This window comes from Lutra lutra, chromosome 1 (genome assembly GCF_902655055.1).
Source record: "Lutra lutra chromosome 1, mLutLut1.2, whole genome shotgun sequence".
Classification (NCBI taxonomy): domain Eukaryota; kingdom Metazoa; phylum Chordata; class Mammalia; order Carnivora; family Mustelidae; genus Lutra; species Lutra lutra.
The window spans coordinates 29,546,709-29,690,887 of record NC_062278.1 but is presented as its reverse complement, the minus strand read 5'-3'; the positions used below and the strand labels follow the sequence as shown (position 1 = coordinate 29,690,887).

Genomic DNA, 144,179 nt, shown 5'->3' with positions numbered 1-144,179 from the left:
TCCAACATTGGTTTTCCTGGATCTCCAGTTTGCAGACAACAGATGGTGGGATTTCTCAGTCAGCTGATTCCTCAATAAATCTCTTAATAGATCTTATTTTAAATATCCTATTGGTCCTGTTTCTCTGGAGGACTCTAATACACCTGTTTTAATGGTGATACATGTCTCACATAGGCTTGTTCGTCTTCCTTTTTCACCTTGGAAAGAGGTTTCTAGTAACATCTTAGGGTGCCACTCTTCTTTAGACCTTGCCTATTCATTATTTTTATCAATGGCATGGATAAAGATATGGACTGTAAACATATATTGGATTGTTTAACTCAAGATTCAAAAATAAGATGCCTAAGAACTAAGCATCTTAATCAAATTTAATAGAGACAGGTATCAAGTTCTATATTTAGGTTTATGAAGTGTATTTTTTTGAGAAACCCAAACTTGAAACACGTAACACAGCATCCTGTAAGTTTCGGTTCATTTGTCTTGGTCTCCTATTTATAGTAAGTGTAAGATTTGTATTTTTTTAAAGATTTTATTTATTTATTTGATAAAGAGAGAGGGAGAGATCACAAGTAGGCAGAGAGGTGGGCGGGGGGGCGGGGAGCAGACTCCCGACTGAGCAGAGAGCCTGTTTCTGAGCAGAGAGCCTGATTCGGGGATTGATCCCAGGACCCTGAGATCATGACCTGAGCCAAAGGCAGAGGCTTAACCCACTGAGCCACCCAGGTGCCCCTAAGATTTGCATTTGCTTTTCAGTATCTTTTGCAACTGTAATGGTACTTATTACCTGGGATTTGCTCAATAATAAATGTTAGATGGATTACAAATAAATGAATACAGGAAGGAAAACATCAAAGTATTTTATTTTGCAAAGATCAGAATGAATTAGTTCACTATAAGCTAAATTTCTGCTAAACTTAGGTTAAAACTGAAGAAAAAATAAAAAACTGTAGTAAGAGTTATTACAAAGTTATTACATCGTAAAAGAGTAACTAGTAAATTGTTACACTACAAGCCAAATGCTATTTTCTGAAACTCTCATTTCAAAAGATACATTAATATAATGCAGAGCATCAAGAAGATAATTCAAAATATGAGGAGTGCTTTAAAATTCATGAAAATTTTAGATAACTTTAGGTTGTCCCATGTTTAATTCAAAGCAAAAATTAAGAAATTTTTCCTTATATATTTGCAAGCTATCCAAAGTTAAAAATTCTGTGTTTTTTCCAGCAGTCTACAAATTTCATGAAAGCCAATTACCTGAAAAAAAAACAAAAGAAAGCATTTTTAACATTATTAGTAGTAATTACATTGTCTACTTCATGAAGTGTGTACTTTTTGTTTAGTAGGATTCAAGCAGGCCACCAAACCCGAGTGTCAGAAGAGGTCTGTTTTCTACTGAATGACCTCTAAAGGGCTTCACAATTCCATACTCAAAGTTATGTGATTTCATGGTCTGAAAAATTATATAGAATCCTAACAAATTTCTTCTATACCTTACAGTTAATTTTGGTACTCCTACTGTGATATGAATACACAAGGGGTGGCTGACATGGGTATAGTAAATAGGAGAACATGGCTTAAAAGCTTGGAACTTTTTTAATGTAAAGGAAAGTCATGGGTAAAAATAGTGTCATGAGCTTCCAAATAATGATGTGAGGTCAGAGATACAGGACCTTACACAGACAAATTAATAAACTTGGAAATGTTATTTTTTTTAAAGATTTTATTTATTTGACAGAGAGAAAGATCACAAGTAGGCAGAGAGGCAGGCAGAGAGAGAGAGAGGAAGAAGCAGGCTCCCTGCTGAGCAGAGAGCCCGATGCGGAACTCGATCCCAGGACCCTGAGAGCATGACCTGAGCTGAAGGCAGAGACTTAATCCACTGAGCCACCCAGGCACCCCAGGAATGTTACATTTTTTAAAAGATTTTATTTATTTATTTGAAAAAGGGAGAGAGTGCACATGCCTAGGTGGGTGGAGGAGCTGAGAGGGGCAGAGGGGGCAGAGAGAGAGAATCTCAAGCAAACTCCATACTGAGCACAGAGCCCAAAGGGTCAATCCCAGGACCCTCAGATCATGACCTGAGCCAAAACCAAGAGCCAAAACGAAGAGTTGACTACTCAACTGAATGAACCACCCAGGCACCCCAGGAATGCTATATGTATATATATATATATATATATATATATATATATATATATATATATATATATTTTTTTTTTTTTTTAATGGTATATTGGTGAGTTGTAAATAGTAAAACAGTAAAATTATTAACTATTAACTATTAACTATGAATGGGCAGGACTAACAGGAAGGAAGACTGAAAGTAGAGAAGTAAGCAGTGGCAACCATTTCTTGCCTGAATGTCTTGAACATAGCGCTGGGCTAACAATGTTGAAAAGTATCGTACTATATGTATAAGCAGACTGCATGCATAGTAGCTGAGATAGAAGATTCCATCTCAAAATAATTATGATTTCAACTATCAGTTTTGATTTTTTAATAGCTTCATATTACAGTTGACTAATTTTAGTTAGTATCTTCTAAAGGGCAAATAAAGGTTGATAAATTTCATTCGGTTAAGATGGTGAGAAAACTATAAAGCTTTTTTTTTCCCCCACCCCTACCAACAGTAAATGGGAATGCTCATTCTTCTACCCCTCACCAACATGAACAATTGGGTTATTCAGAAAAGTATAAAGCTTTTATAGGGTCTAAAATGACATGCAAAATGCTTAGGATACTGCATGGCACAAAATAAGCACTCAAAGTATTAGCTGTCCTTATTACATTATTGTAGTGCTTCAGGAAATAGGTGACCAAGATGTGAATATTGATAGTAGAAAAAGCAAAGACAGACCAGAATAGACACTCTTTGTAAAAAAAAAAAAAACAGAAAAATGATTGAAAATGAAGGTTTAAGGATTTTTTTTGAAGATTTTATTTATTTATCTGACACACAGAGAGAGAGATCACAAGTAGGCAGAGAGGCAGGCAGAGAGAGAGGGGGAATCGGGCTCCCCACTGAGCAGAGAGCCTGATGTGGGGCTCGATCCCAGGACCCTGAGATCATGACCTGAGCCAAAGGCAGATGCTTAACCCACTGAGCCACCTAGGCGCCCCAAAAATGAAGGCTTAAAAGAGAAAAAAGTTAGAAACAATAGACTAAAAGCACACAAAAGCCAACCAACCAAGATGAAAAAAAAAAAAAAAAATCAAAACACAGGTAGTGCCCCTAATGTGTTAAAATGGATATAAGTTCCCTGCTCAGTATTCACCATTTTAAGACTCATGTGTTCAAGGGCATTAAGGTAAATACAGAGAATGCCTGGAGACGTCTAAAGATGAAGTTGGAGAAGTCAGTCACTAATGAGGTATTGTTGATAGTGCCTGGGAAGTGAGTGACATAGAATTTATCAGGAAGCCAAGACCAGAATTTATAAAATGATGACAGTAAATGCAAGTTAATAGCATCTGTAGTGGTAACAAAACAAGATGGCTCAGAGTTCAGTCAAAAAAAAAAAAAAAAAAAAAAAAAGCATGGTACCAAGTAATAGAATAAGGAAAATTCAATGCTGAGAAAGCAGAGGTTAAGGATTTCTCAAAGAAGGGAATAGTTAGGCATACTAAGCAGATGACATAAATCATTTTATTTCTACCTGCCTAATTTTTTTTCTAATCTACAGAAGAAGTTAATGCTGACCTCTCAAGGACATAGTCTAGAAGTTTAAAGGCATTTAAATCCCTGTGAAGTGTAATGAGATACACAGAAAGATTTTGAAAAATTACAGCTATAGACAATTGGTATTTACATGAATATTTACTTCAAATCAAAATATTAACATACAAATATTTCCAATGAGTAAAATACCATATGACGAATATAGGACAAGTAAAAATGAACAAGAACTTCCATGATTATAAGAGAACTGAGCTTCTGAAATTTCAGTAATAAAAGTCACTTTTATTCATTTTTAAAAAAAGAATATTGAAAAATTTCCTGAGCAGGGCACCTTCTTAAGCATCTGCCTTCAGCTCAAGTCATGGTTTTGGGGTCCTGGGATGGAGCCCTACAAGCCCCAGCCCTTTATTGGACTCCTTACGCAACAGGAAGCCTGCTTCTCCCTCTCCCTCTGCCCTTCCCCCCTCCTTGTTCTCTCTCTCTCTCTCTCTCTCTTTTGTGCTCCCTGTCTCTCTCAAATAGATAAATAAAAATCTTTAAAGAAAAAGAAAAGAAAAGAAAAATCTCTTGAGCAACCAATTTTAGGGTTAGCATTGTTTTCAAGTCTACATTCTGGAGTAGAAGTGAATGAATGAATAAGCAAACAATATAAATAAGGTAATTTAATATAGCAAGAAATTTCATAGAGGAAATACAGCAGGGATAAAGAAAGTGGAAGGAGCTGGGCTGAGGGGCTATTTCCATAAGGTTAACTAGAGAAGGCCTCTTTGAGATTACATTTGAACAGAGATGTAAATAATGTGAATGAATGAGCCATTCAAATATATTGAAATTGTACCGATCAGCTCTCAGAAAGAGCCAGTACAAAGGCCTTATGATGCAAGGGTGAACAGACCAGTTAGAGTCTATGATAGCCTCAACTGCAGGCTGGGAAGGTGGTGAGAAGTGGGCTGGACTTGTGAATTATTTTGATATCATCCAACCCTTGATAATATTAGACACAGAATCCAATCATGTAGAATACCTTAAAGTCAATTTTAAAATCTTTTAATGTGTACTTACTGTGTCCCAGCCCATGGGATAGATTGAGAACTTCAGAACAATACATTCCCTTCTTAAAGGACCTCACAGCTCAGCAGAGGTGAACAAATGTAACAATTACGATAAGTGTACATCCTTCAAAAATAAAATTTGAGGGTAATCTGTCACTTCATTTGAGGGTGCGTTCGTGGAATCGACTTTCCAGCTGTTCTGAATACAGTTTAAGCAGATTACTTAGAAAGAGGCACTAAAGATGGGAAGGAAAACAGATAAAAGTTTATGCTGGCCAAGGGTCTGATGTGCAAAGGTATAGGGTCCTAAGCAAGTGGAGGAAGAGCATTCAGGTCCCTAAGGAGGGCAAATGGGAAAGGGTAAAAGGACAGAATCAGAGACGTTCTGATCTTTCTATTTAGATCCATACTTTGGCATAGATCATATCCCAGAGGCATTAAATCAATTTCAGGGAGAATGCTTTGGGGACAAAATGTCCTCGGTGTCTTGAATGAAAAGCCGAGGCTGATAGCTGTGATCTCTTAAATCCTAAAAAGCCTGCATTTCAGAGAAGAACCCAAGTTTTATTCTGAAGATATGAAAGACATAGCCATGCAAATGAGATAGATCATAGAGGAGTAAACCTGGAGAAGGGTAGAAGTCTAGTATATAATATGGTCCAGGTGAGAGATAATGAGAGATGTACCAATGGCAAGAGAAATGATGATAGACAGGGACAAACAATTCCAGAGGTATGGTGACTTACTGGCTATAAGTGGGGCAGAAGGTAAGACAGATGGATAGGAGGCGAGCATGAAGCTGGAATATCTGCCTCTGGTGACCAGGCGTGTGGAAATATGGAAATAAGCAGCATATGGAAAGCAGGAAGAGGTGCAGACTGGAGCAGAGGGTGTGAGAATGGGACGAGAAAAGAAGAGGAAATGTTCATTAATGGTGACTGAGAGTATTAGAAGGGAGTCCCACATGGGTCTCTAGCTAAAAGAGATGTTGAAAATACGGGTACAGATCCAAGAGCCATGAAATTACAGGTGTTTCTGATGTGGTTGTAAATAAAATCGCTCAAAGAGAGTATATGAGACTAGAGAATGGAGGACCAGCTTGTGGGGGCTGGGGAGGTTAGGAGAGGATGATCAGAACTTAAAAGTAGATGACATTAGAAAAGGCTAGAAAGAAAACTTACGTGTGACTTTAGAGGCATAAAAAGCCAAGCAAAATGGCATCATGGCAGCTTTAAAATGAGAGAATTTAAATGAGTGGCCAACACTCATTTATCTACTTAATAAAACTAAACAAAACACAGAAATTCAAGGTTGTAAATACATAGAGCTCTATATACTTATGTATCTATGTATTATGTATCTATGTATTTATGAAGCAAGTTAGGCAAACATTTTGAGATAAGAGCAAGGCATCTTGGGAGGAACAATGTTCATGTCATCTTGGGAGGGACAATGTCCAATCACTTGGGACTGTCCGGGGCATTACCAGGAATTTAAATATAGTGTACGTCTGATCCACTTAAAGCAAACTGAGGTCACTGGCTGTGGGTTATTCGTATTTCTATCCCTACTCACTCAACATATACCACAATATCCAACTTATGGTGAGGGACTAACACAGCTCTATAACTTTTTATTGGCAGAATAAGACGGCCAATAAGAAGAGCTCCAAAGTGCCAACACAATGAGCTATGGATGTTACATTCATTCTTTTGGCTTGGGAAACTTCATGAAGAATTTCCGCTAGTCAATAATGCAGTTCTCCCCTTGAGTATCTGAAGTAATAGTAAGTCAGATCTACTTGGCTGGATTGCAGAGTCCCTGTGCATTTGTCACGTGGAAGAGAGTGTAGAGAGAATTTCCTAATCAGAGATTAGATTTTATTTATTTGACAGAGAGAGAGAACACAAGCAGGGGGAGTAAGAAAGGGAAAAGCAGGCTTCCCGCCTAGCAGGGAGCCCTAGGCGGGGCTTGATCCCAGGACTCTGGGATCATAACCTGAGCTGAAGGCAGCCGCTTAATGACTGAGCCACCCAGGTGCCCCTGTCATCAGAATTTTGAATAAGGAACGTGGCTCAACAGGCTTCTCTGAGGGTTCTTGGTAAGAATTTAAGGGAGGGCGCCTGGGTGGCTCAGTGGGTTAAAGCCTCTGCCTTCGGCTCTGGTTATGATCCCAGGGTCCTTGGATCAAGTCCTGCATCGGGCTCTCTACTCAGCGGGGAGCCTGCTTCCCCCCGCATCTCTCTGCCTGCCTCTCTGCCTACTTGTGATCCCTCTCTCTGTGTCAGATAAATAAATAAAATCTTAAAAAAAAAAAAAAAGAATTTAAGGGATTTCTTGGTGGAGAGAACGTATCTCGACCGAGCGCTTGGATGCAGCTTCTTCATTTCCTACATGGGAGAAACTTACATCAATTCCCTGGACCCTGAGAAGCTAATACAATGCCCCTATGATAAAAATCAATAGATTAGGGCCTGCAGGTTTCCTTATCATCTTATCAAGTGCAGAAAGAATCATCCTGATGTTGCAAACAAATTGGCTACTTGTCCCTTCCATGCTTGCCACCAGGTTCCTCGGGCAAAATCAGTCATTCTATCTCCAGCTGTGACGATAAAAGTTGTATTGAGCAGGATGTTGTCAACCAAACCAGGAACCTTGGACAAAAGACTCTGGCTGAGAGCACGTGGCAGTGCCCTCCTGGAGATGAAGACTGGGATAAAGATCTGTGGGAACAGACCAGCACCTCATTTGTCTGGGGCACAGCCAACTACTGTGGCAACAACAGCCCTGCAGACAACATGGTTATGGAACTTAAGAGTAACCTGGCTTCAGGCATGCGTGTTCCCAAGCCTCTGCCATATGTTCTGCCGTGGAAAAACAATGGAAATGCGCAGTAACTGAACATCTCATCAAATGCCAGACCCTAGAAGACTCTTGCTTCTTCCTGCTACCAATCCGTTCTTCGTGGTCTTTCCTCCTAATCTAATTATAGAAAGATAAACTGTCTGTGACTTCCCAAAAAAAAAAAGAATTTAAGAGATTTCTTAATTTGAGTCTGCTAATAAGTTAACAGGACAATCCTCTTTACCTGTCGCAAGAATGGCATTTGTAGAGGGAAAGCTTTTGAAATTCTACCGCCAGTCAATTCAATTTCTACATTTTCAGAAAAAAATTTAGCACTTATTGAAATGCCAGGCTAGTCACATACTGGATAGCATAGAGGAATTTCCTTGCCATATATTTTAGCTTTTTAGTCTTTTTTCCCGAGAAATGTTTGTTTTCAATCCATTTTGGTTCTCAGGATAGTAAGAATTTTAAGGCATATTTATGGGTTTCTCTTTTGGCCAGTTAATTGTATTTAAGTTTGGTTTTTTGGTTTGGTTGGTTTTTTTTTTAAACCTATTTATGTATGTGTATTTATGATCTGCTAGCACTTTTTAACTGGAAAAAAAAAGGATTGTGAATTTTCCTTGTAAAGACTTCACTGATCCTTATAATGTGAGAAACTTAGAATATCAAAGTTAAAAGTGTAAGAAATAAAGTGATCATTTATCTGCTGAATCTCTTTCCAAATAAAAATACAATAAATCCTATACTGCTGTGAAATACAGGAGCTAGAAAATGCTCTCAATAAAATTGTGCTTTCAATTCAAGGTATAATCTACAACAAAATACTTTTTCCAGATTCGGTTTCATGATAGGGAGGCATTGTCTCTCATTCTCTGCATTTTCTGATTCAAGATATTTCACAATTCTGAAGGAGAACCAAAATAGAATAATAATTACAAAACAAAACAAAAAGAAACTGAGGAAGATAATTGGACAACTTCTTCTCAGCAACTAGATTTTCAAGAAACAGAAAAATGCACTGGAAATACTGTCTGGTTATTTAAACTAGGCTAAGATCTGAGTGTATACCCTATAGGTGTCATGGAGAAAAAAAAATTACCTTTTGGGGAGCAGAGTGGTTAAATTTCTAAGATTTATTGTTTAACCTCAGGAAGACTTTCAGTAATTTTGTATAAAATGTGTACATTTAATGGAAGGCATGCTATGCTTCTTATAAGAATTTGTTCCAAGTCTTTGTGTATAATTAATGGCTTGTCTACATATTTTTTCAATAAAACTATTCATACGGAATGTTAAGTAGGCATTTTCAATACCAGAATGAATGTATCTTTGTGAAGATACCATTTATCTACCATAACATCCAAAGCATAATGAGGAGATTTTGATACACTGCAGATTTAGAACTGACTTGGAAAACAAAGCCCCAAGATACTGTCTTGTCAGCACAAAGTAAATAAATTCATCACAGGAAGTTGAGATTTAAATTCGGAAACTTGTCAGCAATGAAATTAAAGTGATTTTTTTTGTTTTGTTTCACAAGTTTCTTGACTCCAGATTATATGGGTTAGAGAATTTACTTTCCAATAAGATAGTTGATGCATATAAAACTTGAAATTGAGAGTTCTGCCTTTTAAATAGATAAACTATAAAAAAAGCCACAAATCATTGAAGTGGCAATTGAGAATCAAAGAATAAATTCTTTTCACTTTTTTTTAACAAAGCAACATCTAGATTTTTTGTAACAATAGATCAGAAATTCGGATATTCACTAAATTTAACTTGTGATTTTGTATTTTGACAAAAATCACCAAAATATGAAAAGAAAATTTTATTATTTTAATATGCCAACAAGTAAAAGTTGTTATTTATTCACATTTTCTGATAGAAATATAGAAACAAAGAATCCCAAAGTAGATAACTAGTAACTGGAAGTATACAAATCATATATAATCTCTGAAACAAAAGTATCTTTCTAGATGGTATGATTCAGGAAGAATCCTGAATTTGGAGACCGAGGCAACTTTTCCAGCAGTTCTTAAGTTCCACTGAGAAACGCAGGTTTTTTTTTTTTAAGATTTATTTATTATTTGACACAGAGAGAGAGATCACAGAGAGGCAGGCAGAGAGAGAGGGGGAAGCAGGCTCCCACCAAGCAGAGAGCCCGATGCGGGGCTCGACCACAGGACCCTAAGATCATGACCTGAGCCGAAGGCAGAGGCTCAAGCCACTGAGCCACCCAGGTGCCCCAGAAACGCAGTTTTTAATGCTGCAATTAAACACCTGACTCTCAAATTATGAAAGCCAAAGTGTTGAGATTAAAAGATAAATTGTCACCCAGAGAATAAAGAAATAGTAATTCAAAGGGATACATGCACCCAAAGTTCATAGGAGCATTATCTATAATAGCCAAATTATGGAATCAGTGTCCATCAACTGATGAATGGATAAAAAAAATATGATATATTACACACACACACACACACACACAATGGAATATCACTCAGCCATAAAAAATAATGAAATATTGCCATTTGCAACAATGTGGATAGAGCTAGAGCGCATTATGCTAAGGGGAAACAGAGAAAGACAAATATGTCTTTCATATTTGTCACTCATAGGTGGAGTTTAAGAAACAAAACCAATGAATATAGGGAGGGAAAAAGAGAGAGGAGGCAAACCAAAAATCGGAATCTTAATCATAGAGAACAGACTGATGGTTAATGGGGGGGGAGGAATCGGTGAACTAGGTAATGGGGATTAAGGAGGACACTTGTGATGAGTACTGGGTGTTGTATGGAAGTGCTGAATCACTATATTGTAGCCCTGAAACTAATATTATACTCTATGTTAACCAACTGGAATTTAAATAAAAACTTTTAAAAATTTTTTTAAAAATTAAAAATGGGGCACCTGGGTGGCTCAGTGGATTAAGCCTCTGCCTTCGGCTCAGGTCATGATCTCAGGGTCCTGAGATCGAGCCCCACATTGGGCTTTCTGCTCAGCGGGGAGCCTGCTTCCCCCTCTCTCTCTGCCTGCCTCTCTGCCTGCTTGTGATCTCTCTCTCTGTCAAATAAATAAATAAAATCTTCAAAAAAATTTTTTTAATAAAAGGTAAATTATCATTTGTGAATCATAAATTCTGAACCCCTTAAATCACAAGTGCATGTAGAAAGGGGATTCTTACACAGGGATCCATGGGTAGAAAGGCAAAGTTTTGTCAAAAATCTATATACAAGCTTTGTGTTTGTTTAAGGAGGGTCACTAAGATTAACATATGTGCAAAGATATCTGTGACCTACTGAAAATTAATAAATATTTTAAATCTTGTGCTAGAACTGTGTTTAGCCTATACCAGCTTATAAGCTTTCAGCAATTCTGTGGACTAGTTGTTAAACTGCTGGTAGCTTGAAATTGGTCATGGTGATAGTACTCACACCATAAAAATGGGAAAATGTTGGGGCGCCTGGGTGGCTCAGTGGGTTAAGCCGCTGCCTTCGGCTCAGGTCATGATCTCAGGGTCCTGGATCGAGCCCCGCATCGGGCTCTCTGCTCAGCAGGGAGCCTGCTTCCTCCTCTCTCTCTGCCTGCCTCTCTGCCTGCTTATGATCTCTGTCTGTCAAATAAATAAATAAATAAAATCTTAAAAAAAAAATGGGAAAATGCTAGAAATCAGGGCTTTTCTCCTTTCCCCACTCTTCTCCCCCAAGTCAGTATGCTTATACAACACCGGGTTGTTCTCTGTTTTCAGGAGATTAAAAAAAGAGGTCTGTTATGAATAAAGGTAAATTATATACATCTTTGTTTTTATACTTTTCTGTGTCCACTTGCTTAATAGCATTTCAGCAATATCTAATTGAATACATTAACATTCAGATGTCATTAATAACAAATCTTTGTTAATTATTTCCTCCCAGTGGAGGAATATAAATATCGTACCAGATATAGAATGATATCATAGAATGATTGCATTTAATGATAAAAGAAGGTTAGTCAACTCCCTGGAAAGTTAAGATTTTTTTTCCAGGAATTTATACCCAAGATTTTAACCTACAAGCAAATATCTCCAAAAAAGTAAATTTTTTTTTTGAATTATAAATATTCCACTCACCAAGCTGCTGAGACATTTTACTTTCTGGTATTTTAAAATGAAAACAAAACACAAGAATGTGTCAATGAAGCAAGTGAAAATCAAAAGGGTACAGACTTTTGCAAGTATCATGAGCTAAAAATAAAATGAAAAAGTTTGAAGTCTTAAAAACAAATCTGTAAGAGAACTAAAAGCCTAGGAAGATATAACCCCAGTAAATTACGAAAAGCTTTGGGGGAAAAAAAAGGAAGTAACAAAGTAAAAATCCCTGATAAAGCCAAAAAAGTTTGGATGGCAGTCAAAGGAAAAAAAAAAAAAAAAAAACCTGGAAGGAAAAAAAATAAACCTTATAAGAAGGCTTAACTATGGAAATACATCCCCTGGAGAAATATAACCGCTGCGAATTAGTGGAGGTGGATAGGCTAGGCTGGGTGACTAAGGGCTGTTAACATAATTAAAAAGATGGGGGATTTCTGTAGCTGAAGATAAAAAGCCTGAAATATATTATGATGTAGTAAAGTAAATGTATTATCAGCTCTTGAAAAATAGGGGCATATAGAAGAGACAAAGTAAAATTTTGTGCATGAAGTTCAAATTTTCCATTTGTCAACTAATCTATTAAATATTTTATAGCAATTAGACTAAGAGCTACCAAAAACAGAATAGACATTCAGAGCTCCCATGTTGCAATGGCTACACATAAATCTAGATACTTTTCCAGAGTCTATCCAAAGTCAGAGTTTGTGGAGTATCTTAAGAAACAACCAGGGAATATTTTTTTTTTAAAGATTGGACTGCATATATAATTGATCTTTTTGAGATATTTATTCTGAAATTCAGTTTGGAATCCGAGTTTTAACTAGATTTGTGTTTATAAAATGAAATGCAACCAAAATCACCAGCCAATAACTGAGTTGTTTTCACAGGGCATGTACATTGGTATAAAGTTATTTTATGTAGAGTCATATGATATTTAAATTGAAAATATTAACATTTTCAGAATTCTTTTAGAGATTTTGATGAATAAATTCCTCAGAAATAGAGGTCTTTATTAACAAACTACTGTTAAAGAATTTATACATTATAAAATATTGCTGAACACAACGACAGATGTGAATGACAAAGTCATGTCACATGCTCATTAGTTTTCGTTCACAGAATTGACATTTTATCAAATAATAAAAATTTTGAAGTTCATTTTCTATGTCCTCAAGCTTCCCTTTCCGAGACCTTTCCCTTCTGGGATATAAGAATTTCCCTAATTTCAGGCATCTGGGAAAAGTCTGGGTTCTCTCCACCCTTCCTACTCATGTAGATTTGTAATTGTCTGTTATATGATCATTTCCAAAGTTGCATTTGACCAATGATATATTATAAATTAAATGCTTTCAAAATAATGTGCCAGTTAAGCTTTTCATATCTAATTGCTGGGTGAGAATATTTGTCCAATGACCCTCAAAATCTCAAACACTAGTCATCTCTCCAGACTGACTGATTTTGGTCCAGATGAGAATGCTGAAGGTCTATATTTCAAGGTGCTCATAGTAGTAAGTGTCTATTTCCTCAATCAGTAGTTTCATCCAGGATCTCTCCAACTTTGATTTTCTACTGGGCTCCCCCATTCCAAACGCACACATTTTGAGCCCAGCTTGGGAAACAGACCCTGGGTTTGAATCTAAGCTATGTTATAATAAGAAACTAAGTTTAACTCCATTCTCAGTTTCTTCATTATGAAGTAAGCATCATCAGAGAATGAATGTAGATAGGTGACAGTTCATAGAGAGGGGTTAGACTATGAATGTAGATGTAGTAAAGGAGGTATAAATGGTTTTAGGAGTTAGAAAATTGTCTTCTGGTTGATTCAATGACCTCAGGGAAGCAGCAACCAAAGAGACTGATTTCTGGGGAAATATTTGGGGGCTTAAGAGACGGGAGAAGATGCAAAACTGCTATCAAGGCAAATTAGATGAAGAATGGGTTGGGGTATATGCAGTATGATTGATTAATTGGCAGTCAGGAGATTCTCAGTTACAAATTTACAGTGGAGAAGACTGTGTGTCTGGTGATTTGTTCCATATATCCAGTTGCTTAAGAATAAATGGAAATTTGGATCTTGCCAGGGTTATTTTCCAAGCTGATTCAACAAATTGAAAGGGAATGAGGAAGTTAAGGATGTATGTAAGCAATTGATGGACCATGGAATTTAGGCAGGAAAACATGTTGAGAGAGGACCTCAAAAGAGTGAGGTTTGGGACACCTGGGTGGCTCAGTCGGTTAAGCGGCTGCCTTTGGCTCAGGTCATGATCCCAGAGTCCTGGGATCAAGTCTCACATCGGACTCCCTGCACAGTGGGGAGCTTGCTTCTCCCTCTGCCTCTCCCTGCCACTCTGCCTGCCTGGGTGCTCTCTCTGACAAATAAATAAAAATAAAATCTTAAAAAAAAAAAAAGAGTGAGATTCAACATTATGTGGTAAGATAATACAGGGACCCCAGAGAGACTGGAAGATTCTAAAGTCAGAGTATTGAAGGAAATGATGAAAGGAGATGGGAGAATGGGACACATGAAGTTATGAGCACAGAAGAGTTGCTGCTAAATAATGGCAAGATCTTGGCCCTTCAGAAGAGGTGGTCTCCAGACCAGCAGCATCAGCATTACCTACGAAATTATTAGAATTTCATATTCTCAAGCTCTTTGAGACAACTGTACTGCCTTCAGTAATTAGAACCACAGGTCTAGGATGTGTCCTGTAAGAAAGAGTTAACAGGTAGGTTAATGTGATACTGTGATAGAAAAAATATATATTTGGTCTTTACCCTAAACCCTGGCACAGAGCTTCTGAAACCTAGTAAGTTCATGAAAGATAAGCATCTTTTGTTATTCATAATAGCTCCCTTTCTGAGTTTATGTTAATGAGGTGACTGATGTGGCTGGGGGCCCTTAGAGAGCCTCAGGGTGGTCGATGGTCACCAGAAAGAACAAGGCATGAATTAGAAGGTTGGAATCTTCATTCCGCCCCTCCCTCCGTCGGCGATGGCACAGGGGCTAGAGATTAAATCATCAGCTACTGGCAATTAACTCAACAATTATGCCTATGCAATATAAACTATAAAGACTCTGAAAAAAAATAATTTTTTTTTCAGCTCGGGAGAGCTTCTTGGTTGGTGAACACATCAAGGAGCTGGTAGGGTGGATACACCCAGATTGGGTATTACCAAACCTGCATAGGGAGTGGTAGGAACTCTGATTATACCGAGTGGGTCAGAAGAACAGAATGGGAGGCCTGAACTTGCAACTGGTATCTGAAATGGAGGGCAGTCTTGAGGGACTGTCCTTAACTTGTGGGATAGGACACTAACTACAGGGAAATCATTTCAAAATTGAATTGAATTGTACGACACCCAGTTGATGTCTGGAGAGTGGAGATTTGGTTAGTGTTATAGGGGCCTCCATTGTAACACATGACATGTTGATTATTTCGAATTGAAGCTCTTTGAGAAACAACCCATATGAGGACACTCAGACCCTCATCTGTCCCCAGGAAAGGAGGAAAACAAATCTCCCCTATGAAAAATACCCTGCTACATGGACTAAGTAAAAAGACACCCTTTGCACCAAAGATAGTAACTTCAAAGTCACAAAGGCTAGAGAGATAAACCTTACTTTTTAGTAACCTACTACCTCAGCCCAAATTCCACATAGAATTTCTTACCAATTAAAGCTCCCAAACATCTGTTATCCTTATTCTGTAAATTCCTCACAAATTCATCATTTCTTTATAAAATGTGTAAAACTGCCTCTCAGGACAGCTTTTGCTGCATCCCAAAGGTCTCGGAGCATTGTGTTTTCTTTTTCATTTGTTCCCATGTTTTTTTTTTTTAATTTTCTTTGATTTCCTGGTAGATCCATTCATTGTTTAGTAGTATGTTGCTTAACCTGCATGTATCTGTGGTCTTTCCAGATTTTTTCTTGTGGTTGATTTCTGGTTTCATAGCATTGTGGTCAGAAAAGGTACATGGTAGGACTTCAATTTTTTATTTATTTATTTATTTATTTATTTGCATTTGTTGAGGCTTGTTTTGTGACCTAATATGGGATCCACTCTGGAAAATGTTCCAGGTGCACATTGGCCATAGCAAGTTTTTTCTAGACATGTCTTCAGAGGCAAGGGAAACAAAAGCAAAAATAAATTACTGAGATTACATCAAAATAAAAGCTTCTGCACAGCAAAGGAAATAATCAACAAAACAAAAAGGCAACCTGTGGAATGGGAGAAGATATTTGCAAATAACATACCTGATAAAGGGTGAGTATCCACAATATAAAAAGAACTTACAAAACTCAACACCCAAAAAAACTAATATTCCAACTCAAAAACGGGCAGAACACATGAATAGATTTTTTTTTTCCAAAGAAGACATACAGATGGCCAACAGACACAGGAAAAGATGTTCAACATCACTCATCATCAAGAATATGCAATTCAAAACTACAATGAGATATCGCCTCACACCTGTCAGAATGGCTAAAATCAACAACACAAGAAACAACAGGTATGAGTGAGGATTGGAGAAAAAGGAATCCTCTTGCACTGTTGGTGGGATGCAAACTGGTGCAGCAAACTGGTGCAACTGCTGGTTGCATCTTTTTGAGATTCCTCAAAAAGCTAAAAACAGAACTACCCTACTATCTAGCAATTGCACTACTAAGTATTTACCCAAAGAATACAAAAATACTAGTTCAAAGGGATACATGTACCCTGATATTTAGAGCAGTATTATCTACAATAGTCAAATTATGGAAACAACCCAATGGTCCATCAACTGATGAATGGATAAAGAGGTAATTACACACACACACACACACACACACACACACACACACACAGAGGAATATTACTCAGCTATAAAAAAAGAATGAAATTTACAATGATGTGGATGGAGCTAGGGACTATTATGCTAAGCAAAGTAAGTCAGTCAGCGAAAGGCCAATACCATATGATTTCATTCATCTGTGAAATTCAAAAAACAAAACGAAGGAGCAAAGGGGGGAAAAGAGAGAATGAGGGGCAAACCAAGAAACAGACTCTTAACTATAGATAAGAAACTGATGGTTACCTGATGAGGTGGGGGGGGTGTGGGTTAAATAGGTGATAGGGATTAAGGAGGGCCCTTGTGATGAGCACCAGGTGTTGTATGGAAATGTTGAGTCATTATATTGTACACCTGGAACTAGTAGTGCACTGTATATTTACTAACTGGAATTTAAATAAAAACACGTATAAATACATACATACATATATACATAAACAAACAAACAAACTGAAAAATTACTACTTTAAGTCATGCCCATTTCGGATCTCTCTAGAAACGGAAATTGGAAAACAAGAGCAAGAAGATTTAGCAGGAAAATCTGCCCTTTTTATTCCCAGGAGGAACTATAGGCAACAATATTATATACAAAGTTAGAAGAATTTTATAATTGTTTGTTGTCATATTTTATAAACATTGAGCGAGCTGAATTGTGAATCAGAACTGCCTGGTGAGTACAATACTCTGTTTAATATAATTTTCTTATATTTGTTGTTGAAAAATCTTAGTTTTCCTTTGCTAATTCAGCTTTCAGAACCTGGTACTGATACATATAACTCTTATTAAATGTAGCTGTGGCATATGATTGGGAATCATGAGGAAATTGTTAGGTTTCATAGCAGCTTTATGTCACTAGACATATGTCTAGCTACTCATATCACTACTTTTAAATGTAGTCTTGAACTGAGATTTTGCTACCTACTTACCTGCAAAGTATAAAGATAATTCATTTCTCTGATTGAAAAATTTTGTTCCCTGGGGACAGAAGACTCAGATTTCTCTCTCCTCTGTTTAGTATGAAAATACAAAAGGATGTGACTTTTAGAGTCTGACAAGCCTGAGATCCACTGTGGTTTCTTCTCATAAGCTGTGTATTGTCAACAAGTTATGAACCTTTTCAAAGCATGGAAACAATTACATTAGCTGGAAACATGAGTGTGATAATTTGAAGATATGGTATCAATATAATTTCTGGGACATAGTCAATTTTTATAAATGTTGACTTTCGAAGATATGGTATCAATATAATTTCTGGGACATAGTCAATTTTTATAAATGTTGACTTTCTTCTTTTATGATTCAACATCTAATGATTCTGCAATCAATCCCCATGTGTGAGGTTTTCCCCCAAAATCAAGCAATTCTCTACACCCGCTGAGTGTCCTACAGTTTCACTCACTTCTCAAACTATCTACCTGGATGCCTACCTACCATCCCACGAGACTGTCCCTCACTTCAGAGGCCAATCTCAAGTTACCTGTGCTTCTGACCAGGCTATGAATCAATGGTTCCCATGACCCACTACTAAGGTTCAATTAATTTGCTAGAATATCTCACGGAATTCAGGATACTGTTTATTCCCTAAATTATAGGTTTATTATAAAGGATAATAAAGGATACAATCAATAGCCAAAAGAAGAAATAGATACAGAGGGCAAGGTATGGGAAAATGTGTGGAGTTTCAATGCTCTTAATGCACTATTCTCCCCAAATCATCACATGTTTAGCAACCCAGAAGCTCTATGAATCCCATCCATTTTGGGGTTGACAGAGGCTTCGTTATATAGGCATGACTGATTAAATCACTGACCATTGGTGACTGATTCTACTTCCCTGAAAATGAGGGAAAGGGACTATTCATGGTGGTTTCCCCTAGCTGCCAGCATCTCCCCTGCCCCCACCCTTAGGGGATTTCTAAAAGTCACTTCATTGGCAAACTCAGGTGTGGTTGAAAGGCACTAGTTATGAATAAGACACTCATTTGACCATTATAGTGCTGAAGCAATTTCAGGAACAGAGGACAAGACACCAAATATGACAAATGATGGTTTGATTTCTCCTATTGTTCAGGAATGTCCAAGGATTTGAGGAGCTCTAGGCCAGGAACCATGAACAAAGACCAAAATATATATTCTAAGTCAGAATGTCACAACATCTAAATAGAAGCCAGTTGGCAATTGTTAAGACATTAGTGTAAAAATAAAGTTTGTTGTTGGACCTTCAATTATTGAAAGCTTATTTTATAGGAAGCAAAATTAACATTTTCTCCTCACACTCACACAGACTAAGGAGGCAGAGACAGTGTTCCTACAAGGATGGAGACAGGATTCTGTGTACGCACAAGAAGAATGTGAGAGAATGGTTTTATTATCAGGTGCTTTCCTTTTACTGGCAGTAACATCTGAAGAACTTTATGGCATATGAAATAGACCTTAAATGGACTTAAGTGCTGGGAAATTTTCATAAGTGTGTTTTATTTCGTCTCTGGAAATCTGGGATCCAATAAAATTGTTTTGCTAATTCATTCAGTATGTTCTTTCCAAGTGAAGCTATTTATATTCTAAACTTTATAGATATACATAATTATTAATGCAAAAGCATAGCATATCATTTGTGACTACATGAAAACTAACCGTATAACAAGGGAAATGTGATTTTGAAACATCTTAAGGGAGGGTCGCATAACTTAACAAATATTTATGAATTCCTGTCCCAACTGTAAAAGCATGTATATCTTGAACAGATGACTGAAGGTAAGTGATCTCCTTAAAGAACTTGACTGTGAAATAGGTTTTAATTTCCATGCAAACTGTAGTACTGTTGTTCTAAAAAAGAAAGATTAAAAAGAAAGTACTTAAAAGTGAAAATAAAGATGTAGCTTATTAGCACCTTATTTTGTGAATTGGACCTGCAGAATGAAACCTTTCTTAGGAACAAACTGAAGTTAGTTGTGTATATGGAGTGTAAATTGATAGTGTCCATATTTTCCTCTTCTCAAAGAGAAATATGTAATTTGCACTTCAAAACCCCACTACAAATTATTAGCTATGTCCTAAGCAGTTATTCATGTTAAAATTATTCTCACTAATTATCAAATAGGCCCTGGTTCATTATAATGAGATGTTCCTATGATCCAAAGTTGAATGATATAGAGAGACTTGGGAATTTTAATCTTTTGTTAATCTTTTGGAAAATCAGTTCTAAAAAGGGAAATACCTGTAGAATACTATTTCTACTCAAGCATGTTTCCATTTTCAACACACTTTTTCCTATGTTAACCCCAAAAATGCTTCTGACTAGCAGGAAGAGCCATTATAATTATGTACAATTACCCAGGGGTGAATTAAACATGGATTTAAAGAATTCAATGTTCATAAGAATAAATATCTCAAGCATTTCTTTTTTTTTTTTTTTTTTTTAATTTGACAGAGAGATCACAAGCAGGCAGAGAGGCAGGCAGAGAGAGAGGAGGAAGCAGGCTCCCCAAGAGAGCAGAGAGCCCGATGCGGGGCTCAATCCCAGGACTCCGAGATCATGACCTGAGCCGAATGCAGCGGCTTAACCCACTGAACCACCCAGGTGCCCCTTCTTTTTTTTTTTTTAGGCATTTCTTGATATAGTGCTATTTTTGGTTATTTTTGTGACAAAAAACATGAATACCTTGAATATCTAAGTTATCAAAGGAAAATACATTCAAAGGCATGATTTTATAAATAAGCCATATGTGTACAACAAAATCATAAAACCCTACATTTAAAATTGTCTTTATAAAAAAAAGAAATAAGGGGCGCCTGGGTGGCTCAGTGGGTTAAAGCCTCTGCCTTCGGCTTAGGTCGTGATCCAGGGTCCTGGGATCGAGCCCCGCATCAGGCTCTCTGCTCCCCAGGAAGCCTGCTTCCTCCTCTCTCTCTGCCTGCCTCTCTGCCTACTTGCGATCTCTGTCTGTCAAATAAATAAACAAAATCTTTAAAAAAAAAAAAAGAGAAATAAAAACAGACAATTGGACAGCCAGTTATTGGCACTATGGTAAGATTACCCTGGTAACCTGGTACCAAGAGAACCTTTGGTACTTAAAAGCCTAATTAGCCATTTGTCCGAAGAAGGCCATCATTGCTGCCACCAAATTTTACTCAAAGAGGCAAGTGGCAAAGACGGAAGTGGAATCTCATGGGTATTTAAACCAGAGATTTACCAATTATTACTTAAAGCTGACTTAGAATACACTATCCAGAGGTTGAAAGATTTTGCCTTCTATAGAAACTTCCAGTAAGATAGGCAGGCCCTCCTGGAGACTCTTACTAAGTAGTTCGGTATTTAAGACAGTGTACTCTTAAGTATTTTGAAAATGATACACATTCTTCAGAGAGCAGAAGTTACCCAATTCTCTTGGACTATTCTAGATTTTATACTTTACAGTTGAAATGCCAAATTGTTTTATCATTACGATGAAAACATTCCCAATTAGCCTTTGTTTCATTCTCAAAATTTGGAATAACGCCTGGCAGCTGGAGAAATGTTAGGGATATACATTCAAGGTTAATGATTGGCACTTTCTAATAAACTATAGATGATGGCATATACCCGTTTACTGTCTAAACTCACTTTATAAAACCCTGTTAAATAAAAATCAGTGTTGAGAAACTAAGAAATAAAGATAGAAATAGAGAAACTAAGAAATAAAAATAAAAACAGACAATTGCACAGCCAGTTATGGGTGCTATAGCACCCCATAAATGATGCCCGTGGATGGCGTCCAAAGATGATGCCCGTGGATGGTGCCCAGAGATGATGGCATACACCTGTTTACTGCCTAAACTCACTTTATAAAACACTGTTAAATAAAAAGCAGTGTTGAGAAACTATTTTTAATGACAAACTGTTACACAGAAAAAGAAATACATACATTCTGGACAGGTGAAAAGAATACACAGCCTCTTACTCTATATGATTCTGGTGTTAAAAACAATTCTTAAATCATTATTTCTCTTTTATTTTCAAAAAACCATAGGAGAGCTTTGAGAAAACACCTAGATGATTTAATAAATAGAAAAACAAATGTCAGGATGCTGTAAGTTAGTAATTTAACTAGTAGGTGGTAACTTACAAGATTTAAAGTGCTGTAAACTAAAACAAAAAGAACACTTTCCTGAAAACTTTTAAATGCCTGAAAATTATATTGACTGTCCTAAAACCCACACAGTTGGATATATTCTACAGCAGTAATTCAAAAAGATAGCTTTACATACCATATGGAATTTATATTTATAGTGAGTTTAAGTAAGGAATTGATTACTCGTTATCAGTGGAGGAGAAGAAACTCACACCAGAACTGATGTGTGTAAATCATGTTAAAATAAATTGATGTAGAAATTAAACAATACCTTCACCCCAGATGTGCGAAGAACAAAGAAAATTTTTTAAATTGGCTACTAAATCCCTTCCCTGAAAGATCTTTGAGTCCAGACAATTGCATCCATTACTGATCCTCAGAGTCTCATGTTTCAAAACACATTCTAGGGCACCTGGGTGGTTCAGTTAGTACACATCAGCCTTCGGCCCAGGTCATGATCCCAGACTCTCCAGACAGAGTCCCACCTTGGGCTCCCTGCTCAGCAGGGAGTCTGCTTCTCCCTCTGACCCACATTCCACTTGTGTTCTCTCTCTCTTATCTCAAATTAAATAAATAAAGTATTTAAAAAACAAAAAAACAAACCACATTCTTTTGCAGCTATAAGGTAAGCAGACATTAAAAAAGAAACAATCAGGGGCGCCTGGGTGGCTCAGTGGGTTGGGCCGCTGCCTTCGGCTCAGGTCATGATCTCAGGGTCCTGGGATCGAGTCCCACATCGGGCTCTCTGCTCGGCGGGGAGCCTGCTTCCTCCTCTCTCTCTCTGCTTGCCTCTCTGTCTACTTGTGATCTCTCTCTGTCAAATAAATAAATAAAATCTTAAAAAAAAAGAAACAATCAAATATCTAGGTAGGTAGTTATGGTGAGGGAGATTCATCCACAGGTGCGTTGGCCCTCCCTGGAGTAGGGAGCATGCCACATGATAGGCAGGTCACCAGAACAAGGACAAGGGAACCGGTCAGTAGCAGAGTCCAGATTAGAACTGAGAGCAGGTATAGGTCATGGAATCTATTGTCATTTTTCTCACTTAGCAGCTAGCGTTTTTAGTGTCCTGTGAGGCAGAGAGAGTGCCCTTTGTTTCTGTTTGTTTGATCTAAGTCCTGCATGGTTTAGGACTATTCCTTGAACTTAGCTGTTTGTTGAATAATTAATGATGACTAAAATCTGTCCACAGGTCATGTGTAGTACTGAAGAGGGACTACAGCTATTAAGGTATCTATTAGAAGTCTTACTTTTTATAAAGCCTCTAATTAATTATTGATATGTATTGCTAACAATTTCACTCTCACAAGGTAGAGAAAGTGGGGAGGTTATTTGGCCTCTTGGCTCCTCTTCCTTTGCCTTCCTTAGCCCTCTCCCTTGGTCCACACACAGGCAATTTTGTGGTTTTCAATTCATTTTGTACCTCTGCTAGAACTTCTTTCCATCCTCCAGTGTAAGCAACTTGTCTTCTGCCCAATATTCACTCACAGAGGGACAAGCTGTAAGAAGTCACACTCTAGATGATAAGGGGAAAGAAGCATCACTAGGACTAGAATGACTGTCTCCTATGGTAAAAATACATATTTCTGCTGGATCTCAGTGCTGTTTTTCATTGAGCCCATGTCCCAAACTGGCCCTGAGTTAGGTAGAAGAATAAAGATTGGGACATTGTTTATCCTCAAATTCCCTAACCTAACTACCAAGCTGAACAAGTTAGAAGCTCACCTCACCACCCTTTGTTTCTTCATGTCAGGATGCTTGATGGTGTGGGAAACTCAACTCATAATAACCCAGAGTAAAAAACTTAGCAACCGACCTTCTCTCTCCTTGTTGAGTTACATCTCAAGGCAACCTCCCAGCAAGTCAGCCTTAAGCCCAAGTGCCCAATCATACACTTTAGTGGAGAATTCATCACAGCCAACTGCCGCTAGAACCAATCAAGACCATACCAGAGACCAAAGTTCTGACTACCTGACTTGCTGCTGTCATGGTACCTAAAAAAAAAAAAAAAAAAAGAGTGTGTCATCTATAAAAGCTGATATGTAGGCAATGCCCAGTAGCATTTTTTTTTTTTAACTTTCAAATTTATATCTTCAGGGCCACAAATTGGGGATAGAGTTAGGCTTACATTTAAAGGAGCTAAAAATATTTGAAGACAAAAGCAGTAACCAATTTTATACAGGAATTTTTTTTTAAATACCTAGCTTTCTTTGTGTTTTTTAAATTGTATGATTTGTTGATATAATGCTCTTTTTAAATGAAGTGTGCTTTTTTTTGATAAAAAGAGAACGGAAAAATATACTATTGACATCATCAAAGCTATAGGAAAACCATCTGTATGTCCCACAAGCCTCCATCACCCACCTGGTAGCCATTTACCAAAATTGAAATCCAAATACAAGAGAAAGTAAATAGTATTTGTGTTGTACTTGCCTTCCAAGCCTTCCAAGCCCAAATCTATAAAATGAGGAGAAACTTCCTAATTATTCATAATTTGCTCTGTGGAGTTGAAACAGATGGATTATAAAGATGATTCCATGATAAACAACTAAATGTGGTTACTACCTTCTGTGCTTTCTTGGTTCATATTTTTATTGTTTTTTTTTCTTTATAAGCAGATAATTCTTTCTTTTCTGTAGCAATGCAAAATTTGTAGCTGCATTGGAAATGTCATAGTTATTTTTATTTTCTTAACTGTAGGTGTCTATTTTAAAAAGGTAGAGAAAACAAACAGGGAAGTCTGGTGTTGGAAAGGGTAAAGAAAAATAAAGCTTGAAGAGGAAAGACTGTGCGAGTTATTTGAAAACAAAAATTCTTAAGAGATAGGGGAGATAGTTAATTAGATTAAGATTCTTTTCTAAGTTTTCCTGTTTCTTCATCTCTTGGAAGACATTTATTGATAGCAGAAAAGAAAGAAAAGTTTAAAAATATAATACTTAGGGGCGCCTGGGTGGTTCATTTGGTTAAGCGACTGCCTTCAGCTCAGGTCATGATCCTGGAGTTCCAGGATTGAGTCCCTCATCGGGCTCCCCAGTCAGCAGGGAGTCTGCTTCTCCTTCCGATTCTCCCCACTTCATGATCTCTCTCTCCCTCTCTCTCTCTCTCTCTCACTCTCTCTCGAATTCTCTCTTTCAAATAAATAAATAAAATCTTCAAAAAACAAACAAACCCAAAATACTTAGGTGTAATGAGACTGACCATTTTATGAAGATGTTACTGAAGCTGCACCTTTCCAACACTAGTCAGCCTGGCATTATGTATGCATGCGATATGAGGGAAAGTTAACACACATTGTTGGACGGGTGATCGAATCGTGATTCCCAGAATAGAATCAGACACTGATTCATTTTCCTCTTGAGATTCCATAATCTTAGTATCTAAAATTGAAAACTCAAAGGAAGTTTAAGATACACAGTTTTGTTCAAAATTAAAAATCAACAGGAATCTATTATTACAGATAAATATGTTTTGTTTCACTGTCAATACTGGAAAACATCATAGACTTAAACAATATTTACATAGTTAATATAATCTAAAATTGGATATTATAGTGTGATGTACAAAATGCTTTTCTAACATTCAAATTGGTCTTTAAAACAATTATCATGGGATAAATTTGCACATAAAAGAAAAGAAACGATATTGTGGGTTAAGGAAAAATGTTTCCATTCAGATTATATGATCCTGAATGATGTCATTATCTCCAAGAGATATCTGTACTCCCATGAGTCCCAAAGACAGAAAGAAAGAAAAGAAAGAAAAAAGAAGAGAAAAAATGAAAAGAATCTCATATTAAGATAATTTAACAAAGGTTTATTCACAAAAGACTACTTACAAAGGTAAGGGGGTTGGGAGTGGAGTCCAATGTAGGAGCACTATAACTCTGTGCCACCTCCTGAGGGCACGCGGGAGAAGAACAAGGCACAAACAAGTCAGCTGCAAGAGAATGGGGGGCTGGGGGACGTGACAGTAGAAAAGCCTGTCGCCCCAACAACTCCTCAGTCTTATATTTATTAAAAACTGGGTAACAACCAACAAAGAAGCCGGAGTAGATTACACATTGACCATGAGTCTTGTAGATATGTAAGAAGAAAGGCAAAATATGTCTGGTCACATAATACATGACCCACAGTGAGCAAGTTCAAATGAAAGGATTGTCTGACTCACTGCTGATGCTCTCTGAGGAAGGGGAGACATTGGAAAAATGAAGCAGGCAGGGTTCTGGAGTGAGCCAGGCATCCCCAGCTGCTCAGCTTCTAGGACGTCTATCATCCTCTCCCCCAGAGGTCTATTGCCAGTACATGTTTTTCTTAAGGCTTGGTAACTAGTATAAGTTCTCATAGGTTATATTTTAAGCAGTATGTTGTTCTGAGGGATGGTTACAACTCTGGGTTAGTAGCAGAGAAAATCATTGGGAAGAAACCATCTTTTTTTTTTTAATTTAAATTAAATTAGCATCATTAGTTTTAGGTGTAGTGTTCAATGACTCATTAGTTGGTATAACACCCAGCACTCATCACATCATGTGTCCTCCTTAATGCACATCACCCATTTACTGCATCTCCCCACCCACCTCCCTTTCCACAACCCTCAGTTTGTCCATCTTAAGAGGGGAAGGGAAACGTGAACTTCTTACAAGAGACACAGAGCAGCCAAAGAGACCTAGTAAGGAGGGAATTTGGGGAATAATCCTTGACCCCTCCCCTACTCCTTCCTTCTAATCTCTTTAACATAAACAGAACCCAAAGGGCAAAGGAGCCTACTGAGGTATTCAATATAAGTTATTCTACTTGGATAAAAGCAGGGTAAACTGTGTAGTACAGCTGGGGATGGGGACAAACAGAAGAGATCTCTGGAATTTGTCAGTCGGATCAATCCTGTCAGCAATGGGAGTGGCAGCTTCAGTATCGGAATTGTCCAGTAAAACTCACATGCATTACCACATTGTAGCTCTGCATTTACAATGATTCAAGATACAAGTGCACACATAAAAATTGTATTATCTTCCACGGTATTTTAATATGCAAATACTTTGGCACAACTATGTGCATTCTTTATTATAAATGTATTTCAAATTATTTCTCCTTTACATAACTTGAGGCACTATATTCATTTCTGAAGGACTCAGATATGTACATTATGTTTTTTACTAACACTTTAGTGTAGTGAAGGGGCCATTCAAAAATGTGTTATGATGTAGAGGTATTAGGTCACATAGAGCTGAAAACCATTGGCTTAGACTTATCACTATTCATTCTAGGGCAAGGAGCACCTATTGAAACATACTTCCTGTCCAATTCCTGTATGAAATGGGAGTTCTATTAACCAGAGAAATTGAGAATGTCTCATGTAAGTAACAAGCGTGTCTTCTATGATGTATAACATTATGCACTCTCTTATTAACTAACAATTGAATAATTAAAAAGCTACAGCCCCCATAATGTGAAAAACATTTGATAAGTTCTTAGAGACAAAAAAAAAATATAGTCCCTGTTTTTAAGTAGTTGGCAGTCTAGTTACTGAGACCGTAACAGGTCTTTTGAAGGACATTAAAGAGAAGAGAAAGAAAGTCGTCTCTTTAATAATGTCTGCAGTATGGACTTGCCATGCTTTCTTTTAAAAGCACATCCATATGATCTAATAATTAACTGAGCATAAACTAGCCTAAAGGATAGTTTAAGGTTTGGTTTTATTTTATTGTTTACTTATGTATTTGCCAGCCAACAAAAATTTCCAGATCACAGGGCAACCATCCTTTCCTTGGGAATTCTCCCTGTGAAAAGCTGTGGGCAGAGGCAAAGGTCAATGGTAGCCCCACAGTAGCTGTACACTGGAAAATATCCACATTGTCTAAGTCTAAAACCTAATTTTTTCTATCAGTCAGGTCTTAACCGAATCACTTAGTGACTCATTCTTATGAATTTCTGCTGCCAGCCTTTTATCCTAAGTGTTCTCAAAACACTCATTTAATGGACCTTCCTGAAATTGTGCTCAGGATCGATAAGAAGCTCGCTGACATTTGGAATTTACCATTTGCTTCTTTTTTAAACCTGGGTAGTTACCTATCTTCTGGGTTCTAGTATCTCAACCCCTCTCCATGGCTCTCTCAAATTCACCAACATTGCTTTCAATGTCATTCCTAGAAGACTTTTTGGTCCAGTGTATTTATCTGACACTTGAACTTTTATAGCAATAAGAATCTAATGCTATCCCACCCCCCAACCTAAACTCACAACTACACATTTTAGATCACCTTTGAGGTCCCTATCTTTAATACTAGAGATCTGTTCTTTTATAAATTTCAGACTTAAAAATAATTTCTACTTGCATCTCTATGAAGTTAGCTGAAATTTTTTACTTGTATTCTATTATTACCAGAATTACATAATATATTTATTGAAGGCTGAATCTCTCCAATTTTCTGATTAGATTAAGCTGGAAATGGGAATATCTGTTTTTTTTTTCTTTTCCTAACTAGGCAAAGGTTCTGATTCTCATGCAAACTGGAGGCACATTAAAACACCCAGGTTCTGGGGCACCTGGGTGGCTCAGTGGGTTAAGCCGCTGCCTTCGGCTCGGGTCATGATCTCGGAGTCCTGGGATCGAGCCCCCCATCGGGCTCTCTGCTCAGCGGGGAGCCTGCTTCCTCCTCTCTCTCTGCCTGCCTCTCTGCCTGCTTGTGATCTCTCTGTCAAATAAATAAATAAAATCTTTAAAAAAAAAAAAAACAAAACACCCAGGTTCTGAGTTTTTGAGAGACTTCACACCAGTGGACTTCATCTGAGTAGTTCCAGCTTCTATATTAGGATGTAGACATGTGAACAGAATGGGGGAAATCAACTGATTACTTGGTAAATATTGCCTCTAGATCTCCAGAGGAAACCATGTGTTTTTGTGCTGGGGCTCACAGAGCAAGAACATTTACCTTGCTTGGATATCACTAAAGAAGAGTTTTGTAATTATTTATAGAATTCTAACACATTTAAGCCATCTTGAGAGTAGCACTCATGAGGAAAAGAACATATGGAAAGCTTATTGTTTTTTGGTTTGGCATTCCTTTGGATTAAATTTAGCACTTTCTTTTAAACTATCTCCCTTTGCAGGTCATGTGTGATTAACATCCACTTAATTTTCTAGGTGTATATCCAGACCTATTTTCACAGGAGGAAGAGGATAGCTCTACACACAACGAGGATTCTTTGCTCAATACTGTTCAACTACAGCACTTTCTAAAGGTAGGTGTCTAAACAATGTTCTTCTGAATTCAGATTATTCACCTAGGTATGTTCTGAAAATCCTATCAGTTTATACCACTGCTAAGCTAAACATAGAGCCTAGCATTCACAGACTTTAGATTCTGACAAAATGCAATAATAATTCTGTGTTGACTTGAAAGGAGTTTTTTTGGTTCATTTTTACTTATTATTTTTATTCTTGTACACACAATCACATTGCTGCCTTGCTAACTACCTTCTAGGAGCAAAGTCATACCCATCACAAATACCCCAAAGAGAGATGTTTATTACTCTTCTATGAATTCTGTCTCCTATTATGCTTTAAACATGCTACAAACTTGAGCCATTACTACATAAATGACATTTCCAGCAGGCCCCCAAATAACATCTTATGAGATTTCAAATGCCATGATTATGAAACAGTAAAAGACTTAGGGAAATAAAGAATAGCACAGGATATGTATAGAATATATTAAAACACATATTCTCAATTATGAAAACATATAATAAGTAGAGAGCTTTATTCTAAACACCAATTAAATCAGAACCACCACACAGGGAGTACAAGGACATATTAAACCATATTCCAACAAAACAAAAAATCTCTTTCTCCCGCATGATGAAATTCAGCATTTATTAAGGAAAGCATAACATCCAATGCCTATAAAAATCCTTCCATCAACTTAAGAAATGTATACACTATTGAGAAGATTTTAAAAAGTCTTTGGACAAAGACCAAAAATGCCAAAAATGAGTACCAGTCAATAGCAAAATAACTACATTTATTAATGTTATATTAATAATACATTGACTACTACTAAGCACTAACATTTATTCATTTATTGAGTCAAAACTCACTTAACATCAACCATATACATCAACATGGTATATTACTGAGAAAATAAGAGTTTACCATCTTCTAATTCCTTTGAGACCTTCACATGCATTCTTTCATGCAATCCTTATAATAAATTTATCAGATATGTACTGATCTTTATAATTTTACAGAGAAGAAAATTGAGTCTTATAGATAGTAAGTTGTAATGACAGTCAGATAATCAGTGACATAGTGGCTATTTGAAGTCACAGGAGAGTAGAGTCTAATTTAGAGACCAGTAAAATGATGGTTGGGAGCATAGGCTCTGGATTAAAATCTCAGCTCATCCCTTTAGTAGCTGTTTGACGCTGGGAAAGTTCCTTGCTTCTCTGTGCCTTAGTTTTACATAAGCATCAGTTTGTGCCTCTCTTAGGAGCTGCTATTACATAAGTTTAAGCTTGTAGGACACTTACAACAGTACCTGGCTTTGGACAAGTATTAGCCACCTTGTACCATTTTCTTCACCCTGAGCAGCCCATGGGCTGACAGAAATCAATGCCAGCATGAATAAATGGTTATAAACGCACCAGGAAGAAATGTAAAACCATAGATACAACTCTATTTGACTGGAAAGCATATTTGAAAGCTCTGTTAAATTGAGAAGGGGAAGGGTGAGATCACAATGGTGAATCAGTGACTGGAAACTGATGTGGCTTGTCAGAAATATTCTGTTGGAGATCGCAAGTCATAAGACAAAAAGTTTTGACAAAGGGGAGGAGATGATTGACTAGTGTTGGGAAAAGACATCTTCTGAAGTCAGCAAGTATGATAGTTCAATATCAAGGAAGACAAACACAGTAAAGGAAGACAATATAAAGTAATGATGTATTTGAAGTGCTTTCTAAAGGGTAACATGTGTAAAATCTGCTGTATGTAAATTATTACAATTATAAGATCATTATTGCTCGGCTAACACACTCCAGCCTCATCACTTGGCCATGTAAGATCAATTTCCCATGCCTCAGAGAATACCAATAACATCCAATCAGAGATATCAGCAACCTCTGTCTGCAGCTGAGTAGACCCTCACAACTATTGGGTGAAATTGTCTTCAAAGGCAGTTTTGAGGATATTAAAAATCTATTGCCAGTAAGCAAAGTGTAGGTTGCCATCAACACTTCTGCTTGCAGTGTGTCTCAGATCACTGTACAATTTATCTTTTATCACATTCCAAACTTATTCCTTCTTCCGGGTGCAAAAATATCTTCTTTGAAGATTGAGGCATCCAGTTGTTTCTCTATACCTTTGGAGTCTGGTATCCACTGGCTATCAGCCTCTTACTTAGTCTTCCATTTAATCCCAAATTCTGTTTATCCGATGCCAACCCTGCCCCACTGCAGTTCCCTAATCGTATTGCTAGTACTGGGTAGAATGTGGTTACTGGGCTCTATTACCCATTTCGTTCCCTGAGCTACATCTTCAAGTACTTCTCTCCAAACTTCTTCACCTCTAAGCACCTAGGATCAATTTCTTATTTTCTGACTATACTTCCTTGGTTTTTTGGATCTTTCTCCCCATCACCTCTTCTACTCTTGCTTTTCATCTACACAGACATTTCAAGTTTACTGACTCCCCCAGTTTCTCACATTCTCACTTATTCCAAGACTTTATGGGTCCTTACAATGCATGCCTATCCTTAGGAATTATGGTCCTACAATGCATATATGACCATGGGTCCCATGTTAGGCATGATGGAAATAGGGATAAATACATCCCAACCCCTGCCTACAAGGAGCTGGTTTTCAGCCTAATCCACTGACAAACAAGTAAAATCCAGAATGGTAAATGTCTAGAAGTTCATCTGTGTGTGCCTTATACAGACTGAGAATGTCAGAGAAAACTTTTCGAAAGTGGTTATATGCACTGTGCCCAGAAGAATGAAAAAAATTAGAAATAACTAAAAGTAAATAAGAGGATGATATGGGTATGATGGTAGGGAAAGGACATATCTTCAGGCCAAGAGAGCTTGGAGATGAGAGAAGACATGAGAATATATAGGGAATTTCATTAGCTCAATAAGGTTGGAGAAAATGGTTTGAAAGGAAAAGCATGAAGGGAGGAAATTAAACTGTATCACAATGGTATAGCAAGGATCTATATAACTTGCTAAGCTTCCTGGACTTCTTGCTTAGGGCTTATAGGAAGACATCAAGAGAGTTCATATAAAAGCATCACATGCTTACACTGTGTCATACGGCACCATCACAAGATGTGTCATATGGCACATCTTGCACTGTGTGCAAGGTGTTTAGAAGGGAGGCAAAACTTCCAGTAACAAGAGATTCTAAAAATCAAGTACCAATAGTTAAGCTGTAAAGAAAGGGTTAGAGAGAGGCTAAGGAGTTGGAAGAGGTAGGCTATGTAGTTGACAAAGTGCATTGAGGTAGAGGGAAACGTCAATGTTGAGTCTGACCCATAGATCTTGGATGACACAGTGGCTGCTAGTAGCTTTTATAAAATATTAACAAGTAGCGAATAGAGAGGTAAAGAGAAAATTATTGCAGTATTGTATTTCCTTCTTGGTAGAAACCACAGCAAAACTTGTCATCAATACTTGATATTTTAACACACCAATGCTCATCTTACTTCCTCGATTAACATTATTTTTCTGCCTGAACAACTGCTCGTCCATTCTGCCTGGCAGGTTTCTTGTGGCTATAACCAGGCATTTCTGCTAATACCACTGAGTTGTGTGTTCACAAAGGGTGCCTTGATTGTTCCTCATTGTATACACACTATTTTCTGTTATCACTATAAACACGAAACTTAAATATTGTGAACACCAATAATATGAGTGCAAGTGTAGTTACAAATGCTATGAAGATTAAATTGGTGCCTTTTCAAATTGTCACTTCTTAGATGCTGAGTTTGGAGTGTGTGTTTCTAGTAAATGGATAGTTCGCTTTAATCATTTGGTTCATGACTAGAATATAGGGGAATGGCTTTAATCTTATCTTAAAACTTAGAAAACAGGAGACCATAGGGGGAGTGGACAGTGATTCAGAGTCTGCATAAAACACAACTCACCAGTGTCAAACTTTGCTCTTTCATGGAAGCAAATTTATCAATCAATATTCAAAATTTACGATTTCAAGAGCAGAACATTGGACTGAGAAAGCTACCATTGCGTGTGGAAGAAGGGAAGAATCTGTCTGAAGATAGCAGTTCTAGTGATTTCCTTCATCAATGGTTCCCAAATGCAAGCCCATGAAAATCTACACAAGGATAATTTGGAAGGACCTGTGAAAGAAATATCTACGCCCAGCTCCCCAAGCCAGAGATCTAGGAGAAAGGTCAAACCCCTCCTAATCATATATATATATGTATAGTTATCAGTAACTATACCATGGTTTCAGTGAAGGCCTCTAACTATGCTTCTTGACTACACAGAATTGACAATTAAAATGGCTAGAAGGTAGACTCATAAATGGCACTTACCATTCACATCACATCTTAACACAACAAATATGATACGATTTCACTCATAAGTGCAATCTTTTAAAAAAAATGAACAAAAAGCAGAATCAGACCTATACATGCAGTGAAGAAATTGATGGTTTCCATAAAGGAAGGGGAGTGTGTGATTGGGCAAAATGGAGAGGAGGAGAGGGAGATACAGGCATCAAGTTATGGAATGAGTAAATCACAGGAATAAAAGGCAGAGTAGAATGGTAGAGTAGAATGCATACTGTAGCATACATACTACAGTATTGTATAATGAGACTATAATAGTGCTGGAACAGGACAGATGGTAGCTATACTTGTGGTGAACATAACATAATGCATAAACTTGTCAAATCACTAAGCTGCACACCTGAAACTAATGTAATGTTACGTGTCAACTATACTCAAATGAAAAAGAAGAGCATTTCCCAAACTAAATACTGTCTTCTATGATAAAGACTCAGAAATTCATGACCCAAGTTTAGTCCATAATAACTGCAGAAACATTCAAGACAGATCAATGCCTGCTCTGTTTAGAGGTTAACAAGAAAGTACATGTATTTTTTAATCTTCTTTTTTTCAAATAGGCTCCACACCCAATGTTGACTCACAACCCTGAGATCAGGAGTTGCATGCTCTAGCAACTGAGCCAGCAAGGTGCCCCAAAACTACCTGTTTTTATAACGTACAAATGTGCCTCATTTGACACCAGGTGGTCTTCTAGAATTTATCAGTCTACATTCTTGGGTGGCTGCATGGTTTCAAGAGAACAGCCACGTAAGCAGGAAGGAATTCCCATCTCAGGTGATCAGAAGTTAGCAAACACATTTTTCATTTGTTGAAATCACAGTGGGCATTTGAATACTCATTTATTAATTTTTTCATTATTAGATTTTACTATGGGAACTTGATGGGAATTGGGAAACTATAGCTCCATCACAAACAGAAACAATCAGTTATGAATTACAGTTATACTGGTAGCTATGGGTCTCACAAGAAATCTTATAAGGACATGAATAAAAGGACATGAATAAAAAGATTTCTAAAAGGCAACTATTAATGTTCTGAATAGCTTTCTTGACTCTCTGCTTGTTCACGTTTGATCTTATCATTTACTCTGTTTTTCCAGAAGCATCTTACGTTAATTTCCCAACTACCACTTTTTATTATGTTACCACTGCCATCCTGAATGATAAAAAAAAATAGATCTCACTCAGTTACGTCTTGCATATGTATGACATCATCTTCCACCCATGCCAAGAGCAGCCAAACGTACAGCCATCTAGAGAACATTGAAAAGAGAGAACCCATAGATAAAAAGGCGCTGACGAAATGTCGGTGCAGGATAAATGGGCCATCCAGCATCCTGCTTAGCCTGAGTCTGAATATGTCCAGAGTGCTAGTGCTATTCATGTCTCTTCAACAGTCCTAAATCTATTGATCTTCTGGGCTTCCCCTACTTAGACTGCTAAATATCTAGGAAATACTACTGAACACAGTTGACTCTTAAACAATGCAGGGGTTAGGAGCATCGATCTCAGCCTCACGTAGCTGAAAAAATCACTTATTAACTTCTGACTTCCCAGGAACTTAATGACTAACAGCCTACTGGTGACTGGAAAGTTTACTGGTAACATCAACAGTTAATTAATATATATTTTTAAGTTATATGTATCATATACTGTATTCTTATTGTAAAGGACACCAGTGAAAAGAAAATGTTATTGAGCAAATCATAAGGAAAAGACATTTACAGTCTATATTGTAAAAAAAAATCTGTGTATCAAAAGACCTGTGCAGTTCAAACCCATGCTGTTCAAGGGTCAACTGTATTTATGAACTGGTCTTGGGCCTTTAAGTGCTCTTATCTTTAGTCATGTTTTCCAGTGATCTAACTTGGGGTTTACCCTAAATTTTACTTCCCTCAATAAGGTGGAGTTGTTAAGACTTTTGTATTTCTTGCTTATTGTTACACCAATAATTGATTTACTGAATTGCACCGTGAGAAAAATTAACTTCCAGCTAATAATAAACATATCCTGTAAGCTAGACACATCTTAGCCAAGTACGTTCCCTGGTCTTGCCACGTGCAAGAGTGGGTGGAGACAGAATGAGCTGCAGTGTTGCAGCTGTTGCCCAAGAGGCTTATGGGAGATGCATGCCACTGAGGGGAGCTTATGCATGGCACATTTCCCACCAGCAATTTGGGGAAGCTCTGCCCACACCCCATGTATCTTTTGATAGGGGGGTTATGTCTGAAAGAAAGAAATTCTGAACACAAGCATCGAATACTTTACAGTGTTACCTAGAGCTGGACCGGTCCCAAAGCTTTTGCATCAACTTGCTTAATAAGCAACTGTTGCCCAGTGGCACACTGACTGCACAATACTCACTATCAAACTTCAAACAGGAGACCAGGGGCACCTGGGGGGCTCAGTGGGTTAAGTCTCTGCCTTCCGCTGAGGTCATGATTTCAGGGTCTTGGGATTGAGCCCCGCATGGGCTGTCTGCTTGGCGAGGAGCCTGCTTCCCTCCCTCTCTCTCTCTGCCTGCCTCTCTGCCTACCTGTGCTCTCTCTCTCTCTGTCAAATAAATAAATAAAATCTTAAAAAAAAAAAAAAAAACAGGAGACCAAAATTTATATCTTATGTTTCACAAAATTTAATAAAAATATTTTTAAGCTTATACTCTCTTATAAATGCTATTAGATTTTTTTTAATTCCAGGATATGCCAATTAGGAAATTTCTCTCAGTTAAATTTAACCAGCCCCCTGCAGGTGGGCTAATTAGTTCTAAATTGCAGTTACATTGGTGGCTATGGGTCTCACAAGAAAGTCTCAAGAGTGTTGCTCCAGCTGTAAAGACATGAACAAAAAGATTTCTAAAAATCAATTATTAAGAAGGAAGAACTGTAGTGGCCTAACTTTTCACTTGTAGGATCCAATTAATAGTACCATTTAATATTTTATTCTGATAGGTATTCAATTTATAAACTTATAAGGACATCCACTTGTTGAACTTGCTGAAAACGAAACTAAATGTCCTATACTTTTGAGGAAGGTAACCATTTGGGGCTGAGATTTTGCCAGTGAGACACCCCTTGAAAAACCACTGGGGGATAGTTTCAGGAGGTCATTACACCCCTTAAAAATCAAGATTATTGTTTTTAACATAAGTATAAATAATCATCCACTATCAATGAATTTTGAGATTATAATACATAGCCCTTATGGCTTGTTTCATGGCATAATATACACACAGAGGTGATCGATCATCTCACATGGTACATTTAGAAAATACTACCTGGTAAAGTCAGGTTTTGAAATTACTCCCATCTGATCATTTTCTTATAAAAGCAATTCCACTTTCTCTTTGTTTCTAACTCTCACCTTCACTCTATCCTTTGCCTCTTGCCTGTTCCTCAGGATCAGTGACCTGCAGCATTACATATTTCCAGAAATCCTTCAACATGAAGGTACTACAGACAGAAAATAAGCATCGCTGTCAAACATTTGTTCTATTCACAGGTGACTTTGCCTACTCATCTACAGACAACTCTTTATAGGTTTTATATGCTGTTAATTTAGATGCACTTTTAGAGGGAGTTTCCTCAAAACAAAAGGCTCATATAATTTCAATTATATGCTATTGTTACTAGGTAGTGCTTTCATAAATTGAAGCAATTAACAACCAGTTACACAGGATTTATGATATAAGCCCAAAGGTTGTTACAGAAAACATCTGCTTTATTTTGTCTAATTACTCTTTATATAATTTCATATATACCAGCAAAGCTGGAGGCCTGGACTGGTCAGTAACTATATTAAATAGAAGAAAGAAGGGTTGCTCAAATTTCAACAACAGCTAAATGAAGGGTGCTGACCCCTTTGAATAAAACAGACACAAGACAGCCTTTAAAAATTAATCATTTCCACTGTTTTGGAAAAAGTTAGAAATAATCCATTTAACTTTTGCAACTTTATTAACCAGAGAGAACTCATATCCTAGCTGAATGAGTATCCTCTCAGGTTAAAAAAGAAAAAAGTTTTAAAAATTCAGATAAATAAGTTAATGTTGACATTTATTTGAAGAACTCTTTAACCTCTCAAAAAACATTTTTGACAACTAATTAGCCACATACCACCATAACGCGGGATAGTAATAAATGGAAATAATGAGTTTCATTGTAAAGTTTAAGCCAGTGGTAGCATGACCGGGAGTTTTTGTTAACCTAGAATGCATAATTAGCTCTAGAGGGGAAATGAAAGGCAAAATCACTTTATATATTGGTGTAAAAAATGGTATAAAAAATTAGAACATAACTTGCTAAACCACTGTTGTCCCATTGCTATTAAGAATCAATGAAATCTATAATTAGGAAACATTATGGAAAGGTTAAAGATGAGAATACATGTGGTCTATCTACAGGAAACCTAAACTGTTTAGGTTAATGAAATATCTATGACAGTCATATTAATTAGCAGGTTCACAGGAACCTAACTTTTATTTTATAAATGTCATGATAAAAAGTAGTAAGGCTCCATGCACATACCGAGCTCCATCTAGATTACTGCCAGTGCTCACCTCTTTCAATCTTCTAATTATTTCCCCCCTAATGATCTGCATGCTATTAAGTATTGCATATTGCTGGAAATCCTTCGTGTGGTAGAAATTGTATTTAATGATATTGTTTTGAAGATAATTAGAAATTCTAGAAACTTGCTATTTTTTGGAAGAGGATTGTTGCATTGTCAGTGTTTCATCAATATAATGTTATTAAGATGACAGATTTCTTAATTTTCCTCTTTGTTGTTATTTCTGTCTATGTCAACTAAAACCCCTTCTTTCATTCAAAAGTCAGAATGTTGTCCATCAAAAGCCAGTTTACAACAGGAAACAAAAAGCCAGAATCAAATTGTATAAGAGACATTATATACTGTAGAGATAGCAGGGCCAGAAAAAAAAGTGAATCAACATTAAAAAAAGGACAAAACCAAAATATCATCACAATCAAGCATTACCACCACAGCAATTCTATTTCTATACCATGAAGTTAACCACTTATCCACAGGAAAACAATCACTGAAGACAGAATTGTCCGGTAAAAGTTAGTTATTGTTGTTCTTGCCTGCATCAATTAAAATGATATCTATAAACAGTGCCTCTTACCACTTTTCCTACTTTCAAATGCGTGAGTATGTCTGATGAGCTCAGCCTAAATTTCAAGTGCACATCTGCCCATGAGGACATAGAGGGATTTGAGCCTTGATTCACTTTAGAGAGGAATTCACAGCTTGGAAAAATCCCTTAAATATAGGGTGGTTTTTCAAAAGATGATAGACAAAAAAATTCACTTTACAAAAAATTTACTTTATAATTTACTTTACTTACAATTTCCTTTATAATGTGAGGTAGTAGCTCATATCTGACTAACCCAAATGTTGAGGAAAAATTATAAACACTATGAAAAAAATTTTTTAAAGATTTTATTTACTTATTTGAAAGAGAGAGAATGAGAGAGAGAGAGAGAGAGAGAGAGAGGGAGAGCATGAGAGTGGTGAGAGTCTGAGGGAGAAGCAGGCTCCCTGCCGAGCAGGGAGCCCCAACACATGACTGGATCCCGGGACTCTAGGTCATGACCTGAGCCGAAGGCAGTCACCCAACTGAGCCACCCAGGTGTCCAAATCTACCAAAACATTTTAAAAACACACACACATTTAATGTTATGAGAGGGGGGGACAGAAAGTAGGTGGAAATATCAGAGTACTCATCCAATGACTGAGTGTTTGACCATCGAAGGCAGATAACTGCTCTGGTTAAGTGTGAATTACTATGGTTTTACAGCTGGTGACACTGCAGTCTGGAAGAACTGGACGATTACACCCTGAGCAACAATTTGAGTCTAGCGTGAGGAGGAAGAGTGCAGAGTTCCAAGCTAAGAAAACAGAAGAGCTGGGAAACTGAGTGGAATGGGAGAGAATCCCATTCAAGTGAAAGTCACCAAAGGGAATGTCACAGATAGTGAAGATCTGAAATATTCACAAAAGCTCACACAGATTATGGGTGACCCCTGAACTGCCCATGTGTAGAGGAGACCCCATGGACCCCCTGCAGAAAGCAACAGCTAAAGGACTAGAAGAGAGAAGATTTCAACTGCTGTTGAAATCACTAAAAAGGTTTGAAAGTTTGGTGTTTGAGCTACAGATAGATGACTAATACTAGAAAAGAGTCACTCCTCAAAGAAAAATAACAGAACACAGAGTCTCTACAATGTATCAGCCCCCAATCCAGTATATAATTAAAAACAGCTAGATGTAAAAAGACAAGGAAAATATAATATATTGGAAAAAAGTAGACCATGGGCAGACACATTGAGATGGCCTACATTTGGGGATTAGAAGGCAAGGACTTTAAATTAGCTAGTATAAAGTATGATCAAGAATTAAAGAAATAGATGATCATATGCATGAATACATTTTCCAAGGGGAAATAAAAGCTATAGAAAAAAGGAAATAGAAATGCCAGACTGATGAACACAATATTGAATATGAAAAATTTACTAGGTAGGCTTACTGGACGTGGTAGAAGAAAATATCAGAAAACTTAAAGATAGGTGAGTAATTTTTTTTTCAAAAGGAAAAATAGGAAAAAATAAATCGTATTAAATGTATACGTATACGTTAAATCGTATACTTTCTAAACACAAAATTTAATTAAATTCTCTAAATTAACTGGAATGTTTATTGTCACACCATTTGCTTTTTCCATTACTTAAAACCACAGATTTTCTTGAAAATTTTAAAATATCCATAAGAACTGAATCAGTATCTTAATGGGTAATACTCAGACTTCTTTATTCTTATAAAGTCCCCAATGTTTCCACGATGAAGATTTAGACTTACAAACCTCTGTCTTGTTCAACAACATCAACCTCACTCAATTTCTCTACTCTTCCTCTCTATATAAAAACAAGTTTTGACTATAAACTTGACCACTTAATTACTTAGAGAATATAACATGTCCATATATTTAACCAATACTTATTGATTAAATATTATATTTTTAGTTAAATCCCAGATCCAGGAAAATAGCTGAAAATTACCTAAGTAGTTTTGCTCTCCATTTAAAGAGAAAAAGAGAAGTACACTCAGTCAAGAATCAAAAAGAAATTTCAAGTCCAATGGTAGAGCTACATCATTGCACGGAATTCCCAACATTTTTATCATTTAGCCCCAATCCAGCTAATACACTGGAAACGACTATAGCACATCACAAAGAAATGGTTTAACTTTTATAATCTTCTGGTGTTAAAACATTATCAATGCCTTTCAAAAATATTTAATTTACAAGTATTCCTTTTGGAGTTTGCTCATCTAAAATCCCTAAGCCACAAATTGATAAATATATCTAATTACATTCAATGCATAAAATACCGATTAATGGGGCATAACGCTTTGAATTATAGAGATAATGTGAAAAGTTAACCAAGTTCATATCATACATTTTTGTATATATATGTACACATATATATTTTTTTAAATACTGTCTTTAGTACTTCTCATCAGGTTTAATCAGATTTTTTCTAGCTTGAGACCAAAATGGCCTACAGTGATTAGATTCCGTGCCTTATTATGCAGAGATGAAATGTTTTCAATACAACTTTACATATTTTGCTGATATACTATCCAACTTCCCTAGTAATTTATATTTTAAACTATCGCTTTAGCTCTTCCAAAAAATTTAATGAGCTTCTCCCCTGAGATAAAATAAGTTTAATGAAATTCAAAATGCATTAAAAATTTGTATTTTAGATTGAAAACTGATGTGTTATTATGATTTCTGTGATCAGGATATAAAATAAATATTCTTCAAATCTCACTAATTTAAACAAATTCCACTCCGTCTCACATGAAGATCAGCTGTGCATAAATTATTAATCTTTAGGGGTAAAGATCATAGTGTGCTCCATGTTTGCATATGGATGGGCAGGTGTGTATTGTGCCCATCATTTTATAAATGTATAAAGGAAAGTATTACTTTTTACTAAGAAAGTTAGTCCCTCCTGGTACAAGGCTGAGAACTGCTGTAAGTCGCCACCAAATGGAGGACAATGGCTGAATGTACATGTTATGTATATAGCCACTAGGTGGCAAAATTTAATTATCGATTCAGATTCTCCCCCATCTTCTTCCCAGAACCGCATCTAGATTTTAGGGACCAGACAGGAGTTTCCTAGTTGTTAAGATTTCACGTGGGCTGGAAGCAGCACCAAATGTTAACCGCCAGGATAGACTCACTCTTCCGGTTTGAGTCATTAGTCTCTGAAGATGACTCTTGTGCCCACTTTGTCCCCAGCACAACCAAAAATCCTCTCCAAATCTGCCAGGTCTGTAGAACACACAGTTCTGATCTCGGGTCCACAGGATCATCATGGAGCTCTCTTGTCATTCCACCTGCTGAGTGACATGCCCTAGTTTGACTAAGCGCCTCACCACTTTTTGACAGCACCGTGTGGGATGGGGTCACTGAGAGACTCCTCTGTCTCATGACTATAACTGGAATACTCCACAGCTGTCAGAAGTGATGCACAAACACGACTTCAAAAAATGAGGTCTTTCCTACTTGTGATCTCTGTCAAATAAATAAAAATAAATAAAATCTTTAAAAAAAAAATGAGGTCTTTCAATCCCTTCTGCCATAGGTCAGTATTGGTCCTCAAGGCAGGGCGGCAGTATAGCCTACAGATGTTGGTGTGTCAGGAGCAGGAAAAGGGGAGGGGAGAGCAGCTAAAGGGCCAGGCTGTGGATAAGGGAGAGGTGTTCAGGCTGAAAAACTAGATGCAGTCTTTAAACCTTACCGGGAGATTTGGTCCTGTGTTACTCTCTGCCAGTAGTTGCTAATAGTCCTCAATTAGAATCACCTGGAGGGCTTGTGAAGCCACTATTGGCTGGGAGAGTTTCCCATTCAGTAAGAAGAGAAACCCAAATCGCAGTAAGGTGGGGCAAGGTGGGGTCAGGTAGTTACAACACCATGAGCTACTCCTGGAAATGTCTCCTGACTTTGGGAGAAGGAATTCTATTCAGCTGTGTTGCACACCGAGTCCCACCACACACCAAGACCTCTTGCAATTTACTTTAACAGCAACATTGTGTCTTTAGACACTTAAAAATTTACAAATCAGAAACAAGCAATCCAATGATATTAATTTGCCCGTGGCTAATATATCAGTCTGGACCTCCAGCTTGCCTTGCTCATGTAGACACATTTGGTCATACAAAACTCTTGCCCTCGACTCATCCATTGACCTACCACTGACTCGATGTATAAAAGGTATCACCTGTGTAAAGCCATCTTTCTGCGTGAGACAATTCAGCCCTTGTTTTCTTTATAGATTTGAAATCTTTTTTGTTAGCAGTAATGAAGAAAAAAGCCAACATGCATAAAGCAAAGTATCTGCTTGAATGTTTTGCATTGTTTCATTATTTAGTTGTGTGGCTTTACGTAATTGTCTTAAAATCTCAAGGAACGCCTACGGGTTGAGGAACAATTCATGTTAAAAGGCTGCCCTCTTGTGACAATGTGTTGTATGTTTTGCTGGTAAAACTTGACCTTACACCCTCTGAATTCCAATTCATAACAGCATTAAAGAAATATAAAACTTCAATGTCCTTTGGCATTTCTTTAAAAAATATATTGTTTATACAACAATTTTAGGTGATGAATTGTTCTGATTAGGTAAGGTGTTCCAGGGAGCTGAAACTTAAGCCCATCTCATTATTTAACTAACTTAATATATACATTTCCGATATATATGACCCACTTCTCTGCTTTTAAAAAATTAGATTTTGCTACAGACTGAGGTGTCAGTGGCACACATCATAGAACTTGATGACTCATCTATGTTACTATGAATATGAAGGTCACCCCCAGATTGAAAAGCAGTTAATCAGTAAACATCACTAATGCCAAGATGAATAGTTCATACCTTCTGGCTTTGAAGGGCTCTAGGTCTAATGCAGGAGCTAGGTGATGTAAACAAACGATCACGGAGAAAAATCATGAATGCCATAGTACAGGTATATGTGTATACCACACCTGGAAGTATAGAAGAGAGAGTACTTAGCTTTCCTTTAGAGACCCAGGGAAACAGACTACAAACAGCTAACATTGGAAACACTTGAAACGTGAATAAGACACACAGGATTGTATTATATGCTAAGCACCCCCTAGAAATTGGAGATATGTTAATGAAAATACTTAATCCCTACTTTTTTTTAAATTTATTTATTTAACAGACAGAGATCACAAGGGAGAGAGGCAGAGAGGCAGGCAGAGAGAGAAGGGGAAGCAGGCTCCCTGCCCAGCAGAGACCCCGACATGGGGCTTGATCCCAGGACCCTGGGATCATGACCCGAGCTGAAGGCAGAGGCTCAACCCACTGAGCCACCCAGGCACCCCTTAATCCCTACTTTTAAGGAACTGAGTTGTAATGGGGAAACCACACCATAAACAATTTGAATGCAGTGTGATGAGAGTTCATAATAGTCTGTAGATTTCCTCTCCTTCTTATCTCTTGACACTGTTTCCTTTTCATTTCATCACCACTCTGTAGTATAATAGCGACTTTGTGTGTGGTGTTTTTATGATGTTGATTTTGGGTTGTTGTGTTGTTTTTGTTTTTGTTTTTCTGCCAGTATTTTTCTAGGTCTCCTTGCCCAGGTCTTTGCCCAGAGCAAAGTTTCACTGATTTCACTAATTTAGAGGAATGGAAAGAAAGCATTTTATGGAAAGGAACAGTAACTTACAATCCTTTCTGACTTTTAACCTCTAAAAACAGGCCTTGGGGAGAACCTAATCATGGAACTAGTGGAGAAAAGTATTTGGATGAATTAGAAACACTGGATAAATGTGAAAGGAGACAGATTTTCCCCAGATTAAGAAAAAAAAACTTACTCTTCACATTTCTACGTTCCCTTTCTGTGGTTGAGAGGAGGGGAAAACAGAAGGTCCCTTGATCAGCAAAGGAGACCTGGAAGTAATTTCCTAGAAATATCTCATGAGATGTAAACATCCAGGGGGAAAAAAAAGAGAGACAAAAAACTACAATGATGTTTAGGCAGAAGGGGCCATCAAGAGACTCATGAGGAGATTTTTGTACTCCAAATACAAGAAAGAAGCAACACTGGTCTTGTGGGCCTCAATGAGCCATGTGGGGATGGACAAAGGACAGGCCAGCAGCAGCTGTGTGGACAGATGGTCAGTTAAGGACCTAACTACCATCGATCCCCCACTCTCCTTACCAAGGCTGTGCTCTGCCATCCAGATGCCTTCTTCAGGGTTAAAGCACCATTCTCCTAGCTCCCAGGCATGCGGACAGCTGACTCCTTGCAGTAATGTCACAGCTGACTCAAAACATCCAAATTCACAGACCCTTCTCCAAGACGGATCATATCCAAAGGCGGGTCAATGTGGGTATATAAAGTCCTGGCTCCTTTACCCCAATCTAGGACAGTTTTAGACCCATCAGAGTCAAGCTACCAAAGAAAAGGGGAGGCTGCAGGGTGGTAATTTATCAAAGACAATGATTATTCCTAATGGTGTGACATCAAAACTGCAATTAAACACAACTTTAATGATTACTTAAATGAAAATTTTAATTCTAGTAAGATAAAGAAGAAATTCGTAATAAGCTTTGACTCCAGGGCAGGGAACTCTGGATATATGTCTTTTTAGTACATTTTGATTCTGTGTCATGTCAAGAGATTAAACAAACAAGGAATAGGAAATTCCTTGTGACACATTATATACAGGTTTCAAAAGTTCTATAACTCAAGACAACTTAGACAGACATGAAAAGTATGGCCTTGAAAACCCTGTTAGATAACACTAAAGGGGATTTAATTGGTAAAAAGACATTGATATAAAAAATGTATGTGAAGAGCTTGATTAAATTATTTCATGAAATGTGAGAATTTCTAAGTGTGAGAATTTCTAAAAATGTCTAAGAAATCTGAATTTCTTACATGGTATGTATGATTAATAAATGTAAGTAGATATTTTACTTTTATTCACAGCCTAACTTACATATTCAATTTATATATTCAATTGTGCTCACATGAAAACCTGAATTTCCTCGATGAGAAAATTGGGGAGACTTCTAACCCGTTCTCCTCCCCCACACATGGATGTAAGCACATAGACGTAGTTGTGAGTCAGTGATTTTTCCTAGGTAAAAAGAGAAAATAAAAAGAATATCGAACCCCCTATCATGATCTCTGTTAAACAACAACAAACAAAAACAGAACATATAAAAAATATCCTTATTCTGGAGAATAAATGACAGAGATCTGATGCAATTCCGACCTAGAGAGGACGGACCTAACTCACGTAGACTATGCACATTTGGCAGGCATGGATCTGCCAAACACATCTACCAGCAGCCCCTCAAAGAGCACGAACTGCCCAGATTTACCTCTACCACGCAGGTCAACTCATTGGGCCATTTCCCTCATGTCCCTGCTATTGCCGAAAAGAAAGTCTATTACGTCTTTTTTTTTTTTCTTAAGATTTTTATTTATTTATTTGACAGAGATCACAAGGAGGCAGAGAGGCAGGCAGAGAGATGGAGTTGGGGGGAAGCAGGCGCCCCGCAGAGCAGAGAGCCCGATGTGGGGCTCGATTCCAGGTCCCTGAGATCATGACCCAAATCGAAGGCAGAGGTCCAGCCCACTGAGCCACCCAGGTGCCCCGAAAGTGTATTATGTCTTTTAAAACAAGACCCAGATGATGGTTAATCCTTAATTGTTTCTCCTGTTTTGCTCCTCACTCCACTTAAGCCCGCCTTCAGGTCTTCCACCGGAGTTTGATAGGGCTGGAATGGGTGTCTCAACATGCTTTAGAAGGGATGAAAAAAAATTATGCCACATTAGAAGACCACATCTTTACAGCTCATAAACTTTTCTTTCGTTCCTGCCAGGCTGATGTGGTAAAATGTCAATGCATTGCTGGGCTGAATTTCTCCAACTTCTTGGAGGTGCCCACCTTGCTTACCTAATGTCTTTTTTATTATCCTACCTCGTATGCCCAGCGCCCCAGCATCAGGGTTGGAGAAGACCTCTTCAGTAAAGCATAGGAGAGATAGGTCTTTTTGAAAACGCGAGTACGCTCACGCCCTGTTTTTTTTTTTTTTCTTTAAGATTTTATTTATTTGACAGAGAGATTAGGCAGAGAGAGAAGGGGAAGCAGGCTCCCCACTGAGCAGAGAGCCTGATGTGGAGCTCAATCCCAGGACCCTGAGATCATGACCTGAGCCGAAGGCAGAGGCTTTAACCCACTGAGCCACCCAGGCGCCCCTCGCTCATGCCCTGTTCTTACCTGAGAATCTTAAACAGCTCCTGTTTAGAGTAAATCCTTTTCTGTGATACACAAAACTTCATGGAATCAGGCCTGCCTGTGTGCCTTCTGTTCTTCCTTCCTAACTCATAGTCTACAAGTCTACCAGGATGCATTCTCTTCTATACCTCTCTCTTCGCATGTATTAATCCCTAATTATCCATCAAGAACCAATTTTGCTTGTTTGTTTTTAAAAAAGAATTATTTATTTACTGAACTGGGACAGATTAGATAACAACTAATTCTAAGTTTAGAACTTTTAACTAAACTTTGCGGTGTTTTCAAACACACCAAAAAAGAAAAAAAAAAAAAACCAAAACACCCAAAAATGACATTGTAACCATTGTCCTAAGGTAAAATACAATCACTTTAAACTGTTGCAAGTATATGCACGCCAGGTTGAGAAATTGTTTATCTTAAACATGAAAACCTGTAATAAATTTAAATTATATAAAGCATATCACTTCTAGTTTTCCCCTTGCAAAGATCCAGAACAAATGTTCAAGTAACTAACATACATCAGTCACAATACAATCCTGGATTATACGCCACAACCAGATGCTCCTTTAATTTTAAACTCATTGTCAGAGACCAAGAGAAAGTCATTCCATTTTACATAAAATTCACATGGAAGTCCCAAGAAAAACAAATATGAAATCCTAGTACTGACAGTGATGTTCAGTACCCTGATGAAACAGTGGCCAAAATGCCACTGATCAAAAATAAAATAGTGGCTGTATATCATGGCAGTGAAATTCAGGAGGCTGTAATCCTTGGCATCAGAAATCCAGTTTTTTTTTTCAATTACATGAATGTACACTTCCTATATGACAAGAGTGGAGAAAGCGGATGGGCCCGCATACAAAGAAAAGAGCTACCATTCACTGCACACCAGAGGACTGGCTTTAGTAGACACTTTTTACAAGGTTAGGCAGAAACCTACAAATGGTTATTAGCTGCTTGTGTCATTAATTCAGGTTGGAGGTGACTGAGTCCTAAGGTTCAACATATAAATTTAGGGGGAGAAATGTTGTTGGGTTAGGGCTTATCTTTAAAGAAAATCACAAGACAGACAAGTATAAAAGTGACCATATGACCAGCCTGGTCTTACGCTCCAGTCAGAGCTCTGCCAATAGGCTGGGTAGAAATTGTCAAGATTCAGACTGCTGTTTCTCGTAAGGACCCAACAGAATGATCTTTAATGACTCGAACTGTAGGTTCAAGGATCCAAAGAATGCAGTCATTTTAGTTAAAGTACTATCAGTAAAGTACTAGTCTAAACAGACTGCATTTTATTTTATTGTGAACACAAAAGGAAAAGAAGATATAACCGGGACTGTATGCCTGTATTTCATTTACAGTATTTGAGTTCTGACAGGCCTGTATAATGGAGGCGGAACTCAACTAAAAAAATATGCCAATCAAGTGTCAGATTTTCACCATAACTTTCCTAAAAAGGTGTTTTCCCCAGTATCTACAAATCACAAAGAAACATGAGCTGTGAATCCATAACTGTACATAAGTACTGTTCTGACAAAAGAAGTAGAAACAGATGACATTAGCATGACCAAGATGTTTGGTAAACAGTGAATTATGATTTTGAGATCATCCAAAAAAGGCTTTTTAAACAACCCTCCAGACTTCAAAAATTTCTTCAGGTAGTTGATTGGTCCCAGTCTTAGAGCAACTAGAACAAGAGCTTCAGTGAAGGACCCAGGGACCACTCTGCTGCTTGGGTCATCGTTGATCGCTCCGCGCACCCACTCCTGATCTTCCATGGACACCTGTTCATGCTTGACAGCCACCATCATCCCGGCTCGCTCATTAATCATTCCTTCCAGCTTGGCCTGGTGAGCTTCTGTTTCAATGTCTTGTCCTTTGGGGTCCTCCCCAATATCAATGGAGAACATCACTATCTTTGGAGTCATGGTAGACATCCTGTTGCTAAAACAAAACCTAATGTATTCCATCCATGCCAGCAGCAAATGTGTATTTTCCACTGGACTCTCGGTCTCCTTTATAAACTCTTCTATTATCAGGCCCTGTCTTCCCCACATCGATATCAGTAGGAAGCCTCCATCCACCGTCTCGAAGAGGAGGCCCACCATGGTGCCCAAAGTGACCTGCCCCAAGAAGCACTCGTCTTCATGCCTGTGGATCCCGGCAAAGTAGCCCATGGCTGTGACCAGAAGGGCAGCCAGAAGGGTGGCCAGGAGCACCAGCAGCTCAGTGATCATAACCATGGTGTGAATGGAGCCAAAGCCAGGACCTGGACTGGGGCCTCCAGAGCCGGCGCCATCACCACCACCACTGCCTCTCCAGCCACTGCTGCCTCTGCTCCTTCATCAAGAATGAATTTAGTCATCTGTATTATCAGTCAAGCCTTGCCTGACCTCATCCACTGAGGCTGATCTTTGCCTTTCTCCACACCATACCTGGGAGTAATAATCATTTCTGTAGTTATCACTTGGAAATGCAACATATGTTTATACAAGTAGCTTTCCTAATACAATATAAATTCTTTGAGTCTAAGAATTCAAACTTTTCCATTTTTGTACTCTGTATACCTATCATACTTGAGTAAGGCTTATTGATGAGATTGAGATGATTAGGGACAGAGTAACCCCATTCCTTTTAAGGTGATGCATGAGGAACACCTGAGTGTTTGTAAAATATTTTAAAGATGCAAAAGCAAGTCTTCAGAGATATACTCTCAAAGAAGTATTTCAAGAAATAGCTAGCACAATACTGAATGAGATTAACAAAGTTGGAAGAATGACACTACCTGACTTTGAGACTTACTCTAAAGCTACAGCAATCAAGACAGTGTGGTATTGGTAGAAGAATCACTGGAACAGAATAGAGAACACAGAAGCAGATTCACATAAATACAGTTAACTGATCTAAGATAAAGCAGCAAAGGCAATACAATGAAGGGAAGCAAAGATTGTCTTTTCAACAGTGGTTGAACGATGGAACAATTGGACAGCCACATGCCAAAAAAAAAAAAAAAGTGTATCTAGACAATCATATTATCCTTTTCAAAAATCAACTCAAAAGGGATCATAGATCTAAATGTAAAGTGAAAAGCTACTAAACACCTAAGAAAATAACATAGGCAGAAAACCTGGACAACATTTGACATGACCATGACTTTTTAACACCAAAGGCACGATCCATGAAAGTAATAACTGATAAGCTGGACTTCATTAAAATTAAAAATTTCCGCTCATTGAAAGGCAATGCCAAAAGAATGAGAAGACCAAGCCACAGATTGTGAGAAAATATTTATGAGACCCATCTGATAAAGAGCTTATCCCAAATACACAAAGTCTTAAAACTCAACAATAAGAAAATGAACAGCCCAACTGAAAAATATAAAAAGACCTTAGTAGACACCCCACAAAAAAGATATATAGATGGCAAATAAGCATGTGAAAATATGCTCAACATCGTATGTCATCAAGGAAATGCAAATTAAAATAATAATGAGATTCCACTACATTATCTATTAAAATGGTCAAAATCCAGAACACTGGCAACACCAAATGCCTGTGAGCAGGTATAGTAAAGGGAAGTCGCATTCACTGTTAGGGGCGGTACAAAATGGTATAGCCATTCTGGAAGAGAGTTGAGCAATTTCTTATAAAAACTGATGAGGGATGCCTGGGTGGCTCAGTTGGTTAAGCGTCTGCCTTTGGCTCAGGTCACGATCCCAGGGTCCTGGGATTGAGTCCCACATCGGGCTCCTTGCTCAGCGGGGAGACCGCTTCTCTCTCTGCCTCTGTCTGCCACTCTGCCTGCTTGTGTTCTCTCTCTCTCTCTCTCTGACAAATAAATAAATAAATAAAATCTTAAAAAAAAAACTGAGGAAGGATAGCTGGAAGGCAGGCAGGCAAGGGACAAGTGTTCCACAACCCCCCCCGGCCCCCCAGGGAAACCACACTTAAAAGGATTTTATACTACCCTGGGAGGAGCCCTCTACCCTTTGGACAGGTAGTGACAAAAACCTGATCTGGTCGGATGACGGGCCAGGGAGGGTTAACCAGATTAAAACAGCCCTCCAACAATCCCAACAATCCAGGGAGGGTTAACCAGATTAAAACAGACCTCCAACAATCCCAACAATCCCAATCCCACCCAGATGCCCCACCCTATACTTAGAAACTCTGATGGGTGGGGCATCTGGGTGGCTCAGGGGTTGGGCATCTGCCCTTGGCTTGGGATATGATCCCCCCAGGTCCTCAGATCAAGTCCCACATTGGGCTTTCTGCTGGACGGGAGGCCTGCTTCTCCTCCCTCTCTCACTCTCCCTGCTTGTGTTCCCTATCTAGCTGTCTCCCTCTTCCTGTCGAATAAATAAATAAAGTCTTAAAAAAAAAAAAAAAAGAAAAACCCTGATGGCAACCCTCTCAGCACCGACAGAGAAAAAAAATCCTGTAACAAAACCAAACATACTCTTGCCATATGATCCAGCAATCGTGCTCCTTAGTATTTACCCAAAGGAATTGAAAACTTATGTCTACACAAAAATCTACACATGGGTGTTTATAACAGCTTGATTCATAATTGCTACAACTTTGACGTATCCAAGATGTCCTTCGGTAGGTGAATGGAGAACTAAACTATAGTATCTCTGGACAATGGGATATTATTCAGTGCTAAAAAGAAACGAGCTACCAAGCCATGAAAAGACATGGAGGAATCTTAAATGCATATTTTTAAGTTAAAGAATCCAGTCTCAAAGTGCTATATACTGTATGATTCCATACCAAAGGGGGGGGGGGAGGCAAAAAGCAAAAGCAAAACTAGGGAAACAGTAAAACTATGGAAGCTGTAAAAACTAAAACTATGGGAAAGGTAGAAAGACAAGAAGTCGGAGAGAAGCAAAGGATGAGTAAGTAGAGCCAGAGGATTTTTTTTTAAAGATTTTATTTATTTATTTCACAGACAGAGATCACAAGTAGACAGAGGCAGGCAGAGAGAGAGAGGGAAGCAGGCTCTCCGCCGAGCAGAGAGCCCGATGCGGGGCTCAATCCCAGGACCCCGGGATCACGACCTGAGCCGAAGGCAGAGGCTTTAACCCACTGAGCCACCCAGGTGCCCCAGCCAGAGGCAGGGAAAATACTTGTACATTATTGTAGTGAGGGATACGTGTCATGATACGTTTGTCCAAACACACAGAATGTACACCACCAAGAACGTTAACTCTGTAAACCATAATGATATATGAATGCAGATTCATCCATTGTAACGAATGTATCACTCTGCTGAGAGATGTTGGTAAAGGAGAGGCTTGCAAGGGTGTGAGCAGAGGTGCTAGAAGGAGGAGGAGGGGCTGTAAAGCATCTTCCACACCAAGAAGGCACTTTGAGACCAAAAAACACAAAGCAAGCCACTCCACACCATTTACACAGTTCTGTTCAGGGTGACTCACCAACAGGGAGAGGATCGGGCAGTCAGGCCATCCAGGTGCTTGCTAGGCAGCTGCTCTCTGGGAAGTCTGGATTTTATAGAGGGAGGGGTTACTAGTTATCTACAGTGATGCCATCTGTGTACCAGCGGGGAGAGAGCGGAAGAACTATGCTATCTCTGCTAGTTATCAACAGCTTTAGGGAAGATGAGAACAAGCCTTCCTGATTTCGGGTCAGTATATACAGTAACATCCAAGGGACCTAGCACATGTCACCCCAAGGAAGGTCATTGCACAGGCATAGACACGATGGAAAGCCTAGTATGGAGTCAGTATTGTCAGCCATCCCTACAAAGGAAATTTCTGTAACTTCCCCTCCCTTTTGCTATGAAGCTTAAATGGCTCTAAATTAATAATAATAATAAAGTCTTAGTAAAAGAAAATGTTTCAGGCAGTCTCTGAATTGAAACCATCTGGCTAAAAGTCAAGCCAGACGACCAGCTTCTAATGACCTCGTAGCACAATCTTGCCCTGTCACAGACTGAACACGGCATGACTTCTCCGTAACTTCTAAAGTCGCTGACACCAACGACCCATGACCAATGCTTTGCTTCTTGCCTCTACCATACGTAAAGGTAGTAGTTAGCCCCCATGCAGGCAACGGTGTGTTCTGTTACTAGGTGCTAGACATTGTGATGACTTAATCCTTATGCCAATCCCGTGAAGAAAGCTTGATTACTGCCACCATTTCTCAGCTGAGGAAACTGAGGCAGAAAGCTTAAGTAGTCAGAAGCAGACCACCAGCTGGTATGTGGCAGAGCCACGATCTGTACTCTGGAAGCCTGGCTCCTGGGCTTGCACTTGAAACCACAAGGACCCACAGAGCTGCTGTAGGAGTCCTCCTCCCACAAAATCAGAGTCATAGACATTCTGGTTCCCCGGAAATGCACTCACAAGTGCTTAAGATGTGAAGTCCTGAGCGACAACCGATAGCCTTCCGCAGCTTATTTTGTAAAATGAGATTTCGGGGAAGAAAGAGCGACAGTAACGGAGGCACAGCATTTTTCCACTTATAAATTTATTCATCACAACGTTTTATGCACAAACACATAGTTTGTGTGTTCATCGCACAGTTATAAATAGATACACTCAATCTGGTAAAATGTAGAGGAAGTGGGCAGAGTATTTTTAATCTTGATAAAATGCTTCAAAAAGAAGCCCATTCTCAGGCTCTTTGGGGTTAGATATAGGGACGTCTGTGGGCTAGATTCTTTACCACTTCCTCAGTAGCCTTGAACGTAGATGTTCCGTGTTGAGTCTATTTTTGATCCTCATAACAGCTGGTATACCCAGCACCAGTCCTCCTACCTGATTTAGGACATCCGATGTCCAGGAAGTTCTCGCCGTTAAGGGATGATACTTCATGGGCATTTCCGTTGACATCTTTTTTCTCAGAAACCAATTCCACTTTCCCCTGCCTACATTTGAAAATGCATCCTTTAATTCGTTCCTTCTAATCTCTTTCTTCACAGTCCATCAGTTTTATAGCAGACAATAAACACTACACCCACTACTGCAACTAGGAGTGGTGACTGGCATTATTTTTATATGTCATCTCACAATATTATGGTTATTATTTTTTTGTAATAATATAAAGGTTATTAGTTATTTCAATCATTTCTAGTTCAAGTAGTACTAAATAAAGTTAAATTCATATTACCCTTCTCGATTGAGAAATTGGAATCATTCTTAATACTATTTTAGACGGGCACCTGGGTGGCTCAGTGGTTTAAGCCTCTGCCTTTGTCTCAGGTCATGATCCCAGAGTCCTGAGATCGAGCCCCGCATCGGGCTCTATGCTCAGCATGGAACCTGCTTCCTCCTCTCTCTCTGCCTGTCTCTCTGCCTACTTGTGATCTCTGTCTGTCAAATAAATAAATAAAATCTTTTAAAAAATACAATCTTAGAATATGATAGCATATTAAAGGTGTAAAATTATGTAGAGAAAAGAACTGGTTTAAAAATTGGATTTTAAAAAACTGGATTTGGGGTTTTTTTGGGGGGGGGAGTCTCATTTCTGCACAATTTGTGAGCACTGCCTGCCTTGTTCGAATGTCTTTTCAAGACTATCTGTATAGAAAACAGCCTTGCAGTATAGAAGCAGTGTCTCCTTCTGGAGCAAAGGAAAAGCTTGTTTACTGTTCAGTATAATATAGAGCACGTCCCTCTCTGCGGAAAAGTCCAGGCAAGTAAAGTGCCATAATAAAAGATGGAGGTTCCCTAAGCTTGTAGTTGTTGTCCGCAGTGCAAGGTGCAGACATCACTGGGCCCATTTGTGTTGCCCTGTGAGAGCTGTGTACTCAGCTATGCTATTGCTAAGACCAACAGGGTTTTTTTCCCTCTGAGCCAGAAGTCTTACGTCTTCAGCCGGCATCTATTCAACTGTGGCAGAAAAAATTGTTAGCTTGTAAGTAGGGTAATGTCTCAGCCCCTTCTAAGTTATTGACAAAAAGATCTAAAAAAATTTTAATCCACATTGTTATACATAGATACAGGTTTGGGGTGAATTAGTGAAGTGGGGGGAGGAAAGAGAAATTAAGAGGAAACGCTAGTAGGAATAGGATTTATGATATTTGCATCCCACTTCTTTTTGTTTTTCCATGTTTCTACAATTGATATTTATATAAACAGAAAAAAAATCAATGTTTCATAAAAATAACACGCCAGGTATACATGCTTTATTGCCAATGTGAATTATATTTCTTCCAAAATGGTAGTTCCAGTGTTTTCAAACTTAGGAATATAGAGAAGTGATGAATTTTTCTGTATTCTTTTACAACCTATCGCTTTATAGCATTCTTATTTGTTACAAGGGTAGCTGATTCTATTGTGTTTTGTTGGTATAGAGTATTACCATCTACTAATAACTTTAGAAAGGAGGACGCAGAGTTGGTGGTGTCTGTAGATGGTAGTAATACATAATATAATATGTTACTAAAGTGTCTTAGATAGCATGCTTCTACAACCTATATATCATATATACCTTCTTTGTTGTTCATCAAATTTATATGTATTTTATATACACATATGTTTCCATCTCACATTTTATTTGGGCAAAATTTCCAGATAAAAATAACTACTAATTGGGGCGCCTGGGTGGCTCAGTGGGTTGGGCCGCTGCCTTTGGCTCGGGTCGTGATCTCAGGGTCCTGGGATCGAGTCCCGCATCGGGCTCTCTGCTCAGTGGGGAGCCTGCTTCCCCCTCTCTCTCTGCCTGCCTCTCTGCCTATGTGTGATCCTTCTCTCTCTGTCAAATAAGTAAATAAAATCTCTTTAAAAAAAAATAACTACTAACAGTGATAACAGGTTTCCTTACCTTGATTCTGATTTCCACAAGAGTAACTTGGCTGTTGCATTGTTGATTAAGTGAAAACCATTGATTTAAGGTAAGTATTATCATCTTAAAAATGTTTTGTTTTCTTTGTCGTTTCATAAAGGTTTATTTTGTCCTCTATTTTTTTGAGCTAAGTTTTGGATTTTGTACTGGGTTGAATAGTGTCTCCCCTCCTGCCATTCCCCAAATCCACATGCACTCAAAACCTCAGAATGTGACATTATTTGAGAATTGGGTTTTGGCAGATGTAGTTAGTTAAGAAGAGGTCATGCTGCACCTTTCCTCCCTCAACATCCATATTTAATAAGTTGGCTTGTTAATAGTTCCACCTTCAAAAATACTTGAGTCTAATCACTACATCCAGCAAAACAAACAAGACCAAAACGACAATGACAAAAACACCATAGACCTGGCCACCGTGATCACACAGCCTTCTTAGTGGATCCTCTGCTTTTTCATTTACCTGCCTAGGGGAGTGGCCTTCCAATAATGAAATACAAACACTGTTACTCTTACGTTTGAATGATATTAGTGGTTTTATGTTACATTTAGAATAAAATCCAAACTATTACCATGGCCAAGAAGATCTTTAAAACAGGGCTTCTGCCAATGTCATCAACCTCAACTCCGGCCACCCTGTCTCTGGATTCATGAACTCCCAGCTCCACTGGCCTTTTTCCTGCTCTTCCAACACACTTTTGTTCCTCGGGTCCTTACATTTGCTATACTCTCTGCTGGAAACCCTGTTCCCTAGATCCTTGCATGGGTGGTTCCTTCTTGGCACCCAGACTATCCTCTCAGGGAAGATTTCCCTGACCGTTTCAATGAACTCAATCCCTCTCATATCCCTATATATTTTCATTGTTATTCTTCTCACCACCTCATCGCTCTCTGAAATTGCTTTTGTTACTTTACTGATTCTTTGCTTGAAGCCTACGGAGTTCAAAACCTGCTCCCTTTTGCTCATGGCTGGGTCTCCAGCAAGATGTCAGGCACACAATATACATTCAGCACATGTTCGAAGGAATGAATGTTTGTTTACCTAGACACGTCTCATTTACACATTCTAGGTGCAGCACATAGTTTGTCTTGCCACGATCCATGCTATGTCTATTTCATGTTTCAGAATTCATATTGCTTGACTTTTGCTGCCTAACAAACCATCCCAACACAGCGTCTTAAAACCACCACCACTGTATTTAGCTCGTGATTTTCTGAGTGTATTATGTTTCTTCAGGTATGGGCCAATTCTACCCATCTCTGTGTCTGTGGTCAATCTGCTGGATGGCAGTTGTTCGGCTGAGGTATCTTAATTTTCCTCCATTCCTGTCTCATCCTTCCAGCAGCCTAGCTTGGGCATTTTATTATTTTTTTCCCTTTTATATAATTTTTTATTTTTATTTTTTTTATTTTTTTTATTAACATATAATGTATTATTAGCCCCAGGGGTACAGGTCTGTGAATCGCCAGGTTTACACACTTCACAGCACTCACCATAGCACACACCTTCCCCAATGTCCATAACTCCACCACCCTCTCCCTCCCCCCTCCCCCTGGCAACCCTCAGTTTGTTTTGTGAGATTAAGAGTCTCTTATGGTTTGTTTCCCTCCAGATCCCATCTTGTTTCATTTATTAGCTTGGGCATTTTAACACGATGTCTCTGGGATCCAAGTCAAGAAAGTACTTGTCAGGTCTCAAGTCGGGTTGCATTTGCTATTGTCCCAGTGGCCAAGGTAAGACACCTGTGTTCAGATTCCGGGTTTGAAGGTGTTATCTACTGGAATGGTTACAGGGAGATTTGAACATGGGTGGTATTACTGAAACAATCTACCCCAGGTGGAAAACCACCATACGCTGTGTATATTTGTTTCTAATAGTACAATTTTCCTGGATTTCTGGGCTACTGATGGCTAGAAAGTGAAATAATGTAGGAGAATTTGGAGAGTGGAAATTTTCTTGCTCTCAGACAAGTATTGAGTCTGAGTAGATAAATGACCACACACCTCTGGCAGGAGAGTGAAATGGAATCACAGTACAATGAGTCAATCTCTCTTCCCTCCCCCCATTCTCAGTTCAACCATCTGCTTCAATGTACCATTTGTGTCTGGTTATTATAACTTCCTTCTGAAGTTTGGAAGATTATAAGTAATTTTCCTAGATTGCAGATATTTTCAATCCTAGATTCTGTGTACTTCCTTGACTTATTCAAATGAAAGGGAGGTAAGGGTGAATCCATCACAGTTGGCTTCTATCATCATAACCCTATGGTGTCTTCCAAATTTTTCTTTACATTAAAACTGCTCCTATACTCAAATCTATAATTATTAGTCAACTGTTACTTTCTTTGGTACAGATTATGGGGAAATATGGTTGAAATAAGATGGCCCCTATGATCAGTAAGTCATTTCACAGGAACTATATCTTGTGTTTCAGAAGAAAGTTTCTTCAGGGTAGTGCTCTAGGTCATGTGGTTCTGAGAATACATTTAGCTTGATAATTAAGATAAAGTGTATTCTTAATAAATTCGAATTCTCTTTGTCACTCTCTCTCTCATCTCATACCCCCTCTTAACTTAAAGAGTCTTCTTCTAAGAGTAAGCCCACCTTCTAAGTCCTTCCTTATTCATTTACTTTGACAACCCTCATCTTGAAAATTTTTTCCACAGACACTTTCCCAAGTAAGCATCTTTCCTACCAAGGGTTAAAGAATAACACAACACTAACATGTGCGGGAGAGTAAAAAAGAAAAAACCCTTTGATAACTTACAACAAGTTCAAATGCCAAAGGTCCAGTGATTTTAGAATCTAGGCCTGTTGCAGACATTTTTTTTTCTTTTAACCTTCAAATTGTTTCCTTTCCCAGGGAGTTGTTTTTAAAAGACCTGAATTTTATCATTCTTCAATGCGTTTCGAGTGTTAGTGTTTTAATACTTGAATGATATATGTGGAAGAATTTTTTGGAATTGAATTCTAAATGCAAATTATTCTTAAGCACTCTGTCTTGACTAACATCATCTAATGTTAAAATCTGGTTTTACTACATTTTTAGAAAAGAGTTTAAGACACAGATAATATTAAATTTGATGTACTGTGAGAGCTCTGTGATCTCTAACCAGAACAACTTGTAACATTTTATTCTTCTAAATAGCCTGCAGTCAAATGGTGACTGCCTACTCTTCCTGACTAAGCTAAAAAGAAACTTACTGCTTCATTTAATTTTGCATTTATCATTCAACAAATATTTATGAAACCCCTGAAACAGGCCAGGCATTGGTCTCAACCCTGAAAATACCAGGATGTATAATACAAAATGTCCTACTCGGGAAGATCACATCCTCGTGATGGATACAGACAAGTAAGCAAAGAGTTAATAGCCCATGCTTTAACAGGGACATGAAATAGCATCTCTGGGAAACAGAGGAGGTGAAAGCAAAGGAAGTGATTAGTTGAGACTATGGAAAAGACCAAGAAAAGGACCAAGTGAGAAGTGAGGACAAATCTGAGTTAAGGACTGGAAGGTGCTAATAGGGATCAAACAGGAAAGCTAGAAAAGTATTCAATGGAGTCCTAGAGAATCTAGGGGAATGATCTGTTGCTTTGAATCTTCAAACATTTTCTGCAATATTATGTTCCATTTGAAACACTTTAATCATGACTGTTAGCCTACATGCAAACACATTCTTCCATGTCCCTGTGAGAAATAATTCTACCCCTAGCCAAGAGCCTAGCATTCCAGAAACTTAAGCCATGATACAGAAATCCAAATTCAATTCAACACCATCTGCATAACCAGCTGTTCACCTCCCATATTTCCTTCTTTTTTTCATGTACCACATGTTCATGGGAAAAAAGAAATTATGAATGAAAATGTTATCTGTGCTTTGAAGTCCTACATTTTCATAACCCCAAAGTCATCCACTGATATTCTCTGACAGCGTCGTTTATGCCGGCTGGAGAAGCAGACTATATTGTCTTGAGGCAGGACTCAGGTATTTGGTAAGTGTTAACAGGGTCTTCATACTAAGAGCCTAAAAGCGTATTTCAGAAAACCAGCACATGTGCCTGGCAATTTGCTAGAACGGTGACATTCAACAAGACCCTTGGCAGGCACTCACCAACCACATCACAGTTTCTGAGTCAGGCTCTTCTTTTTTGGAATATGCCTTCTTCTCCAGTGACTTCCTGCGACTTCCTGTTCACACGTCCATCCACTAACTTGTCCTCAAACATTTGCCTAATGCCTATTACAGACTCAACAGACAATAAACAATGAACATATCTTTCCAGTATTGTCAGTTACTCAAAGGCTTTCCTTTTGCTCTTTTACTCCCCATGGTCACTGAAGGTAATAAAAGTATCTAACTTATAGGGCATTTTTAAGTACTAAGTGAAATAGTGCGAGTCAAGGACTTAAAACAGACTGGTGGGGCACCTGACTGCCTCAGGCGGTAAAGCATGTGATTCTTGACCTTGTGATCTTAAGTTCAAGCCCTACCTTGGGCTTGGAGCTTACTATCCATCAATCAATCAATCAATAAGTCAATCACAAACTGGTTCATAGTAAATATGCATTGTGTATTTGCTATTAATATTATAATAACATCAAAAAACAGCATTAATACATAGGCCATAAATGTTATGGCCCACTATTTACCCTAAAGATACAAATGTAGTGATCCGAAGGGGCATGTGCACCAAACGTTGATAGCAGCAATGTCCACAATAGCCAAACTATGGAAAGAACCTAGATGTCCATCAACAGATGAATAGATAAAGAAGATGTGGTATATATGTATCTACACACACACACACACACACACACACACACACACACAATGGAATACCATGCAGTCATCAAAAGAAACGAAATCTTGCCATTTGCAATGATGTGGATGGAACTAGAGGGTATTATGCTGAGCAAAATAAGTGGATCAGAGAAAGACAATTATCATATGATCTCTCTGATATGGAATTTGAGAGGCAGGGTGGGGGGGTTGTGGGGGGTAGAGAAGGAAAAAAATGAAACAAGTTGGGATCAGGAGGGAGACAAACCATTAAGAGACTCTTAATCTCACAAAACAAACTGAGGGTTGCTGGTGGGTGGGGAGTAGGGAGAGGGCTGCTGGATAATGGACGTTGGGGAGGGTATATGCTATGGTGAGTGCTGTGAAATGTATAAGACTGATGATTCACAGACCTGTACCCCTGGGGCAAATAATACATTATATGTTAATAAAAATAATTTTTTAAAAATACAAAAAATGTTATGACCCACAACAACAATTTTATGAATGTAACTAATTAAAATATTCATAATTGTACCTTGTCTATTGTGGCCACACATACACACAATTTAAACAATTATCCAGTACATCAGAATGGTTTTACAGCTTATAAATGATGCAATTTGGGTTAAGTGTATAGTTTATTAAACAAAGTCTAGGATTATACTTCCTTGTCATTTCAGTCAACTATTGTGGGAACCAAGGTTATAACATGTTGGTTTACTGGTGATTTATTTTTTTAAATATAAAGCTTATTATGCCATGGAAACACAAAACAGGCAAATCAGTAAAACAGTAATACAATATTTAATTAGAAAAATCCTAAAATTATCCTAAAAATAATAAAGCTATGTGGTTGAGAGGACTTTGAAAGACAAAGTTGAGTCTGATTCTGTGATGCATGCCGAGTAGGTATTCTGAAAGATAAAGAATCTAAACATCTCATCTCCCTGCTTCCTTTCCTATCTGTTCCAGAACAGTATGTCGTTAAAGCAGCCTGGCATAACGTATTTTGGGCATAATAATCTGTGTGTACCTCTTGTTGTCTCAGAATTGTTGTTGAAAACTGTGCCTCATTATGATCCTCCAAACAAGTGCATTTTACCCCCTTTTATTTTTGATCTATGATTTCCACAAATTAAAAAATATGATTAAAATATTGTTTGAAGACTATGAACTTGAGGTTAGAGGAGTCAAAGCCTTCTTCTTTTATCTCAAAAAAAAGAGGGGGGAAGAATTAGGATTCTCAAGAAGTTACTGCAATCTGGAAACTTCTAAACATTTTGCAAGTTTATGTCTTCAAGTTATCCTTGGAAGATCTTATGGCAAGGAAGTTTTATTATGAGGGTTGCAGGACCCATTAATATGCTATAAGTATCTCTATTACCTAGAGACCCTAAGCAACCAGGAACACTGGAATAGAATTTCTGCTCCTCATAATGTATCTATAGTGCATTTTATTTAATTTTAAATGTCATTAATATCACAAAATGAGACTCAAAAGTTGCTGGGGCTATCTGGAAAAATAATTAGAGGGGATTAGAAAAGAGAAATTGCATGAGGGTTTGTGGTTTTGTTTAAGAATGTGGGAATCTGTGGGTGCCTGGGTGGCTCAGTGGGTTAAAGCCTCTGCCTTTGGCTCAGGTCATGATCTCAGGGTCCTGGGATCGAGCCCTGCATTGAGCTCTCTGCTCAGCAGGGAGCCTGCTTCCCTTCCTCTCTCTCTGCCTACTTGTGATCTCTGTCTGTCAAATAAATAAAATCTTTAAAAAAAAAAAAAAGAACGTGGGAAGTTTGTGAGCAAATGCTTACCTGACAGAGTAGAGAGCGGGGGTCTCTGCAGACTTGAGTCTACAGACACTGACGGAACTGTGTTCAAGGACTGTAGGAAAGTCTGGGATACAGGCTGCACTGATTGGATCCCTAGACAAAAAAGTGAGGAAACTTCTACTTATTTCTGTCCGGAACACACATCTAATACTTCAATGGTCTTCACACAACGGCCCCAATTAGCCATCAAAAGACTTAGGAGGCTATGGGGATAAAAATATATTATATGTTTATAAAAAATAAAATTAAAAAAAAAAAAGATTTGAGAAAAAAAAAAAAAGACTTAGGAGGCTAAAGTCATCGTTGTGGAACTGAGTCATGGCAGGTATTATAGACCGAACTGTGCCTCCCCTGCCCCCATTCATATACTGAAGCCCTAACCCCCAGTACCTCAGAATGTGACTATAATTGGAGATGGGGATCTTTAAAGAAGTGACTAAATTAAAATTGAGTCCATTGGGGTGGGCTCTCGCCCAGTCTGACTGGTGACTTCATAGGAAGAGGAAATTTAGACACATGAAAGAGACACCATGCACAGACAAAAGACCATGCATGTAGGATACAGCAAGAAGGTAGCCTCTGCAAGTCAAGGAGAAAGGCCATCGAAGAAATCAAGCCTACTGACACCTTGATCTTAGACTTAAGGCCTCCAGAACTATGAGAAAATAAATTTATGTTGTTTAAGTCACACTTTCAGTAGTATTTCATTATGGAAGCCCTGCAAACTAATACTGCAGGAAGTCAAAAGCAGAGAGACTGTGGCTGTAATGGACAGACTGCTTTAGAAACATACATGAAACAAACCTTGGGAGTATTCAGACTCAGGTGAGAGAGAGCTGAGACCTAGGAATCCTTCAATTTCTTCATCAGTGGAAGTAGCAAGGCCAACCTCACGGGGTCTTTTAAGGATTAAATGAATTGATATATATATATATATATGTGTGTTAATAAACTGTGTAGAAAGATAGTGAGTGATTTATGGGTTAGCTATCAGTATTTTTATTATTATCATTACAGGCAGACACTAGTCAAAATATTGACTCAATCATCACAAAAATTCTTAGATTGACTGAGACATGGTGAGGTAAGTTTAGCTACTCAAGTTCACACCACCATTAAGTGGACCCAAGATCTGACCTTAAGCCAAATAGATCAAATGGAGCACTAAACAGAAGTTATATTTATGTTCACAAGATTTACATTAACCCAAGTTACTTCTCCCAAGTGACAAATTTACAATTAAAAGCATATGGTGCCTGGGTGGCTCAGCTGGTTAGGCGACTGCCTTCTGCTTAGTCATAATCCTGGAGTCCCCGGATCCAGTCCTGCATCAAGCTCCCACCTCCATGGGGAGTCTGCTTCTCCCTCTGACCTTCTCCCCTCTCATGCTCTCCCTTGCTTTCTCTCTCAAGTAAATAAATAAACTATTTTAAATAAATAAATATACATATATATATTCACTTATTTTACTACTGCAGTCTGAGATGTAGAGAATGATACTATTTAGACAGTACTGAAGCAACACGTTTCTCTTTTTTTCTAAAAACATAGTATCTGTTAATAATAAGTAATTACGGGAAATACTCAATGACAAACATTTGAGGTAAACAGCAATAAACAGCTTTTGGAACACATTCAGAATGTGAGGCACCTGAGTGGCTTAGCTGGTCGATCATCTGACTCTTGATTTTGGCTCAGGTCATGGCTCAGGGTTATGGGATCAAGCCCGGGCTCTGCACTCAGTAGGAGTTGCTTGCCCCTCCCTTGCCCCTCCCACTGCTTGTGCTAATCCTCTCTAAAATAAAATAGATAAAATCTTAAAAAAAAAAAAAAGAATATATTCAGAATGTTTTATTATATGCACTTTAATAGTTTTCTATATTTTTTTATTTTAAAAATTTTTTCAAGAAGTAGAAATATCTGAATCCCAGATTGATCTAAAAGAATGCATTGATCCCATTTACAAGTTCTTTAATTCACAAACAAGTTTTTATATTTGACGGAAGAGAGCATTTTATATTTCCTTTGATGTGCATGTGCGTAGATTGAGAAATACTTCCACATTTTCATCAAGTACAAAATCGTATTTGCAAAGTGGTGGTCTATGGAGAGAGAAAAAGAGAGAAAAAAAAATAATTAGTAAAAGTGGCAAAGTTTAAATTTTTTCCTCTTAAAACGGTAGGATATTCAATACCTGCAATTGATTAGTTTTCCAAATGCAGGGACAAACCTATGGCCTCGTTTCCATTCCATCTCATTTGGCTATACAGGGATGAAGTAGACACAATATTTAGGAGAAAGAAAAAACTCTCTGTGTTTCCATTTCTCCTCTCCTTGATGCGTCATTGAGATATTTACTTTATATGGAAGACATTTCTGGATACTGAAATAGCTGAAGCCTGAACTCAACACTTAGTGGCTGGGCCATTTTTTCTATCACGACAGGCACCATTAAAGAATGGGGCTTAATTGCATACACAGATTTTCTAATAATCTAATCAGTCCTCTTTTCTACCTACTAAAGTGGAGATGATAATCAGTAAAGAATTCTATATCTTGGAGAGATTGTGTACTTAGCATTTGAAGACTTCTGAAAAGTCAAGTCACTATGATGAATTAAGCATCTTGTCTAGTTTTTATCTTCCTATTAATGTCTTTCAAAGAATCTTAAAAACCTTCTTAAAATCCATAAAAAGGTAATCAAGTAGGATAAGAAAAGATTGGTTAAAGTTCAGGAAAGGAGCTAAAGAAAAAATATGGTTGAAATAAATGGAAATTTCCTATGTGAGCAACAGCAACTTAGTCAAGGAAAAGGGGCAATTCAGCTTCACGAGTGCTGACGGCTCCCCTTTACTTGACAAATGCATTGCTCTATTTCAAGATGTACATTGTTCCCAGGCTCCTTCTAGCTTGGTTAGGACATCACCGGACAAGTTTTTTAAATATTCAACAGCATTTGGGGCACCTGGGTGGCTCAGTGGGTTACAGGTCATGATCCCAGGGTCCTGGATCGAGCCCCGTGTCGGGTTCTTTGCTTGGCAGGGAGCCTGCTTCCCTTCCTCTCTCTCTGCCTGCCTCTCTGCCTCCTTGGGATCTCTGTTTGTAAAATAAATGGATAAAATCTTTAAAAAAGAAAAAAAATATTCAACAGCATTTTTAGGTTAAGTTATTCAATTTTTAAATAACTCAATTTTCTACATTTGCTAATGTGTTTAAAAGTAATAAAATATAGACATTCATTTTTTATTATAAACACGGATACAGTATCTTCCATTTGAAATAATAAAGGCACCTTATATGTTAGTTAAAAAATAATAAAAAATAAAAATAAACAAAAAAGGAGTAAAAAAATATGTTAATAAAAAAATAAGGCATCTTGAAGTTTGAATTTTAATACTGTAACAATAAGTGTAAAATGGTAATACTTCAATCTTGTAAGAGTTTTAGGTGTCAGCAAAAGTAGCTTTTTGTTGTTATCAAAGATCATCAACCTTCTTTCTTTATTAAGAAGTGTGAGAATGACTTCACCACTTTTCCAAACAAATGTATATATACTTATGTCAATTCTTTATCTATCCTGCTATATCCCTTAATCACTGAATGTGCCTTCAGTATTCTGGATCTCCCTGATCCACCTCATTTTTCAGTTGTCACAGTAGGACAAGTGTGTCATTAGACTTCTTAATAGGTAAATTATCTCAGCCTTAATCATCATATTCACATATTTACAATATAACATCAAGGTGAGTGCGATTTTATTTTTTTTCCACAAGAAAAGCTCACAACCTCATTTCCATTAAGATATGTTCAATCAGTAATATAATAAATGCATATTTTTGAATTAAATATTCCATATTTTACAAAGTCTTTACAAGCATTACAAGACAGTTTAGGCAGGTTTACAATGCCTACCCAAAGTTCACTTTCACCAAAATGTGTGAGAAATTAATTTTCTTGATTTTTACATTGAGAAAAACCTATCTACTTCCTCTGCCATGGCTCTAAGTTTGACATCATTAATTCTATGTTATGTTATTCTATAGTTCCTTCTCAACAACCCATAAAAAATTTTGTGAAGTATAATTTAAAAGAATACTTGTGTTTTCACGTTCAACTACCATGCGAAGATTATTGTGTTTTTTTTTTTACTTTCAAAAGGGCACAGAATATTGCATTTCTAATGCTTCACTTACACAAACCAGTGAAATGAATACATTGCTTTGATAAAGTATCTAAAATAATAAAAGAAACCTGTGACAAAACACTCCAAAATTCAAACATAATTCATTTATTTTATTTTAATCCATGAATTATTCCAAATAATAAGACATATATGAACCTATTTGAAAAAAGTCCCCAGGGCTTTTGTACAATATATCACCACATCCAAGCTTATAATACTGTTTTTAAAAGTTACTTAAGGGCGCCTGGGTGGCTCAGTTGATTAAGCGACTGCACTCGGCTCAGGTCATGATCCCAGGGTCCTGGGATAGAGCCCCGCATCATGTTCCCTGCTCAGTGGAGAGCCTGCTTCTCCCTCTCCCTCTGCCTGCTACTCTGACTATTTGTGATCTCTGTCAGATAAATAAATAAAAATCTTTAAAAAATAAACAAAAGAAATAAAATAAAAAAAATAAAATAAAAGCACAATGTCTAAACACCTATTAGTTTGGGGAAAATAAAAATAAAAACCAAACAACAAAAACACCGGGGAAGGTGCAGTCTTTGATGATGCAGGAGAAGCAATAGAACTCTGCTAAGTGCCAGTGGGAACACAAAATGTACAGTCACTTTGGAAAACAGTCTGGCAGTTTCCTCTGAAGTTAAACATACACTTACAGTATGACCCAGCTATTTCACTTCTAGGTATTTATCCAAGGGAAATGAAAACTTATGTTCACATGAAAACCTACACGCAAATATTTACGTTGGCTTTATCCATAGATAGCTATCAAAAACTGTGAACAAACCATATGTCTTCAAACTGGTGAGTGGATAAACAAATTTTGGTATATACATACAATGGAATGCTATTGACGAATAGCATTCCATTGGTATAAGCAACAAAATGCATAAACTTTGAATGTACGAAGCTAAGTGGAAAAAGCCACACTCAAAAAGGCACATGCTATCATGATTCCTTTTTACATAATGTTCTGGAAAAGGCAAAACTAGAGAGAGTGGTTGCTAGGGACCAGGAACGGGGTTAAGGGCACCTGGGTGGCTCAGTGGTTTAAGCCTCTGCCTTTGGCTCAGGTGGTGATCTCAAGGTCCTGGGATCGAGTCCCGCATGGGGCTCTCTGCTCAGCGGAGAGCTTGCTTCCTCCCCTCTCTCTCTGCCTGCTTCTCTGCCTACTTGTGACTTGTGTGCCTACTTGTGTCAAATAAATAAAATCTTAAAAAAAAAAAAAAGAAAGAAAAGAAGGGGGTTAGCTCAAGACAGTTTTTGTCACTGATGGAAATGTCCTGTATCTTGAACATGATGGTCATTACATGACTCCATGAATGTATCCAAACTCATAGAACCATATACCAAAAAGAGTATATTTTACCGTTCACTCAAGTTTCAAAAAGTAGCTTTAGTCCAACTTCTCTCAGGAAGTCATCCCAGGTCTCCTGCACTGTGAATATATATTCCTCTCAGTCCCTAAGTTCAAAGTCCCCGCTCTACTGGAAATGCCCTGAAGGGGAATTTTGTTGTAACATCAGAGTTTATTATACAGAGATCCTTACTGGTTGACTGCATACACAACTTATCTGGACCATAAGGCATCACATTTTTAAAACTCACATTCCCAATAATTTGGCAGTGCTAATTCTCATTAATTGCACATTATCTGTGTGGACAGATCTAAATAGGAAAAGCAGCTAAACGGTTACAGTAATTATCTAGGTAATTAAACTTAAAGCATACATTTCATCCAAGCATCTGTTAGCATCCCCAGCCAGGAGGGAATGTTGAGTTTTCTAACCACCCACAAAATGTATTTTTGGTTCCCCACCCCCCACCCTGAGTAGAAACAACTGCATCTAAATTTTATAAATTTAGTAAATTTTCATTGCTTACCCACTGTTAAGATTTTACATAAAAATCAAAATTACATGCATGCTTATTTTTCTTCTATAGCATATTCCAATTACTTTACCTTATTTTTTTAACCTATTAACCAATGAGTAAATTGGGTACAATAGCTGTCTATGCAAAAATGATTAAGAAGACAGGGAGTCACATATAATGGTGGATACATCTGTCTGCCTTTTCCCCCTTTCCTTTCCCCTTGTAATAAGGGACTTAAAAAGGAGAAAGTAACCACTGTCTGTAGACTCATCACCAACCTATATCAAAGTGTGAACACTGTGCTGGGGTAGAAGATTTGAAAATATTCCTCCTCCTTGATGTTCCTTCTATAAATATAGTACAAGGAAACTGTTAACCTGCCAATAGTTTTCTATGCATCGAGAGACAATATTCATGATAAGCACGCATTGGGGAGAAGAAAAAGCACCAAAACGCCTAACAATAAAGGAAAGACTAATTTGAATATCCCACAAAAGATGGAATATAATGGCTGCCATTAATTTATATTTTGGAAGAAAAAAATGCTTCTAATCAGGTCCACAGTATTGCACAGCTCCAAGTACATTACGTTCACCCCGTTATCTATTCGAACAGTGATGCCCACAGCTCAAACTGCACGATTCTGCACAGAAACCTGGCTTGTCATTTAATGTCAATAATTAGATTCACGATTCACTTGTCACATGTGTGATGATAAGTAAGCCTGACAAAATATTAACAGTGATAGCTCCTGCTTGTAGTATTACATTTGAATTAAATTTTCCAAATACTCCACAATGGGAATAAATCACTATATTAATTAGCAGAAAAAATGTTTATTCCTATCAAAATAACAGCAACTAGAAGAAAAGAAAACAACAACTTCAAAAACCAAGAAAAGTCTGGCTTCAAATCACTGCAAAGGCACTTCTCAGATGAGCAAACTTGGACATGTTATAGAAAGCCTCTCAGTTTCTGTTCCCTCACTAATAAAAAGAAGAAAAAAATTAGCTCAGAGAGGTGTTGCAAAGGTTGCAAAAGCAGCGTCTGGGATGTGGTAAATCTTAACCAGTAATGTGGTAAATCTTAACACACTTAACCAGTATTATTCATCTTGAAAATGGCTTACTAAATGTTGAAACTATTCAACTAAATGCAACACTAAATAACTAGGGAAGTTAATAGGAAGTAAGTAAGGCATTCAGGACAAAGCTATAAAATAACGGATTCAAATATTTAACTAATTTGAAAAAGGACAACATGTCTAAAGTTATACATCAACCCTCCATAATATATTGAAGTAAATTATTTGAGGAGTTATACATTGTTCAATCTCAAGTTGTCTTACCAGGCAAAATATTACATTATGGCTATCCAGAACAATAAATATAACCACTTCAAAAACCTAACTTACCCCAAAATCGTTTGAAGTATTCAGATCTTGAAAAATCTGAATTTGAGTGACCCAGCTTACCTATTCATTTATTGCTTTCATTCACAGGTTAACTGCATCAGCCAATCAAAATTATCTTGAGTTTTTTTTTTTGTTGTTGTTATTAAATCAATATATAACTACAGTAAGATAAATTACAAGCCAATCCATTTTTAATTAATCTTTTGCCTGTTTTATCGAAATATTTTCAGCCTTTCTGTAGTGTCCTGTTATTTTTTTCACCTTAGAGGTCATATTATCTTCTCTGGTAATACTGCTTTTAACATTCTTCATCCCACTCTCCGTGTATAAACTCTGATTGAATTTAATCCCATCTTGTCACAGAGTAAGCATAAATCAAAGGACTTACTTCCCTGGCCAATCAGAAGAATCTACTTCCCCGACCACAGTGTGAGGTTCAAAGGCATGTACTTGCCCAGTCAAAGTCAGTGACATGCAAAGAGACTATAAAAACTCTTTTCCCACCCATCCTCATGGGATTTGAGTTTGGAATCAAGGCAGCAGCCAAGTTGGTGTTAGAAAGACTGAGGATAAAGCAATGTGAATGGCAACGCCAAGAGCTAGCACAGAAATGCGCTTGGTCCTTTGAATGCAGCTAAGCCAGGAGCCATTATCTTCTTCTTCTTCTTCGTTTTTAAGATTTTATTTATTTACTCGAGAGAGTGAGTGAGAGAGAGAGAACATGAGCAGGGACAGAGGGAGAGGGAGAAGCAGGCTCCCCTGCTGAGCAGGGAGCCCGATGTAGGGCTCAATTCCAGGACCCTGGGATCATGACCTGAGCAAACGCAGACGCTTAGCGACTGCACCACCCAGGTGCCCCCCCAATTCTCCTCTTTTGATAGAGATCTCATCTAAATGCATATTCTTATCATTTATTAATTTTATTCTCCAAAAATTCTTATTTAGTATGGGCAACATTCATAGAAAGGTAATTAAGGAATCAAATATATAAATACAGAAACATAAAGAGAAATAAAAAGAAAGCTCTGTGGTGAACCAAAAAACAGTGATTTCTAGCAATCCGCAAACCCGTGGCTATTGGCTCTCAGTTGACTCTCGTGATTGGAACAAATCACATGTCACATATCCAAATAGACAGATGGTCAACTCATTAAAGAGGTCTTAGTGGTTCTTAGTGCTTTCACAGAGGTGTTTGTGTGGGAATATGAATTCTGCCATGGTGAACACATACATCAATATCGTGGGGACAAGGATAGTAGGAAAACCTCTTCAGTTATGAGAACGCAGAACTAAGAAAAGCATATTAAATAGACATATAAATACTGCTGGATTCTATCATCTTCAAAAAAAAATCAAGTTATGATGTGGAATGGAGATATTTGTGATATAACAGACAAACCAAGACATCTGATCGTAAAATTAAGGTATAGAGTCAGATTTTCCTCATGCTGTTATCGTATATATGCTAGAGCTTTACTTTTGCCAATATACTCCTAGGGTTGAATTTCCAGTAATATATAGAATCTTAGATACAACAGATGAAAATAGACTTTTTTTCTCTTCCCAAATAAAAATAAATTTAAGAGAAAGAAAAAAATCATTGAAAGTCATGATGACTTCTATCTTCTATGACATATGCCTCCTTATACAGTTTTTAGCCATTGAGCCCCATGCAAAAATTGTATAAAAGGAATCTCAACCACTCTGTAAATATATATGTATACATAAGAAATTATTGATCAACTTCTGAGGAAGACATCTGTCTCATTTTTTTTTTTTTCATTTTTATTGTGTCTAGTGCAATGATTGTGTTTTTTCTTGGCTTAGGTAATATGATTCCAAACTAAGTTCCATTCAAACTAATTTTCACTTTAAAAAAGTGCATTTTGCACCTTTTAGATATTCTAATATATCTAATTTAGATATTCTAATATTTATGTGAAATATAACCTGAAATACACAATAAACAGATATTTGAATATATAAACTTTTAAAACATTTCTTAGCATACCAATATTTTCAAGCTTAAAAGATTATACAATGAGGGGCGCCTGGGTGGCTCAGTGGGTTAAAGTCTCTCTGCCTTGGGCTCAGGTCATGATCTCAGGGTCCTGGGATCAAGCCCGGCATAGGCCTCTCTGTTTGCTTCCCTCTCTCTATGCCTGCCTCTCTGCCTACTTGTAACCTCTCTCTCTCTGTGTCAAATAAATAAAATCTTTTAAAAAAAAAAGATTATACAAAGAAATCAAAATTTAGTTTTCTTACCTTTCTGGATGCGTAAGTGATTGTAACATGATACGATGGATGTTGTAACCACCTGGGAGACATTGCAAATTTGTGCTCTGAAAATATGTCAAACTCATGCTTGAAATATTTACAACATCATTTAAAAATCGAGCAAGAATCTTGACTTCTTGGAGATCATTAAACGATGTGCTCTCCCTAAAGAGAATTTAATATGTTCAGCATATCAATAAAATATAATTTAACTCTAAGGTCAATGTCATGTTAACAATGCAAGATAGAAAGAATAATTTAAAGGAAAAAGGCCAAACAGTATTTGTTAAAGTATTTGATAAAATAATTTTAAATATGACCCAGCAATCTCACTACTAGGTATTTACCCAAAAGATACAAACATAGTGATCTGAAGGGGCACCTGCACGCCAATGTTTATAGCAGCAATGTCCACAATAGCCAAACTATGGAAAAAGCCCAGATGTCCATCAACAGATGAATGGATAAAGATGTGATATTATATATATATATATATATATATATATATATATATATACGTGTGTGTATATATATACACACAAAAAACCCCAGAATATTACTCAGCCATTAAAAAAATTAAATCTCACTTTTTGCAATGACACAGATAGAACTAGAGGGTACTATGCTAAGTGAAATAAGTCTATCACAGAAAGACAATTATCATATGATTTCACTCATATATGGAATTTAAGAAACAAAACCAAGGATCATAGGGGAAAGGAGGGGGAAAATAAAATAAGACAAAATCATAGAGGGAGATAAACCATAGAGACTCTTAACTATTGGAAACAAACTGAGGGTTGCTCAGGGTGGGTGGTAGGAAGATGGGGTAATTGGGTGATGGGCATTAACGAGGGCATGTGATGTAATGAGCACTGGATGTTATATGCAACTGATGAATCACTGAACTCTACCTCTGAAACTAGTGATACACTGATTAATTAATTTAATTAATTAATTGAATTTAAATAAAACAAACATTTAAAAAACTAATTTAAAATAAGTTAAAACAAAATAAAATAAAAATATACACACCTCCATACAAAATTATTCGGGGATACTTTCTGAGAAAACAATGGGACATCTTATCTTTCTGACTTGGTGTCTAGATTATACATTTATAAAGACGTTCCCTTATGCTTCTTTTTTTAGACACCTCAACAACTATCATAGTTCCCTGAGTGGGCTGAATACTCAAATAACAATTTTTCATTCTTCTGTGCCATTTTACCAAATATTTGTGCATTAAAGGAATAATTATAAAAGCCTCAGATTCAAAAGGAAGAATAAAGGTAGAATTAAGTAAGTATATTTTTCTGAGCATTTACAGTGCACCCAGAACTGTAATAAAGTTTGACATACTTGACCTTATCTTAACAACTCCCTTTATTAGATACTATTAGTATTGCCATAACAGATGAGCAAACTAAGTATCAGAGCATACAAGAGCCTTTCCTAAGCTAGTGACTGCAAAGCTAGAATGCAAACACAGTCATGTCAACGTTCTTCAACACTCTACTCAAATCGCTCATCTTTGTGTGCCAGGAGCATTGCCTGGAGTCAATTAGATCAGTATGGATCTGCTTAACTAAAAAGAGAACTCCAAAGAAGAAGGAAATGGAGGAGGAGAAGTGGAAGGAAGAGGAGGAGGAAAGAAAAGGAGGGAGAGTGAGAGGAAGGGGGAAGCAAGGGAAGAAGACAGAAGAGAAGAAAAAGGAAGAGGAGAGAAAGAAATTAAAAAAAGAAAAACCTATTGTACTGGGACACCTGGTGGTTCAGTCAGTTATGCCTTTGACTCTTGATTTTGGTTCAGGTCGTGATCTCAGGGTCGCAGGATCAAGCCCTATGTGGGGCTCTACACTCAGCGTGGAGTCTGCCGAGATTCTCTCCTCTCCCTCTCCCTTTCCCTCTCCCCCTGCTTGCATTCTGTCCCTCTCTCTCTCTCTCAAATAAATAAATCTTCAAGAACAAAAAACAAAAAACCTGTTGTATTAATTTCCTCCTTTAAGGCAACAATGATTTGTTGAACAAAGGCAACAACCACACGTAGAACACATGAAGAACGTGTCCGGTTCTTGTGCCATCTTAACGTTTATCCCCACCTTTTCCTCCTCTTGACTCTTCAGAACAACTAGGCCCAAAAAAAGGTTGTCATCACACTCCTCAAAGCCCATCTCTGCTCCCTGCAGGCACTGTTATTACCTCCTCTTTCACGGAATAGAACATCAGTGATCCTCGAATTTCTATCCACGACCTTATCTGGATTTCTCAGCGATACTTCCAAGTCAACGCGTCCAGATGGGAATGTGCTAACTTTCCCTACAATTTCACACTCACTTTAACGACTTCGAATACCAACTGTTTGCTCAGGACCACCAGATCTCTGCCTCTGGCTGAACTCTGTCTGCTGAGATCCAGACATACACATGTACTGTTATTCACCATGTCTACTTGGATATCTCAAGGATGTCTGCAGCTCAGTAGGTTCAAATCTAAATGACATCATCCCCAACAACCCTCCCCACCAAGAACAAAACAAAACAAAACCTGACAGCTTTGGGATGCCTTGGTGGCTCAGTCGATTAAATGTCTGCCTTTGGCTCAGGTGACAATCCCAGGGTCCTGGGATCAAGTCCCATATTGACCTCCCTGCTCAGTGGGGAGCCTGCTTCTCCCTCCCACTGCTACTCTCCCTGCTTGTGCTTCCCCTCTCTCTCTGATAAAGAAATGAATAAATCTAAGGGGAAAAAAAAAAAAAAACCTGACAGCTTACAAATTTCTTTATCATTTTAAATGGTGCCACCACCAATTTCCCAAGCCAGACAATGAAGATTCACCCTTCATAACCCCTCTTTTAACCCTTACTTCCTATCTATCATAAATTCCTACTGATTATACCTATGAATTATCCTGAGTCTGCTTTGAATCCGCCCTCAGTTTCCATCTCCACTGCAAGCACGCAGGATACCCCTGTTCCTTGCCTATATTCTTGCAACAACAACCTCTCTTTTCCATCATCAACCCAGTGTGATCGAATTGTTTTTCCAAAATAAAGATCCAGTCCCAGCTGCAACCAGACTGCCCCAACTAAAATTCTTCAGTGGTTTTCATTTTCCCAGGGAGGAAAATAGAATCCTAGAAATGCCCTGTAAGTTCTAGTTCTTACAAAATCAAGGGGTTTTCTAACTCTCCCATATCTCTCTTGCTTTCCCTGCCTCCATTCTAAGACATTATAAAATTCCTTCAGTTCTTAAAATGGGATATGTTCCCTCCTACTTCAGGATCTATGCATTTGTTGACCTTTCTGCCTGGAATATAGCAAAACATACGAATTTCCGCTCATCATTTAGGTCTCAACTAATATGACATGTCCTTAGAGAAACTTTTAATGACCTCACTATCCCCTATTTCATGTTTCCATACACACTACAATTTGTTTCAAGACATTCTTCATATTTTGTTTATACATTTTTATTTATTTTTGATTACTGTTATATCCTTCATTAAGCTGTAACTTTAATGAGGGTAGGACCATGTCTATTTTTCTCATCACAGTATCCTCAGCACTTTGCACAGTCCCTAGCTCAATGGAGATACACATTAAAAATTATTTGAATAGAGGAATGATGAACATCATCATTTTACTTGTATTATGTATTTGTAAAGTCTATTAGCTACAATGGACAGAAATTATGTAAAGACAGCACTCTAATCTGTTCAGAACTGTATCCCTAATTTCTAGTACAGTTACTGGCCCATAGAAGCTTTCAAGATATTATACCGAAGGATTAAATTGGTTCCTTTCCATGACCTCTCCATGACCTAGCTCAGTAAATGGCACCATAACTTAAATGTTTGCCTCAAAACTTGCTTCTTTTCTTCACTTTCACATATTTAATTAATCATAAAAACTCACCTATTCTAAATCCTAAAAAATAAATAGATAGATAGATAGATAGATACTTTCTACAGATTTAGTCCAGGCCTCCATCATCTCTCACAGAAGTTATTACAACAGCCGCCTCTCTGGACTTGTGTCACTCTCATATCTCCATTACTCATCCTCGGAGGGAATCATTCTAACGAGAATATCCAAAATTGATACCTCCTGTTTAAACTCCTACATTGATGTATTAATATATTTGGCATCATATTATAATGTGTGGGTAATTTTTAGTGACATAAAAAATGATTACACTTAGCATTTGGTATAAAAATCAGGATAAGATCCTAATTTTGCTCTGTGAAAAAAATAATGCACAGGGGTATGTACAAGAAGAAAGAGGAAGGAAATGAGGAAATAGAGGAAGAGGAGGAGACAAAGATGTAGACCAATTAGTAAATGTGAACATCCCTGAATGATATAATTATATATGCTTCTCCTTTTTTACTGTATGACACACTTTCTACAGTGAACAAACAGTCCCTTTCAATTTTGAAAAGGGAAACAAAAGGTCATTTAAAAGTTTCTGACTTTTGGTTTCTGAAACAGTTCAAATCCCAAAGCATGACCAAAGCTATTAGCAAAGCGTTATAATAGAAAAACAAGAAAACCTATGGCCAGGCTTAAATGGACAGATTTACCATGAGTATGTCATCCATGTTTTATATTCCTTCATGAAAAATGCACTAAGGCAAGTATGTGAATAAAATGCATCAATATTTCATGGTGTTCTGCACAGACCATGATATTTATAAAGGAAATCAAGAATCACAACTTCATTGCTTTCTGAACAAGCTGGCAACAGCTTCTCTAGGACTGTAAGTCTTTGTGCTGTTACTGAACTCTGGTACTTTCCTGGTTCCATGCCTTTGAAAGCACTCTCTCTCCACTCCTGGACTGCAGTCTCTCCCCTTCAAATGCTCCCTTGCTTCTTTTTCTGTACACCCATAGCACGTAAGTATTCTGCTACTACAGAACTTATTACTCAGAGCTACCAACACGCATTAGTCTCCTCTAGTATTCTGTGGCTTCCTTGAGAACAATAATAGTACTATTTTATCTTGAATACCCATTATTTGGTGAAATGCCTGAATACGGTCCATTGGTGCTGAAGAGGTGGATTCAAAAACCAAGAAAGCATGGGTCTTATAAAAACAGATAAAGGATCATACACATATGTCTTATATATATGCACATATATCCACTATTTTAAGTGATTTAAAGCAATAAACTATTATAAATTATTTATTATTATAACACTATCAGTGCTCAAAATGAAATAGCAAGAACTTAAGTGTCTCTTAATAAATGATGGGCCATGGGGTGCCTGGGTGGCTCAGTTGTTAAGCATCTGCCTTCAGCTCAGGTCATGAGCCCAGGGTCCTGGGATCAAGTCCCACATCGGGCTCCCTGCTCCATGTGGAGCCTGCTTCTCCCTCTCCCACACCCCTGCTTGTGTTCCTCTCTCACTGTCTGTCTATGTCAAAGAAATAAATAAAATCTTAAAAAAAAAAAAAAAAAAAGATGAGCCTTGATGTAAATGAAGAATTTGAAGAATCTGAAATCCTAATTTGATTTATTTAATATTCTTCTTTGGGTAACTGAGGGGAAGTTGAAGAAAGGGGAAAAAAAAATAACTGATGCTCACTCATCACCAGTCCTAACCAACTACTAAATTATCTGTGCAATGCCATTAATCATTTTAAGAAAATTAAAGTTTTAAGGATCTAATATTAAAAATATGTTTAGCTCAATGTTTAAAAAATTTTCCCTGGCTTATAACTCAGAATATTATTTCCAAGAATGGCCTTAGTATCCCATGATGAAGTAGTCTTTATGTTACTTCAGTACATAGGTTCTCGATATTTTATCATAATATACTTCTTTTACTATTACTTTTCTTTGTGAATTTCAAGGTATTAAAGATTGATGTACAAAACAAACTTCATTTATTATGAGTTATGAATACTTTTTACACTGTAGTATCATTTTAGATTTTAAACAAAGGTTAAAATTACAAATATCACTTCCATTGTTTGCAATGCTAATGTGCAAATATATAAGCGTGCAGAGACTTTTCCCTGGTTCGCTTTAATGTTGATTAAGTTTGGACATCATGACGTATGCAGGCCTGAAGCCCAACATACTTCAGATTTCATCAATTCAGGTACTGTAACTACCAAGACTACGACAACAGTAAATGCTGGACATGCCAACTATGCTTCTTGAAGTATTAATGATGTCACCAAGAATAAGACTAAACTTAAACCAAACTGTTCTAAATCCAGGCACAACAAAATAAAATGTATCTTTTATTTCATCACTAGACATGGTACCAGTGAGCCTTTTGAAAAGTTAGGTTATTTAATAGATTTCTAGAAGTCTAGCACAGCAGGTTATAAACTACAATTTTAATAGTAGCACACACCTTCATATCATTCTTTTGTTTAATAGGAAATAATGAATTTCTTAGTTTGAGTAATTATTAAATATACAAATAAGCATTCAACAAACTCAAATTGAGAACATTCTTTGAGATGATTAGATAACTTTAAAAATATGTATATAGGGGCGCCTGGGTGACTAACTGGGTTAAAGCCTCTGCTTTCGGCTCAGGTGGATCCCAGGATCCTGGGACAGAGCCCCGCATCAGGCTCTCTGCTCAGTGGGGAGCCTGCTTCCCCCACCCCTCTGCCTGCCTCTCTGCCTACTTGTGATCTCTGTCTGTCAAATAAATAAATAAAATCTTTTCAAAAAATATGAATATATACCTACATATACACATATACACAAAGAGTTAAATAGAAGATTAAGTAAAAACAAAACCCTCTTCTATTATTTGTGGGATTTGTGACTGGGAGTGGTTCTCAGAAGTGCTGAAACTGGGTCACTCTACTGACAGAAGTTACCAGACATTTATTCACACCACTGTGAACACGTGTTGCCTGAAAACCAGAGGGAATTAGAAGGCAAGGTAGTTTGAGAAGAACACTGGAAGGAGAGAATGAGAGGGAAAAAAATGTTTCCCCTATTGTTTGTAGTTCCTGGGTGTGTATGACATAAATGAGTCCGTCAACTTCGTATTTTGCGTCTTCCACCACAGAATGAATGTATTAAAATACACACCTGAGATTCTTTTAATATTGAACATTTTAAGGCTCAATGGATAGAAAATTTGTACCATTTGTATCATATTCAAAAGTAGATGCTTAAGAAAACAAAACATTTAATTGATCAAAGAAAAAATACCAAAGTATACTTACTCATAGAGCTCTGGCTCTTTAGCCTTTCCAAGGTGGTTTAATAATTTAAATCTAATATAGCCATCCTCCATAGTTTCATCCAGAAGAGTCATAGTGAGAACAAAATAATAGGCTAAAACACAAAAATATAGAATGCAATTCACATTATTATTTTTTTCCTTATTTTTTGTGTCTATGCAGATACACATACGTGTATATATGTAATGTATATATGTATGCAGTGTAGGCACATATTATATATGCACATAATATTGAGAGCCATTCATTTAGTACATGGGTAATACATTTTATTTTTTGGCAATTTTTAACTGGACTTGAAAATGAGGAATGAAAAAGCCTGCCAGACAGTCATAGGTATGGTGAAAAGCTGGCCAAATGATTAGAGAATACTAACTGGTCTGCACCAAGAAAATTCAGAATTTAGGTCAATGAAGCACTTTTTCTTTTTCAATAGCACAACCAAAGTAAACATGACAATGTTCCTTAATTATCTGATGAATAGTCTTAGGTAAAATTGCTTGACAAATATAACCCCCAGTTTCACCGGTTGTTTAGGAATGACTGTAAAATTAAGTATGTCTAGTTCTTCTTCAAAATGCCCCAGCTAAAAATTGATAGAGTAAATCTTCCAGAAGTAAGGATGCTGAACTTACCCCCATATTCAATATTGTCTGAGCTACACAGAAAGTTCTGACTCCCTGGGAGGTTTGTTTGTTTGTTTAGCACAAGAAGAATTTATTAGGAAATATGTAGTTCAAATAATTACTGAGGGCCAGAGAATAAGGCTCTGCCAGAAACACCAACCTAAAAATTACAGCCCAGAACTGCTTCAAGATCCCACTACTTCCACCTTCAAACAAGAGCTAGAAGATTAGCTGAGATTGCAAGTTTAAGATACTTTCATTTCTATGATGGGAAGATGTTGATACATCTGAAGGGGAAATACCGAGAAAAATGGAGGATTTAAATTCACAGCAAAGAGCTATTTTTAAGTGCTCACTAAGTCTACCCCTTTTACCACTTAACATCAATAACCACTTTTCCTCCCATACTTCAGGTAAGATGCCATTATTACTTAGATGCCCAGCCCCTACATTTTGCTACAATCTGGTGTAAGATGGACTACATTTTGCTACAATCTGGTGTAAGATGATACCCATTCTTCTAGTTCTATCCCAATCTTGTTGTGATAAGGACTAGAATGCACAGTCCATCTCTATCATACCTTACATAAGAGAGGTAGACACTAGTCCCTGTACTGTGAACCATCTTAGAAAAAAAATGTACAAAAAACAGAACAAGGACTATGAAATTTTCCCGTGAAAATGCATGTCTAAAATCATGCATGCTAGCTGTTAAATGCTGCTACTAACCAGGCAAGAGTAGTAACTTCTTTTATTCCTGATGCTGAGTACTACCTCCAATAATCACCGGACCTCATCAATTTCTAACACAAGAAAGACAGTTGAAGACCACTTCTTACTTTGAAGCGACTGCTCAGCTTTAGACAAAATACTTTGTTCCACCTCACCCAATAAAGCAGATGCTCAGACTTTCTCAGGTAACTTCTGGTAGCATGGCACATTGAGATGTTACAGAATAACCCCACCTCTCGCTACAAGTACATGGAAATGAAGAGTGTACAATCCCTAAATCAAATACACAACCAAGCTCAGATGAAGGTAGGAAAAATACCAAGAAACAGAAATGTAGAGGAAGTAAAGGCAAAACTTAAGACGGACTAAAGCTCTGGATACCTTCAGGACTTGAGAACAGGATGTAGGGAGGCTGGGGCTGCAGTGTCAGCTTCCACGCACAGGAGACCCGATGCCAAGTGACAGAGCTGAAATGAAAGTCCCCGCTCAGAGCCAGACACCTTTATTCTCTGCTTTGCCATTCAAAGAGGAACTTGGAAAATTCTTCCTACTGGCTGTCTATGAGTCTTAGATGGGGGGAAAATTTTACCAAGACTAAATAAAAAACTCCAGGGAACATGGAATTTTTTTTATAAGATTTTATTTATTTCTTTATTTGAGAGAGAGAGAGAGATAAGCAGACTCTGCCCTGAGCATGGAGCCAGACACGGGGCTCAATCTCAGAATCCTGACATCATGACCTGAGAGGAAATCAAGAGTCCCATGCTTAACCTACTGAGCCATCCAGGTGCCCTGGTAATATGGAATTTAAATTAGCACTCATCACTTGGTGAAGTTCCCCAGCCCCTCCAAATTATATTAAAAATGCTCTAAGACTATGCTACATAAATTCTGGAAAAAACAAAATCCAACTTGCTCTGAAGAAAGAATTTTGAAGAGCTGACTACTGAGTTTTTTATATATTAAAAGAATACATGAGTCTTTATTTTGAAATAGCACAAATATCTTTCTTTAATTTTTAAGAGACTTAAAATAACCACTGAGACTAGAAAATGATAATAATAAATAAAAAATAAATAGATTAATTAATTAATTCAACCAGAAGAAAACTATAGATTATCTGCCAGAAACAATTACACTGACAATAAATGAAGAAAATTTATCTGAAAAGAAAATTAATATCTTCAAAGTGCTGAGTGAAAATACTCTCAATGTAGAATTCTATCTTGAATTAAATTTGCATTCCAGAGTAAGGAAAAGATAAGGTCATTTTCAAGGAAATAAACAAACCGAAAGAGACCAGTAGTAAAAAGTCACTAAGGGTGTATTTTAGTAAGATAGGAGTTAGACTCAGAAGGAAAAAATGGTAGAGGGAAAAGATAACAAGAAAAAAGGTAGAAAACTGGGGCGCCTGGGTGGCCCACTGGGTTAAAGCCTCCGCCTTCGACTCAGGTCAGGATCCCAGGGATAGACCCCTGCATTGGGCTCTCTGCTCAGCAGGGAGCCTGCCTCCCTTCCTCTCTCTCTGCCTGCCTCTCTGCCTACTTTTGATCTCTGTCTGTCAAATAAATAAATAAAATCTTAAAAAAAAAAGGTAGAAAACTAAAATTGGCAAATAGGGTGAGGATTTGTTGTAATGATAACATTCCTAAAAAATGCTGATTGTTAAGTAACATGTGAAATAAAATACTATAGAACATAATATTCAAGACAGAAAAGAAAACACAGGTTCAGAGTCTCTATGAGATAAATTGTTGTTGTGATAGAATCAGATAAAATTGGGAGTCAAAATGCAATTTTATGCATAAACCATCTTCAACTCTTATACATGTAAGAAACCACAGCCTCAGAACACATAAAGCTAAAATCTAAACAAAGTTGCTGCCTGCTTAGAAACAAAAGATTTAAACAGGACTCAAATTCCAACATAATAAACAAAATGTCCAGGATGTGACTGAAAATTGCCCATTATACCGAGAACAAAGACAACCACAACTTTGGTGAGAAGGAACAATGAAATGATGCCAATATTGAGATGAATCGGATGCTGGGATTATCTGACAAGGATTTCAAAGAAGCCATCCCCAAAATGCTTCAAAGTCAGTTAGAGCCTCTTGAAAAAAATGAATAGAAAGATGTGAGCAAAGAAATGGGAGCTGTTGGGACGCTTGGGTGGCTCAGTGGGTTAAGCCTCTGCCTTCGGCTCAGGTCATGGTCTCAGGGTCCTGGGATCAAGCCCCGCATCGGGTTCTCTGCTCGGCAGGGAGCCTGCTTTCCCCTCTCTCTGCCTGCCTATCTGCCTGCTTGTGATCTCAAATAAATAAATAAAATCTTAAAAAAAAAATGGGAGCTGTAAAGGAAAACAAAGTAGAAACTACATACGCGAAAGCTACGGTAATGTATATAAAACTCACTGCATGTGCCTGTTGGTAGGTGGATGATGGGAGGAAAGAAATCAGCGAATGTAAGCACAGATCAACTGGCCAGTCAATTGCAGCAACGGAAAGAAAAGAGACTGAGGGAAAAACGGGGGCCTCGGATAGCTGTGAGACCACAACAAAGATACAGTATCTGTGTTACCATGTCAGGAAGAGAGAAAAGAAAGCGGCACCAAAGAGTATTCAAAGAAACAATGGCCAGAGATTTTCTAAATTTGGTGAAGAAAACAAATATGCAGATTCAAGAAGCTGAGTGAAACTGAAATACAATAAACCTGAACAAATCTTACCTAGTCGTATCATCATTAAATGTCAGAAAACAAAAAACAAAGAAAAAAATTGAAAGCAGCCCAAGACAAATGATGCATTATCTATATGAAAACACCAATATGAGTCACAATGGATTTTTTTTTAAAGATTTTATTTATTTATTTGACAGAGATCACAAGTAGGCAGAGCGGCCGGCAGAGAGAGAGGGGAAAGCAGGCTCCCCGCTGAGCAGAGAGCCCGTTGTGGGGCTCAATCCCAGGACCCTGAGATCATGACTTGAGCCCAAGGCAGAGGCTTTAACCCACTGAGCCACCCAGGCACCCTGGATTTTTTTTTAAATCTGAAATAATGGAGGCTAGCATTCTTCACACATTATGTGGCACCTTTTTCAAAGACCAAAAGAAAGAGCTCAGCTCTGAACCTCATATCCAGCAAAACTATCCTTTGAGAATAAAGGAGGAATAAAGGCACACTAAGACAAAGAAACACTTAAGGAATTTCTTATTAGCAGACTCAATCTCTTAAATATTGTCAGAAGGGATTTCTTCAAATAGAAACGAATTGAAATCATCTTAATGCATCAAAAACAAAGAGGTAAAAATGGGAAGGGAAGACAGCTGCATGCATACAATAGTTACCCTTTTCCTTGTGAATTTTATATACTTGATGATTGAGACCAAAATTATCACACAATCTGCTACTCAAGACAATGAGTTTTTAAAGTGGAGAATGTAAAGAAACCAAAATGCAAGTCAAGTTCTCACACTTCACAGAAAATGTTGATATCAGGAAACTGAAAAATTCTGTGTGCTTCTTGTCATGGTGGTAGACCTCTCCAAATAGATCCACGTCCTAATCTCTGGAACCTGTGAATGTTACCTTAAATGGCAAAGCATAATTAAGATCTCAAATAGAATTAAAATTGCTAATCAGCTGCCCTTGAAATGGGAAGATTATCTGATTTATCCAAGTGGGAGCAGTGTAGTCACAAGGATTGTAATCACAGAGCCTTAAAAGCAGAAATGTAAGACAGTAGAGAATCCTAAAAAGAGATGGTGAAGCAAAAAGGGTTGAAGAGATGCAGTGGGTGTGAGGGAAGACTCAAGCCACCACTGGGGAAGAAAAGGCCATGAACCAAGGAGCGCAGCCAGCCTCCGGAAGTGCAAAACCTCAAGGAAACAGGTTGTCCCCTGGAGCCTCCTGAAATGCAGCCCTGCTGACACCCCAGTTTTTGCAGTGACACCTGTGTCCGTCTTCTGACCTCTACAGGACTAGATTTTTGCTTTTTTAAGCCATTAAATTTGTGGTAGTTTGTTATGTTAGTGACAGAAAATGAATCCATATTTTAATGTGAAGAATGGGAAGCTCTTGTAATAAATACCTAAAATAAGGAAGAGGTTTTTGAAATCGGCCATGCACAGAAGCTGAAAGAACTTTGAGAAGCATGATTAAAAAAAAAAACAAAAAACAAAACAAAACCACCTAGATTACCTTGAACACATTGTTAGTGGAAATGCAGATGGTAACACCCCTGCTGGTGAGACCTCAGAAGGAAGGGACATGTTATTGGAAACTGGTAGAAAAAAGAATACCTGCGAAATAGTCACAGAAAGCCTAACAAAATTGTGTCCTGAAATTATATGGAAAGCAAAAGTTGTAAATAAATCTGGCCTTGTTTCTTATTGGTGTTTACAGTGAAACTGGGAGAGGAAAAACATAAATTGAGATAAAAGTGTCACACAAAAACCAACGTGGACAGAATGATTTGAAAAATCCTTATCTTCTCAGGTTTGCGAAAGATACTGACACTAAGACTCGTCATCAGGAAACCACGCTCTAGAGAAAAATCCAGGAGTATGGCTAGACAACCCTTTGGCTTAGAACAATCAAAAAGTCAGTATTCAGTAACACAAAAGGCTCTTTGGAAAGATTAAGTATGCGGTTCTTAGATTCCCTCAGCCATCTCAGCAGAAAGCCAAAATAGAGATAGGATTATCTACAAAAGATATTTGGAAGTACCTCTCTTTTAACAGAATGAATCTCTGACATATATGGACATCTACAAGGTTTCTGACAATGCTGTAGTAGCATAAACCATGCCAGCTTGGACTGAAGGAGACAGGGTACAAAATGAAAGAATGTTGTTGGACCTCCAAAATTTTTCAGGCAAGGAACAGACTGTTAAAACTATTCAGCTGTAAGCATAAGTTACCACTGATACAAAAAAAAAAATAAATAAAGTAAAATAAAAAAGAAGAAAGAAAGAAGAAAAAAGATGACTCTAAGAAGCTAGAACATGGAGTCATGAAGCCACAGAGCAGATCCCAGGGCAAATAAATCACAGGGAATTATTCCCAACCCCTGAAACCAAATGGGATTTGCTTCATTGGACTATAAAATTGCTTCAGACTATTGCCTCCATTTCCTTTCATTTTTTTTCCCCTTTTAATACTATGACTAGTATCCTATGCCTGTCTCACCAATGTATTTTGGGAGCAGATAACTGAGTTTCACAGACTCACAAATGAAGGTAATTGTGCCTATGGGTGGATTCTACCTAGAGCTTTATCCAAATCTGATTGAGATTTGGAATTGAATGATATGATTTGGAATTTTTTATCTGATGACATTAGGAGAGATTTTTTGACTTCGAGTTGATGTCATAATGAGTTGAAGATATTGGAGACCAACAGAATCTTACTGACATATATTGAACACTGCACCCAACAAAAACAGAATATACATTTATTTCAAGTGCCTGTAAAACAGTCACCCAGATAAACTATATCCTGGACTATTAAAAAAAATTCAAAAATTTAAAAAACTGAAATTATATAGAATCTGTTTTCTAAACATAATGACCCTAAATAATATAATCAATGACGGAAATCAGTAATAGAAGGACAACAGGAAAATCTCTAAATACATGGAATTAAACAACATGCTTGTAAATAACCCATGGTCAAAAAACCTACAGTAGCAAACAATGCTTTCTTCTAAGATTAGGAATAAGACAAGATGTCTGCTCTCACCATTCTTATTTAACAGAGTACTGGAAGTACTCGCCACTGAAACAAGTCAAGAAAGAGAAATAAAAGGTATACAGATTAGGAAGGAAGAAGTAAAAGTTTCTCTTTATTTGCAGATGATATGGTTGTTACATAGAAAACTCTAAGAAATCTATCTTAAAAATCTAAGAAATAATAAATGAATTCAGCAAGGTACCAAGAAACAAGCTCAATACAAAATATTCCTGTTCCTACAAACTAACAACAGACACGGAATATAAAATTTTTAAAATATCATTTAAAATCACTTCAAAAATATTTTAAAAATAATTATTTAGGCACACATGTAACAAAAGATACACAGGGCCTCTGTGCTGAAAATTACAAAATGTTGATGAAAGAAATCAAAGAATCGAAGTACGTGTAGAGACGTAACATGTCTATGTGTCAGAAGACAACATGGTGAAGATGTCAGTTCTCCCCAAATCAATCTATCAGTTTAATGCAATTCCTAACAAAATCCCAACCAAAGTTTTGTAGATGCAGAGAATCTCATTTTAAATTTTTATTGATAGGCAAATATCCTAGAATATCTAAAATCATCACGACAAAGAAGAATGAAGAAGAAATAGTCATTCTATCGTATATTAAGGCCATAGTATTAGCTATAGTCGTTGACAATGTGTGATATTGGAAAAGGGATAAGCAGATAAATATAGGACAGAAAATGGAATCTAGACCAAACAGAAATATGCCTAAACAAGTATGCTTAACTGATTTTTGATAAATGTACAGAAGCATTTCAATAAAGCAAAGATAGCCCTTTTTCAACAAATAGTGCTGGAGCGAATGGAAATCCACAGGCAAAAAAACAAAAAACAAAAACAAAAAAACTGGACCTCAACCTAAACCCCACATACCGTACAAAAACTAAATCAATCTGTAATGAATTACAGACTTGAATGTAACGCATAAAACAAATTAACACTTTAAGAAAAAAAAATGTGGGAAAAAATCTTCAGGACCTAAACTCAGCAAAGAGTTCTCAGACACAAAAAACATGTTCTATGAAAAGAAAAATGATAAATTAGATCTCATCAAAAGTCAATGCTTTTGCCCTTGCAAAAGCCCTTGAAAAGAAGATGAAAAGATAGTCAACTTATAGACTGGGAGAAAATATTTGCAAACCAACATCCAACAAGGACTACTGTAAAAATATACGAAGAAAACTCTCAAAACTCAACACCTACAAAAAATGCAGTTGGAAGATGGGCAAAAGTCACGAATTCATATTTTACCAAAGACGATATGCAGGAAAGACATTCATTATCATAGACCATCAGGGTGACAAAGATTAAAACTACAGTAAGTCATCACTATCCACCTATTAGAATGAATAACTTTTTTTAAATGATGACAACACTAACTGCTAGTGAGAAATCAGAGAAACCGGATCACTCATACTTTGCTGGGGGGATTGCAAAATGGTACAGCGCACAGAAAAACACTTTGCCATTCTTATAAGGCTAATTAGCTTCTGACCCAGCAGTTGCATTCCTAGGCCTTCATAAAGGAGAAATAAAAATGTAAATTCACATAAAAACTTGTATATAAATATTCATAGCAGCTTTATTCGTAACAGCCAAAAACTAAAAATATCCCTGATATCCTTCAAGAGATGAACAATTAAACAAACTAAAAAAATCAAATCCTTATTTGAATTGGACTCTAATAAATTTCGGAGTTCCTTGAAATCACATGATGGAATTTAGGTGGGTAGGAAGAACATTTTTGGAGGAAATATAAATTAGTATATAAAAGCAATCATTTGTTCACTTGCTGAAAATGTTAACTTACTACAGAATGGACTTGTGCCAGTAGTATCCAAAAACACAGTGGTCTCTTTTCTTGCATTTAAAACATCTTTCCATAGCTCAGCTTGATAACCTAAGATTTGAGAAAGAAACATTAGAAACCAGATTTCCATCAAAGAGCATACAAAGCTTTCAAATCGCTAAAGCAACTAAAGAATCAATGTGTTATAACAATAATTATGATGATAATTTATGATTTTTATAACTTAAAACCACTTTCCAAATAATTTTATAGTCTATTCATTTTAATTACATTATAAATCAAATTCAAGATTCACAAACAAATGCCCTCCCTGGAAACCTTATCAGAGCTACGCGGACTCCATACGGCTACAATCCATTTGTAGCAGTTTTTACTATTTTTTATAAATTCAGAATTTTACATGTACCTCCTTTTAGTAAATTCAGCAGAATAAAATGGCTAGATAAAACAAACACAAAATTTAGTTTCATGAGTACAGCTCCCAGTTCTCCTACGTATACATATTCATAGATGTATGATGCATGTGTAACATAAGTGTATTGTATAGATAACATCTATATTCCAGATACCTATGTTATTAGTACATTTGAAATATTATCACATATACACATATATTTAGAATGCTTCCTACTTTATGTACTTGTCTGTTCCCACATCGCTACCACCGAACTTGAAATCTGAATGTAATAGAAAGAACACTGAATTGAGAATTAAGAAGTTTAACTCTATTTCTCACTTGTGTCCTTACATAATCCTTCTGTTCACACTGGGTCACAGTTTTCTCACTTAAATGGAAAAGCAATGAGACCAGAAAAGCAATCCCCAACATGAGGTCTGGAGAAAAAAAAAGGAATCCCACAAGACGTCTTCTGGACAGAAGGGGTCTATGAGAAAATAGGTCTGGCAAAGCCTGCAGATTGCCTGCCTCTCTTAGCAATTCTCTATGTGCCTTAGTATAGACCTCCTGCCCAAGAAAACTGCAGAAAGCTGTTTAATTCAGTCACTGTAATTGCTTCCCATTTCATTGAGCCCCTTTGGCTTCGGAAACATTTCTAGCAGATCCTGATCATGACACTGATAAGATGTTACATGCTCCTGACAAGCTTGGGGTCTGGTGATCTCTTCAGAAAATCCTGAGCAAAAAACAGCCTCTGAGACTCTTTCAGCTCTACCGTTCTATTTTTATGTGGATTCTTTTTTCCTCTATAATTTCCCACCGCCAGGCTGTCCTTATCGAAAGTTGCAATACGTAACCGCTCTTGCCAAGATTTATCGATTTGGAAGGTGTGAACCATATATGATTCATGCCTACTTGCTAATAGCAAATGAAAAGCTAACTATGGCTTACACCTCTCCACTTGCTCCTAAGACTTACCATAAAAATAAAAACCCTCAGTGCCACTAAAAACGCACAAGTCTCAAGAAAAAAAAATGCAGTCTTTCTTTAGTGGAAATACAGGTGAATGATAGTGAGATTCCTTTACAAAGCAAGAGCAAGGGTCATCATGGACCACCAAATTTGCACACTACATTGAGCACAGTTGTTTAAATTCCACTGAGCCGTTGATTAAATTCTCTTCACTAAACACCTTAAAAATATTTAGTAGGAAATAAACTGTTTTCTCTGGTTGTTCCCAGGTAATTTTTCCATAAAATGCTAACATGTTCACAAGTAAATATGGAAGCTTCCAGCAAAAATACTAGCAATTATGTGATTCATTTTCCATTGAAACTTAATTATAAGTCTCGCTTACCTAGCCTAGGACATGATTTGCCCTTGTTGTAGTCACAGTCTACACATGAACCAGCTTTGAAATCTTCATATGAAGGACAAGGAAATGAAACAAAATTGCACTTTGTCTCCAAAGAGGCCATGAACAAGTAAACTGCTCTCTGGTGGTCGCATTTAATATATTGAATTCCTTAAGTGTTAAAAATCAAGCAGAGGAAGGACAGATGTATTAAACCAAGTTCAAGTAAACTAGAGAAAAATTAAAGGTTACGTTCTACTCAATACTATGTGCTTATGAATATTAAAGTGTTGACTACAATGCACAGTTTTATCTCAAGCAATTAAATAAGTAGTAACATTAAAAATTTAAATTTAGTAAGCTTTTACATGAGATTTATAAGAAATTTTTCTGAAGTACTAATTACCACAGGAAAAAAATGTTCAATTTCAATAATCTGACAAACTCCATAAACACAGTGCTACCATAGTTAATAACTCTGTGCACATCTTTCCCGTCTAACCTCACACCACTAACATTTCTACTCAGTGTCAGAGAGGACCAGGAAACCAGGTAACATTAAAGCTTTATCATGTCTATTTCTTTCTCCAACGTCTCACATCCTTATAACATTTGACCAAACTTCTCTAGCCACAGTGGCCTTTTGCTATGTGTTACTTGACAAGTTGTCATTGGAGACATCAAAACATTGCTTCCTATGACTCTGAAGTGAGCCAAATTCCACACCTGGAGCAGCGGCTCAGCTACTTATTTAAGAACTGAGTGCAACAGGGCGCCTGGGTGGCTCAGTGGGTTAAGCCTCTGCCTTCAGCTCAGATCATGATCTCAGGGTCCTGGGATCGAGCCCCGCATCAGGCTCTCTGCTCCGCAGGGGGCCTGACCCCTCCTCTCTCTCTGCCTGCCCCTCCGCCTACTTGCGATCTCTCTGTCAAATAAATAAATCTTAAAAAAAAAAAAAAAAGACAAATCATAAGTGACTCTTAATCTCACAAAACAAACTGAGGGTTGCTGGGGGCAGGGGGGTGGGGTTACGGACATTGGGGAGGGTATGTGCTATGGTGAGTGCTGTGAAGTGTGTGAACCTGGAGATTCACAGACCTGTACCCCTGAGGATAAAAATATATTATATGTTTATAAAAAATAAAAAATTAAAAAAAAAAAAAGAATCGAGTACAAGAGATTATGAATCTGTACTTGTATGGTATCGGAGTGATGGTAAAGATTAAATCCTGATACCAAACTCATGTTACAGGACACCCAGGCCCTCGGTGCTTCTTCACTGACTTAGCACTTCGAATGTTTAAAATCATAAAATAAAGCTGTTGAAGCTAATGCAATGGATCCCACCATGACCAGATGGGATACCGACTGCTAAACTTTATGAACTGAGAAAAATCCAATTCAACCATTTTTTGACAATTACTCCCCCGAATCATGAGCAAGGGTGATCAAAATCTTACCCACAGATTAAAAAGGAAAAAAGTAAATTTGATTTTCTTTCATCATTTGAATCATACGTAATTCATTCAAATGATACGTAATTCATTCATTGGTATACCTGATAAAATGGACTTAGGACAGCCAGGTTGTGTTTTTCCTCCATTTGGATAAAAATCTATATGTCCCACAGGCTCTTTAATGCCTAAACCTAGAAAGAAAAACACTCAGAAATCACAAAGTAAATATAATCAGGTCAACAACACTTTTACAAAATAAAATCTCCTATAAATTCCACTGAAAGTGACTCCTAAAATTTGAATTGAAAATAAAACAGAGGCCATTTTTTTTAAAAAAAGATGCATTTTTCTGGTATTAATGCCTCACATTAATTCCTCATGAAAATTATGTCATTAATTTAACATATTTACCAGTCACCAATTTACTATGGGTCCATGGCAGTTCCATGAGCCACACATATATAAGAAAGAAAGTATAACAGAGCAAAACTCCTTTCTGTAGTAGAAATTACATCTTGGTGGAGAAAGACATAAAAAACAAGTACAGATACAGTATGTCAGAGCATAAGTGCTGAAGAGAAGACACAAGGGGCCTAAGAGGACCCTAAGTGCCTGGTCAGGGTGGTAGGCTGGTTGCACTTTGAAGTAGTTTGGTTAGGGAATTTCCTAGTAAGGCAGTAGAGTCACACAGTGACATGAAGGATGTGAGTGAGACAGTGAGACAAGTAGGAAATTATGTGAGCATACCTGAAGTACTCAGAGAAGCCAGGTTAGCCAGAGCATAGGGTGTAAGAGGGAGCTCCGGAGGAAATCAAGTCATAGAGGACCTTTTAGGCAAGTGGGATCATTTGCTTACACTCTGCATAAGGCCTCAGACTTGGTACTAGATTCACTAACTAGAAAAAACTACATAAGCCGCTTCAGCTGGAACAAAGTGGGCCAGAGTGACAGAAATGTGCAGCCATGTCTTAAGGGTGTCCGTATACCTGTGGATCCTCCGGGCATTGGGTAAGGTGCAAATGCTGGGTCCACTATTACCAACATGGGGGTTAAAACCCAGGGGAAGTCATGGGAATGAGACAGGGTAGCAAGCTCAGAATACTTGGGGAATGTGATAAGATCTGAAAATCTTGCTGCAAAGTCCTGACTCCTGACACTTTGGCTTAAGGCACAAGAAATTTCCTACATGATTAACTCTTGAAAGTGATCCACAATAGATTTACTTAGCAAAGACAAACACTTGGGTCTGACAGTAGGATTAAGATGCAGGACAGGATTTAGTGACAGTACCTAACAGAATAAGATAGCTGCTGGTGAGGTTAGCAGAGCCTGAGGACACTGGGCCTGTGCGTTATAGTGGAGGGGAGCTAGTGCGTTAGGAAAGGCAAAGTACAATTCAGATAACCTCGTCAGAACTCCTTAGAATCCAGGGAAGTATGAGAGTGATTTGACTGTGACCTGCTGAGGGTATGCTAGCCAATCCCTCTTTACATTCCATCATCTGTTTGCATTCTCTTAAATATGACCAAAAAAAAAAATAAGTCCAATAATTTTTTTTTTTTTTTAAATTTTGGAGATCGTTACAATTTCCCTATTCTGAATTCAACATGGAGTTCCAAGACTAGGAGTTCCAGGTTGGAGACATCATTTTCTCCAATCTGCCACTAAAGTAGAATCAAACCAAGAAGACTCCTCGGGAATCAGGGAGAAGCAAAAGACATATTTATATTAACTTACAAGCAGCCCTTGATTCATTCAGGCATGTTTTTCCCCTTTACCAGAAGGAAGGGGCAGAGAAGTTTGGTCTGTGTAGGTCATTCATTTCCTTGGATTCAAGGAGGGTAAGGAGAGTAGCTATGGCTTTTTAAATTTTCTTTTTATTATAATTTAATATACATGTACTCAAATAAGAACATAAATCTATAGATTATTATAAAGCAAATAGCCACTATTTATAACTATCACACCCATGTCAAGAAATAGCACCTAGAAATCCCTAGCTCTTACCTAATTACCAGTTTCTCCCTTCCTTTATAAATAATAACATCTTTTAATAAAATAATTTTTTTGCTATTCTTTACCTTCCAAGGATGCCTCCCAAAACATCACAGTTTAGATTTGCCCGTTTTGGAACTGTATATAAATTGACTCATATTTCATGTAGCTTTTGTGTAACCCTTTTATTATAAACTTGCTTTTTTATAATAATCCAAATTGGGTGTGATTCATTATCCATTTTTATATGTTGTAGAATTGGTTTACTAATGTAATGTTTACATAGAATTTTTGCATCCATGGTTAGAAGAGAGAATATCTACAAATTTTTTTCTGTAATGTCTATCTCGAGTTTTGACATTTTTATGATGGCTTTTAAAAAAGTTATAAACAGTTTCCAACTCTTTATTATTCTTTGAAATCATTTGTGTGAAAGTGGTCTTACTTTTCCCTTAATTATTTGGTAGAGATGAATAATTTGCTTAGAATTTACTTTGTTGGAAGTCTTTAAATTACAAGTTTTATTTCATTAATATTTATAGAACTATTCAAATTTTCTTTCTTAATTTCTCAGTTTGGTAAATGCTTTTGCTTTTTCATAAAAATTTTTCTATTTTATATACCATAACATATAATCACACATTTTCATATTTATTTGCATAATATTGTTCATTACATCATAATATGATCAATTTCATACCTGTAGTATCTGTAAAACTTTTTCTATTTTATTTTATTTTTTCATATATATATATATATACACATATATATATATAGATATATATATATATATGGATTTTATTTATTTTTCAGAGAGAGAGAGCAAGCGCACAAGCAGGGGGAGCGACAGACAGAGGAAGAAGCAGGCTCCACAATGAGCAATGTGCCCAAGTGGGACTTGATCCCAGGACCCTGGGATCATGACCTGAGTCAGAGGCAGACACTTAACTGACTGAGCCACCCAAGTGTCCCTTTATTTGTTTTTAAGGTTTTATTTATTTATTTGAGAGCGAGAGAGGGAGCGCGAGCATGAGTGGGGGAAGGGCAGAGGGACAGGGAAAAGCAGGGAGCCAGGTGCCGGGCTTGATCCCAGGACCCCAAGACCGGAGCAAAGAGCAGATGCTTAACCTACTGAGCCATCCAGGTGCCCTTTTAAAAATTATTGATATTCACTGTGCCTTCTATTTTTGTTCTATTTTTTTTCCCCAAGAATATATTAAATTGGAGGCTGGATATATAAAATTTAAGCATTCTATATTCCTCCATTTCATGGAAAGAAGGTAAAAATAAGATATTTTACAAGCCTCATGTAAGGGTTTCAAAAATACTTCCCATACTCTAAGCATCAGGAAACCTGCCATAAGAAAAGTAACTCCGAATTACAAAAGTTTACTTCCCTGGAATTTTTCTATCTTCTGGATGTTGGACTGTAATTTTTTCCTGATATCCCAGCACGGATGTTAGTTCAAATTATCCAATTCATAATTTTGGAAGGCCACGTAGTGTTTTAACATATATAACCGAATATGAACAAAAACTACTGTAAGTAGATGCACTCGCTGATTAATATTCAAGGAAAAGGTAGTGTCTGCCAGATATGTGCTGACCCCAAGTATCTCATTCAGAAATTCCCTGAGACAGGTGGATATGCAGCATCAAAATTCTGTGTCCCTCATTTGCAATGGTTGTGAAAAGATTAATCAAAGGTGCCAACAATGTGGCATCAAGTGGTAAGTTAGGTCTGATAGACTGGTCATATAGAGATGTTGGGTCTGAAAAAAAAAACTGAAACAGTTCTTTTTAATTAGGAAAAGCCAAAAATGCAAAGAAAAATAATAAGCCTGGGTGGCTCAGTGGCTCAGCTGGTTAAAGCCTCTGCCTTTGGTTCAGGTCATGATCCCAGGGTCCTGGAATCTAGCCCTGCATTAGGCTCTCTGCTCAGCAGGGAGCCTGCTTCCTCCTCTATCTCTGCCTACTTGTGATCTCTGTCTGTCAAATAAATAAATAAGATCTTTGGGCCACCTGGGTGGCTCAGTGGGTTAAAGCCTCTGCTTTTGGCTCAGGCTGTGATCCCAGGGTCCTGGGATTGAGCCCCGAATCAAAACGGGCTCTCTGCTCAGCAGGGAGCCTGCTTCCTCCTCTCTCTCTGCCTGCCTGTCTGCCTACTTGTGATCTCTGTCTGCCAAATAAATACATAAAATCTTTAAAAAAAAAAGAAAAATAATAAAAAGTATGAAGAGCTAATTCAAAGGCCACAGGTAAAGCTGAAGTTGGGATTTCAGAAACAAGAGCTCAGAGAACTGCAGAGAACTGGGCAACAGGTGCACTGTGTGTGGGATAAATAAGTGAACTTGGATTCCAAAAAAGGAACAGAACGATAGGCAAAGAGAGGCTCAATCCCCTGGCATGTATTCATAGAAGCTGAAAAGTTGTGCTCTGTGGCATCTATGGCATATGTATCTCTCACAAAGGAATTGGTATGAATCACAACAAGGACAATTCAGAGGACTATGGGAGCAAATAAATTACCCGAACCAAAGAGAAAAGAGACCTGAGGAAACAGGGAAATCAGAACAGCCTTAGCATGGCTTCCTCGCTTCTCCATGGTAGCCCCGTATCCTGCCCGTGCCCACAGCCACAGCACATGTAAATTATCAGCTGGTCAGAGCAACAAACTAGGGAGGCGTAGACTCTGGAATCATAAGATTCCAAATTCTGGCTCTGACACTTGTGGCCGTGATCCTAGCTTCCTGAACAGCAATAAAAAGGGGACGATATTTCCTTATCTCATGGGGATTAGGGGAATGACGTAATTCATTCACAGAAAGCATCTAAAACACTGCCTAAGGTATAGGAAGTGCTCAATAAATAGTAGTATCATCAAATTCATATGAGGAAGGGCCTCGGGGCCATCTAAATTCTTCCTTGAATTGTCTATCCAAAGCACTCAGGCTCAAACTACCAACAGCCTGTTGGACATTTTCAGGAATATAATTAAAAACAATAGAGAAATTATTTCCCTGTCTTTACGGGAGGGTATTCATCTGTGCCTGAAACAGTATGTTCACTTCTACTTGATACACATCACATGAGAAAGTGAGTAGAGAGAATGGTAACCTAAATATAGCAGGAACATTAAGCATGGGAGAAACTCTGATCAATTAAAATTGACGGGGCGCCTGGGTGGCTCAGTGGGTTAAGCTGCTGCCTTCGGCTCAGGTCATGATCTCAGGGTCCTGGGATCGAGTCCCGCGTCGGGCTCTCTGCTCAGCAGGGAGCCTGTGTCCTCCGCTCTCTCTGCCTGCCTCTCTGCCTACCTGTGATCTCTCTCTGTCAAATAAATAAATAAAATATTAAAAAAATAAATAAATAAAATAAAATAAAATAAAATTGTCAACAGCATGAACAAGGTGAAGAAGTACTTTTTATCAAGTTTCCATTTTTTAGGATGATAAGACCAGTCCTTGAAACCGGAAAGAGGGTAAGCGAATGGCAAAAAGTGCCATTTGACATCACGAACTCCAAGAAATATTGCTTGTGAGAAATAGAATCATTTTATAATAATTTATATTTTATAATAATTTATAATATATAATATATATTATATATAATATAATATGTTTATAATTTATAATAATGACTCATCGTCACTTTACCCACTACTCTTTGCCCTTTTATGTTCTCATCCTCCCCAATGTCTACAACTTTTCATTTTCAAATAATTTAGCAATAAATCCTACATTGTTACCATTGGCATCAGAATGGATAACATCCACAAACTTCGCATCGGTGTAAGCTAATCTGTCATTAGGTGATTTTCCAGAGAATTTTGGCCCAGCAGGGTCAAGACCTGAAATTCAAGAAAGAAACTACCAGTCGAATCAATTCCTACTACAGTGCTTATTAGATCGTATGTTTGCATTATTATTACATTATAATCATGTCTATATAGTTTGAACTTAAACTTGTGCAAAAACTAATATTAAGATAAATGAAACTAGATGAATAGCAAATATCTTCGTTATCTGAATGATACTTTTCACCAATCATCAGTTTATCAACAATCTAATGTTAAGCCACACTTAAAGATGCCTCAACAAAACTGTAGGTTTTACTTTCTTAGCATTTTTACTTAAGAAGTACTTAGGGATAGGAGCACATGGGTGGCTCAGTCGTTAGACATCTGCCTTCGGCTCAGGTCATGGTCCCAGGGTCCTGGGATGAAATCCCACATTGGGCTCCCTGCTCAGCAGGAAGTCCGCTTCTCCCTCCCCCAGTCCCCCTGCTTGTGTTCCCTCTCTCACTGTCTCTCTGTCAAATAAAAAACAAAAATAAAACAAAACCAAAAACAAAAAAAAGAAAGGAAAAAAAGAAGTAGTACTTACAGATAAACCGCTAGTAACTTTACAGTTAATAATAAGTAACTACTACTGTCCTGAGAGGGAGGGGAAATGAGTAATATCCTGGTCCTGTCTTGAACCTCATGCCTTATTAGTTCATCCCAGATCTATCTGCAGTTCTAATATGATTTTTAAGTGCCAAATACAATTTGGGATGTGGCATAAAACATACTATTATCTTATCATTCATTTTTCACAAAAGTTTCCCACATACACACAAGAAAAGAAAAATGTATTAAGAGTTCCATGGGCTATAGATATTATTTATGGTGTATCTGAAATTTTGGTGGTTTTTTTTTTTTAAGATTTTATTTATTTGACACAGAGAGAGAGAGAGCATAAGAAGGGGAGCAGCAGAGGGAAAGAGAGAAGCAGGCTCTCTGTGGAGTAGGGAGCCCCACATGGGACTAGATCCCAAGACCCTGAGATCATGACCTGAGCCAAAGGCAGACCCTTAACTGACTGAGCACCCAGGCGCCCCGTATTTGAAATTTTAAATAGAAATTCTAGGCTCATGACCTACTGGCATGTGTTAAAAAGGTGAGGGTGTGGGAAGGAGGTAAAATTCAACAACTTGAGAACTTCTATGCAATGGAAGATACAATCATCTCAAAAAAGATATTTTAAAAAATAAAATATAATGTTGCTCATCTCAAGCCCTTCTCCTATCCTAGTTTATTTAAGCTCACTTAACTGAATGAGGCAGAAATTTCTCTTCTCATGAATAATTCTGATGTAGAACTACCACATTTGCTGGACTTTTAAACCTTGATGATTGCTTGGCCTATGGAGTCAATTGAACTGGAATAAAGTGTGAGTAAACACATCTTTTTTTTTTTCTTTTAAAGATTTTATGTATTTATTTGACAGACAGAGATCACAGGTAGGCAGAGAGGCAAGGAGAGAGAGCGGAGGAAGGGAAGCAGGCTCCCTGCTGAGCAGAGAGCCAGATGCAGGGCTTGATCCCAGGACCCTAGGACCACGACCCGAGCAGAAGGCGGAGGCTTCAACCCACTGAGCCACCCAGGTGCTCATCTTAACATAAAGTAGGATGACTATAGTGGTTGAAACAGAATGGGCTTTGGATGCTAGAAAATTCTGTATAAATCCTGGCTTAGCTGTTCAAAACTTTTTGACCTTCTCCCCCTACATTCATTCCATTAACCTGTTTTCACACCTGAATAATGGGGATAATATTAAAACTGATCAGAATAAGGATAGTAAGGTTATACTTAAGGTTTGTAAACATCCTGTCTGTGCAATTTATTCACCTCTCCCTGCCCCCTTTGCCTAACTTAATACTCTATTACTTTTATTAACACTTGAAATCATTATAAATCTTCTATGGACACAGATCTCAATAGTTGTTAAAAAGTTGAATTGACTGGAGAGGGATATGATCTTTCTATTCTAAAATCACCACCATTCCCAAATGGAAGCATGAAAATCCATGTCAGTACTATTTGGTTACTAAGCTTTCTGGATGCAGGAATTCTGTTACAAAAATATAAGGGGTATCAGGATCTAGACTCCCTCAATCTGGGATATCAACTCCTGATTCTCTCTTCTGCTGTTCAAATAAAATTTTTAAAATAATTGGAATGTGTCAAAGTTTATGAAAATTAAGCACACGGTTCTTTTTTTTTTTTTTTAAGGTATTATTTATTTATTTGACAGACAGAGAGAGAGAACAAGCAGGGGAAGTGGGAGAGGGAGAAGCAGACTTTCTGCTGACCAGGTAGCCTGATGCGGGGCTCAATCCCAGGACCCTAGGATCACGACCTGAACCAAATGCAGATGCTTACTGACTGAGCCATCCAGTTACGCTTAAGTACATGGTTCTATATTTAGTTAGTACATGAAAAAAGTTCTATATTTAATGGGTCAAATTTTCCTCTGGATTGTTACAATAATGTGTCCTTAAAATTCACTTGGGGTGGGGCACCTGGGTGGCTCAGTGGGTTAAAGCTTCTATCTTTGGCTCTGGTTGTGATCTCAGGGTCCTGGGATAGAGCCCCACATCGGGCTCTCTGCTCAGCAGGGAGCCTGCTTTCCTTCCTCTCTCTCACTGCCTGCCTCTCTGCCTACTTGTGATCTGTCTGTCAAATAGATAAATAAAATCTTAAAAAAAAAATTCACTTGGGTTGCAGAAATTTATTTTCTTCATCCCATTTCTATAGGAGTACTTCAATTCTGTTAAGAACTAAGTAAGAAACAAGACTTTAGAATCTAACTAAAACAAAGACTAGCATTTGAATATAATACAGAAAAAGAATAAATGTGTGTCATTTCTACTATTGAACTATTATGACTGATAACTTTTAAACAGAATAACTTCTGATGCTTTAAAGAATGCTAAAACACATTTTATCAAAAAATATTTTACCTGTTATTCTTCCAAGTTGACCTTGAAATATCTTTCCAACAAATCCACTAATATGAGCCCCTAAGCTCATACCTATGAAATGAAAATTATGAAGAGATGCCCCATGATCCTGCAAGTGAAAATGCAATGTTATGATTTTCATTTCAGAAATCACAAATTATGCCCTGCACATCAATATTCTAGAATTTATTTTTTCCCCTAGTTTAATATATTTCTGGGAGATGGAGAATGGGATTTTATAATTTGAAAACAACTATATCTTTGTTCAACATTTTCCATAAGAGATCTGATTTTTCTCTATACACTCTTAACAATACCAGTACATTTTTAAAAACCTTGTTATCTGTTACCTAAACTAGTAGATGCAAAAAAATACATTTAGTTAAAGAATTTTGTAAAAATGGTAGTAGACATTTTAGGGTACTTACCTTGAAAAAGTGCTTCGTAAATCTCATATTTAATATTCACATTAGTCTTATGAGGTATTTATTTTTATCCTATTGCCTCAAACTATTCCTGGAACCTATTAAATATTGATTAACATGGTTTGATAATGAGTTGCCCAAAGCCATGTATACTTAACTACTGTAAGGGAAAAAGACAGACATCAAGTTTATAGACTATAAAAACAGATGAATCAATTACCTCCACTGTCTCCCCAGAGAGATGGTTTGGTTTTGTCCAAATTGGGGGATGTAAAAATTATACCGTTCCTGATTATATTCAATGATTATTATATGCCAGGTACTGGTTAAGAATTAATTTCATGGGTGCCTGGGTGGCTCAGGGGGTGCTTCCCCCTTTCTCTCTGCCTGCCTCTGCCTACTTGTGATCTCTCTCTCTGTCAAATAAATAAATAAAACCTTTAAGCAAACAAATACAAAAAGCACTATTGCTTTGATATGCTAACATTTACAGCCATCTTTAATTTGTATAGATGGATATAATTCTGTACCTAGTTATGTAGGTACTGTCTTATTTTAAAAAAAAAATCTTAAAGACTCAGTTATGATGTTTTGTCTTTAAATCTTTTTGATTTTAATTTTTTTAGGGGCACTTAGGTGGCTCAGTCGTTAAGCACCTGCCTTCGGCTCAGGTCATGATCCCAGGGTCCTGGGATTGAGCCCAGTGTCCAGCTCCCTGCTCAGCGGGAAGCCTGCCTCTCCCTCTCCCACTCCCCTGGCTTGTGTTCTCTCTCTCAGTGCATCTCTCTCTCTGTCAAATAAATAAATAAAATCTTTTAAAAATTGTTAATTATTTTAAACTCTACCTATACTGACTTGATGTTAGGGTAGTGATTCCATGTGGACCAAGGGGATAAACTAGACAATCATTAGGTTCTTTAGATATCCTTTCTAAGGTATGGCCAATGTGTTTATAGTTAAATCAAGTGTGAACTGGTAAAAGTGAGGGGAAAAACATCTTGAAAAGTAGCATACTTCTGCCGACCTTGGAGGGAATTCTTAGTACCATTTAGATTTGTCGAGGATTTAGGAGCAGGGTTGGGGTGAGTCAGTTACATTCAGGGCTGTTTTAGGTCACCTGCAGTTTGAATGATCTAAGTGACTATGTCAAACCATATGGAGATCAGTGTCTGTTATAGAGAGAGATGTGGTGGTGATGAGCACTTGAGAGAAGGGTGATTTCTGATTTGGAACATTCTGGGGCTTGACATCTGTTTTGAGTTGTGTTGTGCTGAACTTCCAAGGCTCCCTGAAATTAAGCAAGCTCACCAGATCCAAGAAGCCGTTTGCATGTAATGGTCAGGAGTCAGACTGGAAGAGTTCAGAGATCAAATCTACCTCTTATCTTCTGTGTGACTTTAAGCATTTGCTTAATCTCTCTGCCTCATTTACTTATCTATACATTTGGGATAACCAAACTTTATAACGATATTTTATATAAGTATTAAATGAAATTAATTCTTTCTTTTTAAAGATTTTATTTATTTGACAGAGAGAGAGATCAAGAGTAGGCAGAGCAGCAGGCAGAGAGAGAGGAAGGGAAGCAGGCTCGCTGCTGAGCAGAGAGCCCGATGCAGGGCTCGATCCCAGGATCCTGGGATCACGACCTGAGCAGAAGACAGAGGCTTTAACCCACTGAGCCACCCAGGCACCCCTCAAAGCAGTAATTCTTAATGTGTATAGGAAAAAAGTATTTATCTTACTACTACTTGGTGGTATTGCACAAAATACTGTATATTATAAATCATATAGAATATATAAAATTCTTACCAAAAGATTCCGAATGTAGCTACTCAAACTCACAGCAACTTTTCTGGTGTTTCTAACTGCTCTGTTGTAAAGGAGAGTTGTAGCACCCCGGTTCCAGTCTACTACAATTACATTTATATCATCTTGATTCAACAAAACCCTTAGGAAGTTCTGAAGCCATGTAGGAGCAGAGCCCATTGGTCTGTACCCATGAATAAGCCAGACTGTTTTCTTGCTGACGTTGAAATTAATGTTAAGTGAGTTACTCTGCTCAAAGAGTGGCTCAGCACAGTTGAAGTTGTTCCTTGTATACATCATCAAGGAAATCTCCATTTGGGGAGAAAACAAATCTTTGAGGGAATCCTTTACACCCAGATGAGAGAATTGAAGGCATGATCTTTTATTCTCTGAAATAAGAAAAAAAAAGTCAGTCAAGCTGAGTATTGGGATAGTATTTGATACAATTTCTATTGCTGTTACAAAGAACAGATTTGAACTTGGAGTGAGGATTTTATTTCATTAGTATTTCCACATAATACTCTGAGCAACGACAATGTTTAGTGTGTTGATTATGTAAAAAGACCCTTTGAACAAGAAGCATCCAAAATTTTTTACTAAAATATAAGAAGAAATGATTGCTTAAAAATTAAGAATTATTTTTTATCTGTACAAAAGAGCAATGGTTATCACCAAAATCATTACTATTGTTAGTAAATGGGTGCCGGGATGGCTCAGTCAGTTAAGCACCTACCTTTAGTTCAGATCAGGATCTCAGGGTCTAGGGATCCAGCCTTACACTGGGCTCCCTCCTGGGCGGGGAGTTCTGCTTCTCCCTCTCCCTCTGCTCCTCCCCCACTACCTCATTCATGAGCGCTCTCCCTCCCTTTTTCTCTCTCTCTCTCAAATAAATAAATAAAATCTTTAAAAAATACATTGTTAGTAAAGAAAGTATTATGCCCACCAATAAAAGTAAACTAATTATGAGCTTAACAGAAATCCTGCAGAATAATATAAATGGATAATAATCATTCAAGAAAATATATTTCATCTAACTAGTGATCAAATAAATACAAATCAAAACAATAGGGTATCATTTTCTTCCTATCAAATTCAACAAAAAGAAAAATTTTAATACATAATATTAATGTTATTTAATACATAATTATTTTAATACATAATATTTGTGACATGGATGCTGAGAGCATATGTTGATACAACCTCCTTTTGAAATTGAAATTATATGGTACACATACAGGTGTTAAAAATATGTGTTCTTCCTTATTTTCTTCCTAGGACTTATATTAATGAAATAAATAATTTGTATTAAATGTAAAGACATTAATAACAGGATTATACATAATTGCACAAACACTTAAAACATCTTAAATATGATCGTATAGTATTTTCATTGATGTGTGCATCCTATGTGTCTGCCTATCCATCTACCTTTCTTACCATCTATCTATCCTAGAAGGAAGTTGAGCAGAATGAAATAACTAAGCCAAATCAATAACAATAGCCATACGTAGGCAGTGAAACAATGGCTGTCTTTTAATTTTCTTTTTCACAGAGTCTCAGAATTGTAATTTCTTTCAACATAAGCATCTGATCCCAATTTTTTTTTTAATGAGCATACGCTTATACTGTTTCTGGAAGTCCAAGTTATTAAAAGATTAGGGGAAACGATCTGTCAATTTATATCAAAAATTCACAAAACTGTTAATATAATTCATGCCAATAATTCTACTTCAAGAATTTATCCCAAGAAAATAGCCATTTAAACATGCAAAAATGAACTAATATATATTATTTTAGCACTGGAGAAATAGAAGTGATTTAAATGCCCAGAAACAATGATGTGATTAAGTAAACTACAAATATATTTAAAATAAATATATATTATATATACATATATTTAAAACTACAGACATATAATGTGTATTTGATAAATCCATAATAATATGCACAAATTATAACCTACCTTTTAGTTTGGAAAGTATATATGTGATATTATCACAATTATTCAGAAGATAAAGGAGGAAGAAAGTGAAGGAGAGGCACAATTGGTTCCCAGGTTAACAGGTGAGAGATACTCAGATAAGTGAAAACTTTGAAACAAACTTCATTTGTCCTAAGTGCTAGAGAATGAGGAAGTGGAGAGGAGAAATAAATCAAACCTCAGTGCAACATCACTGATTACTACACTATACAAATTGCATAGGGAATTGTGTACATCCATCTTTCCACCATCTGAAATGTTTCCATCAGCTGAAACTCTGAGAAGGCCAAATGCAATCAATATACCCAAACTGCTGGTCCACTGCAAGCCAAGGTAGATTTTACCTGGCTCTCGGATGAGTAATGAGGAATAAAAAATAGGATCTCTCTGATAAAGTAAGGGACAGAAATCACCTGAAACAATCACCAGAGCAATCTATTATCTACTGCCTGATGTAGCAGTAGTTGCAGAAAATTCAATAGCACTCTCATTCCTATACAAGAAAAATCATGTCTCAAAAATAGGAGGACATCAAGAGAATATTTGCTGAGGTAAAAAAACAATAGCATAAAATTAAAAGTGGAATAATGAGATACTACAACTCAAGAAAAGAAAAATGCAAGTGTAAAATAAAAATTTTATTACATGTGCTAAAACATGGAATGCTCACCTGACAGTAAGAAATGAAGGAAGAAAGATTTGAATTATGAAGGGAAACACAGATATGGGACAGGAAGTGAAGATTAAGTGACAAGAAGTTAAAAATAATCACTGTGGCCCTGAGGGGAAGGAACTGGAGAGGGAGAGGGTTGCAATTATAATGACTAAGGAAATAATTGCATTCCAGGGTGTGCAAACTGAAAAGACACATCACAATCTAGAGCAAAGCAGTTAATCAGACTCAGGAAAAGTCTTCCTAGAAACTAGTTTGGTTTTTTTGATTGATTGATTGATTGGTTGAATGATCAGAGAGAGAGAGAGCAGGAGAATGCACATGCAGCAGGAGCAGCAGAGAGGAAGAAGCAGGCTCCCTGCTCAGCAAGGAGCCTGATATGGGACTGCACCCCAGGACCCTGGGATCACGACCTGAGCTGAAGGCAGATGCTTAACCACCTGAGAAAGAGAAAAATATTCTAAAAACATCAAGGCAGAAGATCCATGTTAAATTAGAGGAATGAAGTCATGATGACTTCAGATTTGCCTTCCAAAACAATACATTAGACAGATAAAAGTGTAATGAATGAAAGTTATAAGGGAAAAAAGTTTGTGGCCTAATGATTTTATATCCTTCCTAAAGTACACCACTCATAAATGACATAGTACAGTTCCTGACATCATTGCTGATAAATAAATGTCAGATTTACTGAAGACAAGATTCACAGAAACTCATAGTATTACTATAAGATCAAAAGTTCACATGGAAATAGGTAAGACACCAATACAAGCGTATATATTATAAAACTGAGTGAAACATACATGCAATATCAAAGGCGTTCTTATTCAAATGTTTGCTAAGAATATTTAATTATTAGTATAAGTCAATATACTAATAAAATGGGACTATAGGTTAAAAGGAGTATAGAGAAAGTAAGTGTGGTACAAAAATTCCTTAACTGGGGGATTCAAATGACGTCAGTTTTTAAAAATTTTAATAAACAGGTAAGTGTGGCTTTAAAAAGATATTGAAAACCTTAATGTTAACCACTGTGCTATATAAAACAGTACTCATAACTTTGTACACGCTAAAAAAAAAAGTATAGCAAACAGTGTATATACACAAAAGATAAGAAAATGAAAAAACATAAAAAGTAGAAAACATGAAACAAAATGACACAATTACACTAGAGAAGAAAACATATATGATACATAAAGTTATGTAATTATATAAAAATTGTCCATTAAAAAGCAAAGAATCTCAGATTTCATTCAAAAAATAAGCACTGGGTGTTGTAAGTGATTAATCACTAAAATTACTCCTGAAACCAACACTGCATTGTATGTTAACTAACTAGAATTTAAATAATATTTCTAAATGATACTTAGCTGTAAGTTTAAGAAGCACACAGGAAGTTTAAAGAAATGGGGGAGGTATATTCTACACAACGTAAAATAAAAGGAAAACTGGTTGGTGTACTCAATTATAAGAGTGTCTCCAATTCATCACTCTTTCTTGAATCCATGCCATTTTCCCTGTAACTTTTTTTTTTTTAAGATTTTTTATTTATTTATTTGACAGAGAGAGAGCACAAGTAGACGGAGAGGCAGGCAGAGAGAGAGAGAGAGAGGGAAGCAGGCTCCCTGCTGAGCAGAGAGCTCGATGCGGGACTCGATCCCAGGACCCTGAGATCATGACCTGAGCCAAAGGCAGCGGCCTAACCCACTGAGCCACCCAGGCGCCCTTCCCTGTAACTTTTGAGTCATTCTTCTACTATCATAAATTAGTGATTTGCCTCATTTCTTGATATGAGCACAAACATACAGTTTGCCATGGAAAATAGGACCCTGGTAGACCTAATGCAAGCAGAGGCTTGAAATGGGCTTGCATGTTATGGAGCTGGCCTCTCATACTTCTGCCATCGCCATGAAAATATCCCTGGTCTGGCCTGATAGAAGAGGAGAGAGGGGGGCAAAAAAGCCAAGTTGATGGTTGTTGCCTAATCAATTCCCACCTTACCCCACCCAGTGTGAGTAATACTTCTTTAAGTCATATGCTACTGAGGGAATGAGTTTTTGTTTTGTTTCATTTTGTTTAGCTTTATTGAGACATCATATAATTGATTACATTGGTAATATTAATTAGGTAGAGAAAATAAAAACAAAAGTTTTCAAATGATAAAAAATGTTAACTAGTATATATTAAAACTCCTAAAAAACATTAAACAGACTCAATTCTGGTAGGTTAAATTAGGAGTAGAAAAATAAAATTCTAGGTATCAAAAACTTAGCAGAATCCCCAATAAGATTGTCAAATTTCTCAGCAGAAACTTTGCAGGCCAGAAGGCAGTGAGATGATATATTTATGTATTTAAACTGGTGAAGAGAAAAAATTTCTAACTTCAATTCTATAACTAGCAAACTGTCCTTCAAAAATGAGATCAAAGAGCTGAGGGAGTTTATTATCACAGACTTGTTCTACATGAAATGCTAATGGGAGCCTTCAAGTTAAAATGAAAAGATGTTAGACAGTAACTTAGAGTCATATGAAAATAAGAAGAGCTCTGGAAAAGGCAAATGCACAAACAAATATAAAAAACAGCATTTTTGTATTTTGATTTGTAATTCTACTTTTTATTTTTTACAGAATTTAAGACAAATGCATTAGTATAATTATAAACCTATGTTAATGTTATGCAATATAAAGATAAAATTTTTGTCATAATAACCGAAAATGAGGAAAGTGCAGAGCTGTAAAGAAGTAGCTATTTATGTAAAAGTTAAGTTTTTATTGATGTCTATTTTTTAAAGTTAAGTTAGTATCAATTTAAGAAAGGTTGTCATAACTTTAGGATGTTACATATAATCCATATGATAATCACAAAGAAAATAATCTATAGAATACACCCACAAAGGAAATCAAAACATATCACTACAAAAAAATCAACTAAACACAAATAAAAGACAGAGGAAATGAAAGACAAAAATAAACTATAAAGCATATAAAACATATAAAAAACAACAAAGTGGCAAAAATAAGTGCTTCCCTATCAGTAATAACTTCAAATGTAAATGGATTAAACCCCCCAATAAAAAGAAACAGATTGAGAGTGGATAAAAGCCAGTATCCAACTATATGCTATCTATAAGAGACTCACTTTACATCTAAAGACACTTCCAGGTTGAAAATGTTAGGATGAAAAAAAAGATACTCAACACAGAAAGTTAGCAAAAGAGAGCAGGGATACAACCTAAATGTCCAGTGAATGACTGGATAAAGAAAATGCAGTATATATACATAACAGAGTATTATTCAGTCATAAAAAAGTATATCCCGCCATCTGCAACAAATGGATAAAACTAGAGGGCATTATGCTAAGTAAAATAATTTTTAACAGAGAGATAATTTTTTACCAGAGTTTGGGAGGGATAGGTGGGGAATACAGATCAAAGGGTGCAAACTTCCAGTTGTAAGATGAGAAAGTTCTGAGGTCTAATATGCAGCATGAGGACTATAGTTAATAATATGAAACTGTATTTTTGGTTCTGTAATAATACTGTAAACTTGAAAGTTGCTGAGAGTAAATCTTAAGCATTCTCATCACACACACACACAGTCTTAATTATGAGAGGAGATGGATGTATGAATTACCTTGATCTTGGCAATCATTCCACAATGTATATGTGTATCAAATTATCACATTATACAATTTAAATATACACAATTGTATTTGTGAATTATTCCTCAATAAAGCTGTATGGTGAGGAAAGAGCAGATTGGGATGTCTATACTTCTATCAGAGAAAATATACTCTAAGTTGAAATTCTTACAAGAGAAAAAGAAAAGACTATGATAGAATTAAAATCGTAAAACTCCTAGAAGAAAACTTAAGAGAAAACTTAATGACTTTGGATCAAAAAGTCATTATTTTTTGAACATTACTAAAAATAGCACAGGCAATAAAAGAAAAATAGATGAATTGTACTTTATCAAAATTCAAAACTTTTATGTATTGAAGGACATTATCAACAGAGTGAAAAGGCAACACAAGGAATGGGAGAAAACGCTGACCAATCATATATCTGATAAGGCATTTATATCCAGAATACATGAAGTTCTCCCATAATTCAATGATGACAACAACAGCAAATAAACAACCAATTAAAAATTTGGCAAAAGATTTGAATGGACCTACAGGTAAAGATATAAAAATAGCTAGTAAGCACATGTAAAGAAGTTTAATATCACTCATCATTAAAGAAATGAAAATCAAAACCATAATGAGATACCACTTCAAATCCATTAGGATTTGAAAATTAAAAAAAGTATGACTGTTATCAAGAAACAGAAAATAACAACTGTTGGCAAGAACATGGAAAAACTGGAACCCTGTCCATTGCTGATGGGGATGGAAAATGGTATGGTGGTTCCTAAAAAATTTAAAAATAGAATAACCATATAATCTAGAAATTCCACTTCTAGGTATACACCCAAAAGAACTGAAAGTGGAGTTTCAAACATACTTATAAGCCCATGTTCATAGCAGCATCATTCATAAGAACCAAAAGGAGGAAGCAATCCAAGCACCCGTCAACAGATGAATGTATAAACAAAATCTGGTGTATACATACAATGGAATATTATTCAGCCTTAAAAAAGAAGGAAATTCTGACACATGCTACAACATGGAAGAACTAACTGAAATTACCCAGTCACAAAAATATAAGTACTATATGATTGCATTTACATGAGGTACCTAAAGTTGTCAAATAGAAACATAAAGTAGAATAGTGGTTTGCCAGGGGCTGGGATGGAGAGGTAAATGGAGAATTACTGTTTAATAGGTAAAGAGTTTCAGTTTGGAAAGACAGAAAAGTTATGGAGATGGATAGTGGCAATGGCTGTACACCAATATCAGTGCACTTAATATCACTGAACTGTACACTTAGGAATTATTAAAATGGTTATTTTTATGTATGTTTTATCACAATTATGCTTTATAGACTTTAATTCCTTTCATGAAAGATATCCAGACTCCTCTTACTTCTATGAACAACCAGAATTCTGGATAAAATGTATATATAAAAGTTTAGACACTGGACAACAAAGGGCTCAGAATGGTGATCTCTAAAAGAAAGGAAATAAATTATTTGAATACTAAATCTAATAGCTTTCTGCCTGGAATAGTCTGCCATGCAGGAAGGTTGGACCCAAGGAAAGCAGAGTGGTGTTCCCAAACCAGGGAGAAAGATGGGAGTTTAGGGAGGGTAACTAGAATTTATATCAGATGCCGCAATGGAAGGAGCTGTGTGGAGGCAGAGTTCTGAAATCTGCAGCAGGGTCCCCAGGAGTAGGTTGCTGGATATAAACCTATGTATGCCGAGGGTGACATTCCACAAAGAGCTCTAAGATGAACAATTCAAAGGTCACAAATGCTCTGAAAGACAATAAAGTTCTGGCGAGTCAGAGTCAAAGGACCTTAGAGAACATCCTGGATGTTCAATAGAAACCCTAGAAGGGTCTTTTAATTTTAAGTCCTTTTTTTTTTTTTTTTAAAGATTTTATTTACTTATTTGACAGAGAGAGAAATCACAAGTAGGCAGAGAAGCAGGCAGATAAAGAGGGGAAAGCAGGCTCCCCGCTGAGGAGAGAGCCAGATGCAGGGCTCGATCCCGGACCCTCAAATCATGACCTGAGCCGAAGGCAGAGGCTTAACTCACTGGGCCACCCAGGCGCCCCAATTTTAGGTCTTTCAATTTTAAGGGAGCTTAATTAGCTCTAGTGTAAAAGAGACCTATCTTTTCTCCTTCTCAATCTCTCAATTCTGCTTGCTTTGATTTGGCTTCATTTTCTGGCAGGGAGCAGGCAACGTGTCTGAAATACTGAGAGAAAATATTAACGATTTTGAAGTAAGCAAGGATTTCTCAGACAAGTTTACAGTAAGTGGGACACGTAAAAGAAAAAGCCGATAAACTGGACACTGTCATAATGGAACACGTCTGCTCCTAGAAGGACATTTTTAAGAATATGAATATGCAGGCTTGCAATATGTACACCTGAAAACCACCTGTGTCCAGTACATGTGGGGTGGAGGGAATGTACATTTGTATATACACAGACAGGTAAAACATTCAAGAGCTGTCAAAAGAATTGAAGACACTTAACAAAAGATGGTATAATGGCCAATAAGCTCAAGAAAGGATGCTCAATATCATACATCACCAGGAAAATATAAATTAAACCAAAATAATATATCACTACACACCCACTAGGATGGCGAAAATTATAAAGACTGACGAAACCAAATAGAGGTGAAGATACAAAGCAACTTCAAGATTCCTTCATTGCTGACGGAAGTGACCAAATGGTACAATATTTTGGAAAACAGTTCGGTAGTTTCTTAAAATGTTAAATGACACTAAAAAGTCACTTTCAATTGTTAGCCCATGAAAAATGAAACACTTGGAGCGCCTCAGTGGCTCAGTCAGTTAAGCGACTGCCTTTGGCTCAGGTCATGATCCCATGGTCCTGGGATGGGGGTCCACCAAGCCTCCTGCTCAGCAGGGAGTCTGTTTCTCCCTGCTCTCTGCTGTTCCCCCTGCTTGTGCTCGCTTGCTCTGTCAAATAAATAAATAAAATTTTTGAAAAAAAAAAAAAGAAAGAAAAGCACTTGTCCACAATATTTATAAATTCACAGAATTTTTTTTCATAAGGACCCCAAACTGGAAAAAACCTACATGTCAATCAAAATGAGTATGGATATGTAAATTGTAGTATAGCTATACAATGGAATATTACCCAGCAATAAAAAGGAATGAACTGTCCATACATGCAACAACCTTGATGAGTCTCAAAAACACGACGCTAAACAAAAGACTCCAAGAAAAAAAGTACATATTGTTTGATTCCATTTGTATGAAATTCTAGAAAAGGGATATTTAATCTTGAGTATCAGAAAGCAGATTTGCTTAGAACCAGAGATGGAGAGGGGATTAACTGCAAAGAGTTCACTTTTGGGGATGTAGTGAAAGGTTTTATATTTTGACGGATAAGGCTGTTACATGCTATGTAAAATGTGGTGCACATATTTTTTGAAGCTCATCACAGTATACTCTTAAATGAGAATATTTTATCATATTATGTTATAACCTCAATAACCTCAATGTAATCTCAATAATTAAGTGAAAACTTACAGCAAATGTCAACTTTTTTACAAAGTGTGAAAAAATACAAAGCTTAGTAGATCATTTTTAAAAGATAGAACACCTCTAATATCAAACATAACAAAGATAGGACAAACATGCCCACAGATAGATACGTGAAGTAGAGATTGTTACAACTCAAGCAATAATTTTGAAGCAAAATTCCCAAATAATACACAACTAAGCACCCATAGTCCACAGCACAGTCCACAGCATAAGAGTAGGACAAGAAAAATTAATTTTAACTAACATTATTTTACATAATTAAAAACAGTATATTTTATTAGAATGATAAAATATTACCTATTTCATTCCAATAGCGATTACCATATTAATGATGAAACACTGGTGACATTATTCCATTAAAATTAAGAAAGTATAAAAATATCTGTTGCCACATATTCTAACTTAGCAATATAGTATAAGAAAAGAAATATAATAGTTGGATACTGACATCATTATTTGTTTCATGTGATGCAATATTCTACCTAAAAATATGAAAATAGGAACTAAAAAAAATTAATCCAATGGGAAGTTGTAGTATAGACATATAAATATACAAAAACCATTAGCCTTGGCTCATATTAGCAACAGTCAATATAAAATATAATAAAGAAAAGTAATAAAACACAAAAATATAATTATTAATATTGTAAATATATTTTATATTTTCTCAGCTCTCCAGCTTTTCTTTTTGAAAACTTCCCCATACCCCAACACTATGTGAATTTTTAGAACTCACCATAAGGACATGCTCTCCCTTCATCCAGGGCCAATCTGAATGTGCAACCAGCCTACACCCAGGATTAGACTACAGGAGGATATGAAATTCAAACAGGTCCATTTAGGACCTTTTGGGGGAAGTTGAGAGAGAAAGTGGCTTCCTTCCTTCCAGATTTCAAGCTATAAAGAAACACATCCTGAAGCTACAGACGGTAATCATTTTTTTCCAGTATCGGATCCAGTGGTATTTAGTGTAAAAATTTTCAGTTATATGAGGTAATACATTTCTTCTTTCCTTACAGGGTTTGAAGCAGGTTCCTATGATTTGCAAGTTAACTAGCTCTTTGAAAAGAGGAGAAGGAGAGATGAAGAAAAGGAGGAAGAGACAGAGAAAAGAAGACCAAAGGGAAAAAAGAAAAATAGAATACCCTTAAAAGAAAACTACAAAGCTTAAAAACCTTACATAGGGACAGAAAAGATCTGAATAAACACTGAGATATACCATATCCAGAAAGGAAGAGATATTACAAAATCAATTAGACTCATATTAACTTATATAGGTAATGTGATTCTAAATTAAGGTCGCAGTGAGACGTCTCCAGGAAGGGAATAAATGCCCAAAGAAAATAAATGATTTTTTAAAGATAATAAAATCATAATTTTATAGCAAATGGCTATAACATTACAACAAAAACAGCAAGCTGTCAGGTATGATAATAAAATCATAAAAATGATTAAAATTATGTTTATATTATAAACCGATTAAAAAGAAGCCCCTGAAACTGAATCAAGAATTGATACACAGATTGAAACAGAATGGTAACACCCAGAAATAAACAATATTACCCATGATAAGGATGGCAATTCATAATCAAAGATAATAGATTTTTAAATAAACAAGGACTAGGATAATTGATTCTAGAAAAGTTAAATTATATGAACTAGAAGAATATAGTCAATATGTGCATGACCTTAGTTCAAGGAATGACTTTCTAGCATAAAAACAAAAGAAACTATAAAATATGAGACTAATAAATTTCACAGCACATAAATTTCAAACTTCTGTGCATAAACACTGTATACTAGCCAAAAGACAAAAATATATAAGCTAGGGAAATATTTTCAATGCAAGGTATGAAGGAAATTGATATACTTACATATAAAATACAAAGGAAGAAAATACCCAACTGAATATCAAGAGAAAGATATAAACAGATATTTATAAAATAAAATAGGAAAATGGCTCATTAAGTCCTCAAAGTGTGCTTAATCTTCTTAAAAATCAAATAAAGATTAATTAAAAGTATATTCCCATATCACTTTTATTATTATACCCATTGACTATTAACATCAATGTTTTTCATGGGATTTTTAACAGTGATTATTTATCGGTCAACTAAGTACACAGAAGCAGATCTTCTTCCTCTCCACCCCAAGGAGGGAGCCTGATGAGGGGCTTGATCCCAGAATTCTGGGATCATGACCTGAGCTGAAGGCAAACGCTTAACCCACTGAGCCACCAGGTGCCCCTTGCCTTGCAGCTTTGAATGTTGACCAAGTCAGTAATAGAGGAGCCTCAAAACCCAAAAAAAGTCAACAAAAAAAGCTAACACATCCTGGAAAGGTTTAACCCAACTTCCTCTGATACTCCTCTGAAACACCACTCTCACCCTCAAAAGACTCCATGAAAACCTCTTCTCTCCTTTTCCTCATTTCTGAGAACAATATGTATTTGTTAACAGTGGTAACAATACCATCAAAGAGAGTAATAATGCTTAGTGGTTATTCGGCACTCACTCCAAGTCAGGCACTGTGCTGCTTTGTATTTGCTATCCTGTCCCTCGTTTTATATATGAAGATCGCATAATTAAAGAACACTTATGAGTGACATCTGAAAAGCACAACCATACTCATGGCACAAATGATCATGCAAAGAGTTGAGCAACATAAATTCATTAGCTCCATTATCTTCATGTGCAATAAAAAGAATGAAGATCTTTTGGGGCCAGCAAACTGTCAGGTATGAAACAAAAGACTGACCTTATGCCTACAAAAACACAGGTTTATATGGTCGCAGAGCCAATTAATACGCAAAACTGTATCCAGAACTTTAGTATCTCTGAAGGCAAGGGGCAGAAGGCAAAATAAGAGGTAAAAGCATATTTAATCTTCGGGTCTAAAATAATCAGAGCACATTTAGAAAATACACACTATTTAACAAGTCATAAGTAACGATGATATTCCATCAGTAACTCTTCCAAATGGGCAAATCAACATTCAGAAAGTTGTGGAAAATAAAGTTGACTACACAAACAAGATAAAGTAGATGTCTGGTAAGTCTTTAGATCAAGAATTCTCAAGCATGGGTTTAAAAATGAGGGTTAAAAAGACTGGGAAAGTTTGTTTAATGATACATCCCCAGAGATTCTGATTTGGTAGGGAAATCTGCATTTTAAAATGCATACCCCAGGGAATTCTGATACCCATAGTCCATACAGGTCTATCCCAACTGTGTAATGTGAAGGCCTGCACCTGGCAAGTACTTTGAGACAATTACAGAGAAAATGTACATGGAAGAAAACACAGTGGATTATACTAACCTGATTTATAATTGACCAAATCACACACTTGTGTTACCTCCTCTGAGCTTTGCCACGCCGCGAGACAGCATTATGACTTTCACTACCACTTAAAAATGAGGAAACCGAGGTTCACAGAGCTTAAGTGATTTGGCCTTGATAAAACAAGCCAGCATGGGGCGCCTGGGTGGCTCAGTGGGTTAAAGCCTCTGCCTTCGGCTCAGGTCATGATCCCAGGGTCCTGGGATCAAGCCCCGCATCGGGCTCTCTGCTCAGCGGGAAGCCTGCTTCTCCCTCTCTCTCTCTGCCGGCCTCTCTGCCTACTTGTGATTTCTGTCTGTCAAATAAATAAATAAAATCTTTAAAAAAAAAAAAAAAACAAGCCAGCAGGACTTGAATCTGGATCTTTTAAATGCAAATTCCGTGTTCTTGCAGGTTACCCTTATCTTAAACTTTCGTACTAAAGCTGCTTGTAGGCATGTGATTTTAGCAAATCAGTAGAGGTAAATTACTAGTCACATGAGATTTTTTTAATACAAATTATACAAACTTATACAAATTTCATAAAATTTTTAGACAAATATATGAATTTTTATACAATGTAGAGAAAAATAATGATGAATTTGTTGAGTCAATGAGCTGAGTGCCTTGGGTTTTGGAAAGATCACTGCCCTACAAAGCCTACTCAGTTCTACAAATTTCTACACTCTCCCTTCTCAAAGTGTAGTTCCACACACCCACAGGCGTTAACTGGGAGTTTATGAGAATTGCAGAATCTTGGGCCTCACTTCCAGCCTGTGGATAAAAATCTCTAAATCAAACAAGATTCCAGAGTATTTTATATTGCATATTACAATTGTTATCTTAGAAAAATGACTCAGTTTTTCTGAATTTCACTGTCCTCAACTGTAAAACAAGAAAGAAGAATTAAGTATCTTTAACATCTCTTCCAAGTTACTGGAACAGGAGATTTGGCAAACTATGGCCTGAGGGCCAAATCTGGCTGGTGAGATAAGGCAGGTTTTTACATTTCTAAATGGTGGAAAAAAATTAAAATAATAATATCCTGTGACATGTCAAGGTTGCAACGAATTCAAATATTATTGTCTATAATAAATTTTATTAGAACACAACCAGACTCTTATAGCTACAACTACCATTTAAGCACTTAATATGAATCAGAAACTGTACTAAGACTATATATGAATATAACTTGAATATATGTGCATATAGATACAAATCTGTAAACAGTTTGTTCAGCTATCTCTCCATTCTCCTTTTATTCCATTAAAAATTTTTTTTTAGATATTTATTTGAAGGACAGAAAGAGAGAGTGTGAGCTGGGGGAAAGGGTAGAGGGAGAGCAAGAGAGAGAGAATACTCAGGCAGACTCCCTGCAGAGCACAGAGCCCCATGTGGAGCCCTACCTGAGAGGCAATATGGACTCCCTATGGGGCTCTCACACAGGGCTGATTCCAGGACCCTGAGAACACGACCTGAGACGAAATCAAGGGTTGGCTAGCAGCTTAACCCAGTAAGCCACCCAGACACCCCTCCATTTAAAAATGTTTAAAACATCTGATAATCCCAGGTTTTCAGAATTTTTTTTTTCCTTTTTTTGAAGGGAGATGCAATCATGTAATGATTTTCATGTTGAGGAATGTGAGGTGGGCTCTCTAAGAGGCACATATCAAAATCTCTAGTGGAGAAGGAAGGGGAAATTATAATTTAAATAAAACATACTTATATGAAATTAATTACTGAAAATTCAACAATTTCCTAAGCATGTGGGACTTCCAGGAAAATGAGAGGGAGCACCAAGAGTTTGCATGGGTTACGAATGATTTCGAGAATAACTGAAATCTTTAATTTCCTTATTTTCTATTTACTGTCATTAATATCTAAAGGGCCTGCTATTCTATTTCAGTCAACAGAGACAGAAACATACACAGTAATTATATCAGAGTTTTCCCAATTGAAAATTTAGGTAATTCCTAATACCAATCAAAACGATAATCTTAGAAAGTTTGCCACAGGAGTTTGGAGTATAAACTATGATTCTAAAATAATGCAAATAAGAAATGACACAAAGTTAGGGGGCTAGACTTCAAATTTCTTTGACTTCTAAATTAAGATGCCACTATCATACATTATACAAATATATAAATGCTTATCAAGAAACATCTAAATGAGAAAAATATAATAAACTGTATAATAATATCACTTAGATTCTGCATTTGCTTATAAAATTCAAACATTTCTAGAATTTGATCAACCCAAATATCCAATTGAAAAGAAACAAGAAATAATTTGAATTTCTAGGTGATATTTTAAGGTTATTCAAGGATGCATTCAGGAATTTTTTTCTAAAAGGAAATTTAAAATAAAGAAAATCATCTTCCTTTGCAAAGGCACAAAAATCTATTCATCATGAATTTTAAATTTGTTACTTATTATCACAAAGTAGAACAAGTAGTTCTAGTTCTACTTTATTACCAGAAAGAAGTAAATGATATCACCAATATTAATAAACTTTATTACTATAAACCAGTAAACCAGGAGAATAAAATTATATTTTATTACTCTAAACCCATTTTTGTTTTTGTTTTGTTATACTTTAGCATAATAGGTTAAAAAAAAAAAGTTGAGGTATGTTTACTTTGCCTGGCAATTAGCAACTTAGCTAAAAAGTTTCCTCAAAAGTAAGATTACTTGAGCACTGAAATTGAAACAACATGTTTAGTAAGTCATGATTCTCAAATATTGAATTAATTTCTCTATTATTGAATTATTCTTTCTTTTGAATTTTTCTGTTCTCTATTTACATCTTCCTGTAAAAGGATTTCTAGTTATTAATTTTCTAGAAAGTAAATAAAATACAGAATACACAATTTAAGAAACACACATACACATACACACATATATATACAAACTTTCTTTATAATTACCCATTTGATATAATTAGTACCCAAATCATACTATTTTTTTTCATACTATGATGTCATAAAATTCTCTATCCCAGATTCATAAGACTGTACTAATTATCTTACACACAATTTGGTAAGATAAATCAAATCATTTAGTTCTTACCAGATTCTGCCCAGCACATCAAACAGAGAAAAATGTATACTTTCATTTGGAATCCAATAAAAGTAAAAGCAGCACTGTGAGTCAGCAAAAAAGAAATTCTGAAATTCATTAAGGTTTCTCTTTAGTAAGATTGTCAGAGTCTGGTAGGTTTTAGCATAAAAGATTCCTGACCTTTGGCTCCTCCCTGTTTGTAGAAAAGGTAAGGTAGTTTGTCTTCTCTTATCTGGCTTGTGGTGGTGAGAGGATTTTTAAGTCAAAACTCTAAGAAGTCACCAACAGCAGCCCAAGTTAAATTTAAGGGAAAGAAAAACTAATTACATCTTTCTTTATTCCTCTTAACCTCAAGATTTCAGAAGTGGTCAGGAAGAATATGTCTGTTCAAAGCCTAGAGTAAATGTGATGTTAAAAAATGCTAGAAATGGAAAGAGTCAGAAAACGTTGTGGTTTATGTTCATTTTGATTACAAACTAAGTTGTCTTCATATACCATAAAATCAATAATAAAATCCATATCCATCAAGCTGTCAAATATAAAATATGGCTTTTTCATGTTAGTGTAATTTTGCAACCTAAACTCAGTGGCTATTTTAAAATTCTAAAATGCTGGGTTGCCCTTGAGTTCTACAATTGGAAAATAAAAAATATTTTTGTTTTTAATTTAACAAACATTTTAAAATTATGGGATTCCCCCCCCACACACATGTTAACTCCATTTTTCCCCTTATTTTCCTTCCAGGAATAGACTTTAGTAGGTCTGGAAAATGGAGAACTGTTGTAAGTACATGCGTGATCAGTTCAAAAATTAAGTTTGTTTTTTTTTTTTGTAAATTCAAGTCTCTGTAAATTTCCAAAGATATTTCAAGATCAGAAGTCTCTAATTCATATCATCGATTAGCAGAAACTAATCAAGGTCTGGGAGGTATTTCAAAGAATCCACAAACAAAATGAGGTATTCATTTAAAAACCATGAAAAATTTAAAAATCATCAATTTAAACTATTTGATCTCCAGGGATTTTATGTGAGACTTCACTTTTAGAAGGAGCCCACTACTATAATTTAACTGGAGACCACCAATGCACTTCGCTAACAAAGATAGGAATAAACCACATCATTTTGGAATGAGGGAAGAAAGGTAATATAAATGTCAGACATGTTAAAAGAGATTTTTAACAAGTTTATACTTAAATTAAAAGACAAATCTTTTCTATTTAACATTTTTCTTTTATCTTGTGCTTTTAATGTGACTCTGAAATATTAATCTTATACATTATTTTCATCTCAACTATTCTGAAGAGCTCATATTGAAAATATCAACTTGGCATGTAAAACAGTATGCTACATAGCAGAATTTCAAAATGTAAAAAAACTATACTATTTTCATAGTTTTTACTTACTGTCAGTAGTAATAAAATTGAAATTACCATCCATTGCATTAAATAGCAAAATACTGAGAAATGGCAAATTATATAAAGTGTCCATAGTTTAGAAAGAGAATATTTCCATGCTTATTTAGTTCTCCTTCAAAATAAAAACTGACTTTGAGTTTACAGACATGGATGCAATATAAATAATATGATAAAAGTGATAATGAGGATGATAAGGATAAAGATATAAAATTAATTGAGCCCTGTGAGGGAGACTTGGGTGGCTCAGTGGATTAAAACTGATTGAACCCTGTGTACCATGTACACTTCTACCAGGCACTTTACAGTAATTATAATGGAAAGTTAAGTAGTGTATACTGGAGATGGGGGAGTCATTGTTTATGAGAATTTATTTGGCACAATCTTTTTGTATAAATTAGAAATATGTATCAAAATATTTAATGGTCTTACCCTTTGATGCAGCAATCAAATGTCCAAGATATTTTCCCACAGAAGTACTAACCCATGTGCACAAAGACATTTGAGCAAGGATGTTAATCTCAGCATTTTTATAATGGCTAAAAAAGGGAAATAATGTAAATGTCCAACAGTGGGGTATTGGTCTAATTATGTATGTACTGTGGATTAAAATTAATGATGTAGATAAATCAATATTAATGGTATAGAAAGTCTCCATTCCATAGTTCAAGGGGAGAAAAGGCAAGCTACAAAATAATATGTAGAGTAAAATTTATTTTCCTAAAATATGTTTTACATATATATGCATTGATCAAAGTTAGGTTTTCCTCCAAAATGTTTATCCCTGCATGGTAGACTTATTGATTTTTTTTTTTTACTTTATTTCTTTAAGCATTAAAAATATTTCTTTATCATAAGCATCTAAAACAAGTAAAACAAAAAAAGCTCTATTTACTTGGGACAAATATGGTTAGGATAATCAGAATAAAGAAAAAACGAAGGTAGGAAAAAAGTGAAGACAAAAGTGAGGTCAATTTTAGCAAAAGCATCCACTAGAGTCCCTTAACACTATTTGATCAAGATTCTCCATTCACTCATTCATTTATGCAACTTTTATTAAGCATGTACTGATTTCTGGGCATAATGTAGTTGAACACACAAAGTAAAGACGTTCATTTATTCAAACTGTATCATGTCAACAACTATTTAAGATAAATCCACAGGTATGTCAGGGATTGTCCTAGGTACTGAAATATATTTACCCTATAGAAATTCACAGTGAGGAGGGCTTGAAAAAGGTATGTCTAGGGAACCATGGCACCACACAGCAGGGAAGCCAGCTAATCTAGAATGCAGAGTTCAGAGAAGCCTTGTAGGAGATGCTACCTGGGCTGGACTGTAAAAAAGAGCTAAGAGTCAGTTGGGCAAAGAAAGGAAGAAAGAAGCTCTTGTTTTAGATGGATAGATAGATAGACAGACAGATTTATATACATAGCTTATAATTTTATATCTTATATATAAACATTTTCATTTTTGAATATATGAAGTTAGGGGTATAAAACATCCTGATATGAGTGAAGAAAGGCTAATTCTTTATAGTATTACACACATTTAATCCATTAAATCCTATATTTGACTAATGGTCCAAGAAATGCTGAGAATAAATTATTTTTTAGCTACTGCTAGGTTCATTACCATGTGTTACTTATTCAATATAAGTTAGGAAATACAGTAAGCCTAAATTAGAAAAATGATACCTATTTAGGTCAAATTCTGAATAAACAGCTAACTGCGTGAGCTGACTTTCAGAGCTTATAATACTAAAAGAGTACTCTAGAAGTCTAAACACCATAAACTCAGGTCCTGCCAAAAGAAAAAAGGATGTGATAAGAATGCTAAAATCATACATATTTGTTTTTTAAAAAAAAGTATGATGCAAACTTCAGTATAGCAAAACAATATGTTTGTTAATTATTTATAAATACAGCTAAAAGCTTCTATCATTCACAATCAGATATGTACACTACAAATTTTACAATGAAACCTGAAGATCCAACTCCCAGATCAGCTGTGACTGAGGGGAAGTTAAAGAAGGAATATGTTCATTTGGGTAAGATTTATGATATAAAATGAATTTAAAATCAATAGTATTACACATAACTGAGACCTTCAGGTATCCATTCACTTGATCAACATATATTTGTTATACAACTGCAATATGCTAGTTTCCTTAATCCCCTTTTACTGTACCACAACAATGTTGAAGAAAGGAAGAAAGGAAAAATGGAGACAGGACTTACATCCTTAGGATATCGACAGAAGGTGACTACTAAAGTTACCGAACAAAGATTTTGTTGGGAAGTCTGTCTCTCTCCTTATGCTGAAGGTTTTAGGAGGACATATCTTTATACTTAAACCTTTGCTCCCCAAGGATTAAAGACAGTGCCTGGCACATAGCAAGCATTCAAAAAATACCTACTAAATGAAGTACTGTAATTACATTAACCCTATCCACTCCTTAAGAAATAGAACTTGAGTTCCAAAAAGAGAAATTGCTTTAAGTCATAAAATTAATGTCAGAGTTAAATTAGAAATCAGGGTTCCAAAGATGTGTTCCTTTTCATTAAAAAAGATGGGGCTTTTTTGGTCCACCAACCACGTACACTCATGCCTCCTTCAAGGCAAAGTGAATTATCACCACTCCTAACAGCCAAATGATGTCCCGATTGCTTGTATATTCATAGGATAATTTCAGGTCTTTCATAGACCTATGGATTCTTCAGAAAGGAAGCCAAGTTAACAGTAGACAGTTGATTTATCTATCTACTGAGATTCTGAGTGGGTTTTCTTCTCCCTTTCTTTCTTTCTTTTTTTTTTTTTTTTTGGATTTTTTTTTTCCCTAACCCTCCTCAAGAATTGATTACTCACCCACTGTATACAAAGTACAGCCGTGATACAAAGTATAAACATTGACTCCCGCTACAAGCGGGATTCCATCCTCAAAACTTCAGGCTTCAGTCACAAAACTTGCTATACTCTTGGTAGTGTTCCTCGGTAGAGGCCGTTTTTTCAATTTTCAGATGCCTTCTGGCGTCCACCTAAAACCTCTGTGGCCCATTTTCAAAGATTTCTCTCGGGCGCGCTTCCTAGGTAAATAACCTTTAATTCTAGGACTCTGTTATATTTCACATCCACATCTAGGCATGCAGGATTTACTGTTTCAAAAAAGTATTTTATACTGTATAAAAAGTATTTTGTATAGAGGTATTTTATATAAAGTATTTTATATAAAAAAGTATTTTATACAGAATATAAATTCAAACTCCTAATGATTTATTCATTCACTCCTAGGAAACTAATCTTCCCCCATTATCCTGGGAGCTCCCTTACTGCAGCTAGTACTGTCTTAAAACATCTCTACAGACATTTTACTGAAAATGTTGACTGAATAAATGCAAAGTCAATTAATAATGCCCTATTTAGGAAAATGGAAGGCACTCCACAAGCTAGACGCCAAAACCCCGAGCGCAGTCATCTTTTTTATTATTCTCACTCACTCTCCCAGGGTCTCCGCGGCATCCCACACACGTGGAGGCGCGATGGGCGGCTCCCTCAAGCCTCTGGGGGGCGTGGCTCCGCAGCCTCGCGCCGCCCCTGGCGCGCGCGCTCCCGTCGCCGGCTCCGCTCCCTTGTTCCGAGCGGCGCAGAAAAGCGACGAGAGGGGGCGGGGTCTGGAGACCTCCTCCATCCTCGGGCCGAGACCGGAGGGATGTTCCCTGCTCAGGAGGAGGCCGACAGGACGGTGTTTGTGGGGAATTTAGAGGCCCGAGTAAGGGAGGAGATTCTTTACGAGCTATTCCTTCAGGTATCGTCGGCCGGGGGCGGCGGAGGGGCGGGCAGCGTCGAGCCGGAAGCACAGCCGGAGGGGCGGGGCGAACCTGGACCACCCGAAGCCCGGCTACCTTCCCGCGGCATCCTGTGCCTGGGTTTATAATTTTGTTCCGTTTTGGCACATCTGCCCCTAGGTGAGCAGCTGGTAGTGAAGTGATAGAATATGTGCTCCATCCCCATAGTAGAGCCCTGGAGGTGGGCGGTGACTTGGCTCTCTCCAGTCCATGTCCCCCACCCCCCGCCAAAGCTCTCTCCGCTTTGCGGAGACTACCTGGGCCTTGGGTGTCTAGGGCAAAACAGCCGTGTCACTACCTTCCTTCGGGTAATAAGAACCATCACGCCTTACATCCAGCGAAATGATTGGTATAGATTTTAAAACGTTGCCCTATACATTACTTATTCCCCCAAACCCTTTCATATGGAGGGTGTTTTTACTCCCAATATGGTCAAGTGAGATTTAATGATTCGGACAGTCAAATCCTGACTATAACCAGTTGATTGCCTGGGTAGTTCCTTACATTTCTTTTCATGCCAAGAAGACCTTTTGGAAACTTCTCGAGACTTAGGACCTTCATGAGTAAGCCTTCTGTCCCCTGTAAACACTCACCTATAGTATACATGTAGGTGTCACTTCTAACGTGATCTACTCATCCAGCCATTCATCTAGCCGTTACATGACAAACACGAAATAAAATGCTGAACATACAAAGTTAAGAGCTAGCCCTTGGTCTTTCTAAAAGGGGAAATTTAAAATTAATTACCATGATCCAGGGTAATCCAAAAAGAGAAGGATACATAATATATTGTAATTGTTTGGGGATATGAACTCTAATGTCTTAACGTCTAACGTCGATGGGACTTTGGGCAAGTAAATGAATATCTCAGTCCTGCAGTTTTCTTTAAATGTCAAATGGTAATAATAGCACCTACAATATGATGTGGTGGGAAGATTAAATAAATTAATCCAGGTAAAACAGAATTGAACTTGGCATTTCTAAGTGCTTGCTGCTGCTACCGCTACCAGTAATAGTACTATTACTAAAACTACTAATACTAATATCGAGAGAAATCAAGAAAGAAAGACTTCCCCCTATCAGAATAAGGGCAAGTTGCAAGGCAGACAATGGCAAAACTAAGTTTCTAGGACTAAGTGATAGTACTAGCGATGAAAAGTGATCGCTACATAGTTTTTGAAAGGCCCTAAATTTCTATCTTCTGTTAATTTCAAATACAATTTCATAAAGACAATCACCGCCTCCCCCCCCCCTCCCCAGGAACAGTTTCCTTTCCTGGACATAAAACCTTACTATTTGAAAAATACTGTTGATTTTAAGGCTTTTATGCTTACTTTTCTAATTTGCTATCTTTTTGAATTTGTCCTTTTTAATCTGGTCTGATAATTGTCTTATAGTTATTTCCCCCAATATCATTTGAAACTTATCACTCTAACAACGAAAAAAAAATTAAAGGAAAACTGAAGGAAAAAACCTTATAGTTCTTTTTCCCCTGAAGGTTTTCTCATGTTGAGCCTCCAAAAAGGAGGAGGGGAATTGGTGAAGGGGTTGAGGGTAGACCTAAAGACCCCAAGCATGCGCTTATATTATTTTTAGACATTAGAAACTGGATCGATATGAGTTGTATGGATCTACAAGATGGATAGATAGATATTATATATATAAAATCTCATTTAAAAAAATAATTTCTGGGGCGCCTGGGTGGCTCAGTGGGTTAAGCCGCTGCCTTCGGCTCAGGTCATGATCTCGGGGTCCTGGGATCGAGCCCCGCATCGAGCCCCGCATCGGGCTCTCTGCTCAGCAGGGAGCCTGCTTCCTCCTCTCTCTCTGCCTGCCTCTCTGCCTGCTTGTGATCTCTGTCTGTCAAATAAATAAATAAATAAATCTTTAATAAATAAATAAATAAATAAATAATAATTTCTACCTAAACAAAATGTTCATCTCTTTTAACAGATCAGGCAACCAAGCATATGTTTTTATTTTGGCTAGGTCCTTCTGTATTCTGTAAAGATTTGCTAAAGTGAGGTATCTTTTAGAAAGACTTTTCAAAACACATGAACTTAGTCTTCAGAAAGACTAAAAGATGATGGGATTATTACTACAAACAAGTTTTGTTGAAATTTATCTTTAGAAGTGCTTTGGTATATCTTCAAATTTATAAAATTTAAGCATATTCTGTTCATTAATGATTTCATATATTTAATATCTGTAGTAGAACAGTACTGATTAAAATTGATTTATTTTATTACTGTTTATTTATCCTTTTACTAGCTTCAAGTTTACAAGTTTCAAGTTTCTGATTATCCTTTGAAGTGAGAAAATCAGGTTTAAAGTTTTTGTACTTTGACTAAGAAATACTGAAGTAGACATTTGGAGGATAAAATAATGAATTTAGTTTCAAATATGTTGAATTTGAAGAACAGTCACACAGAGGTCTCTAGGAGACATGAGTGTAAGAAACAGATTTGTTGATGAAGTGGTCCTTGAAACCAGAAGGGAGGATGAGCTAGTCCAAAGAAAGCAGAAAATGGAAAAAAAAAAAAAAAAGACTGAACCCTAAAATATAGTATCATTTTAAAGATGATAGTTAACATTTTTTTTTAGAATTAAAGCAATTTCTTTATCCAACTTGACAGAGAATAGTAATCTATCATTAAAGTACAATTAAAAATTATGAAACAGTTGCCATTAAATCTTAGTTGTTCGTAAGTCTTTGTGGGTGCCTCCTGTAATCATTATCATGGAGGACATGTAATTTTTTTAGTTTTATTGTTTTTTACAATATTTCACTCTACTTTTTTACTCTCTTTTACTAATTATAGGTTTTACTATCAATACAATCTGAATATTTTCAATTTGTTTTATTCCATTTTAGTACTACATGATGGAATAATATTCTCCCATTGTAGGAATTAGAACCTTTCTAATTTTTCACTCAGATAAACAAAACCTACTTAAAAGTTGTAAACTTACTAAAACATTTTTTTCCTTTGGGAATATTTACCAAATGGGATTATTAGATCAAAACTAATGATAAACTAGTTTCTCTTGTCAAAATTGTTAACTTTGATTAAAAAAAAATTAGGGGGGCACGTGGGTGGCTCAGTGGGTTAAGCCGCTGCCTTCAGCTCAGGTCATGATCCCAGGTCCTGGGTTCGAGCCCCGCATCGGGCTTTCTGCTCAGCAGGGAGCCTGCTTCCTCCTCTCTTTCTGCCTGCCTCTCTGCTTACTTGTGATTTCTCTCTGTCAAATAAATAAAATCTTAAAAAAAAAAAAAAATTAGGCTGTGCTACAATTGAACACTTTTTTTTTTTTTAAAGATTTTATTTATTTACTTGACAGAGAGAGAGACCACAAGTAGGCAGAGAGGCAGGCAGAGAGAGAGGAAGGGAAGCAGGCTCCCTGCTGAGCAGAAAGCCCGATGCGGGGCTCGATTCCAGGACCCTGGGATCATGACCTGAGCCGAAGGCAGAGGCCTTAACCCACTGAGCCACCCAGGCGCCCCTAGAACACTTTTTTAGGCTCACTCAACCTGACATGAGGTTTGTCATTTCAGTTTGCTTCTGAGTTATATACAGTTAATACGTATGGAGATAAAATAGTATTTTCCTCTTAGATTTAAATGCTCTCTAAATTGTTTTTGTTAAAGTTGACAGAGGGTAACATTTCTTTTAAGATTTGGAACTATTGCCTAAAATTTTCTGTTCTTAACACCATGAATGTTTCCTTGATGAGCCAAAAAATACCAGAAAGTGTGATGAAATACGGTATTTACGGTTAGGAGATACATTATTCACAGAGCTACATAAAACAATTATTGTTAACAGGTTTTTTTTTGGAAGTCTGAAGTTGAATATACCTGATTTATCTGAATGTAAGAAAAAAAATCTTTAGATTTATGAGAAAATAATTTTTAAGTTTTTTATAGGCTGGGCCATTAACCAAAGTGACTATATGCAAAGACAGAGAAGGAAAGCCGAAGACTTTTGGATTTGTCTGCTTTAAACACCCTGAATCGGTGTCTTATGCCATAGCTTTGCTGAATGGAATTCGTTTATATGGAAGACCAATTAATGTACAGTATCGATTTGGTAGGTCTTGCCACTGATGTATCTTCCAAGTGTGTTTTGTTGATGGTGTTGTTCTTGGATCTATAAATATTGTGTTTTCATAATGTAAGACCCAAAAAGTGCTCCTGTTGTCTCTGTTAAATTTTCTCAGAATACATGTAGACATTCATAATGTTATATGGTTAACTAGTATTGCCAGTCCTATAGCATCTTTTCTATATTAAAACTTAAACTCTTCTTAGTACCAGCCAGCAAGTAGCTATGATAGTTGCTGTTGGCTGTTTTAAATTTAGCAAATCTAAATGAATTGGGGGCACACAGTTCTAATCTTCGATACACCAAGGCCATTTGCTAATCTTCTTGTCAACTCTAGCGTATGGTACTAAATACCTGCTGTTTGGAAGGTAGAGTGAGAGGCTAATCATTCTCTTGGGAGCACTATACTCCACATCCTGCCCTGGAGCTAAGCCCTTGCAAGAGTAGCTGCCCAAAAGCAGCCACAGAGTGACCCTCAGTCATTGTGGAGAAGAGCTTCCAGACACAAATGACCTCAAATGCCTTGTCCTACACACCTGTCAAAAGCGGGTTTGATACCAGAGAACATCGTACTAGCGCTCTACCTCTCTCCTGTTTGGAGGGACTGAACGAGGCGAAGCTTCTGGTGTCTCCCTCCCCGAAATGATGCAAGCCTATTGACAGATCCGTTGTTTGTTGATTTTCTTCCTCTTGTTAAACTAAAAACAGGTAATAAGAAAACAATACCTCATTGCAAAGGGAAAGGTTTCTTCTTGTGTTTCTTTTATTTATATTTTTAATGATTTTACAAAGGTGATTGGCTGTATCATTGCTTTCAAGTACTGTTTGGTTAACTCACACAGACTGGTAAAATGGGCCAGAATGTACTGTGTTCTGACACGTCCTAGCCGGCTGCTCAGCTTCCTCTAGGAGGTTGCATCCATTTTGGCCAGTGCAGTTTAAAGAACTTTTGCATTCTCTGCAAGATGCAGATAACACTAATTTTGCCATTGTTAGTCTATGAGCATGTAGAACAGCACAGTATCGTGTATCTTATAGTCCCATGTCAGTATCATTCTTCTGTACAGCCCTATTTTGGACAAAGCTTGGTTATAATTCAGTCATTCATTTGTTGTAAACAATCTGTGAATATTACTTGGGAGATCAAAGGTATACTCAGTTACCTTATATGATTAAGGAATTTTAACCAATGCTACATCCTTTTAGGTTTGGAATTTTTCTATGGTTTAACAGTAGAACTTCAAAAAATTGTACCATTAAATTATTTGTTATCTTTTTCTTATACAGGGAGCTCTCGCTCTTCTGAACCAGCTAACCAAAGTTTTGAGAGCTGTGTTAAGATAAATTCACACAGCTACAGGTAATTAAAAATATTTTTTTCAAGAAGATAAAGCAAATAAATATGGGAGAAATAGGAGGGGGAGACAAACCGTGAGAGACTTTGGACTCTGAGAAACAAATTAAGGGTTTTGGAGGGAAGGTGGGGTTGGGGGTTGGGTGAGCCTGGTGGCAGGTATTATGGAGGGCACGTTTTGCATAGAGCACTGGGTGTGGTGCATAGACAATGAATTTTAGAACACTGAAAAGAAATTTTTAAAAAAATAGAAAAATTCCCCCCAAAAAGTGTTCTTATATAAGAGATAACTTTAATATTTTAATATTTTAGTTAAAATATTTTAATAATCAAAATATTTTTATTTAAAGTTCACCTTTAATATTTTCAATAGTAGGTAAGAAAGATTGATATTTCTAGTGTTCTTTTTGATTTACCTTGTGCTTTTCATAAATGTAAAATCACTTAAGCTTGCAAGGTGCCATTGTGATGGATAATAGAGATGCTATTATCCATATCTTATACTTGAATAAACAGAGATGTAAAAGTTAACTAAGTTTCAGGGTCATAAAGATGAAAAAGTGATAGTTGCTAGGCTTGAAATTAAACCTTCTGACTTTAAGTCATTCTGTTATTTATTGTACTACTTTTTAGAACTTCTTTATGATAATTTTCCAAGTATTCTAAAATTTTGTATTGGCTGATTTCTTGATTCAATGGTATCCTCTAAGGACTATGTCAGGCACGTTATCCCAGAGGTCATGGAAAAGAAAGGTTCTGAAACTGAATTAAGATATCCAAATTACACCATTTATTAAACCAATTTAGAAGACACAGTGAAAAGCAACAGGAAAGATCCTGGATAGTTCCGCACACTTAGCATCGGGTGCAGGTGGACCAAAGGACCAGCACGCTCTGTTCTGATTATGCTAATATTCGTGTGTCATGTTTCTTTCTGCATCATCAGCCTTCCTTACTGCTAGTGTGATTATGAGGGCTAGAGTTGAGGTTTAATAACGGTCTCCATGCATATGGAAAATTCCTGGAGCTAATCTTACTTGCCCACTCTCTCAAAGAGACTTAGGGGCAAATACGCAGAACCACAGGAGTCACTTCCTGGCTAGTCTGCCGGATGCGCCCAGATTTTAACTGAATTTCTGAGGCAGAGCAAAGACAAGAAGAGCAGCGTAACTGTTAGCCCAAGGGTGACATGATAAGGACAGTCTGTTTCTTTCTCATTTTGGTCTATAATGCTCTTACTTATTCCACATATTATCGATTGAATCTATCTGTAGTACACTTGACAGGATAGTAACTTTTTTATTGTCTGTCTATATTTAACATATATTATAAATTCTGCCGGTATCTCCCAAGTGATTTGCTTATTCTGTTCCTAACAAGGTTTTATCACTGTCCCATAAACTACTAGCTTATTTAGAGTCTATTACAAGCATTTCATCCATCTTGTTTGTTTCTGTCTTCTGCAGCAGAACTGAATATTCTCATGTAAACTAACAGTAGCTGAAATTCTGTCTCTCTGAGGCATAAGAGAGTGCCACTGAGGACTGGCAATTACACAGGCTTATCTATAGGAAAAGTATTGACTCCTAAATAAAACACAGTATGTTCCACATCTTCATTCTTCCCAGCATTTCTGTATCAGTGAAATCAGGAGAAGTTAAAAAGTAGGGGTTGATATCAAATTATGTGAACTTAAATCTTGCTTTTGCCATTTTATTAATGGTATGACTTTGGATGAGTATTTCACCCCACTGTAACCGGTCTCTAAAACAAGGATCATACCTCAGAGATTATTGTGATAATCAAATTTTGTAGTACAATGTATTTAAAATACTGGACACATAGTAAGTATTCAGTAAATACTTTCAGCCAACGTTACCAGAAAGGAGGGAGTGATTTACTGTGTTGGTAGGAAACCTAGTATAGACTCATGAATTGAGCCGTGTATGTAATATGAGAGTTTCCTCTCTTCTACTAGTGGGAAAGCATACCTAATTTTTCTCAGAAATGAGGAAGAAACAAGCTATTGCTGTTTGGGCAGAGGTAGAAAGACAAGCACTTCAAGATGTCATAACTTTTGTATTCTGTGTTTATGGTTGACAAACTAAATTATCTCAAATTCTAGAGTAGAAAATCAGAATTATATGTATATTCCATAACAGTATATACTTCATTGGCAGTACCTTATCTTCTAGTATTTGTTACATTATAAAGGAAAAATGAGAATAGGTTATAGTGTCCTAGAAGTAATGTGATGGTATACATGGTATAGCCTTAGTCTTTCCCAGGTCTTTCTTTGAAAAGGATTTTTTTAATGCTTCTATTGCCTCTCATACCATTTGTTTTTAATAAATAGTTCCTGTATTAGTTTACTAGAGCTCCCATATAACCACAAAGAGGTACTTAAACAACAGAAATGCATCATCTCACAGTTCTGGAGGCTCAAAGTCCGTGATCAAGGTGTCCACATAATTAGTTCCTTCTGAGGGCTATGAGAAATAATGTTCTGTGTCTCTCCCATAGTATCTTCTGGTTATTTGGCAGTCCTTGATATTCCTTGGCTTGTAGACACATCACCCAGATCTTTACACGATGTTCTCCTGTGTATACCTGTCCTTAACTTTCCCCTTTTTAAAAGACAACAGTCCTGTTGGATCAGTGACTCATCGTATTCCAGTATGACCTCGTCTTAACCAATTACATCTGCAACAACCTTGGTTCCAAATAAGGTCGGATTCTGAGTTATTGGGGGTTAGGACTCCAACATAGAAATTTTGGAGTGACACAGTTCAGCTCATAACTCTTCCCAATTTACATGTGATTCATCTCTCTAAACAACTATGCGTTCCCTGGGAGTCACACAGGAATGATAGTGGTTTTAGAGAATCTGCAGCTGTTTTCATAATGGTGCTAGTCTCAGCACTTCTGCTACTGCGGTCATATCTTCCCCACTCTATAATTTCATTGCACTTTTTCTTTGTTTCTTTACTATCACTTACTCTACACACACGTTCTCGTCTGCTCCAGCCTTGTCTCCAAATCAGACTGTTAAATTTTCCCCCTTCTTCTCCCTGAAAAATCTTTCGTCACATGCTTACTTCCTCCATGCTTCTTAACCACCATTGTTGTATGGAAGGTGCTCTTTTAAAGGTTATCAGGAATCTTCTGAACAATAATTCAGTAGTTTCAATGCTTATTTGGTTTACTTTTTTATAACAACTAACCCCTAATTCCTTCCTTAGTGAAATTTACTCTTCCACTGGTATTTGTGATACTGCTCTCACCTCTTATAAATGGGATGTCCACCTCTCCATCTTACTCCTGTCGTTCACCTGCCCCCAGCTTTGCCTCCGCCTTTCCCACAGCACACCTCCTTTCCTAAGGATTATTAGTATTTGCATTAAAATTGTGGAATGCTGTGGAGCATGTAGATAAGTGAAGGCTAGCTATAGAATCTAACTAGTAATTGTAACTGAAATTTATTAAACATCTTCATAGAATTAAATATTACATTTGTAAATGAAACTTTAGCTTTAGTCTTTAAATTAGGGATTTTTAGGGGCGCCTGGGTGGCTCAGTGGTTAAAGCCTCTGCCTTTGGCTCAGGTCATGATCTCAGGGTCCTGGGATCGAGTCCCGCATCGGGCTCTCTGCTCAGCGGGGAGCCTGCCTCCTCCTCCTGTCTCTCTCTGCCTGCCTCTCTGCCTACTTGTGATCTGTCAAATAAATTTAAAAAAAAAAAAAATCTTTAAAAAATAAATAAATAAATAAATTAGGGATTTTTATTATCTTAATTCATGTGTAAAAAAAATCCACAAATGTGACTTTATGGTAACATTAGCAGTCCATTTAGGAATGAGCATAATTTTTATAGCTAAACAGTGAAGATATTTTCAACAATAAATTAAAGAAAATTTCTGTATTTCTTTCATTTCTTTAATCTGTAGAAGATTGAATGTACCCTTGGTGATTACTAATGACTTGCTTTGCTCTCTTCATATCCAAGTGTCTATTTCTTTATACACATATAATGCTGTTTAACATTTTCCTGTCAGAAGGCCAGATGTGACTTTAAGTATTGAAATTTCGTTAGGTAGCAACTAATAAGACTTAAGGTAGTATTGTGTCACTATATTATCAGTATAATATCTGATTGTTTGTGTGCACATGTTTAAAGTTAGTCTTAACTGAGTTGTCTTAGAGAAGCTTTGTTTTTTAATTACAAGACCTTTTCTTTTTTTAAGAAAAAGACATTTTGTGTAGGGATTTTAACTTTCTGTGAATTTTTCTTTTACCTCCCCAAAGAAATGAAGAAGTTGTGGGCAGATCTTCCATTCCCATGCAGTTCTTTCCAGTTAATAGTGCAGCTTTACCTCAAGAATATTTTTTCTTTCAGAAGATGGTAAGTTTAATATGCCTGTGGTTCAATATGAATATGATACAGACTGTGAGGGAACTTAAAGTTCTCAAACCTAAACCTGGGGTGAAGGCAGAAACTGCCCTGAGCACTGTCTCCCCAGTGGCAGTCTGCTTGAACGCAGTCCTCTTCAACCTCACACCTAGTCCTTCAGCAAGTGGTGTCAGCACAAGAGGGTGGATGGTAGTGACACTGCACTGTGGTCCAGGTACAACTGGAGTGGAGTTCTCATTTAAACTTTAATTTAATTTAGATTCTCAGTGGTAGGGTAAACTATGTTATTTCCAGAGACTCTCAATAATATGGTTCTGGCCTAGAAATCATAATTATGGTCACAATAATTTAAAGGGGAACTTAGGAAATTTTCTTCTTCCAACTTCTCATTTTATACATAATAAAACTGAGGTCCAGGGATATTAATCAGTAGACCCAAGGCAGTACAGCTTATTAGAGACAGATGTGGGACTATAACACAGGTATTGTGATTCACAGCGTGTGATTGTTGTGAACATCCAACATGTCTGTGAGCTTCAGACTTTTCAAGTAGCCCTTTTCATTTATTTTGTAAGCATAAAGAAAATGGAGAATTTAAGTTTTGGAAAAAAATTTTTCTTAGTTACAGTGAGATATTAAAAACAACCTGTTCTCATCCAAAATTGTCAATATCCTTCTTCCCAGCATTTGTTATCCTTGGTAGGGATGAGAAACACAAACACACAGCACACGCACATACACACTTGTGTGTGCACACACATGGAGTTCATGTTGTCTCTATTAATCTGTAGTCTACTTTGAATAGCTAAAAATTTGAGTTAGAAACAAGGAGGGGTCTATCTTAATAGTTGACAAAGATGCTGTGCCATCCATCCTGTGGCCATTAGCCACATGTTGAGACTAGAGCACAGTTTTTAGTTTTATTTAATTTTAACTTTTATTCAAATTTAAAGGCACATACTTGGTTCAGTTATTAGAACATTTTTAAGAATATTTGCAGAAACTTGGGTATGTGAATCTACTTTTTTAAATGCAAATTTTAGGTAATCTAAATTCAGATCAAGTATTTTCAGTGAAAATGTAGCATCCAAACTGAGAAGGCTGTAAGTATAAAATGCACACCAAATTTCAAAGACTTAGTGTAGAAAAAGGAACGTCAGATATCTCATTAATGATTTTTATATTGTTTACATATTGAAATTACAATATTTGGGATTTGGGGGGATAAATAAAATACATCATTAATGGCACCTGTTTCTTTCTTATTTCTGTATTGCGGCTACTAGGAGAAGATACAAAACTGTGTATGTGGCTTGTGTTCTATTTCTCTAAGGCAGAATCTGTATTGTAATAATCTGTACACTACCCTGAATCTTTCCATTAACAATTTAAGGGAACTACCACATTCCTGTTTTAGAAGGTCACTGTCCTAACACGTGGTTTAGTTTGCCGGTAGTTTTTTGTGTAATGCATGTAAACTGTTAACTTTTTCTTTTAATGTTTCGGACTTGTTTTGCTAGATGATTGTCCTTTTTTCCCAGCAGTGGCCTGCCTGTAATCCAGCCCTGCAGCTGCCATACTATGAGATGGCAGCACCGCTTCCTAACAGCACATCTGCAACGTCTTCACTGAACTGTGCTCCAGATCTGGAGGCTGGACCCAGCTCCTACGAATGGACTCACCAACAACCCAGTGACCCTGACCTGTATCAGACGAATAAACGAAAGAGGCAAAAACAAACCAGTGACAGTGATAGTAGCACAGAAAACAAGAGAGGAAATGAATACAGCCAAAAGTTCCAAAAGTGTAAGAAAAAGAAAAGATATTAGCATTATGTTCACATGAAATTTGTCTATCCTGGTCTTCATTTTCTTAGAAAAAAAACAACAACCTATATTCTTCTAAATGACCAATTTCTTGTGTTTTTTTGAAATATATACTATGACATCTGATTTGCTATTTCATTTTTGTCTTGAATGACAAAAACTTATAAATAATACAGTGTAGTACTTTTTGTAACAGTATTTTTGACACATTGTCAACAAGAAATATGAGTTGTTATATTTTAGTACTGATGATGAAACTGCACGAAATGATGAATCAGAAGTCACTCACTGAGCCCTTGTGGATAAGGCCCCCTCCTCTCCTAGACTGTTGCCTGCATGGAGTGGTGGGTTTGGGCAACTGTTAGGAGTCTCGTGTTGTTCCTAACAAAGAGGGAAAAGCAGGCATTAGTTTCCTTTGTGAATAACATTTTATTTTTTAAGTCTGTATATGTTCCTTCTGAGCCTTACTTTCCTACAGGTTTATTTCATAAAATGAGAATATCTGACAGTGATACCAAAGGAAAGATGACTATGATGGGACTAGTTTTTAGATCGTTCCTTTTTTATATAAGTGTATTTAAACAAATACCTATGTGGTTACTTCTCACTTAATTGTAGTTCGTGAAAATGAGTTGTGGCTCTGACAGTATTTATTATGCACCTCTTTTGCCAACTGGGTTTGAGATAGTATATTTGACATACTTCAATCTTGATAATGAACAATAAATAGAATGATATTTCATTAATATATGGTACTTAATATTTATTCTTAAATCAGGTTTCTTATTTCTGGTTCATTTATTTTTAGAAGACAAATAGAGTACATGTAAAATTCATGGTTTATTTGGACACTTTGTAAACTTTGTGGCTCATCATAAGCATACACGATGCTACGTATGAACTACAGTGGCATAATGATGACAGTATTTATTTACTAAGGCTAAGTAAGAGAATCCTGCAACTGTGATTGAGGGGTACCCACCCACTTCAATAGGAAAAGCCATGCTTATAGATATCTCTTTTGCAGGTTGCATAGCACTTTATAGATCTTTATTTAAAATAATAAAGATTTTTTTAGCAAAATGAGTAATTGAATTTAACTTTTGATTATAAATACACAGTGCAGTAGAGTTTTGAATATAAATATTAATCATTTCCATCTGATGAAATGAAAACTTAAATACTGCTTGATATAGCTTGATCTGTATATGTTGTATGCTCCTGAATAATCAGACTACTTTCTTTTTGTCTTCACATTTTTGCAATTTAAAACATCTTCAACTCTTATACCTATAGTTCACCTTCGCCCTACAATATTTCATAGTGATTGACATTATAGAAAATATGTACCTAAGAAATGTCTCTTAGCAAGTAAGAGTGTATATTTGTAAGAGAATTACCTTGAAATACTGTTACATGAACCGAAATCTTAGAACTGCGAGGAATTCTTGCAACTTCTTCCATCACAGGCAGGAATAACCCCAATAGCAACTTTAGAAAGTCAGCCAATTTGAGCCAACCAGAAGAAAGCAAAGACACCTATTTGCCCTTGCTGTGTTTAATTTTTTTAAAAATAGAAAACTTTCCTTAAAATGTTACTATAATCTACAGTTCTGTATAATTTTAAACCATCAGTTTTCCCAGTGCTGTTTCTTTGAGTTAAAAATTCTATAAATTATTTGCCTTAGAGGGTTTTATTTTTCTTTTCTTTTTTTTTTTTTTTAAAGATTTTATTTATTTGACAGAGAGAAATCACAAGTAAGCAGAGAGGCAGGCAGAGAGAGAGGAGGAAGCAGGCTCCCCGCTGAGCAGAAAGCCCGATGCGGGACTCGAACCCAGGACCTGGGATCATGACCTGAGCCGAAGGCAGCGGCTTAACCCACTGAGCCACCCAGGTGCCCCAGGGTTTTATTTTTCTAATTTTAATTCTCTATTCTCACAATGTATGTTTTTATGTATGTGTACATTCTATTGCAAATGCTAGGAGAAGGCTGGAATTTGAGAACCAAAGTAATTACCTTTTTATTCTCATATTCACTAATTTTTTGATGAATTTTTATAATGCATCAGTCAGTGGCAAAACCATTGAGAAAAATTACTTAGAATTAAAGTTGGTCAAAAAGATGAGTGCAAAACACACCCTTGAAATCTTTACTGAAATTATGCATCCTGAACTGTGATTCAAGATAACTATGTGTAGCTACTAAGACGGTTGTCCCCTTTGAAATCTTAGCATTAAATGCTACTATTATAAGATTAGCAATAATTAATTTATTATAACGACACAAAGTTCTGATAGAATAATATTGGTCATCTGTTTAGAGTGTAATGAAAGAAAAAAGAATTAATTATTACACTTTCTTTAGCACTGTCCGGGTGCAGGAACATTGTACACCGAGTAGTCAACCTCTTCCTGTGTATGGCTAAATTCTAATAAATTATTGGGCAATTAAAAAGTGAAATTTTCCTCTCTTGCCAATGCAGTACTTCTGAAACCATATCCCCAGACTGTCTCCTCCAGTGCCTACTGAACATTCCCTCCTGAATGTCTCATTAGCAATACAAACTCAACACTTTCAATATTACCCCAATTTTTTCATCTCCCAGTTTCCTGCCCCATTTTCTTCTGTGATCATGTGGACCAGTATTTCACTATGGACTGGGTGCTGGAGGGTTGGAACAGTTGTTGACCTCACTTCAGTGCCTGAACAGAGAACCGTTTCAGCCTCTCTCAGCCTGTGTGCCTTCCTGAACAATGATGAAGCACTCTTGATGTTAAGTACTTAAGGAAATTAAAATAAGCCTAAATATGTTTAAGGACTGGGCATACTCTCCTCAAGGCAGATGCGCCTCATGACAGATGTGGTTTAAATAGCTGCTCCTGGATGATAGTGTGGCCCTTTGGTCCCCTTGTCTTCCTTGTCCCTAGGAAGAAAGGCTGGAGGAGTGGGGTTGGCTCTTAGAACACCATCCTAAAGAACTGATGGGACACCAACCGAGCTACTCAGGCCTGTAGTCAAAGCTCAGTTTAAAGTGTCCGTATCCTACCTCTATTTTCCATTTCTATACATCTTAGCAAAGCTAGTTAAATCAGAAGTAAGAGCCTCTCATTAATGTATTTCCCATTAAGAAATGTGAATTAATAGCCTGGGTTTGATTTTGGGTAAAATGAAGACTAATACATAAATCTCCACAGAAATTATATTTGAATGCAGAAAGTTCAAAGGACACCTTTTTAACAAAGGATGATGTCTGCTTCTGTGCCACAAGCCTGAGGAAGCTCAGTGAGCACAACTTCTCCAGGTTGCAGTCAGTGATATTTGCTGAAGTTGTCAGTGATATTTGATCAGACTGGGTTCTACAGAGTCACATGATACCGCAACTGTGGACTAAGTCAATTAGCAGTCATGCCCGGTCTGCAAAAATTATTTCATGTGCCTGCAAAAACTGCCTTAGCAGGTGAAATCCAGTAGTCTATTCTCTGGATCCCTGTAAAATTTCCTCTCGAGCTCCCAATACCATCTTGTTATAATATTAACAGGTTTTTTAAGGATTAAGAAACACATGGGCTACTTGCATTATAATTAGAAGACCTAAACAGTATGTAAGAATAGACCGTCATAAATTTCCTGTGTTATAAACTCTGGGAATGATTGGCACCTAACAAGCTTACATAATATTACCTGCTGCAAGGAACCTGGATCTAACAATAGCCGTTTCAACTACTTGACCTTGTTTGGGGAGCTTAAATGAAAACATGCTTTAAATGAATAGTGTTGATCAGTCCAACACACTATTTGAAACCTGGTAATTATTGTCTTTGCTTCTATTTCTATGTGAGACAATTAGTAATATCCTGAATAGAAAAATAACTCTCGACTCAGATGCTTGCCCCAGGCTGACAACAAATCTTCATTGATTTTATCCCACTTCCAAGTTAATCACAAGGGAAACATTGCAGACTCTCCCGCATGCCAATCAAAACCCTGGGAGTTATTCTAGACAATTCCATTCACTGCATTTCTAAGTGGTCATTGACTTCTCATTGTGACCTTGTTCAGGTTGTTTTCATTTCCTGCTTGGAGTATTCATTAGAGCAAATCAATCAACAAGGAACGATTATCATTCCAAACACAGATTTCGGTGCCGAGGCCACAGCATCAGTGGAAAAATTTGATCCCAACATTCAAGGAGTTTATGATCTTCCGGCTTAGATGGACAGTTAGAAAGGTGATTTCAGGATAATGCTACAACATAATAGAGGTAAATATGGAGTGCAATGATGGGAGGCACGAGACTCTCCATTCCTCAAGAAAATTAATCCTGGGAGGAAGAAAGGCAATCACCTGGATACACACACACACATAAAGGATATTTAGGCGTGTCTGGGTGGCTCAGTTGGTTAAGGGACTGCCTTCGGCTCAGGTCATGATCTCGGAATCCCGGGATCGAGTCCCCACATCAGGCTCCCAGCTCCATAGGTAGTCTGCTTCTCCCTCTGACCTTCTCCCCTTTCATGCTTTCTCTCTCTCAATCTCAAATATATAAATAAAATCTTTAAAAAAAAAAAAAGATATCTGGTAGTCCAACAATTTTCCATCCTGTCTCTCAACTCTCCTCACATTTTTAGCCTTGTTCTTCACCTGTCCTTAGAAGAGTGTCTCCAAGTATTAAATCTGTGCAAGTAAAATGGCTTGCCTCCTGTCAGTATCACCCCAACCTCTTAAGGATACAGGAACTTGGGTTATGAAGATCATTTAAAAAAAAAGATCATGTTCTTAGGGAACAGTCTAGTAGAAAGAGAATAGGTAAGATAAATAACACATAAAGTTGGATATTAATAACTGATAACTGCTGAGGAAAACAATTTTTTTTTAAGGGAAATGTTTAGGGACTAAAAACCTCAAAGCAGGAGAGAAAGTAAGCCACGTGCATATCTGAGGGAAGAACACCAGGCAGAGGAAATGGCAGATACAATGGCCCCTATGCAGGAAGCATTCCAGGGAAGAAAGGGAAGGAAGCTAATATGGTGAAGGAGGTCGATCACAGATGAGATGTGAGCAGAAGTTACTGGGAACTCATAGGCCATTGTGACAACTCGGACTTAGATGCTTAATGGGGATGTCTCCTGCACCGGGTGAGGGGAGTGAGGGTGGGACAATGTTAGACATATTGAGACTATTGAAGTTATCTAGTCAAGAGAAGATGGTTGTTTAGCTCGAAACAGTAGCAATAGAAGTGATGAGATTCTAGATGTATTTTAAAGGTAAAGCTAAGTATTCTAATCCTGGGAAAGAGGGAAATGGAAGGTGAACAATGACTTCAAGGTATCTGCTCAAAGCAACTGGAATAACTAAGTTATCATTTATTGATATGGGCAAAACTATGGAGAATCAAGTTTTGGAGCAAGATCGTGAGCAGAATTTGGGGTAATTAATTATGATTTGTGTATCAGAAATCTAATAGGAGATATCAGGACATTTGTATATATAAGTCTGGAGTCCAGAAGCAAGGTCGAGGTTGAAGATCTAAACGTCAGCGTATTTGGCATATTGATGGTATTTCAAGTCTCAAGACTGGATAAGATCATCTAAGAAGTGTATGTAGATGGAAAGGAGATGAGCCCCAAGGTCTGTGCCCTTTTAGTATTGCCAGGATTTTGTACCTTAGGGAGATGAAGAAGAACACCAGTAGAATGACAAGCAGAACGTAGTGTCTGGGAATCCAAGTGAACAAAGTGTTTTCAGAAGGAAGAAATAATTAGTTGTGTCGAATGTTGTTGATAGGTCAGGTAAGAAAGGGACTCAGAATTGGTCACTGGACTTAGCAATGGCACTTCATATGAGATAATTTGGATGAATGATTCTGGAAAAAGCGTGACCAGAATGATTTCAAGTGAGGATAGAAGAAATAACTGATGGGCAGCAAGCAGAGATAACTTATTCGAGTTTCTTGCTCTGAAAGGGAGGAGAAAAATAAGACCATAACTCAAGGAAGATACGTGATTAAGAGAGATTTTTGTTGGTTTGGTTAGTTTTCTTAAAGATCTAGAGAATGTCTAAAATTTTGTTATTGTCTCTTTTCCCAATCTCTTCTGCTTAGTTTTTTTTTTTAATTTTTTCTTTATTTTTTTTATCCTTACTCTTATTTTAAACAGGTTTTTAGAGGAAGAAGAGATAAAACTATTTGGTCTCAGCATGTCAGTGTATCAACTTTAAGAAAGTTCTTTTTACTGATTTTTAAATCCTCTTTTATCTTAAGAAAATTCACAATCGTATATATATATATCTATATAGATATATAGATATATAATTTCCCAGTTTATTTTTTGTGTTTTCTTGTCAGAGCAGAAGATTTTAATTTTCATATGGCTAATATATTGTCAAACGTATAAATCTTTCTTATGGTTTGGGGGGTTTCTCCCAGAAAGCCTTTCACAATCAAAGATTAAGAGAAAATCTGTCGTGTTTTCTTTTAGAATTTTGCTAAATTCAGGGGCATCTGGGTGGCTTAGTTGGTTAAGCATCTGCCTTTGTTCGGCTCAGGTCTGGGATTGAGTCCCACATTGGGCTCTCTGCTCAGTGGGGAGTCTGCTTCTCTCTCTCACTCTACCTCCTCTTCCCTACTCATGCTTTGTCCCTTTCTCTCTCTCTCTCAGATAAAGAAATAAAATCTAAAAAAAAAAGAATTTTGCCAAAGTCAGTTTTACATATAAATCATGGATTGTGGAGTGCTTTATTAGGATATGAAGAGATAAAATCTTTAGATTTTTGTACAACATAAGCAATTTTTAGTTTCTTTCTGAATGCTTGCCTGAAAGTTTTTTATATTAAAATAGCAATTGTGTTCTTATGTTAGGTAATCCTGAAGAGGATACAGTCCTGAGGGATGGAGTGATTACTCCCACTAACTGAATTTACTGCCTCCATTGTAGTGTGCCTGCAGTGTGAAACAGAAATTAAGTTGAAGAGATGCCAGCTTTTTACATAAAATAAACAGTACAGGGGCGCCTGGGTGGCTCAAGTGGTTAAGCCTCTGCTTTCGGCTCAGGTCATGATCCCAGGGTCCTGGGATGGAGAGCCACATTGGGCTCTCTGCTCAGCAGGGAGTCTGCTTCCCCCGCACCCCCTCTCTCCGCCTGCCTCTCTGCCTACTTGTGCTCTCTCTATCCATCAAATAAATAAATAAAATCCTTAAAAAAATAAAAATAAAAAATAAACAGTGCAGTCAGCAACAGGTTCGAATAAAGTAGATTTCATTTCCACCTGAGGTGACAAGGTAAAGTTTATGAAGGTGGTGACATTAAACTTAAATTTAGAACCATGTGTGGTATTTTGAAACATCCAGAATGAGGAGATTATTTCTCAGCAAAATGAACAGTTTAGAGGTAGGAAAATGACAACGTAATCAGAATATGGCAAATAAAATTAGAGGAATTTAAGGAACCGAAGTAAGATACAGTTGATGTCATTTAGAAACTTACAAGTCAACTAAAATTTAGGTTGGGGGAATCTTTTTTTTTTTTTTTAATATTTTATTTATTTATTTGACAGAGATCACAAGTAGGCAGAGAGGCAGACAGAGAGAGAGTGAGAGAGAGAGGGAAGCAGGCTCTTGGCTGAGCAGAGAGCCCGATGCGGGACTCGATCCCAGGACCCTGAGATCATGACCTGAGCCGAAGGCAGTGGCTTAACCCACTGAGCCACCCAGGCGCCCAAGTTGGGGGAATCTTAAGTAATAATATGACATACTTTTAAACAGCCTAGGAAATAGATCTGCTGTCATCAAAAATGTTAAGAAAATAGTTGAATGAACCCCTAAGGAAAGTATTAAATTGTCAGCTGTTATACAAGGAGCAGGATTTTCTGAAAATAACCCACATACCTACTTTGATGAGCAGCATTTCCTGGTGCTTCTTCCAGGCATAAGGGTTAAACTCAAGCTCGGTTTCCCTGGACAAGCGGCTAACTCCCACTTCCTCAACCCCCACAAGGGGCACTGCAGCTTCCCAAGGTCTTCAAACTCAGGACATCACCGGCAATGGCCACAAAAACTCACAGGCACACAACTTCGGCTTCTCTGAGGGAATATGGGAGGAGGGCAAACAATCCCTTCGCTTGTCTTGCTCTGCATTTCAATGGCATCTCCTCTTCAACCCATCAACGGGACAGTGAGAAATGCATCCTGAGTCCTACCGCAAGACACTTGGTGACTCCAAAGTGAGCCTTCTAAAAGACATCAAACTGTAAACTATTTTATGAAAACAAGGACACAAACATTGATAAAACATGTCCCTTTTCCAAACTATCATGCTATAGTATTTGAGTTTAACATCATGGGAAGAAGTGGTATATATTCAAGATGGATCACTTTCATTACCAAACTGGATAGGATTAGGAAGAAAACTTTTCCCATACCACCCTAGGTGTAAGTAGTCTGGGGCCTGAAAATGAAATTGGCAAAGCTTAATTAATTTTGTTGGAATTATTTGTCTGAATTAATGACTTTAAGAAAAGTTTAATTCACAGGCGTGTGGGTGCCTCGTATGAGGACTGGCTCCTCAGGTTGCAAGGGGCAGCTTAACAGTTGAGGGGGTGGTAGTTTAGGGCTTCCGTGGGAAAGTCCGGAAGGTTCCGCTGTCCACATACGTTTACACGTGCTTTCATCCAGGTGCTGATGGGCGGTCTTGAAGCTTGAAGCTCCCCCAGAGGGGTATTTATGGTGGCTGAACCCTCATGTACCAGGGCTAATGATCAGTCTTCCTTCAAACAGGAAATCCCCTGCGGGGAGGGTTGATGGCTCCGCTTAAGTCAGCAAAGGGAAGTTAGATAAGATTTATTCCTGAGAAGGGCCACTATTTGT

At 37.0% G+C, this 144,179-nt stretch overlaps 2 protein-coding genes and 2 pseudogenes across 3 annotated transcripts; 2 read left to right on the top strand and 2 right to left on the bottom strand.

Annotated features, from left to right (window-relative positions):
• The first annotated feature begins 7,107 nt into the window (after nt 1-7,107).
• LOC125078354 (gametocyte-specific factor 1-like) lies at nt 7,108-7,747 on the top strand (annotated as a pseudogene).
• A 40,332-nt stretch (nt 7,748-48,079) lies between these two features.
• LOC125093926 (transmembrane emp24 domain-containing protein 2-like) lies at nt 48,080-48,841 on the bottom strand (annotated as a pseudogene).
• A 15,118-nt stretch (nt 48,842-63,959) lies between these two features.
• LIPI (lipase I) lies at nt 63,960-123,309 on the bottom strand. Its single transcript, XM_047739185.1, has 10 exons — nt 123,274-123,309; nt 102,147-102,532; nt 99,913-100,021; nt 96,875-96,976; nt 91,233-91,322; nt 89,678-89,845; nt 87,924-88,013; nt 78,975-79,086; nt 71,757-71,933; nt 63,960-64,121 (listed from the first exon to the last, which is right to left on the bottom strand). Exons 1-10 carry the CDS (start codon nt 123,293-123,295, stop codon nt 64,034-64,036), a joined length of 1,344 nt encoding a protein of 447 aa, XP_047595141.1. The 5' UTR covers nt 123,296-123,309; the 3' UTR covers nt 63,960-64,033.
• A 97-nt stretch (nt 123,310-123,406) lies between these two features.
• RBM11 (RNA binding motif protein 11) lies at nt 123,407-137,005 on the top strand. Of its 2 annotated transcripts, none has more exons than XM_047722050.1 (5): nt 123,407-123,581; nt 127,550-127,712; nt 129,015-129,087; nt 133,386-133,482; nt 135,036-137,005. In XM_047722050.1, the coding sequence occupies exons 1-5, from the start codon at nt 123,486-123,488 to the stop codon at nt 135,318-135,320; spliced, it is 714 nt and encodes a 237-aa protein (XP_047578006.1). In that variant the 5' UTR covers nt 123,407-123,485; the 3' UTR covers nt 135,321-137,005. The 2 variants fall into 2 exon arrangements, with proteins under 2 accessions (XP_047578006.1, XP_047577998.1); XM_047722042.1 differs by having other exon boundaries at nt 135,033-137,005.
• The last annotated feature ends 7,174 nt before the right edge of the window (nt 137,006-144,179 follow it).

Bases quoted from the DNA above. Each gene is read 5' to 3' on its own strand.
- LIPI (XM_047739185.1), bottom strand. From the start codon at position 123,295: ATGCCGCGGAGACCCTGGGAGA. The intron at 102,533-123,273 runs GTGAGTGAGAAT...TTCTTATTTCAG, and splicing joins GCCGCGGAGACCCTGGGAGA to AGAATAAAAGATCATGCCTT. The intron at 71,934-78,974 runs GTAAGTATACTT...AATTCTCTTTAG, and splicing joins AAAGAGCCAGAGCTCTATGA to GGAGAGCACATCGTTTAATG.
- RBM11 (XM_047722042.1), top strand. From the start codon at position 123,486: ATGTTCCCTGCTCAGGAGGAGGCCGACAGGACGGTGTTTGTGGGGAAT. The intron at 129,088-133,385 runs GTAATTAAAAAT...ACCTCCCCAAAG, and splicing joins ATAAATTCACACAGCTACAG to AAATGAAGAAGTTGTGGGCA. The intron at 133,483-135,032 runs GTAAGTTTAATA...CTTTTTTCCCAG, and splicing joins ATTTTTTCTTTCAGAAGATG to CAGTGGCCTGCCTGTAATCC.